General features: G+C 41.6%; 2 protein-coding genes, 1 long non-coding RNA gene, 7 other non-coding genes and 3 pseudogenes across 12 annotated transcripts; 3 read left to right on the forward strand and 10 right to left on the reverse strand.

The window, feature by feature from the left end:
- Nucleotides 1-232: 232 nt before the first annotated feature.
- LOC122752833 lies at nt 233-4,739 on the reverse strand (annotated as a pseudogene).
- Nucleotides 4,740-4,794: 55 nt separating this feature from the next.
- Nucleotides 4,795-13,805, reverse strand: LOC122740082. Its single transcript, XR_006354709.1, has 3 exons — nt 13,682-13,805; nt 11,887-12,041; nt 4,795-5,025 (listed from the first exon to the last, which is right to left on the reverse strand). It is a non-coding gene; the product is annotated as an uncharacterized LOC122740082 (long non-coding RNA).
- A 56-nt stretch (nt 13,806-13,861) lies between these two features.
- On the forward strand, nt 13,862-13,934 carry TRNAA-AGC. The gene has a single exon. It is a non-coding gene; the product is annotated as a tRNA-Ala (tRNA).
- A 7,554-nt stretch (nt 13,935-21,488) lies between these two features.
- Nucleotides 21,489-21,561, forward strand: TRNAF-GAA. Its single transcript has one exon. It is a non-coding gene; the product is annotated as a tRNA-Phe (tRNA).
- A 5,917-nt stretch (nt 21,562-27,478) lies between these two features.
- TRNAF-GAA lies at nt 27,479-27,553 on the reverse strand. The gene has a single exon. It is a non-coding gene; the product is annotated as a tRNA-Phe (tRNA).
- Nucleotides 27,554-27,640: 87 nt separating this feature from the next.
- Nucleotides 27,641-27,713, reverse strand: TRNAF-GAA. The gene has a single exon. It is a non-coding gene; the product is annotated as a tRNA-Phe (tRNA).
- An 8,008-nt stretch (nt 27,714-35,721) lies between these two features.
- Nucleotides 35,722-35,794, reverse strand: TRNAA-AGC. Its single transcript has one exon. It is a non-coding gene; the product is annotated as a tRNA-Ala (tRNA).
- An 8,198-nt stretch (nt 35,795-43,992) lies between these two features.
- Nucleotides 43,993-44,066, reverse strand: TRNAN-GUU. Its single transcript has one exon. It is a non-coding gene; the product is annotated as a tRNA-Asn (tRNA).
- Nucleotides 44,067-45,771: 1,705 nt separating this feature from the next.
- On the reverse strand, nt 45,772-45,844 carry TRNAR-CCG. The gene has a single exon. It is a non-coding gene; the product is annotated as a tRNA-Arg (tRNA).
- A 9,485-nt stretch (nt 45,845-55,329) lies between these two features.
- On the reverse strand, nt 55,330-67,470 carry LOC122735068. Its single transcript, XM_043976328.1, has 10 exons — nt 66,442-67,470; nt 66,122-66,344; nt 65,889-65,977; nt 62,917-63,030; nt 62,254-62,421; nt 60,475-60,697; nt 59,773-59,901; nt 56,315-56,389; nt 55,753-55,856; nt 55,330-55,523 (listed from the first exon to the last, which is right to left on the reverse strand). Exons 1-10 carry the CDS (start codon nt 66,577-66,579, stop codon nt 55,410-55,412), a joined length of 1,377 nt encoding a protein of 458 aa, XP_043832263.1. The 5' UTR covers nt 66,580-67,470; the 3' UTR covers nt 55,330-55,409.
- Nucleotides 67,471-68,887: 1,417 nt separating this feature from the next.
- Nucleotides 68,888-82,869, reverse strand: ZNF213 (zinc finger protein 213). 3 transcript variants are annotated; one of them, XM_043979777.1, is made up of 7 exons: nt 82,369-82,869; nt 80,616-80,806; nt 78,550-79,085; nt 77,207-77,366; nt 76,747-76,832; nt 72,335-72,458; nt 68,888-71,173 (listed from the first exon to the last, which is right to left on the reverse strand). In XM_043979777.1, exons 3-7 carry the CDS (start codon nt 78,949-78,951, stop codon nt 70,506-70,508), a joined length of 1,440 nt encoding a protein of 479 aa, XP_043835712.1. In that variant the 5' UTR covers nt 78,952-79,085; nt 80,616-80,806; nt 82,369-82,869; the 3' UTR covers nt 68,888-70,505. The 3 variants fall into 3 exon arrangements, with proteins under 3 accessions (XP_043835712.1, XP_043835710.1, XP_043835713.1); XM_043979775.1 differs by lacking the exon at nt 80,616-80,806; XM_043979778.1 differs by lacking the exons at nt 80,616-80,806; nt 82,369-82,869 and having other exon boundaries at nt 77,207-77,413; nt 78,550-78,763.
- On the forward strand, nt 74,939-75,639 carry LOC122743363 (annotated as a pseudogene).
- Nucleotides 82,602-99,459, reverse strand: LOC122752841 (annotated as a pseudogene).
- Between the last annotated feature and the right edge of the window lie 20,381 nt (nt 99,460-119,840).

Below are 119,840 nucleotides of genomic sequence, written 5' to 3' on the forward strand. Positions count from 1 at the left end.
AAACCTAAAAACAACGAGAAGAAAAATAGAGCAGGAAGGACATTAGAGATTATCAAATGCAACTCCAACTCCTCTTCTTTGGATTCTGAACTCAAGAGATTGAAGAGAACTGATACTCTGTGCAATTTCTGGCAAATACAGGCATATCTCAGAGATCTTGTGTTTGGAGCTCCAGGTCAGTTTCTTTCTTTTTGTCTTTTTCTTTTTTTTGGTGATGCAATGTAAATTAAAATCAAGTTGATAGGAGAGGAGGAATGTTTCCAGGTCCTTCTGAAGAGGGAGCCACAACATCTGGCATAGGAGTTGGGAGATATACTCCTGGATTTAGGTAGGTATCCACCTGGGGCTTGGGGGCAAACCCCTGGAATCTGATGATGAACCCCAATTGCTGAGGGCATACCCCTGGAGCTGGGGAATATATTTTTGGGGCAGGAGCATATACCCCAGAAGTAGGAGGGTATATCCCAGGAGTTGGGGAGTGTCCCTAAGGAGCTGAAGAAGAGAGTGATAAATTCTAGGTGCAGGAGGGGGCAACTGAGAAGTTCCAGTAATGCCTGAGGAAGCAGATCCACTGGAAAGCATGGGTGGCAGAGGCATGCTATGTGGAAATGATGGCAAGGTCCCTGGCATGGGTGATTGAGGAGGCAAACCATCAGTGGGGGCTGCTTCACTCTAAGAGAACCAGCAGGGAGGGCTGGAGAAGCAGGAGGCTTCTCCATCTTAAAATGGAACTGGAGGGAAAATTGCTTGTTTTCTCTGTTCCAGTGCGTCCAAAACTTCCCCTCTGCCTAGTCAATCTCTCTATTTGGCACCTTTGACAGCAATGGTTACTGCCAACATCTGTGCGGGGTTCCAATCCTCTTTAACATGAACCAGGTGGTGTGGCATGATGCTCTCAGTGATTTCAGGATAGTCAGTCTGGAAGAGAAAGTTCTGCTGGCCCATCTCTGTGGCCGGTTGCTTGGTCACTTTGTAGCATGGATGACCAATTTTCACAAACTTCACTTCCACTTTGACTTTCTCTGCTGTTGGCTGGGCTGGAGCCTGCTTGGCCTCTTTAGCAAATCTCCAGTTAAATTTGTTTGATGCATTTCTTCCCACTGAGTATGCGCTAAGTAGCTTCCCTCATTATTGTGAAGTGTCAAACAGAGTTTGCACTCAAAAGAACCCAAATGATGGTATGGTACCCAGTTGATATCAATAGTTTCAAGATCCAATTGTCAGAGGCATTCCCTTCTGTCTGGGTTGCTCTTTGAGGATGAAGCCACCCCACCACTCCCAGTCTTGCCCCCAGGCCAATGTTGAAAATCTATGGTGGAGGGGCAGCTAGATGGCTTAGTGGATAAAGCACCAGCCCTGGATTCAGGAGGACCGGAGTTGAAATCCAGTCTCAGACACTTGACACTTACTAGCTGTGTGACCCTGGGCAAATCACTTAACCCCAATTACCTCACAAAAAAGGAAAGAAAAGAAAAGAAAATCTATGGTGGTTTGTACTTCAGTCACCAAGGAAAAAATTGGCTTCCTCACATAGGATCCAGTACCAGGAGCCCCTCCACCAAGCCAGGAATCCCTCCACTCTTATCTCCCCCAGGTCAGTTTCCAAGAAGACAGCTTCTATCCCGTCTCTAATTCAAGACCTTGTGTAGCTCCACCCTACTCAGTTAGCTCCATCTTAACTGTCTGCTGACACCCTCTCAAAAGAATATATTGATTACATCTCTAAGCAGTGGGAGGTGTCTCTTCACTGACTGGCAAACCTATAAAGTCCCACAAGGCAGTTCTTTTGAGACTTGGAGACAATGAAATCTATTTCATACAAGAATGGTGCTTAGTACTGAATATGCTGAATACAAAAACCAATGTGGACATTCCCCTGAGGACATATAACATGGACATCTATAAGTGAATACAAACTATGTATATAAAGTTTTGCACAGAGAAAGGGAAGGTGAGGGAGAGGGCACTACTCCACCAACTCATCATGAATGATAAGTCTCCTCTTCACCTAGCCATTTTTCACCTCCTGGTCTAACTGCCAGTCTATCCCTCTAACCTAGAGCCTGCTGCCACCCCACCCTCCAATCCAAATCTCCATATCCTCATCACTGTTTTTTAAATTTTCTTTTTTCTTTTCTTTTTTTTGCAGGCAATGAGGGTTAAGTGACTTGCCCAGGGTCACACAGCTAGTAAATGTCAAGTGTCTGAGGCTGGATTTGTACTCAGGTCCTTCTGAATCCAAGGCCAGTGCTTTATCCAATGTGCCACCTAGCTGCCCCCTACCTCATTACTATTTTTAAAAAAATAAGAGGGGCAGCTAGGTGGCACTGTGGATAAAGCACTGGACCTGGAATCAGGAGGACCTAAGTTCAAATCCAACCTCAATTTTCCCATTCATCTTCCACTGAATTGGAAAAAACTTTTATTAAAAAATACACCTAATAAAATTCTAATTCCCACAATGGTTGAATAAAAAAAATCTGTATGTCCCATTCTGTATCCTAAGTTTTTCACATCTCTAATGGATAGGATGTTTCACCACCACCAGTCCTCTGGAATGACAGTCATTTTATTGATCATAGTTCATTCAGCTTTCAAAGTTGCTTTGTTTTTCAGTGTTCTTATTGTATAAATTCTTTTCCTGGTTCTATTAATTTCATTTTTTATCATTTTATAAGAATCTTAAAATTTGGTCATTTACATATTATTGATGATAGGGAATAAACTTTCTGATTCGGTTTACTACATTCTGCATTAATTCAAGTAAGTCCATTTTTTAAAAAAATAAATTTTATTGATGTTTTCTGTTTCACATATGACCATAGTACCCCACATTTGTCCCACCCCCACCCCCTCCAAAAGTCATCCCATAAAACAAATAGTGATTTGTTTGGGAAAGTCCAAAAACATGTGCATTGAGTGGGTAACATCTGTGAACCCCCCATTGCCACCAAGTTGGAGGTTGGGGGCACCTCTTATGTTTTCAGTTGAGTCCCACTTGATCTTTATAATTTTATTATGTTTACTTTTGATTCTTTGGTGGGTCATTGTTCTTTCTATAAATGTCTTTTGGAAATCAATTTCCTCATTCATGCATTTTCTAAACTCACATAGCTGACTGAGCATATTCTGTCTCTCCTCTGTGGACCATCAATATATCTTATGCTGACCTCCCCCTAATATGCAGTATATTGCTTGAATATTTCAAAATAAGACAAATTTCAAATTTCAAAATAAGGCAATACAGGGGGTGGGGGTGGGGAGTTCTTATGGGGGAGTATGCATGTCAGGGATTAGGTTCCCTTCTGGAGGAAGTTTTCAAGGAAGTATCTTCATAATGGTTCTGTTATATGAGGCTTATTCAGCCTCATCTGATACTGGCTCAATAGTCAGAATATTTTCATTCTTGGAGCAGAGGCCAATGGAAAATAAAGGCCAGAGAGGCTCTGAAAAGGAGCTGGTGAATGTATAGATTTGGTAGCTATTCTCTGCATCATAAAACACTATGTCTCCTGCCTCATAATCCAAAAAGATCCCCACTTTGTTGAGTTTCTGTTCTAAGGGGATTCTGCTCCTAGGCTTGCTACAGACTATATATTTATTTTGTCTCAGACTCAAAAGCCAGTATCCAGTAGAAGAACATGGTGAAACTTGTCCAATTCTACCAAGAGAGTTCTTACAAAGACCAATATCCCAAGCAGAACTGTCCCCGACTGTCACCTCCCAATAATGTCTCCCAGACTTGAAGCTCTGAGTTGCAATAACAGGAGCGCCTATATCAAATCTCTCCACAGTACACTGGGGATTGTTCCAGGAATCTTTTTTTCTTATTGTTTTCTTATCTGTGGATAAGATGATTCCAGGATGGGCTTTTTCAGGATCCAGACTGATTTCCTCTAGAGAAACAGAAATATCAACAGTTGTAAGGAGTTTATAAATATCCCCAGACAGGGGTCAATAAAAAGAGAATGGCTAACATCTTAATGAAAGAACTGGGTAGAAGAAATCTAATATATCAGGTGGCTTTAGGGACTCAGGGAATTATTGTTCATGCATAGCACTACTTAGGAGGATCACTGTAAACTCAAAGTGTCCATCAAGTAGATGGAGCTAGCTCGATTAGATTCTATGGTTTGGAGTTTTATCTAATGTTTTAGGGCATTCAGGAATAACCTCCATAAAGGGTTCTTTCTGTTGAGAGTAAAGACTAGATTTTGCCCTTTTTTGGGGGGTGGGGCAATGAGGGTTAAGTGACTTGCCCAGGGTCATACAGCTAATTAGCATCAAGTGTCTGAGGTCAAATTTGAACTCAGGACCTCCTAAATTCAGGGCCTGTGCTTTATCCACTGTGCCATCTAGCTTCCCCTTGCCTTCCTTTATATCCCTAGTGCCTTCACACTGTGCCAGACCCATAAAAGGTGCTTTACAAATGGTTTTCTACATGATTTTACTTGGATAGAAAAGCTCAGAACTTCAAAAAGAAGATAATGTCTCCCATGTAAAGGGAGTCTCAATAAAGAAGTAAAAAAAAAAAAACCCCACCAATGCTGGGAAGGGTCTTGAGGCAGTACCTTAAAATACCACCTCCTTATCTGGAATAGCTTGGGGTGTCCTTGGCAGGGAGGTGGGGGATTAGTGGATAACTGGGGGATTTCCAGATAACTAGATACAGAACCAACTAATTCACCAAGTAATCAGTGTCACACAGGTCACTTACCATAGAATTTTGCCTTGATCATTTTTCTCTGATTCAGGCTTTCTCTCAAGTAAGGTTTAAGCAGTTTGAAGCACTGTGCCACTCTGTTGAGTTGTTGATTGGGCCAGAGATTTTGCACAACAGAAGTTGTCCTGCACTCAGGACATTTAAAATAGATCTGAGAAGTCATTTGGATGTACTGAAGGATACATTGTTTGCAAAAATTATGACCACATTCTACAGATGTGACATCTTCCAAGAAATCTAGGCAGATAGAACACTTCAGCTCTTCTGAAATCTTTGAAGTAAGATATGAGTCATCCATGATTCTTAAAAAGAAAGAAAAGAAAGAGAAGGATTGCTTATTTCATAATACTGAGTTAAATATAGTATCACATTCTTTACTGAGCAAGACAAATCCATTCCATGCATACAGGTGAGAAAGACTTTCTCTGAGCAACTGAAAGTGCAAGGGGGAGAAAAAAATATATAGAAAGGAAATTTAAGGAAAGAAATTACCCCTGATTTTGTATCACAGGCAGGACCAGAACTAGGCAAAATGATTTATTTAATAGTGTTGCACACAGAGTCAAGGAGATCCGGTTCAAGCCCTGTCTCAGATACCTACTAGTTCTGTGTCCTAGGAAAAGTCAAGTCCCTCATCTGTGAAAGAGGGCTAATATTATTGGATACCTATTTTACAAAGATGTGAAGATAAAATTAGATGATGTACATAAAGCTTTTTGTATACTTTCTTTAAAAATTGTATATAATATTTTTATTCTTGGCATAGAATCAACAAACATGCAATAATAAGAAAAGAATACATAATGAAGCATCTACTACTTAGCTGTATTCCACCACCACCACCCCCAAAGTCTCTCCCAGTCACTAGATATCCTCAAATAGCATACAAGTAGCTAGGTAATGTATAGTGGATAATGTGTTCCATATTAGTCGTGTTATGAAAGAAAACTCAAAAATGAGCTGGAGAAGAAAAGTGCAAACCACTCCAGTATCTTTGCCAAGAAAAATCCAGATGAGGTCATGAAGAGTCAGACATGAGTGAAATGACTCAAGGACCCCATAACGTCACGGAACATCTCAAATCCCTAAGTCCTTACCTGACAAAAGTGACATGACAATAACACTTACATATAGCACATTAAGGCTTGCAAAATACACAAAATAATACAGGTATCGTGATGATACACTAAAAAGTCAGCAAGGAACTAAGAGAAAACAACCCTCACCTTCCGTATTGCTCGCCTTCAGTCGCTTCTGATTTGGGGTCTTCCCTAGTGTTCGGAGCTCGCTGTCAGTTCTTATTTAAAACCCTGTGTAGCTCCACCCCATTCAATTAACCCCATCTTAATTATCTGCTAACACACTCACAAAAGACTATCTTGATTACATCTCAGCTGTGGGAGGTGTCTCTTCACTGACTTAGGCAAACTTGTGAAGCCCGCCAGGCAGTTTTCTTTGTGACTCTGAGACAATGAAACGTACTTAATGCAAGAATGCTATTTGGTAACATTGTGCCAGGATCAACGGTGATAGACTTAGCTCCTCTCAGTAATACAATGATTCAAGACAATTCCAAAAGACTCGTGCAGGAAAATTCTTTCCACATCCAGAAAAAAGAAGTTTGGAATCTGTTTTTTTTTCTTTTTTGTGAGGCCATTGGGATTAAGTGACTCGCCTAGGGTCACACAGCTAGCGTTAAGTGTCTGAGGCCAGATTTGAACTCAGGTCCTCCTGACTCCAGGGCCAGTGCTCTATCCACTGTGCTACCTAGCTGCCCCAAAATTTGGAATCTGAATGCAGATAGAACCATACTATTTCTCCTCTTTTTTTGTTTGTTTCTTTTTTGAGGTTTTCCCTTTTGTTCTGATTCTTCTTTCATAGCATGACTAATACAAAAATATGTTTAATGTGACTGTACATAAATAACCTATATCAGATTGCTTTCTGTCTTGGGGAGGGGGGAGGGAAGAGAGGGAGGGAGAAAAATTTGGAACTCAAAATCTTATAAAAACAAATGTTGAAAACTATATGGAGACTGAAAAAAAACCTAAAACTAACTGGAAAAAAATTAAATACTATTAAGATTGAAAAAAAATGGTGCTTGACACTGAGTACGCTGAAGAGAAAAACCAAAGTTTCTGCCCTCAGGGGAACTTGAATTCCCATGGGAACATATAAATTATATATGTTACAAACATCTCTAGCTGAGAGAAGTATAACTTCATCAACATGTCGGTTGCCTTTCCATTCTGATAGTCTAAGACAACTACCTGAAGGTTGCTTATTGATCTAGAAAACCACAAACTGACATTCTCTACATTTTATCATATCGTTATTTTATTAAATATTTCCCAATTACACCTTAATCTGGTTCCAGCACAGGCATATTGTGGGTAGTGTGTCTGACACCTCTAGCCTAAGTGAGTTCTCAGACCTTAAAGCCCTTTCCTGGCTACCCCTCCCATAGGCCATTCCCCTAGGAGCTTGGGTCTCAAGTTTAAGGTCCCTAAGGGACAGGATTAACTCACCTTTGTATTATTCCTCCCAGCACTTACCTCCATGTTAGCAGTAAGCATTTAATAAAAAATTTTCAATCATTCAATAATGAGCATCTATTATGGACAGTTTAAATGAATGGACAAATAAGGTCAGGAGAAATTTCTGAGTAAGTCAGGATCAGTGGTAGAACTCTGGGCACCATTTCAACATCCAAGATCTTCTAAAAGACATCAACTAGCCTCTTTTTTCTGACTTCCTTCAAGAATCAGATCAAACCTTATCTTCAATTTATACTGTATTTGCCTTGTGTATACTTAGTCATTTCTATAATGTCTCCATTGGAATGTGACCTCCATAAAAGATGGTGAGGATGGTGTTTTTACCCTTCTTTGTACCCCCAGCATTTAGCATAGTAACTGGTATATTGTTGAGTCATATAGTAGTAGGCCTCCACCAGTTGCAGTGGACCATGGATCAGCACCTTGAAGAGCCACAGGCCACAGTGTGGCTATGCAGTCTGATGTGGGAGCCGAAGCTCCTAAATTACTTATATATAAGGTATTTTATTTTTTCTGTTACATGTAAAGATAGTTCTCAACTTTTGTTTATACAAGCTTTACAATTTCAGATTTTTCTCCCTCCCTCCCCTCCCTCCCCCTCCCCTAGACAGCAGGTAATCTGATATAGGATATCTATATATCTATATCCATATACATATAGATGTGTGTGTATATATATATATATATATATATATCCATAATAACATTAATCCTATTTCTGCATTAATCCTGTCCTAAATGACTTATAACCCATAACTGCCATATACCATGTTGTATCTAGCCCATAAGGAGTAGCTGGAGTATCCTCTCCAGGATGCTGGCCTGGGCAGATCAATATGGAAAACAAGCTGTTGCCCATGCAGCAGGTTTTCCCTCTCGGAGACATTGGTGGATCCAAAGGAGAGGCAGAGCCAATACAGTTTGACACCAGTGCAGGAGTTGCCAGAGGGATGTGATGTCCAACATCCAACTGCCTAAGGGACTCCAACTCCTGATTTTTCCTTGGGATTAACTCCCAAAGTCTTTCCCATACATGGGTATAGCCTCAAGGCAGGGGAGGTTTAAAATCAGGGTTCCTTCCTATAGGTGGGTTGCCTGCCAAGGCTAACGAGCCCCACCTGCCTGAAGCGACTGGTTTTAAGGTGCCAGTGACTCACCTTCACCCCTTCTCCTGTTAGTGGAAACAGTTCCTCCATGAGAAGGCCAGGAGTTGGGCTTCGGTTGTCAGAGGCTATTTGAGACGCACACCATTGGAGCATTTTATAGAGAGTGGGAGCTTATTCCCACTCCCACCCTGGCATGACAAACCTTTTGGAACCAGTTGAGTCATATAAGACTCATGATTCCATTTGGGGTTTTCTTAAGTGATTTGCTGTTTCTTTCTCCACTTCATTTTATAGATAAGGAATTGGGGCAAATAGGGTTGAGACTTACTTGCCAGGATCACACAGGTAGTGTGTCTGAGGCCAAATTTGAACTCAGAACATGAGTCTCCCTCATTCCAAGCCCAGAACTCTATCTACTGTACCATGTAGTTGTTCTCCTCTCTTTCTTCAACCTCTCCCCGCCTGATCGATAGAAGCAGATTACTCTTTCCCACCCAAAATCAGACACATCCAAGCCATCCTGATATGTCTCAAAGTTACTAAATTCATTGATCCAATTATAATATTATGAATTCTATACCCCTAAGAGATTAAAGACAGAGGAAAAGAATCCATTATACTCAAATATTTATAAGTTCTTTTCACAGTAGCAAAAAAACAAAACAAAACAAAAATCCTGGGAACTAACTGGATTCCCACCTATTGTGGAATTGATGGAGGAAGCAAAAAAAAAAAAAAGAAGAGGTTAACAGATAAACTGAGGCTTGAGTCCTTATCAACAGTACCTAAAAGGGTTAACAGAGAAACTAAGGTTTGTGTTCTTACAGTAGTAACCAAGAGGGTTTGTCCCTATCAGCCCTCACTATCAGTAGACAGTAACCAGGGACCATTAACCATTAATAGCTATTAATATCCCTAGATGACGGGACACCTAGAAACCAGATCTTAAGTAAAGAGATATCATGAGCACAGAGACCCTCTGGGTGTGACAAGTTTAAGCATGTCTTTAGGAACATGCTCAGAAAGGACTAAATATGTCCTTGGGCTCACCTTATGACATGTAAATACCAAAAACACACCTCCAAGGAAAAAGGTACCCGCCTCAGAGGATGTCTTAGGACCCCAAGAAGTCCAAATTAGGATAAGACCTACCATGAACCTCCCACAAGGAAGATATTAGGATAATGAGGAGATAATTTACTTTTTCTTTACACTTCCATGGTGCTCTCCCTGTGGTCACTCACAATATTGCAGTAAAACTTGGGAAACTGAGTCACTGAGTCTTGTAATTCATCGGGATGCTTCACGAGCAATTTGATCAATTAAACCCACCCCCCCTACAGAATGGCTAACCATATTGTGGTATATGAATGTAATGGAATATTATTGTGCTATTAAATAAAGACAGTGGACAATTTCAGAGGAAATTGGGAAGACCTTTATGATCTGCTGTAAAGTGAACAGAACCATCATGGGGGAAATTGGTGGGGGGTTGAAGTAGGGGTTCTTAGGAATTCCTCTTTAAAGAATTACACACTCTTGCACATAAATCCAATTAGAATAAAATAATAGTTTATTTAGGTGCTAGGGAAGGGAAACCAAGAGAGAAGTTCTTGGACTTCTCAGGGGGAGAAGGCATGGCACAGAGGCTGAGTTCTCTGAGATACCTATTTCCTCCAGCAGGAGACAGGCAAATACTTTTACAGAGGACCGATGGTGGTCTAATGGGGTAATCTTCTGATTGTAGAAAGTTCCCTTACTGGGGCAGCTAGGTGGCACAGTGGATAGAGCACTGGCCCTGGATTCAGGAGTACCTGAGTTCAAATCTGGCCTCAGACACTTAACACTTACTAGCTATGGGACCCTGGGCAAGTCACCTAACCCCAATTGCCTCACTGAAGAAAAAAAAAAAAAAAGAAAGTTCCCTTACTAGGAGAGGACCATCCCCCACCGGTGGTGGCTGGGGGAAGTTGGGCAAGAGGCAACTCCAATGTCTCAAGCTATCTTCATCCCCCTCATGCCACAAAGGCAGCAGCCACACCTAAAGAGCAGCCTACCTAAAGAGGTACTTAGGTGTGTCAGTTTAGCTTCTGAAGGAGAAGGCTCCTTGATTTCCCCCAGAAAACTTCTGAGGTACCCCAGGTCTATAACAAGAACTAAGACAACAATTTACATGACAGCAACATTATAGAGGAAAAACAAGTTTGCAAGATTTAGGACTGAATTATACAGTGATAAATCAGGAGACCAAAAGAACTGAAGGGGAATGGTGCCAGCCACCTCAAGTCAGAGAGGTTATTGACTTAAAATCCTGAATGAGACATAATATATGGGCATGACCAATATAAGTATTTGTTTTGCTACATTATGCATATTTATTGTGAGAGGTTTCAAAAATTGTTCTGGAGAGAGAGCAATGGGAGAGAAACAATATAAAACTGATAAAAATTAATTTTTAAAATTAAAAAAAAAGAAAAATTATATGGCCCCTTAGAGATCACTAGTGTGGACATTTCAAGCAAAATCCCAATTTTTCTTTTTTTTTTTCAGGGCAGATGAGGGTTAAGTGACTTGCCCAGGTTCTCACAGCTGTAAGTGTCAAGTGTCTGAGGCCAGATTTGAACACAAGTCCTCCTGAATCCAGGGCCGGTGCTTTATCCACTGCACCACCTAGCCACCCCTCCAATTTTTCTTTTAAAAAGGGTAATCAGGGGCAGCTAGGTGGTGAAGTGGATAAAGTACCAGCCTCGGATTCAGGAGGACTCGTGTTCAAATCTGGCCTCAGACACTTGACACTTACCAGCTGTGAGACCCTGGGCAAGTCACTTAACCCTCATTGCCCTGAAAAAATAAAAAGGCAATCAAGGACACACTTCATGCATCTGTTACTTCATTTCAATTCAGTTAAATTTAATAAACATGTATTAAATATTAACTGTGTGAAGTACTGGAAACACAAAAACAAATTACAAGAGCCTTACATTTTATTAGGATAAACAGTTTTCTTGAGAAGAGGACATTGGGGAGATAAAAATACTTTTTTGTTGTTTTTTTGTTTTGTTTTTTGTGGGGCAATGCGGGTTAAGTGACTTGCCCAGGGTCACACAGCTAGTAAGTGTCAAGTGTCTGAGGCGGGATATGAACTCAAGTCCTCCTGAATCCAGGGACAGTGCTTTATCCATTATGCCACCTAGCTGCCCCCAGATGAAAATACTTAAAAAAAATTTTTTCAGGGCAATGAGGGTTAAGTGACTTGTCCAGGGTCTCACAGCTTGTAAGTGTCAACCGTCTGAGGCCAGATTTGAACTCAGGTGCTCCTGAATCCAGGATGGGTGCTTTATCCAATGATCCACCTATCTGCCCCTGACAAAAAGACTTTTACAGGAGAGTTTTTGTTTTCAAGCTTGGTCATCTCAAAAACCCTAGAAAGGAGTAGCAGGGGCAGGACTCCAGATTGGAAACACCTTCCTCCCTCAGTCCCCTTTCTCCCAACTTGTACCTTTTAAAGAAAACTCAGGAGCAGACTTCTTGGCTGGTTCTCTTCTCCACTTCCAGAGTTAACTTCATGAGCTCCAGTCTTTTGGTTTTTAAATTCTCACCCGGCCATCTCGGCTCAAGCCCATTGTCTCCGTCATTCATCAGATTTTCCTGACCCTGCATATGCAAATAGATAACCAAAGTCTGGAAAGGTGTGAATATTCCATTTCAAAGTCAGAAGGGGTGTACTCCTAAATCTCAGGGTCTCTATTACCTTCCTGTTACAACTTTCATATTTAAAACTCAAAATTTTAAATTTAATCATTTCTGTTACTTATCCCTTCTATCCTGTATTTTCATCAAGGGAAGAGGATGAAGTGTACAACAATCTAGGTCCGTGAACTTAGCTTTGATTCTTCCAATTATTAGAGGGATGGTGTGTGAGTATTTTAAAAGGGAGGTGGTGATCACTAAGAGCAAGTATGATTTCATAAAACAATCAATAAATATTATTAAGCACCCACTATGTGCCAGGCCCTGTACTATATTCTTTATCAAGAATGTGTCATGGCAGTTTAACCTAATGTCATTTAAAAATTTTTTTGATGCCTTTTGGTTTTTTACTCCATATTGTTATATATAATCCTCCCTTCTTTCCTTCCCATTTAGTCTTTCCTTATAATCAAGATTTTAAAATAAAAATAAACTTCAGCAAAATGAATCAACACTGACAGCATATACAACATTTCACACTGCTAGAACTCCACCTTTCCAAAGAAAGGAAAGAGGTGCACTCATTTTTTTTTCATAAAGGGTCACTAGGCTGAAGGTGAATGCAGTAAACATAGGATACTTTAATTTCAACAAAATACCTGAGGAATTCTTATTTTATTCTTGTAAATAATATGTATTGGTGTAATCTAGATTGTAGCACAATTAGGTGCATTTAAAATTAGTTGAAGGACCAGACCCAAAGGGTATTAATTTAAATCAAGATCAGCTTTGAGAGAGTTCTTCAAGTGTCAAGGACGAAGATCTGTCCTTGGTCCGGTGCTGGTTACAATTTTTGTTAATAACTCGCATCAAGATGGTATTTAGTCAGAATTCGTTGCCATCTCCCACTCTTCCACTAACCTTGGTAACCAAAGTCAGATTTGAACTCAGGTGAAGAAAATCCCAAATGGGATCAGGAAGGGTCGGTCGAGGCAGGGGAAAAAACGACTGAACAACTACTACTCCTGACTTTTAGACCCAGAAATGTACCCATTCACCACTTAGATGCCTCTGGTACAAGGGGCCAGAAACAGAAAGATACAAAGGAACGATCTGGACTGAATTCCCTTGGTACCTTCCCATAATCCCTACGAAGGGAAATGTGATCTTTCCTTCAACGACCTAGTGAGCTGTTGCCTCACACATACACAAGTGCTGTGCTTTGTTTATCCACGAACGATATTTGTGTCACCCTCTCCAGATTTCGAGTAATTTTGCACCAAGAGCAAAATGGGTACTTACTCTGCTTGTCAGTACAAGATTCACTTACGAGTGAGACCCATTTACCCAATGATTCCCATTTACCCGGTGATCCCATCCACAAGGTGGAGTTCTTGGCCCTGAAGTAGAGAATGGACTATCCGTAGTGATTCAGATTCAGAGAAGTCTATCTTTGGAGAGAACTTCCCAAGACACATATTTCTGGTGGAGGATAGTGTCCTGTGGTGCAGGTCTCCGGGTACCTTGCCTACAAACCCTGTAGGGATCCATCCCCTTCTCTGTGCCCACTTCCTATTTTCCAATGGCTCTGTGGTCATACCCACCTTCTCTCCACTCTGCTAGCCTGCTACTTTCCCTTCCTCTAGCTCTACTATTTAACAATTCCTTGTCTTTTCTCTCATAGCATTCTCCATTAAAATGTAAATTTCTTCAAGAAAAGAGTTCCTGCGCAATTTACGGGAGAATGTCGTAATAGGAACTAGAAGCATCCTTACCCTACGGGTGGGGGATTAGCTCAAATGGTAGAGCGCTCGCTTAGCATGCGAGAGGTAGCGGGATCGATGCCCGCATCCTCCAAAAGAATTTTACCCTTTGTTGACTTGAATTCTGCAGGGGTTTTTGTGTCTGGAAAGAAATGAGAGGGCGTTATCTTCTCAAGTTGAAAGACTGGTAACGCTTAAGTTACTTAACCCCATTTGCCTCACCAAAAGAAAAAAAGAAAAGGAAGAGTGGCTCCTAACACTTAATGAGGCCAAGAGTTCCCCCTCCTCTTACAAGGCAGAGTCTGCTAAAAAGTATACCTTATTCAGCCTAGGACGGTGTCCGAGTCTGGAATTAGGAGATCCAGGATCGCTGATACAATCGAACAAACAAAGTCGAGAGAAACTAAGCCTGTGCATCTAATTCTCGGCTTGGACACGTTTTCCACTGGACTAGCGATCCGGAGTGAGCACTTTCACTTCTAATCCCAGTCAAAGTTGTTTGACTCTTGAGTGACTGGGAGTGCCTTGGATAGCCTGCAAGTGGAAAGGAAAGGTAGCACGCCAGACTTGCTCAAAACCACTCTGTCCCTATTTTTTTATTCGGAAAAACGTCAGCAAAATAGCTCAAGGTATGAAATAGTGGGGGCGTTGACTGCGACTGAATCTGAGTCTTTCCATCTACCCAATCCTGGATGTTCCTGAAAGACGTGGAGCAGTTACCCCTGAGCCTACAGAAAGAGATTTCACATCTGGGACCCACACCAAAGCGCCTTGTCTCTGGCCCAGAACAGCCCTCTCTCCTACACTTCTTAGGAGACTACGAGGGCGTCCTAGGCCGGTCTGCAGCCTTAAGACAGGCTCCACACTGAAGGCAGAGACCACAGAGAAGAGCAGAGGGCAACATACCTGCCCGCCGGTGCCTGAACAAAAGCTGTGTTGGTTAAGTCTTGTCCAGTTTGCGGATTAATACCTGGGAAGCCAAGAGCAAGGGAAGCGAAAGGCCTCAGAGGAGCAGAAGTGGCCCGAAGGAGAAGAGAAAAGTCGCGGGAAAACAGGGGAAGGAAGGCACCTGAGGTAGGTACTTCTCCTCCTTAGTGAGAGCCTCAAGGAAGGGAGGTGGGGGAGGAGGGGAGATCTCTGATGAGTCCAGTGAGAAAGTAAGTTCAGCTGGTGGGGGCCACTAGGGCTTAGCTCATAGTTGGTTCCTCTAGGGAATGAGGCAGAGAAAGGAAGGCACTGGGGCAAGGGACAGAGAGGCTGAGACCAAACTGAGACTTGAGTAGGATAACAGCTCTAACCTGTAGGGAAAAGAGAGCAAGGAGGAATACTCATCTCTGACTAATTTATTATTGTTATTGTGGTTGTGGTTGTTGTTATTGTTGTACACATATTTATATGCACATATTTTAAGGGCAATTCAACAAGCATTTATTAAGAACCTTCTGTTTGCAAGACTAGGAAAAACAAGAAAAAACTTTGCCTTCAAGGAATTTACATTCTTTGCTTTTTTGGTGGGGCAACGAGGGTTAAATTACTTGCCCAGGGTCACACAGCTAGTAAGTGTCAAGTGTCTGAGACTGAATTTGAAGTCAGGTCCTCCTGAATCCAGGGCCAGTGTTTTATCCACTGAGCCACCTAGCTGCCCCAAAGAATTTACATTCTAAAAGACAAATACGGAGAAACATATAGAACAGTTTTGGACGGGATGGGTCAAGGAAACGGATAAAGTGATATAGGAGTATTTAAGGAGGAATAGAATGATCTCCCTTCATGACATCAGGGAAGGGGAAACGGAGCCACTGGAAACTGAACTAAGCTTTCATGAGAAAAGGTTTAGGAACCTGAAAGCAGAAGTATATCTGGAGACCTCCTAGGAGAAGGCACCGAAGAGGAAGACAGGCAGCAACGGGACATTGGGGAGCAGTTTAGTGGTCAGGTCTGCCTGGAATGTGGAGTGTTGGAAAGAGGGTAAAGCGAAATAAGCATTAGAAAAGTAACCATATGTGAACTGATCCAACCATTCTGGAGAGCAATTTGGAACTATGCCCAAAGGGCTATGGGACTGTGCATACCCTTTGACCCAGTAATGCAACTAGGTCTGTATCCCAAAAAGATCACAGAAAAGGGGAAAGGACCCACATGTACAAAATATTTATAGCAGTTCTCTTTGTGGTGAGAAAGAATTGGAAATCAAGGGGGTATCCATCAATTGGGGAATGTCTGAATAAGTTGTGTTATATTAATGTAATGGAATACTATTGTGTTATAAGAAATGATGAACAGTATTATTTCAGAAAAACCTGGAAAGACTTAAGTGGACTGATGCTGAGTGAAGTGAGCAGAACCAGGAGACCGCTGTACACAGTAACAGCAACATTGTGTTACAACTGTGATAGACTTGACTCTTCTCGGCAATTCCAAAGAACTCATGATAGAAAATGTTCTCCACATCCAGAAAAAAAAGAACTATGGATTCTGAATGCAGATTGAACCATACTGTTTTTACTTTTTGGCTGTTTTTTTTTCTTTTTAGAGGTTTTCCCCTTATGCTCTGATTCTTCTTTCACAATATGACCAATGCAGAAATATATTTAATGTGACTGTACATATATAACATATCGAATTGCTTTCTATCTTGGGGGAAGGGAAAGGAGGGAGGAAGAAAAATTTGGAACTAAAAATATTATGAAAATAAATGTTGAAAACTATCTTTACATGTAACTGGAAAATAATAAAATATTTTTATGATTAAAAATAATAGAAAAACAACCATAATGGAGGGGCTTCAATGACAGACTAAGCAGTTTTCATATTTATGTCACTGGAAAATATTGAAGAATATTGAGTAGGAAAGTGACATGATTAAACCTCTGTCTTAGGTTATTTATTCTAGCAGCTATGGAATAGCTAGATTGGAAATGGGACTGGAGGCTGGAGAACCACAGCAGACCCTATTTTAAAGAGAGGTGATGTGTTAAACAAAAGACCCCAGGCCCAAAAAGGGCCCTAAATGAAAGAGTCTGATCACAGATTACAAAACGTTTATTTTCTGAGAAGGACTTGCAAAAGAAAACTTGCAAGGGAGGAGATAGGAAGAGGGAGAGAGGGGGAGACAGAGAGAGTGAGAGGCCGAGAGAGAGAGAGAGAGAGAGAGAGAGAGAGAGAGAGAGAGAGAGAGAGAGAGAGAGAGAGAGAGAGAGAGAGAGAGAAAGAATTCTCAGCTGCTCAAAGAGGAGTGAGAAAAGGGTAAGATATAGTTTCTAGATGCTTTCAGTGGTGGGGGTGGGGTGGGGTGGGAGAGGTTAAGGGAGAAGACATTTATAGACACAATAAACCAGGCAACACGATGTTTAAAAAGTCCTAAGCAAGGTCTTGAGTCTGCAGCTGCTATTCATATGCCCTTGAGCTGGTCACGGCTAGTTTTGTGGTTTCTGGCTGTTACAAGCATCTCCAAATTTGGCTAGAGTTCACTTGCAAAGAATCACTGGTATGTCAAGCAGTTTAGGGCTTCAGAATCCTTTTTGATTGATTAGTTGTGTAACTCTGACAAGTTAGTATAGTTATTAGAGTCTATGTTAACAGATAAGAGTCTGAATTTGGGTGATAGCTCTGGGATAGAGAGGAAATGGGTTGGTGCAGAGTAGGTACAATCACAAGACTTTGCAACTGATTAAGATATATGAAGAGGGATAGAGTAGGGGGCAACTAGATGGGGCAGTGAATAGAGCACTGGGCCTGGAGTCGGGAATATCTGAGTTTAAATGTGACCTCAGAGATTTACTAATTGTGTGAGTGACCCTCAACAAGTTCACTTAACCCCTGTTTGCCTCAGTTTCTTTATCTGTAAAAAGAGGACATATCAGAGAAGGAAATGGCTAACCACTCTAATATCTTTGTCCACCTCCCCCACCCCCCCACCCCCGACGACGACAACAACAACAACAACAACAAACCCCTATAGACTTGTCCATGGAGTCAAGAAGAGTCAAACACAACTCAACCACAATAAAAGATAGAGTGGGGTAAGGAAGAAAGAGCCAAGCACTCACTCCAGAGAGGTTTGTCTGGGGACAATTCCAGTCTTCCTTGTCCCAAGCTTGCAGACCCTGCTCAGATTTTTAAGTTTGGAGAAGAATAAAGTGCACAAATGAATCTTTTTTTCACTCCTCCCTGGAGTTTCCCAAGGGCACAGATTGACACTACTTGTAATTCAGGTGTGTCCTGAGGCCAAGAATGCCCCGCAGTGTCCTCAAGCTTTGCTATTAATCTCTAAAATAATTTCTTGCTCTAAATCTCTAATCTTATGATCCCTGTCATTCCCCAGGATACTCCAGTTTATGGTGGGCACCATGTAGCTTTCTCTTACCTTGATCAGGGAAACTGCTAAAAAACAAGAACAAACACAAACCTAAAAGCTTTGCCTTGAGGGTTTCTCAGCCTGTTTTTATTAGGAGTTATAGTTAGGTTGCTTGAAGCCACTGATGACATTTTATCTCCAGGGAAATTCACCTTAGGCTCCTTGACCTTGGCCTACACACAGAAAGTTTCCAATTCCTTGTATTTTCTACATTTTCCTTATGATCTACAATTTCTGTTCAACAATATGTTCAACCATCCTCAACAAATGGGGCTTTTCCCAGATACCTAGGACAGTGAGTCACATTTGGAGAAAGGTGTGAGTTGGAAGGGAGAGGCTTCTCACCTAAACTACGGGGAGAGAGTGGAAGGGGGGATTACAAACCCTTGTTCTTCATTAGCTATGACTCACCTTCCCCTAAGACTTTTTCCAGCACAGAGGAGGCCTGGGAGGTAGTCTGAAAAAAGCTATCAAAGATTCTGGTCTCCATGTCTAGGTTGGTTCAATTGTCCTCAGCAGAAGATCCTGGATACATAATCACCCTGGGACAAATTCTGCCTCTCCCATCTCCTCTTCTACTATTGGATCCTATAATAGAAACAGCAAATCAAAACTCTCCTATGGGGGGGTGGTGCAGACGCTTGATATGTACTAGCTGTGTGACCTTGGGCAAGTCACTTAACCCTCATTGCCCTGCCCCCAAACAAAACACACAAAAAAACACCCCTCTCCTATCTCTAGTCTTGAGTGCCCTTCTCTATTCAACTGGCTACAGGACCAATCCTCCTCATCCCAAGTTATATGTAAGAACTATTGGGAAAATTGAATGGAATGGGGTGGGAGAGACACAAACATTTGTTTTTGATTCTTCTGGGGATTAGGGATGACAGAACACCCCAATTAGCAGGTAGAGAGCATGGGATACATGGGTTCAAACCCTAAATTGGCTTCCTTATCACATTATACCCAATACAATCCCATTTCCTTATTGCTCTAATGGCATTTGGGGTGTGTGTGGGAATTACACAAATGCATTCTGCAGTTAGATTTGGGGTTCTGCAGAAGCCTGGAGCTGAAATTCTACCCCTAAAAAAAGTAAGTTCTTGAGGAGAAGGACTATCTTTGGCCCTTTTCTCCCCATCTCTTTGCACAGTACTCAACACATTATAGGCTCTTAGTGAAGTGTTTGTTTGGGGGTTTTTTGGGGGGGTGGGGCAATGAGGGTTAAGTGACTTGCTCAGGGTCATACAGCTAGTAAGTGTCAAGTGTCTAAAGTCAAATTTGGACTCAGGTCCTCCTGAATCCAGGGTCAGTGCTCTATCCACTGCACCACCTAGCTGCTTCCCCAGAATAATTCTTTATGGAAGTTATATATCAGAGAAGTCCACTTTAAAAGTGCCCATTTTCTGTTTTTATAAAATGTTTAATTTTTCCACATCATTGTAACTTGTCCATGACTCCTCACACACACATAAAACCCTCCCTTGTAATAAAAAAAGAGTCAAGCAAAACAAATCAATTCACTGGCCATTTCTGAAACCATGCTTCATTATATTCATTTTCTCTGCTAACAGATGAAGAAGGCATGCTTCACCTTCTAGTCATTCAGTGTTACTTTTGTTCACTGCCTTGATCAGAGTTCTGATTTTTCTTTAAGTTCTTTCCTCCTAAAAGTACTCCTATAAGCTTCCTTTTTATTTTTAAAAATAAATTTTATTGATATATTTATTTTGACATCACCTACTTTTCCTCATTGCCCTTCCCTTCTTCCCTCCCAGAGTCATCTGTTATAACACAATTTTAATTTTTTTTATTCAAATAGAATTTTATTTTACAAAATATATGTAAAAAATTTTTAATATCAATTTTTAAAAACTTTGTGTTCCAACTTCTCTTCCTCCCTCCATTCCACCCCCCACCCACAAGAACTCAAGCAATTCAAAATAAGTTATACATGAGTAGTCATGGAAAATATTCCCATATTAGCTAGGGTGTGAGAGAAAACAGTTTATTTTATTTTATTTTTGCAGGGCAATGGGGATTAAGTGACTTGCCCAGGGTCACACAGCTAGTAAGTGACTTGCCCAGTGGATTTGAACTCAGGTCCTCCTGAATCCAGGGCCGGTGTTTTATCCACTGCGCCTCCTAGCTGTCCCCCTCACCCCTATTTAAAGATGTCATCATGGGTTAGTTAGTTGGCACACTGGACAAAGCACCAGCCCTGTACCCAGGAGGCCCCAGTTTTTATTAAAAGAAGAGGAAGAGAGGGGCTGCTAGGTGGCTCAGCAGTGGATAGAGCACCAGCTTTGGAGTCAGGAGGACCTGAGTTCAAACATGACCTCAGACACTTAACACTTACTAGCTGTGTGATCCTGGGCAAATCACTTAACCCCAACTGCCTCACCAAAAAAAAAAAAAAAAAAGAGGAAGAGAAAAAAAATTAGCAAAACGAATCCTGACATGGAAAAACTCCCTAATGTAGGAGTTCGAATTCGTCGCTTTAGAAGTTCTTCTCATTAGATTCAACCCACGCTTCAGCTGGTGGGAATATTCGGAGATCCCAACACTGTCATTCAACATCCTTCCCAAGTGTCATCTATGATTTCTTTCAATTTAATTGGGGGGGGGGGGGGGGTGATTTACCAAAACAAGGTCAAGAACAATCTAGTAAATATTTCACCGCTAAGTGATATTTCCAAGAAAGCCATTCTTTTCAGTCCTTGAGCCTCTCCCAAAATCAGTTTGTACGGCCCCGCCCTCAGGATCCCAGAGAGATAAAAAACCTATTTTATGATTCCCACCACTAAAACCACCCAAAGTTGAGAAAATGCATTTGCAGCACGGTGTAAGACTACTTAATCTGTTGGTTTTGCTGAATCTCTTCTTCCCACTTTCTTTTTTCTTGTTACAAAGGAGGAAGACTCGCTAGATACGATTAGAATATACGTATGTGAAAATAAAACGAGTTTTGGGGGGGGGTTTTTTGGTTGTTTTTAAAGCACAGCAATTTTGTTTGTTTTTTTAAAAAAAATCTGTTTCCCAGATGCCTACGTTTCCTGCGTGGGTTCCCTAGATGAGCAGTATTGTTTATGCCTCCACAGTGCGCTGAAATTTTTCTCTGATTCATAGAAGGGCATCGCGAATCGGATTAAGATATTTGGAGTCCAGAGCCCTGGATCTCCTGTTAGACAGAGACAACTTCCACTTTCACTTGGAAATTCTTTAACCACAGAGACAATCGCTTTGATAAGTGCTTGGAGCATAAGTAGTTTAAAAGGTCTCAAAAGGGAGGCCGAAATAGCTCAGTTGGGAGAGCGTTAGACTGAAGATCTAAAGGTCCCTGGTTCGATCCCGGGTTTCGGCAGCTCTGGTAATTCTTTCTTTTTATGTACTTTTCCATTTTTCGTGTCTATTCATCCACTTACAGAAGATTTTAAGTTCCTGCACTTCTCGAAGTATTCGGGGAGGCTAGAAAACTGTGACTCCCCTTGCTCCCAAGGGTTGAACGTGCAGAAGCGAAGGTCATTGGAGAAAGGTGTGTGAATTGGGTTGGGGGCAGGAACACAAATAGAAATCAAAGTGCCAACACACCACCCCGGATACTCTTGGGGCCTGATCTTTTCAAGTCCTCTTGTTTCCGGTGCTTCCTCCTGGCGCCTAATTTCCCCTTGACTGGCTTCCAGCACACCTGCCAACACCATCTTAATACATTCACCAGGAACCCCGCTCCCCAATCCCCCACCCTAAGATGCTGGAAGATAGAGAACTGACATCCACTTTCTTCTCAGCCTTCCAATCAATCAACATTTGTTAAGCGCCTACTGTGTGCCAAGCACAATGCTATGCGCTGTGGATACAAAAAGAGGCAAAAGACAGTCCCTTCCTTCAAGGAACTTACAGTCTAGTTGAGGAGACAACATGAAAACAAATACGTACAAAGCAAGCTATATACAGGATAAATAGAAAATAATTAGGCAGGGGTTAAATAATTAAGAGGGGTTGGGGAAGACTTCCTTTAGAATTTAATTGCGATTTAAAGGAAAACTAGGGAGGTCAGTAGTCGGAGCGGAAGGGAGAGAGCGTTTTGGGCACCGTAGACATTCAGGAAAAATGCCTGGAGTAGAGAGATAGAGTGCCTTGTTCTAATCTAGTGTCACTGGAACTTCGGTTGGAGTTGAGGAGGTAGGCCGGAGGTAAACAGTGAAGGGTTTTAGTTACCATAGTATTTCATGTTTGATCCTGAAGGCAATAGGAAGTCACTGGAATTTATAAAGTGTGAGTGGTGGGTGTGGTGGTGGTGGGGAGGTGGGATCTGTCTGTGTGTCTGTGTGTGTGTGATCATCGGACTTGAGCTTCAAGAAAATCCATTTGGAAGATGGATTGGAGTAGGGACAGATATGGGGCAGGCAGACTCATCAAAAGGTGACTGCAATAATCCCTTCATAAAGTAATGAACGCCTGCACTACAATGGTGGCAATGTCAGAGGAGAGATGGGGGCATTTAAAAAAAAAGTGTTGGCAAAGACTGGAAATCAAGGGAATGACCATCATTTGGGAAATGGCTGAACAAGGTGTGGTATATGAATGTAATGATATACTATTGTGTTGTAAGAAATGATGAGCAAGCTGATTTCAGAAAAACCTGGAAAGACTTAAGTGGATTGATGCTGAGTGACACGAGCAGAACCAGGAGAAGATTGTGCACAGTCACAGCCACATTCTGTGATGATCAACTGTGATAGATGTGGCTCTTCTCAGCAGTGCAATGATTCAAGACAATTCCAAAGAACTTATGATGGGAAAATGTTCTCCACATCCAGAAAACAAGAACTGTGGATTCTGAATGCAGATTGAACCATAATGTTTCTATTTTTGTTTTTACTTGTTTGAGGATTTTCCCTTTTATTCTGATTCTTCTTTCACAACATGACTAATGCAGGGGGAGAAAAAAAAAAGTGTTGCAGAGGTGGAATCCGAAGGCCTTGGCAACAGATTGGACATAGGGGATGAGAGATAGTGGGGAATCCAGGATGACTCATAAGTTTCAATCAAGGAGTAGTGAGTTTCTGTTAGCTGTGTAAGCAGAGAAAGGTTTATACTGGAGAGATGTTGTGAATGTTAAAAACAAGATTTAACAATTAATTGAAATGTGTGGGATGAGTGAAAGTTAAGGATAACACCAAGTGGCAAACCTGAGGGACTGGAAGGATGGGTGGTGCCCTTTGAGGCCCCCAGCCAAGGAAAGCCTAAGATTCTGGAATAGATCCATATCATTTTCCTCCCAGTTTCCCTCTGGCCCTGAAGGTAGAGACAGCAGCTTTCCTTCTTTCTCTGGGCTTCTAGCCCAGCCCAAGTTTATTACAAGTTTCATGGTCCATGAAATTAGTTCTCCATGCCCAACCTCATTCATCCTTGGTTGCTTAGGAGTACTAGGGGCTATTGTGGCTGATTATCCCCCATTCCTAAGCTACAGTCAATGACACTTCCATCCCAGCCAGTAGGAGACTCCTGCTTATCTACTCATTTCTCTCTCCCTTCTCCCACATCCCACCTGAGCTTGGTGCTAGGAAATCTGAAAACTACAAAGAGTCTAGGCCCCAGAAAGCTAGTGGTCCCAATGGCAGAGCCTCCAGCCTGGAAGTCCCTTCTCAAATTGCAGTTTCCCTGTGTAGATAAGAAGAAAAATCTGAGACCTCTAAGTTAGACCAATGAGTAATAATTTAGAGAAATGAAATGAAACTACTCTCAGGTTACATCTCACATGTTAGATTGATAGGCAAAAACAAAAACAGAAAATGACAGTTGTTAGAGGGCCACAGAGAAACAGGAACACTAATGTACTCTTTTTTGGTGTGTATCAGTAATGAATTATCACTTTTATTTACTCATACTCAATGCATTCTTTTCATAATTTTTCACTCAGCACTTCTCTATAGGACAGTAAGCTAAAATGTTGGGAAGCAAAGACATCCCCCAAAAGAGAAAAAGACCTATTTGTACAAAAATATTTATATATAGCAGCTCTTTTTGTGGTGGCTAAGAATTGGAAACCAAAGGAATGCCCATCAATTGGGGAATGGCTAAACAAACTCTGGTATATGATGGTGATGGAATATTATTGTGCTATAAGAAATGATAAGCAGGATGACTTCAGAAAGGCCTGGAAAGACATGCGTGAAATGATGTATTGTGAAGTGAGAAGAACCAAGAGACACAATATTACAATGTGTACACAGAGACAGCAATATTGTTTGATGAAGAATGGTGAATGACTTGACTACTCTCAACAATACAAAGATCCAAGACAATCCCAAAGGACTATTGATAAAACATATTATAAGGAGGTGGGAAGGAATGGAGGACAAGGGAGGAAATGGGTATGTAGAAAGGTAAAGAAAAGGAAGAAGAGAAAAGGAAAGAAAGGAAAGAAAATAGTTTATTGAGGCATCATTTTTAATAGAGAGAAAAGAACAGATGGAAGATCAGAAAAATAAAAAAGCCCAGACAATCAGGACAGCTTTGGAAGCTACAGGTTGATTATAGACTTTAAAAGAAAAGTAGGTACACATAATAGTTTTGTTTTGTTTTCACACAGCTAGCAATAAGTGTCACGTGTCTGAGGCCAGATTCAAACTCAGGTCCTCATGAATCCAGGGCCAGTGCTTTATGCACTGTGCCACCTAGCTGCCCCAATAGTTTTTTTTTTTAATGTATAATCTTCTTTCTTCTGGAATGTATGTGTGTATGTATGTATGTATGTATGTATGTATGTATGTATGTATATGCAAATGCTCATTCTATGTGGTTTTAAATTCAGAATAAAATTTTTTTTTGAACAGGCAAAGAAAAAAATTTGATGAGTGTTGGTGAAAAGGACACTAAGATATTTAGATTAGTCATTCATGGAGAGTCAACATAGCATAGCAGGAACAAGGGTAATTTGAAGTCAGAAAAGACCAGGGTTAAAGTCCCAACTCTGTTAAAACTGACCATGACTATGATTGGTAAGAGTTTCTAGACAAGCTCTGATAAATTCTCCAGTTATGAACAATAAATAATACTAATTCAGATTAATATACTATACAGACCCTGAACAGCCTACTTTTAGCAGTAATTAATATTTTGGTGTCAGAAACCTATGAATTAATGGGGGGGGTGTTGATCAAAGAAACTCTGTCCAATTGAGTCCCACTTAATGAAATTACAGGATTTAAATAGGTAGATGAAAGAGCGAATGAGGTGAATAAATAAATAAAACCAAGAGCTGGTTTTATGAAAAAAAAAATAGATAAATGTTTGGTTAATTTGATTAGGAAAAGAAGAAAACCAAATTACCAGTATCAAAAATGAAAAGGGTGAAATCACCACCAATGAAGAGGAAACTTAAAGCATAATTAGGAGCTATTTTGCCCAACTATATGCCAATACATTTGACAATCTAAAGGAAATGGATGAATATTTACAAAACATAAATTGCCCAGATTAATAGCAGAGGAAATAAAATACTTAAATAAGCCCATTTTAGAAAAGGAAATTGAAAAAAAAAAGAAAAGGAAATTGAACAAGCCATCAATTAATTCTCTAAGAAAAAATCTCCAGGACCAGATGGATTTACAAGTGAATTCTACCAAACAATTAAAGAATGACTAATTCCAATACTAAATAAACTATCAAAAAAAAATAGATGAAGAAGTCCCAGCAAATTTCTATTATGCCACAAATATAGTGCTAATACCTATAAACCAAGAAGAGTGAAAAAAGAAAAAGAAAACTATAGATCAATTTCCCTAATAAATATTGCTGCAAAATTTCAAATAAATATTAGCAAAGAGATTACAGCAATTTATCACCAGGATAATACACCATGACCAGATTGATTTATACCAGGGAATGCAGGGCTGGTAATGCCGTATTAGTAAAACTATCAACATAATTGACTACATCACTGACAAAACTAACATAAATCATAAGATTATCTCAATAAATGTAGAAAAGACTTTTGACAAAAATACAACCTCCATTTCTAGTTTTTTAAAAAAACAACACTAGAGAACATAGGAATAAATTGAGTTTTTCTTAAAATGATAAGCAATGTCTATCTAAAACCATCAGCAAGCATTATATATAATGGGGATAAGTTAGAAGCATTCCCAATAAGATCAGGGGTGAAACAAGGATGCCCATTATCACCACTATTATTCAATATTTTACTAGAAATGTTAACTTTAGCAATAAGAGAATAAAAAGAAATTGAAGGAATTAGAATAGGCAAGGAGAATAGGCAAACTATCTCTCTTTGCAGATATGATGGTCTACTTAGAGAATCCTAGAGAATCAACTAAAAAACCACTTGAAACAATGACCAATTTAGCAAAGTTTACAGGATATAAAATAAACTCACATAAATCATCAGCATTTCTATATATGACCAACAAAGCACAGCAGCAAGAGATAGAGAACTTTCATTTAAAACAATTGTAGACAATATAAAATATTTGGAAGTCTACCTGCCAAGACAAGCCTAGGAACTATATGAACACAATTATAAAACTTTTCACACAAATAAAATCAGATCTAAACAATTGGAAAAAATATTAATTGCTCATGGGTAAGGTGAGCTAGTATAATAAAAAATGACAATCCTAAGTAAATTAATCTACTTATTCAGTGCCATGCCAATCAAACTACCAAAAAATTATTTTATAGAACTAGAAAAAATAGCAGCAAAAATTAATCTGGAAGAACTTTAAAAGGTTGAGTATCAAGGGAATTAATGGAAAAATGCAAAGGAAGGTGGCCTAACCTTACCAGATGTAAAAGTATATCATAAAGTAGCAATCATCAAAACTATTTGGTACTGGCCAATAAATAGAGTAGTGAATCGGTGGAATAGGTTAGGTACACAAGACACTAATCTACTGTTTGATACACCCAAAGATTTCAGCGTCTATGATAAGAACTCACTTTTTGACAAAAACTTCTGGGAAAACTGGAAAATAGTATGGCAGAAATTAGGGCTAGACCAACATCTCATACCATATACAAAGATAAGTGAGTATATGATTTATACATAAAAGGGTGATCATAGGCAAATTAGGAGAGGAAGGAATAGTTTACCTGGTAGATCTATGGAGAGGGGAATAATTTATAACCAAACAAGAGATAGTCTTGTCCCGATTTCGGGTTAGGGTCTGGAAGCTTGATATGGAATGGGAGAGGGTTTTAAACCTCTTTGGAGTAGCAAATAATCTGTAAACTCCTAAAATACTGAAAGACACCATTGCCGAAACCCGGTATCAAACCAGGGACCTTTAGATCTTCAGTCTAACGGCTCTCTCCAACTGAGCTATTTCGGCTCTATTAAATGTGGAATGGGATTCTTGAATAAGTTTTAAATCTTTCTGGAGTAGCAAATAAACTCCTAAAATAATGAAAGACACCATTGCCAAAACCCGGGATCGAACCAGGGACCTTTAAATCTTCAGTCTAATGCCCTCCCAACTGAGCTATTTCGACTCCGCCAAAAAGAAAAAAAAAAGGAAGAAAACCACTTAAAGGATGTATTTCTCAAGTATTTCTGAAACTGGTGGTCAATAGGTAAAGAAGTTGAAGAAGGAAGTGATGGTCACCATGTTCATAACCTTCCAATGATACAACTCACTCATGCCTTGTCCCCTGAGGCTCTTGTCCACTTCTAATCTTCCATCTACCCATCCCATAGCAGGACCTCCTTTAGGTCTTTTAATATTCCTAAATTTTACCAATGGGCACCAAGACATTCTTACTCTTACTACATGAGTGGCCCATATTCTTTTCCAATCATATACATTTACTATCTTTATGCCGCTTATTATGCAAAAGTTGCCATTGATAAAATGTTGTAGCCTATTGACACTCACCATTGATGAATTTTTCCATTGTCCCTTGGGAAAAAATCAGTTTGAGAATTGGGGGTTGATTACCTCAAATATTCCTCATCCCTTTATGACCACAAACACTAGGGCTCTGCAAACCCGTACCTAGGCACCAGAACGGATGAGGGACTTATTTTTATGAATTGTATATTTTTCTCCTCTATTCTTTCTATCAGTCCTGTGTGAGAATGTAGTATGTCTGCAAAAAGTCTACCTGTTCCACTCTCATGTCCACATCAAGGACACTCTTAGTGAATACAAAAATTAAAATAAATATTATCTAGAAGTGAAAGTAGGTGTAAGGGTTGTATGAGTTGGTCACTGATGAAGTTTTTCAAATCTAGGCTTTTTTTCCCCTTTCTTTGAATTGTCTTAGAAAATCTATTCCTGGGAGTCCTTAAATTTTGTTTCTGGGATATGTATCTATACTTATCCAATACTTGGGTTGTAGGATACAAATATATTGGTTCCAGTATCATCATTTATGAGATCACTACAAGAATGGTAGAAGATCTATGACATTTCAAGTCTCTTTGATGTTCTTCTTCCAGTTTTGTTTACATATACTCTATGGAGATATAGTTAGTTGGCCATTGTCTCAAAAAATTGCTTTTCAATGTTTGTGAGGCGATGCTGCTCAAAGGCATCCATCATCCACCACTGTATTTCGAAAATGAGCTTAATACCCTACTTGTAAGTGTTAAGTGTCTGAGACCGGATTTGAACCCAGGTACTCCTTTATCATATTACCAACAATTACCTGCATCCTAGAAGTAGCATAGAAGAAACATTAAGAACATGAAAGATGGGGGAAAGTGGGCCATTTTCTTATAGGAGAGGATAACAGAAAAACAGTACTGTTACAATCATCAAGGGTTACAGTGGTTGGGAGAGATGTAATGGGCAAGAGCCCCTCTGGTGGAAGGACTTAAAAACCTGATAAGGCACTTGTTGCTTAAGCAAAGCTATGAGGACTGTTTTTTAGTTTCTTTTCTTTCCACTCTTTCTACACATCTTGCTGGAATTGATTATTGGTTATCTGGTACCAAACATGATATTTAGTGGGGGGGAGGGGGGTTGCAATGAGGTCAGAAGAAAAGAACCATACACAAAAAGAAAGATAAACAAAAAGGAATTAAGCAAATTCTGAGATATAGGGAGCTGGTCTCCAAATCAGAAAGACCAGGTCTCAAGTCCCATCATGGGAAATACTGGCAGTATAGGTGCAATACTAAATACTGGTCAAGTCCTTTAACCTCCGAGTACTCCCAAGCAACTCTCCAAGACTATATTGTATTTGAAAGGTTTTGTTTTTGTTTTGAGTAATTGTGTCCTCGTCCAAGACTATATGTTTGTAGAAAAAGTACCAACATGAATCGATAGAGGCATTTTTCTCCTTGGAGCTTCCTTTATCAATGAAATTACAAGTATGACCAAAGAAATAAAAACTAATCAATATAGAGCACTGGCCCTGGAGTCAGGAGTACCTGGGTTCAAATCCGTTCTCAGACACTTAACACTTACTAGTTGTGTGACCCTGGGCAAGTCACTTAACCCCAATTGCCTCACAAAAAACAAAACAAAACACCACACACACACCAAAAAAAAAAAAAAAAAAACCTAATCAATCAAGGAACTTTGCTCCTAATAAAAGAAATTTTACTTCTGAGAAAGTGAAATCCAAGTGCACTCTAATTCAACCCTTTCTTTAAAAAGATAGTTCTGGAAAGGGGTTTGTGAGCTAAAGTCTTTTCCCCCCCCCCCTTAATAGTATCTTTTTTCCAGTTACATGTAAAGATAGTTTTCAACATTCACTTTTTTAAATTATAAAAGTATTTTATTATTTTCCAGTTACATGTAGAGATAGTTTTCAACATTTTTTTTTTGGTTTTTTTGGCAGGGCAATGGGGTTAAGTGACTTACCCAGGGGTCACACAGCTAGTAAGTGGCAAGTGTCTGAGGGCCAGATTTGAACTCAGGTACTCCTGAATCCAGGGCTGGTGCTTTTACACGTGCTATCTAGCTGCCTCCCAACATTTGTTTTTATAAGATTTCTAGTTTCAAATTTTTCCTCCCTCCCTCCCCCCTCCCCCCTCCCCAAGACAGCAAGTAATCTGATATAGTATATATGTAAGGGCAGCTAGATGGCGCAGTGGTTAAAGCACCGGCCCTGGATTCAGGAGTACCTGAGTTCAAATCCGGCCTCAGACACTTGACACTTACTAGCTGTGTGACCCTGGGCAAGTCACTTAACCCCCACTGCCTAAAAAAAAAAAAAATAATAATAATGCTATAGTATATATGTACAATAACATTAAACATATTCTGCATTAGTCATGTTATAAGAGAAGATCGGAGCAAAAAGGAAAAACCTCAAAAAGAAAAACAACAGCACCAAAAACAAAAGAATAGCATGGTTCAATCTGCATCCATATTCCACAGTTCTTTTTTTTTTCCCTGGATTTGGAAAGCATTTTCATCTTGAGTCCTTTGAACTATCTTGGACCATTGTATTGCTGAGAAGAATCAAGTCTATCACAGTTGATCACACATACAACATTCTCTTTTGTAAGATTTTGAGTTTCAAATTTTTCTCCTCCCTCCCTTTTCTCTCCCTCTCCAGACAGAAAGCAATCTGATATAAACATATTTCTGCATTAGTCAGTTGTGAAAAAAGAATCAGAACAAAAGGGGAAAAGCCTCAAAAAAAAACCAACACAAAAAAGTAAAAACCAGTATGGTTTGATTTAGATTCAGATTCCAGTCCTTTTTTTTCTGGATGTGGGGAGCATTTTTCATCATGAGTCCTTTGGAATTGTCTTGACCATTGTATTCGTGAGAAGAGCTAAGTCTATCACAGTTGATCATCACACAATGTTGCTGTTATTGTGTACAATGTTTTCCTGGTTCTGCTCACTTCACTCAGCATCAGTCCACTGAAGTTCTTTCCAGATTTTTCTGAAATGATACTGCTTATTATTTCTTAAAGCACAATAGTATTCCATTACATCATATACCACAACTTATTCAGCCATTCCCCAATTGATGCATTACCCCCTTGAATTCCAATTCTTTTTCACCACAAGAGAGTTGCTATAAATATTTTTGCACAGTGGGGTCTTTTTCCCCCCTTTTTTATGATGAGAGCTAAAGTGCTTTAGCAGAGGTATTTGGTAAGGCAGTGGCAAAAAGAGGAGCTATATAGAAGGGGGTAAGGGAGCTCTGTGTGTGTTGGTGAAAGGGGATTGGAGGAGGAACTGCAGCAAGAAGAAAAAAATAGATATTTTTTTAACGGGGAAATGGGGGTTAAGTGACTTGCCCACAGTCCACACAGCTAGTGAACTCAGGTACTCCTGAATCCAGGGGCCAGCACTTTAACCACTGCGCCATCTCGCTGCCCCAAAAATGAATATTTTGATACTTGAATTGTACTCACCTTGTTTTGTGCTGGGAATTTTCTTTTACTGTTCACCAGCTGAATTCGTGCCAATCTCTTACAGCTCAACTCAAAACCATGGTCCTAAATGAAGTTTCTTTAATCACTTCCTTATGGTATACTCTTTCCCCTTCAGACCTCAAATAGCAGTATTTTGCACACAACCCTTATTCACTTGTCCTGTAATAGTGCATATTGTAGTTAATAAAATGTGTCCTACTCCCAAGGAAATGTCCAGTTGTATAAAGAAAAATATCAGTACTGCACACATACAATTTATATCAAATTGCTTGCCTTCTCAAGGAGGGGACAGAATTTGGAACTCAATTTTTTTTATTTGGTGAGGCAATTGGGTTTAAATGACTTGCCAGGGTCACACAGCTAGTAAGTGTTAAGTGTCTGAGCCAAATTTGACTCAGGTCCTCCTGAATCCAGGGCCCATGCTCTCTCCACTGTACCACCTAGCTGCCCTGGAGCTCAATTTTAAAAATAAAAGTATTTATTATTTCAAGTTACATGTAAAGATAGTTTTCATCATTTGTTTTCATTAGGATTTTTAGTTCCAAAATTTTCTCCCACCCTCCTTTCCCCCCTCCCTCCCCAAGACAGAAAGCAATCTGATATAGGTTATATATGCACAATCACATTTGAAACACATTCTGCATTAGTCACTATTATGAAAGAAGAATCAGAGTACAAGGGAAAAATCTCAAAAAAGAGGGGGGGGGGAAACTAGCCCAAAAGTAGAAACAGTATGGTTCAATCTGCATTCAGAATCCACAGTTCTTTTTTCTGGGTATTGAGAACATTTTCTATCATGAGTTTCTTTGAAATTTTTTTGGAACTCAATTAAAAAAATGTTTAAAATTATTTTTACATGCAATTTGAAATATATATTTATATATGTGTGTATGTGTGTTTATATATTTTTTCCAAGAAGAAAGAAAGAGGAGATGTCAGGAATAAGGAAAAGGCCATTTGGTGAATATAACAGCATCAATATGGAAAAGAAAAAGTCAACTTGGACTGGAAACTGATGTTTCTGGCCTATAGTCTTTGTGATCTACCAGTTGAACTATCAAAATATTTGGCCCTCTGATCCTTCAACTGCCCCTTATCTCAATACAATCCAGGCTACTGGTAGAACTATCCTCTCACTCTCAACACATCTCAAGTCAGTCACTCCCAATTCATTCTCACTCAGGCATTTTGTCAAGGCAGAAGAGTCCTAGCCTCTTGGGCCCAGGATCAGTTCCTTTAGTGTTAGTTATATATACACAAAGTATATATAAGGTTAAATACAAGATGATTGGAGTATTGACAACTGTGGCAGCTTCATCAAGGTGAGCTTTGATTGTTGGTGGAGTTGTGAAAAGATACAACCATTTTGGAGAGCAATTTGGTTACCTATGCCCAAAGGGCTATGGGACTGTACATACCCTTTGACCCAGTAATACCACTACTAGGCCTGTATCCCAAAGAGATCATAGAAGAAGGAAAAGGACCCACATTACAAAAATATTTATAGAAGCTCTCTTTGTGGTGGCAAAGAATTGGAAATCGAGGAAATGCCCATCAATTGGGAATGGCTAAACAACTTGTGGTATATGAATGTAACGGAATACTATTGTACTGTAAGAAACGATGGGTAGGCAAAGAATTGGAAGTGAGGGGGTGCCATCAATTGGGGAATGGCTGGACAATTGTGCGTTTATGAATACAATGGAATACTATTGTGCTATAAGAAACGATGAGCAGGAGGAGTTCAGAGAAACCCGGAGGGGTCTTGCGTGGCTGATGATGAGTGAGATGAGCAGAACTAGAAAACATTGTACACAGTAACATCAACATTGAGTATTGATCTACTGTGATGGACTATATTCTTCTCACCAATGCAAGGCACAGAAGAGTTCCAGGGAACCTCGGTGGATGGAGAGGATCTCCAAATCCAGGGGAAAAATAAAAAAGAACTGCCGAGTATAGATGCTAAATGAACCATACTATTTCTTTTGTTTTTGATGCTGTTGTTTTTTTTCTGTTTTGAGGTTTTCCATCATTGCTCTGGATTTTTTTCTCTATAACATGACTAATGCAGAAATAGGATTAATGTTATTATGTGTATATGTATATATTATGTGTGTGTGCGTATATATAGATATACATATGTGTATGTATAATCCTATATCAGATTACCTGCTGTCTAGGGGAGGGGGGGGGGAGGGAGGGGAGGGAGGGAGAAAAATCTGAAATTGAAAGCTTGTATAAACAAAGGTTGAGAACTATCTTTACATGTAACGGAAAAAAATTCTTTATTAATTAAAGAAAATAATAAATAAATAATGTAAAAAAAAAAAAGAAACGATGAGCAGAAGATTTCCAGAAGAAACCTGGAAGTGTCTTACATGAACTGATGCTGAGTGAGATAGAGCAAACCAGGAGAACATTGTACACAACAATAGTAACAGTAATGATCAACTGTGATAGACTTGGGCTCTTCTCAGCAGTGCAATGATCAAAAACACTTTGAAGAACTCATGATAGAAAATGTTCTCCACATCCAGAAAAAAGAACTGTGGATTCTAACGCAGATTGAACCAAACTGCTTCTGCTTTTGCTGCTGTTTTTATTCTTTTTTTTGTGAGGTTTTCCCTTTTATTATGAGACTTTTTTTCACAACATGACTAATGCAGAAATATGCTTAATGTGATTGTACATATATAACCTATATCAGATTGCTTTCTGTCTTAGGGGAGGGGGGACGAAGGGAAGGAGGGAGAAAAATTTGGAACTCAAAAGTGAATGTGTGAAAACGATCTTTACCTGTAACTGGAAAATTTAAAAAAAGAAAAAAACAAAAGGTGAGCTTTGCCTTGAAAGGATATCAAGCATTTCAAGAAGCAGTGAAGAGGGAGAGCATTATTGGTATGATGATGACCAGCACGGACACGAAGGTATTCACAAAGTTTGTCCGTGTCACCTGTATTGCTTTTGTCTTAGTTTCTTTTCTTTAAATAAATTTTAAAAGTGATGTCATTTTGGTGTTTTCTTTTAACATCCCCGTCATTTGCTACCCTGCGCCCAAATAAAGCCTTCCTCGGACGAAGAAAAAACAATCAAGCAAAAATATATGTATACAATATTCTGATCTAGTAGTCCCCCACTTCTCTACCCGTAAATGGGACAACTTCGTTTATCTCTTTGTCAGGATCTTCATTTCCCCTGCCTCCGGCTCACTTTTCCTTGGGTACTTGTCATCTGTGTTTTGAATTTAGCCTTAGAGAAAGCACTTTTTTTTTTGCGTTAGAATTAATTTTGCGAACAATTTTTGTTTTGTTTTACTTTGGTTTTTCCAGGAAAGACTCTTGAAGTCGGGGGTGGGGGTTAGCAAATCTGGTCCAGTCCTTCCGGGTTCGATCTGGTTGCAGTACCCTCTCGTGTTATCAGCCACCTCCTTTCCCTAGGGGCCCTTCTCACATGTGGTTCTTCCTCTCGCCCGCGGACTTCCAGACGCGCAGTAAAGACGCAGCCAGACCGACTCTGTAGGACTGTGCCAGGTGGAGGATCTCCTAGCGTCTGATAAACGCGCTCTCTCTAGTTCCGATTTCTTCACATTTAGAATGAACGCGATCGTGTTCAGGAAAGAGCCGAATCCAGCTCTCCACACTAAAACAAGTTTTCGATTCTGGGAACAGTGGTTCAGTTCACCTCCAAGGGTACAATGATTTATATTGGCGACCTGCATGGTCCCCATGCCCATCGATCTTGTCCTCTCATCTCTTTACCTTACCCAATAACCAAACGGATTCTAGAAGTGAAGGGACTACTCGAGGCCTAGGGGCCCCACTCTTCTGCTCTCAACCCCTAGGGGAATCAGGACCCCCTCCAAAATCTCGATAGATTTTTTAGGATAACTAGAGGACCCCTTCAGTCAAAATATTTCACTCCCGGAGAAGTGAAACTACCAAAGACCACGTTTTCTCTTTATTAGATAAATTCTGCGATCCGGAGCTCAAAAATAAATAATTATTATAAAGCTCTTTAAAACTCTTGTTCACCCTCCTGTGGACGTGGAAGAGGAAGGTAGGGGTCTAATACATTCTATTCCAGACACATTAAGAAGCTCCCCACCCCGACACCCCATTGGGCTGAGGAATTTGCCCGCCCAAAACAGAACTGGAGGATGCGGGCATCGATCCCGCTACCTCTCGCATGCTAAGCGAGCGCTCTACCATTTGAGCTAATCCCCCACACCGCTTGCACTTTTATTTTGGTTCTTACGAAGGTGTTGACAGGCAATAGTGCAGCGGATTCTATTTGATTTTCACTTTCAAGGAAGTACACACTAAGTAAAAGGAAAAGACGACGAAGTAGTGGAGATCAGAAAGTCGGAGAACAGATTCCGGGATATCTAAAGAGTTGCAGTGACAAGAGGGCAACAGGCAAATAGGTGCAGCGAGGGGAAGGCGTTGAAAGGGCTCCTCTAAAGGAGAGGGCGGCCGCTCTCCTCCGATGTCAATAAATTCCCGGGGCTTTACCCTCTAAAGACCAGATTCTTTACAGAGTCCGGATCCGGGCGGCCGGGCCCCACACTCCAAAATGAGGAATATGTATGCGTGGAAGAGACAGGGTGGGTATTTGCAGGGAAAAATTATACGGGCCTGGCTATAGATACAGAATAACTGAAGAAGCTTAGGCCGAGCAGCTGGGAGTGGGAGGAGAATGGGCATGGCGGACTACGAGATTCTATATAGCTATAAGGGTAGAAAACTAATAACTTCCGGGTCCAACCCACAGCGCTAAGACTAAAAATGAGGATAACCAGTGGCCACCGACTGGGATGGAGAGACTTGTGGAAGGAGAGTTTCCGATGTCCCTAATCCAATGAGAATATGTGTGTGTGTGTGTATGTATATGTATATATATATGCATGTATATGTATGTATATATACACAGTACATTTATATATGTATGTGTTTGTATATATATGTCTATGTGTGTATATACATACTCACAATACATTTATACATACATATATGTATGTTTGTATTTATATGTCTATGTCTGTATATATATATATATAATATCCATTTCTTTCCCCGCTCCCCCTACCAGCCCAAGGGACAATACAGGGCCGTCTTTGGAAAGGTGAACCATCACCTCTTCTGTTATACGATCATCCTAAGACTGAACAATCGGTCTCCAGATCGGAGAAATAAGAGTCCAGAGGACTGGGCACTCCTGCCCCACTCTATTGCGTCCAAAGGAAACTGTAAGGTGGGGGAGGCAGTGAGTGATTGGAATCCAAGACCTCTTTAAGGGTGAAAAAGATGGGACCAACTAAGCCACTGAGCACTATCACGACACAATCTCTGGGGGCCAGGCTGGAGAAGATAGTACGTTCTATCAACCTGCATGTGTTAGGGGTAGGCGAGAGGAGAGGCAGATAATATAAGATTCCCTCTGAACCCCTAGTACCACAGGCATTGCAAATGATTCTCTAAACAAGACCCCCAACACCACTGATTATGGAGTCAGGAAATTAAACAATAAAATAAAATTAGATCCCCATAATTCTTCCCCAGTGTTCTTCTTAAGGAAGCAATAGTATGTACTTGGTGGCGTATTGGAAGAATCTGAATGCACATGCTAAGACTCTAGCTATTAGTGGTTAGCCAGTTATGTCTTATGAAGAGTATTGAAAATATTCCTTCTCTCCTATTAAAGAAGTCACTTGGAAGGCGATTACTTTTGGATTCACAGAGATAACTGCACAGTACTAATTCCAGCTTTGCCTTAACTTGTACTTCTGATCTTCAAACCTGAATTCCCTCTTAGGAAGATTTTGGTAAGAATGGGCACGGCGGGGGGGGGGGGGGGATGAGGGTGGGGGGGTTGGGGGGTGTGGAGAGAACGACAGGCAGCCAGGTGGCACAATGGATAGAGACCCGGCCCTGGAGTCGGGAGGACCTGAGTTCAAATGCGACCTCAGACACTTGACACTAGCTGTGTGACCCTGGGCAAGTCGCTTAACCCACATTGCTCCGCAAAAAAAAAAAAAAAAGAATGGGCAGCTGGAACTTTAAAGTAGTAAGTGTGGAGGTAGGGAAGATCTCATGGTTTGTCAGAACACATCTGGCATTGTCAGACTTTAGTCCTTTACATTACTGTTTTGGTTACCTTAGAAAGATATCGAGCGAGAATAAGACATGAGAAAGACAAAGATCAGGAAAGGGCAAGGCAGGCAGAAAACCTCCAAAGTACATAGATATAGTTCTTCCTCCTTTGAGATTCACTGTTTAAAGAAGGAAAGCCAGAACCTTCTGGCTTTTACTTCCCTTTCTTCAGTCTTGATCTTAGAGTTATCCGATACAATAATGCAAAATGCTTTGAGGATCTTGTCCTTTTGTCCTGCTGTTCAAGAGCTGATGATCCTCCATCACTCCCCAAAATTTTTCTCCAACACCAGAGCTACTGAACAAAGAAAAAATGAGGTAGGAAATCATGAGGACTTGGTCCACTCCAAATTCATGTTCTTTAGCATAATCTGAGTCCTCACTGATATATGCTCATTCATCCTAAATTCCTTCACCTTCTCTCTAGCTCACCTCTCTCCATTCTCAATCACTCTCTCCTTTTCTCCATTGCCAGATAATTCTTTTTTTTTCAAGGCCAATCCCCTGTCATTGATCTTCCTTCATGAATCTTTTCCTGATCCTACCATTCTTTCCTCATTTTTTTCTTCTAGCTATTGGTCTGGACACATTTGATCACATTTGACACACCTTCTACCTTCAATAATACTGATCAGGATGTGACAAGAGGCCTAGAGGAAGACCTTCAGCACAACAAGTGGGCTACCCATTTCAGGTGGAGGACTTATGGGAGGCCATGACAAGAGTTAAACAGGCTGAGAAAGCATGGATGATTTTTTTACCTGTCCATCTGGCAGGAGGAGGTCCAAGGATGAATTCCTATATCCTTTGAAGTCTCATGATTGGTAATTACTCTGGTATTCCTCCTCAAAGACCAAACTACTTAAGAGCAAGTACTATGTCATTTTCATTTTTGTTTTCTCATCATATATCACATTACCTTGCACAAAGAAGCTGCTTAATAAGTATTTTTTGAATGAAAGAAGAGAGGAAGAGATCAAACTCAGTATAGGTTCCAGGTCCTGTTCTCCATCCAGGAAGCTGCTGTCCAGAACCCACCACAAAAGCAATTCATGTAATTCATCTTAGTGGGTTCAATTGTTTCCTCAGACCTATCTTCCTCAGTTTCCCCTTTTTATCTTCCCAGCTCTGATCTAAATAGGACTTGGTCCTCTAGGAAAGAGACAGAGACTACAGGCATCTCATCCACCATCTCAAGTCTTCTTGGGACTATTTGAGTAGGCCTCTTATTACAGAGTAAAGTGTTGAAAGAAAATCACTGTGGTGCTCAAAGTAATTGAAAAGCCAATGGAAGTCATCCTTCAGAGGACTCAAGATTTCTCTTCTAGGCATGAACTCCATGGAGGCCAAAAATAAATAGAAAGGAACCACATACACAAAAATATTTATAGCAGCAGTTTTAGTTGTAGCAAAGAGCTGAAAGTAAATTAGATGCCCATTGATTAGGGAATGGCCAAACTAATCATGACATTAATTTGATGGAGTATTACTATGCTGTAAGAAAACGATAACTATGATAAATACACAGGGAGAAAGGAAAACATATAAAGACTGGTACAAAGTGAAATAAGAAGAACTAGTAAAAAATAATATACAAAATAACTCCAACAATGTAAATGGAAAGAATAGTAACAACAAAACAATTATAATCTAATGCTGTGAAATTATAAATACTATTTTCTCTTTTTTATTATTGGTTATAAGAGATAGTTGAGAAACAGGGATACAGTGGGAAATGTGGGTGATATGAAAGCAAAAGATATTAATTTTAGAAAGAAGTGAAAAGTCAGTGAAGGTCCATAAGACTAGATAATGAAATATACCTCTTCCTTATAACAGAAAGATATAGGACTACTAAGATATAAGACTACATCTATATTGTCAGATACTATCATATTATTGGAATTTTTTTTTTGCTTATTTGTTCTGCAACTAGGAAGAGGAGCGGAGGAATGACTGTTACATAAAGACAAAAGGCCTAATGAAGCATTGGGGGTGGGGGGAGCAATCTGCACAATTGGGAGAAGTGAGAAAACCAGGGTAACTGTCCATAAGAGCCAGCCTCCTTGGGCCTCATTGGGATAAGAATGAGGGAAAGCCTATTGAATGGTAAGTTCAGTTCATTTCTCTATCAACCAGAACTAGGAGAGTGATGTCAGATGGGGTCAGGATGTGGGAAATTTGGGATTGCTAACTGAATGATGAGCTAGAGTTCATAGAAAGGGTATGAGAATGAGAAAGAGGTGGAAAGCAAGTTGTCCTTGGGTCCCTAGACTAAGGGACCAAAACTGGTCATATCTCACAGTTGTTCCCCAATAGCCTATGTTCGAATAAAATTGAGAAAGGGAGAATACTTGATATGGGCACAAGAGGTAAGGGATAGGATCTGAGAAGACTAGAGGACACATTCTTCTATTGTAACTTCCCTGATTTTCTAGAACTTAGGTTATGGTGCTGTCCCTATAGCTGCCCACAGCCCTAGTGATTGTTGAAGAGTGTAGAACACCTCGAAATTCTACTGTGCCACCCATGTTCCTTGTATCAGTGAAACAGTGAAGACTGGAGAGAGCAGTGTACTGTACTAACAGCTTCTGTCATGCTGTCCTGCACCCAGGGAGCAACAGAGCTGTACTTCTACCTTTGAACAAGACTCTAAAGGAAATAAAGTAGTTGGACACTAGGCCTTCTCAACCTTCCCCAATCTCATTTCAACAATTAGGACTATAATCATCTCAGCCAGCTTCCTCTCTCTCTTTCCTTCTACCCCCAACCTGGAAGATCCAGGTTCAGAAATCAGAAGGAAAAATGAAATAGTGGGGGGAAGGTCCAGAGTTGACATACTTGAATCTAACCAGAGATCCTTTAAAGTTCCAAAGTAAACTATGGGGGGCAGCTAGATGGTGCAGTCAATAGAGCACTGGCCCTGGAGTCAGGAGTACCGGAGTTCAAATCCAACCTCAGACACTTAACACATACTGGCTGTGTGACCCTGGGCAAGTCACTTAACCCCAATTGCCTCACAAACAAAGTAAACTGTGACCAAAGGGGTATGGAACTGTGCATACCCTTTGATCCAGCAGTACCACTGCTAGGTTTATATCCCAAAGACATCCCCAAAAAGAGTAAAAGACCTATTTGTACAAAAATATTTATAGCAGCTCTTTTTGTTGTGGCTAAGAATTGGAAATCAAAGTAATGCCTATCAATTGGGGGAATGGCTAAACAAACTGTGGCATTTGATGGTGATGGAATATTATTGTGCCATAAGAAATGACAGGTAAGATGATTTCAGCAAGGCCTGGAAAGACTTGTATCAACTGATGTATAGTGAAGTGAGCAGAACCAGAAGAATGTTGTGCACAGTGACAGCAATATTGTTTGATGAAGAACTGTGAATGACTTGACTATTCTCAACAATACAATGATCCAAGACAATCTCAAAGGACTAATGATGAAACATACTATCCACCTCCAAAGAAAGAACTGATATTGATTGAACACAGACTAAAGCATGCTATTTTTCACTCTTTCATTTTTTCTTTTGCTTGAGTTTTCTTGTACCAAATTACTAATATGGCAATATTTTACATCATTTCACATGTATAACCTATATCTGAATGTATGCTGCCTCAAGAAGAGAGGAGGGGAAGGAGGGGAGGAGGGACAAAATTTGGAATTCAAATTTTTTTTTTTAGTGAGGCAATTGGGGTTAAGTGACTTGCCCAGGGTCACACAGCTAGTAAGCGTTAAGTGTCTGAGGCCAGATTTGAACGCAGATACTCCTGACTCCAGGGCCAGTGCTCTATCCACTGTGCCATCTAGCTGCCCCCAACTCAAAATTTTAAATAAAGGATTGTTTACTGAGGGAAAAAAAAGTTCCAAAGTAGATCATCTGTTAAATAATAACTGCTTTGGTAAAACCCTTCAATTCATTCATTCCTTCTTTAAAAAAGAATATTTTTATTTTATTTTTTCTGAATTACTTGTAAGAACAATTTTTAACATTTTTATATAATTTTTTGAATTTCAATTTCTCTTTCTTCTTTTTTCCCCTCTCCTCCCCCTTCCTTGAGAAAGAAAGAATTTTGATTTAGATTATACACGTGCATTCAAGCAAAACATATTTCTGTATCAGTCATGCTGCAAAAGAAAACACAGATTCCCCCTCCCCCCAAAAAAGGAAAAAAGTTTTTTTGTTTTTTTTTAAGTGTGCTTTGATCTGCATTCAGACCCCATTAGTTCTTCTCTGGAAGTGGATAGCAGTTTTCATTATAGATCCTTCAAAATTGTCTTTTATCTGTGAGGGCCAAAATTTGATATATGGAGCGTTATTTGGGTGACTTGCCTTAATATTGGGGTCCCAGAAATATGAGGGACCTTTTAGGTTTAACCCTCCCCTCTGAACTGCCCTTTTTAGATATTTCTTCCAGGCCAATAAGAAAGGAGCCTCTAAGCTTTAGTTCACAAAAGGATCAGATTTTATTACTTGGGAATTAATTAAACAACAAAGGTGAAACTAATAAAAATCAAAGCTAAGGAAATAGGAAAATAGAAATACAGATAGATATTCTTTTTTTTTTTCAGGGCAATGAGGGTTAAGTGACTTGCCCAGGGTCACACAGCTAGTTGTGTCAAGTGTTTGAGGCTGGATTTGAATTCAGATCCTCCTGAATCCAAGGCCAGTGCTTTATCCACTGCGCCACCTAGCTGCCCCCCAGATAGATATTCTTAACTCTAAACTTAGCCTATGCAATCCCCAGACTGTTTTCTATTAAGCTAGTTCAAAGGAATTTAGGGTTTTCCGTAATTAACTCACCAAACACCTGAATAGCCCACCAGACCGAGAACCAGCACACGACACCAGGACAGCAGTAGCCACACAGAGAGAGTGAATTTGCATTCCAGAAGTGACTTGAGAGCTCGAGTTCTGGAAGTGCCCTCTAACCTCCCTTCAGGAAGCGTTCAATCTTTTCTCCCCTAAAAGGGGAGGGAGGTCCTTCATAAGCTGCCTACACTACAAATAATTTTTACCACAGATCTTTGCAATGCTGAAAATAGGTAAGTCATTCACAGTTGATTATTGTACAATATTGCTGTTACTGTGTACAATGTTTTCCTGACTCTGCTGACTTCCTTTACATCAGTTCATGTAAGTCTTTTCAGTTTTTTTCTGAAACCACCATGTTCATTATTTCTTATAGCACAATAACATTCCATCACAACCATATATCGCAACTTATTCAGCCATTCCCCAATTGATGGACATCCCTTCGATGTCCAATTCTTTGCCACCACACACACATAAAAACCCATCCTGCTATAAATATTTTTGTACATATAGATCCTCTCCCCTTTTAAAAATCTCTTTGGGATACAGACCTAGTAGTAGTATTGCTGAGTCAAAGGATATGCAGTTTTATAGCCCTTTAGGCATGGTTCCAAATTGCTCTCCAGAATAACTAAATTAGGGGCAGCTAGGTGGTGCAGTGGAAAAAGCACGACCCTCGATTCGGGAGGAGCTGAGTTCAAATCCGCCCTCAGACACTTGGCACTTACTAGCTGTGTGACCCTGAGGAAGTCACTTAATCCTCATTGCCCGACCCAAAAAATAAGTAAATAAAAGATACAGAATGGTTAGATCAGTTCACAGCTCCACCAAGAGTGCATTGATGTTCCAATTTTTCCACATTCCTTCAACATTTGTTGTTTTCCCTATCTGTAATGTTTTCTAATTTGATAGGTGTGAGGTAGTTAGATCAAGCCTTTCAATACTCACTAGTACTCCACTTCTTTCCACAGGACAAAAAAAAAACAAAAAAGGCAACCAAGTCTGGCAGGAATCTTGTAATTTCCTCACCTGGAGCACCTTTTCAGTCCCGATCCTGTTGGATTTTTGGAAATGCCTAAAACCTCTAGGTTTTAGGATCGTCTCTTCTTGCTGGATCAACTTCTCATAGGGGGAGAATCACAAGCTTTTCTTTTCCTTCGAGCTGTGGATGCACCCTCCCCCTCAGTCTGAAAGCCAACCTTCCGCTATCCTGAATGTAGAAGTATTATATCGTTCACGATCCCTAGAAAGTGATGTTGCTTCTATGTACTGCAATCGCTACAGGAAACACCACTTTCCAGCTAATTGAATTTGTAGAAACTTATTTATGGAACCTAGAGGAGTTAATTTGGACTTTTGTTTGGTCAGGATCATTTTTTTGTAGGGTAAATTTGAAGAGAGCTATTACCAATTTGAGCTTATTTTTATAGCAACTAAGGAAAAACGTCCCTGGGTGGGCTCGAACCACCAACCTTTCGGTTAACAGCCGAACGCGCTAACCGATTGCGCCACAGAGACAACTGCTGAAGGTAATTTGGAGAATTCCCTATATCCGGTATAAAGTGTAGCTCTTTTTCCGGCTATAGACTGTATATGAATGAATGTGAGCGTCTGTAGAAACAGAAGAGGTGGCGAGAATGATTTAACTAAGTATAAACAGCACTGTATAAATTCAAGTCCCCAAGCAAAGGCGAAACAGGAAATATAAAGACTCATCTGCCTGTGCGGGAAGCTCCTGGACCGAGATCCTCCGCATACTTCATTCCTCCCCCCAAAAGAAAGAGGTCATTGCCCGCATTCATGCTCATCCACACGCCCCGACTTGCCCTCACTCAGGTTTAGCACATACTAGCTTTAAAGCTCTGGTTACGGAAGACTTAACCTCTCCAGGCAACCCTCTAGAACTATACGCTGCACATAAGTCGCAGAAGTACATTGGTTTACATCACCTACACTGAGGAAATCGCGGGTCCAGCCCAAATAACCTGTTAGATGGAGGGGGTGGGGTGGGTGGTCGGGGTAGCAGGAGGGGTGTTGGGCGGGGATAACTGTAATACAAGGAAAATTGTTATCCAGAGCAATAACAATGGGAGGGGGGTGCATATAAGGCTTCACGAAGTAGATGTCACTTGGAAGGAGATGGAGTGACTTTTGAAGCAAAGCAAGATTTCTGAGAGGCGAAGATGAGAGGAAGGGAGCGGATTGGAGGCGGTGGAGTGGGAGCGGGGGAGGAATAGATTGCTTGAGCGGCTAAAGAGCGGAGGCTGGAGATGAAGTTGAATTCGGAGATAGGCTGAGTATCCTCTATGGCTGGAACATAGGAAGTTTGAGGAGTAATATGAAATAGAGCTGGGAAAATGGAGAACAAATTGTGGAGGACCCAAATGTCCGTTTGTATTTCGTCTTCTAGGCAAACTAGCCCACCCTTTCATTTTGCAGAGGAACAAACTGAGGCCGAGACTGAGGCTCAATTCCCTTCCGTCCCCAGGAGCCCTCTGTGCTAGACCTAGACAGGATGCAAAGAAAAGTACGACAGGACCCTTGTCCTAAAGGAGGGATGATCTATGCATATTTGGAGGTCAGTTCCAGGTCCTCTTGGGATTCCAGTTGGATACCTGGTATTTTCCCAGATTTTTCCTTTTGCAAGAGAGGTTCACACACTTCGGGGAAGAAATGGGTCTTGGCCCTCCCCTCTGGAAACCGAGCATCGGGATCGGGAATTCACTGGGTCTCCGTGGTCATCTCGAGGGAGGAAGAAAATGAGCTAACTTAGGTCTGGGACATCCATATAGGGAGCACAACTCCGGTCTAAGAGCGCAAGGGAAAGAACGAGGGAGGGGGAGGGGAAAGGGATGAGGGGAGGGGGCATGGTCTGGTCTTTAACTTAAGCTTCAATGATTGCTCCTTCAGCCGCCTTATGCAGTTGTGGCTTCCACGTTTATGGTGAACGTCCGCTGTTCCGGAGTCTTGTCTCAGCCCTTCGATTTCCAACCCAACTAGGAGGAGTGAAGGCGTCTCATTACACTTCTAGCTTATTTTCTCTCGTTGGAAATCCTTCCCGGATTCATCACTTCACTCATAAGCACCCCAGTAATCTCTCAATCTCAAAAATATCTCCTAGGGTTTGAAGAATTTTGTTTAATTATTTTCTCTCAAGGGGAATACAGAGTAAGGGTTGAGACCACAACCTGAGCAAGGAAGGGAAATGAAATAAAAGTGGAAACGACCACGAAGGGACTCGAACCCTCAATCTTCTGATCCGGAATCAGACGCCTTATCCATTAGGCCACGCGGCCTCTTACGTAGACCTCCTTCTGCTTTCCCTATAGAAAAGGGGGAAGGCGGAGCATTCCTACCCTTCGTTTCGCTAGTAGTTTCCTGTATCTGTATATGTGGACCGTAGCATCCGAGTCCCAGCTTGGAAAAAAACCCAGCTGTTTCCTTCATTCAATTAGCCCCTTTTGGAAAACCAGAAAGCGGAAGACTCAGACCCGCAGCCAGGAAGCCAAGTCTAGCTCTGGATTTGTTCATCACTGCAGGGCGAAGGGAGTACAGGACGCAGCCACCCACCCTCAGCAAGCCCCGAAGCCCGAAGCAGGGAGGGGCAGCCCCACCACCCGGCTCTCCGACCGAATGGAACCGGAAAGGGGGAACAGCCCCCACTGATTGGGACCGGGCTCGGTCGCGGCGCCTCGACAGAAGGGTGCCGAGATGCTAAGCTGAAAGCGGTCAAGGTCCAAGATGCCACCAAACGGCTCGTCATCTAACTACACATTCCCGGAATGAGATGTTCACATTCCCCTCTCCATCCCGTGCCTTTTGTCTGACTGTCCCTCATGCCTCTCATGCCTGGAATTCTCTCCCTTCTTGTCTGGGCCTCCTGCCTTTTCTGGCTTCCTTCAAACCGCAGCCAAATTCTGTCTTCAGCAAAAAGCTTTCCTCGATTCCCCCCTTCAGAGTAGTGCCTTCCAATTGATCCTTCATATAGCTTGTTTGTACCTCCCACCCCCACCCCCCACCCCCAGCCCCAATAGATTGTGAGTTCCTTCAGGGGAGCAACTGTTTTTGCCTTCTTTGTACTGCGCCTGGCAAATAGTAGCCATTTTGGGGGGCGGGGCAACGAGGGTTAAGTGACTTGTCTAGGGTCACACAGCTAGTAAGTGTCAGGTGTCTGAGGCCAAATTTGAACTCAGGTCCTCCTGAATCCAGGTCCAGTGCTTTAATTCACTGTGCCACCTAGCTGCCCCCTAAGGTCCCTTCCAATTCAGATTCCATGATGCTAATTCCAACTGTACCTACTTAATAGGAATTTATCCTTGAGTAAGTCCCTTGCCTTCTTATAACAGAGGAGCAGAGGTGTTCCTGGATTCTCGAAGGCTATGCCTACTAAATACAAGCTTTTTCAAGTCCCAGGAAGAAAGGCTTCCAGGGTCTCCTTGGCAAAGGATTTGGCCTTCAAAGGAGCCTCAGTTAAGTTTGAAGAAATTAGAAAAACAGAAGATCCTCTAAGTGATGATTTTTTTTTCAAGCACAGTAACTCGCAAAGACTAAGTCATGAAGGGCTTTACCCATGCTGATGGATCAAGGATCCTTGAAATAGAGATAAGGTTATTGAAAATTACAATCATTTCTGTTGTGCTATATGCCTCCCAAAGCTGTTCTAAGAACTAGATGAAATAATGTGTCTAAAACTGGACTTGGAATCACAAAAACGTGTCCAAATCCTGATATTTAACCTCTATGTTTCTTATTTTCCTCATTTTTAAAATGGGAATAATTATATCATCTATGTCACAGGGTTGTTGTGAAGTTCAAAACCTCAGAGCCAGGGCAGGTTTGGTGGTCCCCTGAGGGGACTGTACTCTGTGAGTGATTCCTGACTGGCAAAGATGAATCTGAGAGAAAACCAGGGAGAGTGAAGGAGGAAAAGCAAACTAGACTCATGCACCCTCCCTCCACCCCCACCCCCACCCCCCCACACACAATGGTCCTTCATTTTCAACACCTGCACTCCAAGTGACTAAAAGAATGAGATACTCAGGTAAGATTGTTCTCATCTCCCTCCTGGATAACAAGAACCCTTTACTGTGTGTATTCAGTCACTTAAACTAATCTCTTTGGCTTCCCAATTACTGTTTTATTATTTGCTTTGATAAGTATGTTTACTTTCTCTCCTGTCTAAGCTGTTATTCCCCAGATCTCCCCTCCCCCCTAACTCTGACAATTAGCAAAGTAAGCCCCTTTCGAGCAGGAATTATCTTTCATTTTGTTGTAACCCCGTTTAGTAGCACTGTAAATGGCACATAGCAGGTACTCAATAAATGTTTATTAACTGTCACAATTGAAATTAGGGTAAACTGAGGGACAAAGGTCTGAGCATGATTAATTTATTAGTTAAGCTAGCAGTAACCAATAAATTGATTCAATGGTCTCTCTCAATGACCAAAGATCCTAAGGGCTAACAGTTTTTTGCTTTATTAAATAATAGCAAGAATAACTCAGAGCTAAATCTTTAGTCTTCTGATTGGCCTAGCATTACATCACTGGGAGATGAGAGTTATCCTGCATTAGTTTGCAGGCCTGGGGGGCGGGGTGAGTCTGTAACTGCTTTGACTTAATCAACTTGAATTTGAGTTAATTGGGTAGTAGGTGAGGTTACAAAGAAAGACTATACAAGAGTGGATAATCAATTCTGAACAGAGTTGAGTACTGAGTGAAGGGTTGTCGGGTTGGAGGGGAGGGTTAGGGGGATTTGTCCTTCATTTTCTTTTCTTTTGGGGGGGCAGGGCAATGAGGGTTAAGTGACTTACCCAGGGTCACAAGTCTAGTAAGTGTCAAGAGTCTGAGTCTGGATTTGAACTCAGGTACTCCTGACTCCAGGGCCAGTGCTTTATCCACTGCACCACCTAGCTGCCCCTTGATTAAGTTTTTAAAATAAAATTAAAATCAATTTTCAATTTTACAATTGATTGAATCCCCTAAAAAAATCATACTCTAGACTGACATCTTTTGTTGTTTTCATTTTACCAGACTTTGATTTTTATTCAAATTACATGTAAAGATAGTTTTCAACATTCACTTTTGTAAGCTTTTGAGTTCTAAATTTTTTATCATCCCTCCTTCCCTCCCCCTTCCTGAGGCCAGCTAGCAGTCTGATATAGATTATTACAATCATGTTAAACATATTTCCACATTAGTCATGCTGTAAGAGAAGAGTCAGAACAAAAGGGGGAAAAACATAAGAAAGAAGAAGCAACAACAATTTAAAAAGCAACAAAGGTGAAAATAGTATGCTTTAATCTGCATTTAGACTCCATAGTCCTTTTTTTCTGATTGTAGAGAGCATTTTCTTTCATGAGTCTTTTGGCATTGTCTTGGATCTTTGTGTTGCTGAGAAGAGCTAAGTCTATCACAGTTGATCATTACACAATGTTGTTGATACTGTTTACAATGTTCTTTTGGTTCTGCTCATTTCACTCAACATCAATTCATGTCTTTCCAGGTTTTTCTGAAATCTGCCTGCTTATCGTTTCTTATAGCACAATAATATTCTATTACATTCATATACCACAACTTGTTTAGCTATTCCCCAATTGATGGGCATCCCCTCAATTTCCAATTCTTTGCCACCACAAAAAGAGCAGCTATAAGCATTTTTGTACATGTGGGTCCTTTTCCCTTTTTTATGATCTCTTTGGGATATAGACCTGGTAGTGGTATTGCTGGGTCAAAGGGTATGCAGTTTTATAGTCTTTTGGGCATGGTTCCAAATTGCTCCCCAGAATGGTTTGATCAGTTCACAACTCCACCAAGAGTACATTAATGTTCCACTTTTCTCACATCTCCTCCAACATTTATCATTTTCCTTTTTTGTCATATTAGCCAATTGGATAGGTATGAGGTAGTACCTCAGAGTAGTTTTAATTTGCATTTCTCTAAACAGTAGTGATTGAGAACATTTTTTCATATGGCTATAGATAGCTTTAATTTCTTCATCTGAAAACTTCCTGTTCATATCCTTTGACCATTTCTCAGTTGGGGAATGGCTTGTGTTCTTATATATTTGATTTAGTTCTCTATATATTTTAAATATTAGGCCTTTATCAGAGACACCGATTGTGAAAATTGTTTCCCAGCTTTCTGCTTTCCTTCTTTTTTTTTTTTTATGAGATATTTTATTTTTTCCGTTACATGTAAAGATAGTTCTCAACTTTTGTTTATACATGCTTTACAATTTCAGATTTTTCTCCCTCCCTCCCCTCGCTCCCCGCTCCCCTAGACAGCAGGTAATCTGATATAGGTTATATCTATATATCTCTATACATATACATATATATATACACACACATATATATATACACATAATAACATTAATCCTATTTCTGCATTAATCCTGTTACAAGAGAAAGAATCAGAGCAGTGATGCAAAACCTCAAAATAGAAAAAAAAACAACAGCACCCAAAACAAAAGAAATAATATGGTTCAATCAGCATCTATACTCCACAGTTCTTTCTTTCTTTTTTTTTTTCTTGGATTTGGAGATCCTCTTCTATCATGAGTTCCCTGGAACTCTTCTGTACCATTGCATTGGTGAGAAGAATATAGTCCATCACAGTAGGTCAACACTCAATGTTGATGATACTGTGTACAATGTTCTTCTGGTTCTGCTCATCTCACTCATCATCAGCTCACGTAAGACCCTCCAGGTTTCTCTGAACTCTTCCTGCTCATCATTTCTTACATCTGCTTTCCTTCTAATCTTGTTTGCTTTGGCTTTGTTTGTGCAAAAACTTATTAATTTAATGCAATCAAAATGATCCATTTTGCATTTCATAATTTTCTCTATCTCATCTTTGATCATAAAATTTACCCCTCTCTGATAAGTAAACTATTCTTTCCTTTTCTAATTTGCCTATGGTATCACCCTTTATGTCTAAATCATGTACCCATTTTGACTTTACTTTGGTGTATGGCGTAATAGACTGACATATCTAATAGAAATAGACATATCTAATAAGTAATTATCTGTACATAGATCAGGAGACAGATAGGTGGCTCAGTGGATAGAACATCATGCCTAGAATCAGGAAGACATGAGTCCAAATCTGGACTCAGACACTTACTAACTTGTGTGACCCTGGTGAAGGGTGAAGTTACAAAGGGAAGGAGTTTGGACTCACATAGCATGGGATACTATTAACCTCATGCCATCTTGATTAAGTTTTTTTGTTTGTTTTTGTTTTGGGTTTTTTTTTTTCTTTTTCGTTTTTTGGTTCTTTTTTTTTAGTGAGGCAATTGGGGTTAAGTGACTTGCCCAGGGTCACACAGCTAGTAAGTGTTACATGTCTGAGGCCAGATTTGAACTCAGGTACTCCTGACTCCAGGGCCAGTGCTCTATCCACTGAGCCACCTAGCTGCCCCTTTTTTTTCTTTTTTTTCTTTTTCTGTGGGGCAGTGAGGGTTAAGTGACTTGCCCAGGGTCACCCAGCTAGTCAGTATCAAAGTGTCTGAGGACATATTTGAACTCAGGTCCTCCTGAATCCAAGGCTAGCTTTATCAACTGCGCCACCTAGCTGCCCTTTGGGCAAGTCACTTAAACTCTTTTGCCTTAATCCATTAGAGAAGGAAATGGCAAAACAGTCCAGTATCTTTGCCAAGAAAACCCCAGGGATAGTATTAGCATGCTAATGAAGAGTTGGACACAACTGAATGAATGACTTGAACAACAATATGAGATAGATATAATTGCAATCCTGGGTGGAATCAAGATGGAAGTTAGGAGGAAGCATTTTTGCCCAATTCACTCAATATACTTCTTCTAAAACAACCTAGAAAATTCACAAGACCAAATTGTGATTGGGAAAGCCAAGAAAAACTCAGTGAGTCACTTTTCCAGCCCAAGACAGCTCGAAGGAAACACAGATAATGACTTCTGCTGACCCTTGGGTGAAGGATCCCTGGGGTCCACATATTGTAATATTATCTGTTTTGTTGTATTTTTATTTTGTGAAGTATTACCAAAGTATATTTTAATCTAGCTCATGGGCCTCATGTTTTACACCTCTGCTTTGACTCAGGTCTCACTATTCAGCATTAGGCTTACATTGGGTTTACTTACATTAAGGATAGATGGAGGGGGCAGCTAGGTGGCGCAGTGGATAGAGCACTGGCCCTGGAGTCAGGAGTACCTGAGTTCAAATCTGACCTCAGACACTTAACACTTACTAGCTGTGTGACCCTGGGCAAGTCACTTAACCCCAATTGCCTCACTAAAAAAAAAAAAAAAAAAGATAGATGGAAGGAAGAACTTCCTAACAGCTAGAACTATGAAAAATTGGAACAGGCAATGGGTTCCCCTTTACTGAGGTCTTCAGGCAAAGGCTGAATGACAATTTATTTGGTATGGTATAGAGCCCTATGGATTGCACCTGATGGCCTCCAGCTCAGAGAGCCTCTGATATCAGTAGCTTGAGTGTTAGAAGTTTCCATTGGGGGGGGGGGCGCGCAGCTAGGTGGCACAGTGAATAAAGCACCAGCCCTGGATTCAGGAGTACTTGAGTTCAAGTCTGGCCTCAAACACTTGACACTTACTAGCTGTATGACTCTGGGCAAGTCACTTAACCCTCATTGCCCTGCCCCCCCCCAAAAAAAAAGTTTCCATTGGAATATGAGAGAATTCAAGTACTCTGTAGGTGGGTCCAGGTATAGAGAGATGCAACAGGTTATCTCAGAGGTTCAAATTAGAATCACAGGAAAGTTGTATTCTGAATCCTGAATTGGGGGTGGGAGGAGTAGAATTATCCCAGATAATGTCTCATGGGTGATGAATAAAGCAAGTTTTGTGAATGTTTGCCAAAATGCATTAATCCAATCCAACAAATTTATTAAACACCCACAATATGCAAGGCACATGTCTCAGGTACATATTTTGTCTTTAGATTGTAATGTTCTCTGGGGCAGAGAGAGGGCCTCTCTTGCTTTGTGTCTAGTAACTCATACCATAACTAGTTTGCAGATAAGCAATATATTTTTTTTTTGGTGAGGCAATTGGGGTTAAGTAACTTGCCCAGGGTCACATACCTAGTAAGTGTTAAGTGTCTGAGGCTGGATTTGAACTCAGGTACTCCTGATTCCAGGGCCAGTGCTCTATCCACTGTGCCACCTAGCTGCCCCTCAATATTTTATTAGTAATTGTAATCACTTACATTCTTTAGTATTTTAAGGTTCTCTTCTATTATCTCACATAATATTTCACAACAACCCACAACAAATTTCTCAGCTGTAAAAACTAGGGTTTTAAAATGTAAAGTATTTGCCTAATGTGAGAAAATGGGTAGTTGTCTCCCTGGTCTCAATAAGGTCTGCTCCTGAGTTGTGTCCATATAAAGAAGAATAAGGTCCACTAATGAGTTATGCTCACATAAGGAAGAACTGATTAGGGATGGGAATAGACTAGAGCTCAGGTCTTCATGATTTTAAGTTCAGCACTCTTTAGCTGTATATGCATATTGTCTGGAAATCTTCCCAGCGCAAAAAATGTCATTCTCTTCTACCTTACAAAAACAATCTTTTTGCCCCTGTAAAGTTGCTATCTGTATGGGGCTAAAATTCTAGCTAGACTGTCTAAAAATCTAATGAGTGGTTGCCATAAATTATAAGCTTTAGCAAGAGTTTAGACTTTTAAGTATTTATTAAGGAGCATAAGAATTTGGTGAGGAGAGAGAAAGAGGCCAAGGTTCCTTCATCTATCTATCTAAGGGAGCCAGCATCTCTGCTCCAGCCAAGCCAAGGTCCCAGGCAAAAAAAGAGAGCCCCTCACCCCTTCTTTGTCCCAAAAGCCTCCCTTGAAAACAGAAACACAGCCATCCTAACACACACAACTCCAAGCTAATTGGCTTGGATCAACAATACCCACGAGCAAACATCACTTCCTGACACCAAGGTCATGTGGCTTGTCCTCAGGCCAGAGCTCACAAACACACCCCCCCCCCCCCCCCCCCCCCCCCCCCCCCCCCCCCCCCCCCCGTTCCTCCCAGCAGGGGGTGTTATTCCAACTCTCACACAGTAACATCGACATTGTGTGATGATCAACTGTGATAGATTTAATTCTTCTCAGCAATACAATGATCCAAGACAATTCCAAAAGACTCATGATGGAGAATGTTCTCCACATCCAGAAAAAAGAACTGTGGATTCTGAATACAGAATCAACCACAATGTTTCTACTTTTTTGGGGGGGCAGGGGGTTCCCTTTTGTTCTGATTCCTCTTGTACAACATGACTAATGCAGAAATATGTTTAATGTGATTATACATATATAACCTATATCGGACTGCTTTTTGTCTTGGGGAGGAGGGAGGGAAGAAATGGAGGGAGAAAAATTTGGAACTCAAAATCTTATGAAAACAAATGTTGAAAACTATCTTTATATATAACTTGAAGATAATAAAGTATTTTTATGATTAAAAAAAGAAAAAGAAAAATTGACTCCATAGAGGAAAAGGTTAAAATCAATCTAAAGTTAAGGACAGTATCAGGGTCCATATTAATAGCTGCCATTTCCGGATATCTTCCAAGATATGCTAATGATGCTGACTTCCATCCCTGAGGGAAGTCACAGTGGAATTGGTTGGGATTGTAGTATGTTTCCTACTCCCTAGTATCAGCTCTATAAAGGAGGTCAAGGTTGAGAGTAAATCTCTTTGTATGTCCACCTTGCCTAATCCAATACTGAATTGAAATGGTTATGGACCTGGGGTACTTCAGAAGTTTTCTGGGGGAAATCAAGGAACCTTCTCCTTGAGAAGTTAAACCAAAGGACAGACACACCTAAAGAGATATACTGGTCTGAGTTAACTCCATGACCACTACCCTTCATTCCAGTCTCCCCCACCCCTCAGGGAGATAAGATTGGGTGTGGCTGCTGCCTTTGTGACATGAGGGGGACAGAGATGGTTTAAGAGATCTGGAGCCACCCCTCACCCAACTTCCCCCAGCCACCACCAGTAGAAGACAGTCCTCCCTCAATAAGGGACTTTCCACAGTCAGATGATCACCCCATTAGACCACCATTGGTCCTCTCTAAAAGTATTTGCCTGTCTCCTGCTGGAGGAGATAGGTAGCTCAGAGAGCCATGCCTCTGTGCTATGCCTTCTCCCCATGAGAAGAAGTCCAAGGACTTCTCTCTTGGTTTACTTTCCCTAGTGCCTAAATAAAATATTATTTTATTCTATTTGGATTTGTGTGCAAGAGGGTGTAATTCTTTAAAGAGGAATTCCTAAGAACCCCTACCTCAACCCCCCCCCACCAATTTCCCCCATAACAGAAACAATAGAAAGTTTGAAAAGTTTGTTACCCACTTCCTGCCAGAGAGGTGATGGTCACAAGTATAAGTAAGACATACATTTTTGGACACAGCCAATATGAGATTCTATTTATGTGTTTTATATTTGTTAAAATATATTTATGTCTGTTTAAAAATTGTTCAGTGGTTAAAAAAAGGGGGGGGCAGCTAGGTGGCTCGGTGGATAAAGCACCGACCCTGGATTTAGGAAGACCTGAGTTCAAATCCGGCCTCAGACACTTAACACTTACTAGCTGTGTGATCCTGGGCAAGTCACTTAACCCTCATTGCCCCGCCCCCCCCCCAAAAAAATTTGTTCAGTGGTGGTAGGGGTGTGGAAAAGGGAGATAATAAATGCTTGCAAAAACACATGCATAAATAAGATTGAAGAGTAAAAAAGAATTTATTAAACACCTACTATGTTCTAGGCACTGGAATAGAAAGACAAAAACAAGTTGTGGAAAACTGAGGGACAGGGACGTTGAAGGTCCAAATACACAGTCTTGCTTTCCAGGTCTCAGACCTTTAGACACAATCGTTTTCTCAGGGAGCTCCTGATCTCCATGTTCATCTTGCGTATTTCATCACAGTCTGGACCAAGCACATCCATCTCACACAGCCGCCTGTTTACCTGCAAAAATGAGAGTAGGTGTCAGGTCAGGGCACCAGGGCTTTCCAAAGGGTTAGGTGTAGGGTCAGGACACCAGGGCTCTCTGAAGGGTTTGGAGTCTGCATCTGAGTTAAGTTCCCCAAGTTGGGGCTCTCTGGGGCAATGAGATTATCATGTTTAAATGAGAGGGAGTGCATGTAAGTATTGGGACAAATAAGGAAAGGAGTTCATCTGCACTTCAGTCACTCACTTCAGTCAGAAGCTCCAAAAGGTCCTGTTCAGGATCAGCTATGATAACTTTTACAAGTGTCTGGATGAAGTCTGAGCCATTCTCATCTCGGTAAGTCACATAGCCTAAAGGGCAGAGATACCAATCAATTTTCCTTCTCAATTGGGGTAGAGTGGAAGGAGAGAATTTCAAGCATGATAGAAGAATAGGGCACCTGGCATCTAGTAGAAAAATGAGGCATCAGAGGGAGAGTAAGAATTTCTTGTAGGAACACAGTCTTAAAAATGTAACCAAATCAGCAGGTCTTGACCCTCTGATCAACCTGAAGATTGGTTGGTTTCAGACTAGGCATAGTACCTAATTCCAGGAAAGTGTATGTCCACTCATTCTGGACTAGGGGCTTTTCTGGCGCTCCTTGGGGTAGACCAGAAAACCTTGCTGTTGCAGCTTTTTATTTATTTTTTTTAAGGAATGGAATTTAAGAATAATTTGTTTGCCAATACTTGACTCCTGGAATAGAAATCTTCCTATTGTCCATAGTTTTGTTTTGTTTTGTTTTTTTCAGTTGTGATTTCCCTCATACCTTCTGCAGCTGAATAGACTCTCAGGATGTCCACTTGGTCTGGGTTCCTAAGAAAGTTCTCCCTAGAGGAGACATCTAGGGTAAATCAGAAAATATTATTTGCTGTAAAAGAAAATAATTACTACCACCCCTAATTGTTCATCTCAAAGCAGTCCCACATAGGGACTCCCAAGCTAGCAAGAAACCAAAAGACATTTCAGTCCTAGTTTATGGGGAGCTTATTAACCCTACCATTCTTCTACCCAATCTCCATAGCAATGGTTATCTTATTATGCATGTCCTACTCTAACTTTCTGCCACCTCTCCCATTTCCAGGCCTTCCTCTTAGCCTTTTTTCCTGTCTCCATCCCATTCCCTGCTCAATTTCCTATAACAAAAGCAAACTCTGTCCTTCCACTACAATGTAGATATTACATGGTCCTTTTCCATTTCAGAGTCTATCTCCTTAAAGAGACATGTCCTGGTAAAGTAGTAGGGAGGTGAGGATGCCACTCAGTTCCTCTTGGATTTCTAAAATCATAGGATTTACAGATAGAAGGGACCTTAAACATTATCTAATCCAGTCTCCTCATTTTACAGATAAGGAAAGTGAAGCCCAAAGAGAAGAAGTGATTTGCCCAAGGTCACGGAAGTCGTATAAGTAGCAGAGCTTGAATTTAAACCTAGGTCTACTGACTCCAAATCTACCCTACTACCCTACCCAAGTTTTTTCCATTCCACCATACTACCACAGGGTTGGTTCCTTTGGTATCTGTTAGCATGTTTGTTTGTTGTTGTTGTTGTTGGTTTTTTTTTTTAGTGAGGCAATTGGGGTTAAGTGACTTGCCCAGGGTCACACAGCTAGTAAGTGTCAAGTGTCTGAAGCCAGATTTAAACCCAGGAACTCCTGAATCCAGGGCCGGTGCTCTATCCACTGCGCCACCTAGCTGCCCCTGTATCTGTTAGCATGTAAGGGCTGAGGACTCCGACTCTAATTGGAGACATTAGTTCTTTGCTTGTTAGATGGAACAGATAGAGGATTTAGAGGAACCTAGAGGAAGTTAAGGAAGATAACTCACAGATATGATTTATGTGATATTTAACAGGAGGACTGGTAAAAAGTAAATGCAGTCCTGATTTTCTAAAAGGGGAAGAGAGCAATCAGCAAACTATAGGCTATTCTCTGTACTTTGTCCTGGTTATTATGTTCAGTTCTGGGTGACACTACTTAAGGGTATTGATAAAGTAAAAAGTGAACAGAGGATGGCAACTAAGATGGTGAGGGGCTTTGTGTATGTGTCATGGGATTAGTTGGAGGAACTTCAAAGGTTTAATATGGAAGAGAGAAAACTTCCAGAGAACACAAGAACTTTCTTGAAGTATTTGAAGGGCTGTCATAGGAAAGTGTTGTCTCCCCCACCCCCACCCTGCCACAGGGCAGGACCAGGGGTACAATGGGGAGGAGTTGTTTTTTTGTTTTGTTTTTTGTTTTTTGTGGGGCAATGAGGGTTAAGTGACTTGCCCAGGGTCACACAGCTAGTAAGTGTCAAGTGTCTGAGGTCAGATTTGAACTCAGGTACTCCTGAATCCAGGGCCGGTGCTTTATCCACTGTGCCACCTAGCCACCCCCAGGAGTTGTTTTTTTTTAAAGGGCACATGTAGATTTGATGATGGCAAAAACTTTCGAATTGATCTGAGCTGGTCAAAAATGGAATGCCCTGCCCCAGGAATCAGTGGATTCCCTCTCCTTGAGGAAATAATCATTAAATGATCATTTGTCAAGTAGATTGTAATGGGAATTCCTTGGAGATTTGTCAGTTATGTTACGATGAGGATTGACTTAGACATGGCTACTGAGGTCTCTTCTAACTCTTAAATTCTGCAATTCTATGAATTCTGATATATTAGAAGAGGCAGCAAGGGACTGCAGATAAAAGCCTTGGACTTGGAGTCTTCAAAGCTGGATTCACATCCTATCTCTCTCTGCCAAGTCCCTGCAACTTCCTTCCTCTGATTGGGCAAATCCTTTCTCTGATCCTCAGCTTCCTCATCTGTAAAACAGAGATCATAGGGGCAGCTGGGTGGTACAGTGGACAGAGCACTGGCCCTGGAGTCAGGAGGACCTGAGTTCAAATCCAACCTCAGACACTTAAAACTTACCAGCTGTGTGACCCTGGGCAAGTCACTTAACCCCAATTGCCTCACTAAAAAAAAACCACAGAGATCATAAGCCTTTGCAAGTCACATCAAGTGAAAAAAAAATGACATAAAACTTTTCATAAACATGAAAGTTATAGTCAATTCAACAAACACTGTGTCTACTATGTATAACAATTGGAATGACGCCACCTGCTGGAGACTTACTGTAGAAGAGTTCTGCCCATGAAGCGAAGGTCTTTGAGGGCAAGACCAGGAGTCTTTTCTTTGGCGTCAGGAAGTGACGCGGGCTAGTGGGAGGAGGAAGGAAGAGACTGGCGCTCGCTCTGGGGCTCTTTCCTCTGGACTCTGGTGGAGAAGGGAGCTAGAAATGCGCTCTCCCTTTAATAGATAGGAATCTAGGCCTTTCTCTCTCTCTTTACCAAATTCTTATTCTCCTTAATAAATGCTTAAAAGTCTAACTCTTGCTAAAGCTTATAATTTATTGGCGACCACTCATTAGATATTTTAGACAGACTAGCTAGAATTTTAGCCCTTAACATATGTGCGGGACTCTGTTCTGGGGAGGAGGGAATAATAAGGAGGAGGCAAAGTGAAAAGTAGATTGTAGATTTAGAGCTAGAAGGGACCCTGCCTTCAAGGAGCTAATGGTCTAACCTCAGCCTCAAGCTCAATGGGGATAAGATTTATACAAAAACATTTGAACTTATGGGAATGGATGAGGTTCCCAAGAGAGACAGTGTAGAGACATATGAGGACTGAGGACAGAGCTCACCCTTAGGGGCTGGGAAGAAGAAGGGCAACAAATGAAGTAGACCAAGACTAGATGATCTCAGAGACCCCTTCAAGGCTTTAACATTGTCTGTGGCAAACCCAGAGGGCTCTCTGCTGCCCCTCTCACTGAGTTCCCCCTCCCCATACTTGGGCCGTGGTCACTGAAGCAGAAAGAGTTTCCTGGCAGAGTTTTGTGGTCAAAGCTTGAATTCCAGAGACAATGCCTGGCCAGTCTCCCAGGGTCCGAGGATTCAATTGTGCTAACCTTGCCCTGTTAAGGCCTGGAACAAGTTATGTTATATCAAGGCTGAAAGATTGAAAAATTACTCTTATTCTCTTAGAATAATTCTTACAGAGACTTTATTTGATTTCTTTGTGGGTTTTTTGCTTTAAATACTGAGCTATCCTGAATAATATATCGCACACGGTTATTCACCCATTAGGTGGTACTGATGTGTCAATTATTTATCGTCTCCAATCCTCAACTCCCGTCGTCGAACCTGCGACCCCAACAATTGTCACCCCTCAAAGGAGGAGAAATCACTTACCTTGCATGTTAGCATAAACCTGAAGGATGTCTGCATGAGAAGGGATAGTTGAAGGCCTCTGTAGCCAGTGCTGTAGCCAGTGGTCCAGCCACGGCCATGTTCTAGGTCTCATGCCTGGGTCTCTGTTACCTGACAGCCCATAGAAAGAGGGTAGAAATGAGTATCATCATTTTATGAGTGAGGAAGCTCAGGGTCAAAGTGATGGCGTGGCCTGCCCCAGGTTATTCAGGTAATAAATATCAGGGCTGGAACAGTCCCATGGCCTTAAGTTGCATATCAAGTAAGAAATAGCTTGTGGTCTCAGGTTCCAAATCCAGTGTTCTTTTCTCTACCTCCACAGGAAAACCCACGAGGTGACTTGTAGCTACTGAGTACACTGGGAGGAACAGGACAGAATAAAAGACTGTCTCTGCCTTTAAGGAGCTTATGGTTTCAAGAGGGAGTGAGAACTTGTACATATTCAACTGTTAGAAAACAATACAGTGTGTAACATGGATGATGTTAGAGGAGTTCAGAATAGAGTTCACTTTTGACTGAAGTGATCTAGGTAGACTTGAGGGACTGACCAGCTGGGGTAGAAGTTGCCATTAGAGAAAAGGGAGGGCGTGAAGCCAAGAGGCAGGCTGGGAAGGGAGAATGGAGGATTGGAATCCAAATTTCCTGAGTTCCAAAGTTACAAGAGGGTTGTTGTCCCCCACTCACCCCCACGACACCCCTGCTGCAGAAAAACTTTGGCCTTGCCCTGTAGGACCTGACAAGTGCTCAGCTCTCTCACCATCTCTTCCACTTCCACCATCTGTCCATCAGCCCCCAAAAGCTGTCCCTGGGGTTCCCCATGGGCCATAAGGGCTATCACAGCACAGCTCACTGTGGTCCTACAAGCATCCAGACGCTCCCGGAACTGAGCCAATTCCTTTCGGAAATCCTGAGGGTAAATGTGATGCAGCCTCAAAACGGGATCTTTTTTTTTTTTTTTTGTATGAGGTATTTTATTTTTTCCGTTACATGTAAAGATAGTTCTCAACTTTTGTTTATACATGCTTTACAATTTCAGATTTTTCTCCCTCCCTCCCCTCCCTCCCCCCTCCCCAAAACGGGATCTTTTTTAAAAGGAGAATCCATATTTCCCTCAGACCCATGTCAGACCCCGCCCCCCCACCCCCACCCCCACCCCAGTGGCCTTTGATGAAGCCTGACCCATTAGAGCTTCTTTATTTTGGATCACCCATTAGTCCCTCCAAGGTTCCCTATTTTAAATGAATCCTTCCCATGGAAGAAGAGTAGTATATTCAGTCCCTCACATCTCAAGGTGTTTGATCTTTTCAGATCCATTCCATCAGTGATAGTGTTATGGGCCTGGAGTACCTGAGTTCAAATCCGGCCTCAGACACTTGACACTTACAAGCTATGTGACTCTGGGCAAGTCACTTAACCCCCATTGCCCCACAAAAACCAACCAAATAAATAAATAAATAAAAAGAAAGAAAGAAAGCAAAAGAGTCTGAATTAGTTAGGAGCTGGGAAGTCACATAAGCCAAAGTACCTATTATGTACGGGGCACTGCTACATGCTGGAGAGAGGAAGAAAAAAAAAAAAAGGCAGGACAAGGGGTGGAAAGGCAAAAACAGCCACTTCCCTGAAGGAGCTCCCAATCTAGTGAGGAAGACAACATGCAAGCAACACGTATAAGATATATACAAGACAGATGGGAGATAATCAACAAAGGGAAGGCACTAGCATTAAGGGATAGTATGGGCTTCTTGCAGAATGTGGGATTTTAACTGATACACCAAGGAAGCCAAGAGGCAGAGATGAAGAGGGGAAGTATTCTAGGCACGGATGACAACCAGAGAAAATGGCTCTCTAATTGGCTTGGGTGAGTGAAAGGGAATCTGGACTCCAAAATTAGGAGCTTTGAAAGAAGAATAAAGCAAAAAGGGAGACCTTTGTTGCCTTCCTGCTTTCTTAGAGGAGATGGGTGTTTTGTGAATCATGTTTTCTGGGAGAAACTATACACCAGGAAATTTGGATAGCCAATGAGGGAAGATGCAACAGGGACAGTAGCTTAGAAATGAAAAAGGCAGAAGATCGGGCCATTAACTAAGGGAAAGGGGTTAGCTGTTATTGTTGAAAGAAGAATGGAGAAGGACCTTAGAATGTTTTAGGTGCAAAGAGTATGGGATCTTAAGATCATTAATTTAGATCTGTAAAGGACTTTAGATATCACCAAGTCCAACCCTTTTATCTTACAGATGAGAAAAATGAGACCAAGAAAAGTGAGAGTACATAGATCCTAAGCTACAGGGCTAAGATTTAAATACTGGAGTCAGCCAATGAGGGAAGTCAAGGAATTTCCCATGTACCTGGGCCTTCATAAAGCACAGGGTGGGTCTAGTCCACTCCTTATCTATTTCTATCCTTACCTACCTCTATTTTCACTTCATTCTTCCCATCTCTTTTGTGCCTCTTCTAATACCTCACCTGGGCAGTGGGGTCCAGCTTCAGAGTGCTCTTAAAACCCAGGGTCTGGAAAAGTGTATTCAGGGCTTTAAGGTCCTGTTCAGCCCCAGGGCGGTCCTGGGTGACACATAAGATGAGGGCCACCTTTGTCCCAGACATGTCGTATACCCCTTGTGGGGCAGGGCTGAGCTGGGGGATCAAAAAGGGGAGAGAAAAGAGAACCTTGATTTGGGGGGAAGTGGCTGATGGGGAAGGAGTTGTCTAAGTTTAGTGCCAAACCCTTATTCTCCTGCTCTCTCTCTTTTTTTTTTTTAATTTTTTTTTTTAGTGAGGCAATTGGGGTTAAGTGACTTGCCCAGGATCACACAGTTAGTACAGTTAGTAAGTGTTAAGTGTCTGAGGCCGGATTTGAACTCAGGTACTCCTGACTCCAGGGCCGGGGCTCTATCCACTGCGCCACCTAGCTGCCCCTCTCCTGCTCTCTTAACTCCTCTTCTCCCTTTCTCTCTCTTGACTTCTTCCTCCTTCTCACTGTTTCTAGACTCCTACTCACTTTGTCCTGGGCTTCTCTCCCACAAAGACCCCCATCAGTGCCTTCTCTTCCTTCCCCTCAGGTCTTTCTTCTTCTCTTCCTTTTCTCCCCAGGCCCTATCCCTATTGATTACATATCTGGTCTCCTCTTACCTCCAGGTTCTGTGACCTTACTCTCCCAAGGTACAGTGCACCCCGAAGGGAGCTCTGGAAGATGGGGCACCTGTGCCCTATGGTAGGCATCTCTTGAGTTACCTTGCCAATGACCTGACAGGAGGAAGAAGAGCAATCAGCCTAAAGGAACCTGAGGGAGGGAGGGATTTAGCCTGGGGAAAAGAAGTCCTAGGGGAAACATGAAGAGTAGACTAGTTCTGCCTGGCCCAAGAGGGCCATTGGGTGGGAAACACTGGAAGGTATATTTGAATTCTTTAAGAATTTTGTAATAACCAGAGCTGCCAGCAATGGAACAGGCTATGTTGGTAAGCTTGAAGACATTAAAAGTTTTCAGGCAGAGGGCAACTATTTGTTGAGGATAATATAAAGATACCTGCTTGAGGTAGGGGCTGGACAGATTCCCTCTGACATGCTATGACACTTGCTTTTGTGTGTGTGTGTGTGTGTGTGTTGTTGTTGTTTTTTGGCAGGGCAATTGGGGTTAAGTGACTTGCCCAGGGTCACACAGCTAGTAAGTGTTAAGTGTCTGAGGTCATATTGGAACTCAGGTCCTCCTGAATCCAGGGCTGGTGCTCTATCCACTGTGCCACCTAGCTGCCCCGACACTTGCTTATGATGGGGTGGGGTAGGGTGGGAGGACTGTAGCAGGTTTCAGGGGATGACACCCAGAGCCAGCCTAAGGAATGACCGGCTAGGGCAGCTAGGTGGCACTGCAGTGGATAGAGCACCAGCCCTCGATTCAGGAGGAACTAAGTTCAAATCCAGCCTCAGACACTTGACACTTACTAGCTATGTGACCTTGGGCAAGTCACTTAACCCTCACTGCTCTGCAAAACAAAAACAAACAAAGAATGGCTTGAAGAAGAAGGCAATGGTAGGGCCCAGGCCTAAGGGGTGGCACACTTTCAATCTTGCTTTTAATTACAAATACGTTATCTATAAAAATGGGAAAGATGGGGGGAAATCTGTAAAGGAAGAAATTCAACAAACATACTGCTAAACAGAATCTCAAGACTTGGGTTCTAGTACAAATTTTAGCACTATCAAGACCTTCTAGAATCTGATGCTTCTCTACCTTTCTAGCCTTATCTCCCAAGAGGCAGCTATGTGACCTTGTGAATAGAGTGCAAGGCCTGAAGTCAGGAAGACCTGAGTTCAAATCCAACCCCAGACCTGTGTGGACCTAGGCAAGTCTCTCTCTCTCTTTTTTTTTTTTTTTTAGTGAGGCAATTGGGGTTAAGTGACTTGCCCAGGGTCACATGGCTAGTAAGTGTTAAGTGTCTGAGGCCGGATTTGAACTCAGGTACTCCTAACTCCAGGGCCAGTGCTCTATCCATTGCACCACCTAGCTGCCCCGTAGGCAAGTCTCTTAACCTCAGTTTCCTCAACTGTAAAATGGGCATAATAATAACACCTACCCCCCTCCCCAAGCTGTCATGAGGGTCAAATGAAACATTTGTCAAGTGACTGGCACATTGTAGGTACTTAATGCTTGTATAGGGCAGGTAGGTCGTACACTGAATAGAGTGCTGGGCCTGGGGTCAGGAAGACCTGAGTTCAAATTTGATCTCAGACAATTACTACCTGTGCGACTCTGGGCAAGTCACTTAACCCTACTTGCCTCAGTTTCCTCATCTGTAAAATGAGGAAATGGCAAACAAGGCCAGTATTTTTGACAAGAAAACCCCAAATGGGGTCATGAAGATTCAGACAGAACTAAAAAAACATTTGTTTCCTTCCTTCCCATTACTCCCCATCATTTTAGTCAATCTGGAAGATTGACTTTGCTAACCCTTAATTCCACATCTGTGCCTAGTTATTCCTTCCATCTGTGATGCTTTCCTTTGTCTTTCCTATCAAAACCTAACCATCCTCAAGACCCACATTCATGAAACCTTCATAGACCCTCCTAGTCAGAAGTTTTCACCTACCCCACACTGTCCTCAGTCTTTTGGGATTATGTGGCTCTCATTTCCTAGTGGTGTGACAAAGACATTGAGTCTCTGAGCCTCAGTTTCTTCATCTGTAAAATGAAGATAATAACTCACGTACTGCATACCTCAAGGGTATTATGAGTAAGGTACTTAGTAAACCTTAAAGCACTATTTATCTCATTATTTAGATGGCCAGTATTTTATTAAGCCAGTTTTTTCATAGAATCACAGACTTAGAGCTGGAAGGAACCTTAGAAACCATTCTAGCTCAATTCTTTTATTTTTACAGAGGAAGAAATGAGGCCCAGAGAGATTAAATCACTTCCCCCAAGATAGTGACAGAGCTAGGATTTGAACTCAAGTACTTGGATTTCAAATCAAATACTTCCCCCATTGCATTATGCCATCTAACCTACTCCCATTGCCTTGATCTTGTATTTCTCTCAGCATTGGTTCCTATACATAGTCCTGATCCTGGCTTGTGTGACCTTGAGCAAGTCCCTTCTCTTGCCCTCTCTAGATGGACTGACCTTTGAGCTCCTTCTGCATAGATGCTGAATAAATAGTACTCGATAATAGCATAAAAGAATTCAGAGTTGGGATTTAAGAGATTGGCTCAAATTTATCCTGAAGATTTACAAAGTGCTTTCCCCACAACTCTGCTTTTATACCAACTTGCAGATCAGGAAAGTCAAGCCACACAACTGGGAGTCAAAATTCAAACCCAGGTCTCTTGATTGACTCCAAACCTGAGATTCTCCATGAAACCATACTTTCTTTCACACACCAACTATATGTATGCATGTATGTGTGCATATGTTTTATATATATATATACACACACACACACATATGTGTGTGTGTACATAAAATTTGAGTGAATATATATATCTGAGAAATGGGACAGATGACATAAACTGAGCTGTGGGGCCCAGAAGTAATGATAGGACCCACCCACCCACCCATTAAGACTAAGGTGTGGGACAAAAGGGCCTCCCATTGCTAAACCAGTCCAGACCTGGGTGAGCACCTCCAGCAGGTGCCAGTGGGGAGAGTGCCTGCATACATCTGTCAGTGTGGAAAGAAAAGCACTGGATTCCAAATCTGCTGGAGACAGAAGGGAAAAGTGGGATCAATTCAGAGAGAGGAGCTGTGAAATAAGTGGATCTGGGAATATACTGAAGATGTTTTCAGTGCCCCTGTTCCTGCCCTTCTCCCCAAACCCAGGTACCCATGCTGGCTTTCACTCACTATTGTGGCTGCCCAGCAACAGAAACACCTTGGCTTTGCCCCACAGGGCTTGGCAGCGGTTCAGTTCTCCAACAAGCTCCTTCTCTTGTACCTCCTTTCCATCTGGCCCCAGCAGCCACCCTGGACGACCGCTGTGAGCCACGAGAGCAACCAATGTGCAGCTGATGGGGCTCCCATGGGCATCCAGAAGCTCTCGGAAATGAGCTAGCTCTTCCTGGAGAGACTGAAAGAGCAAGAGTCCTAGAGACCAGATTGCTTGAGCTCTGGGAGGGAGGTTGGGATCTCAGAGGGATGCAGAAGCCATTGGGAAAATCACTCACCTGGGCCTTGACCACTCTTCTAAGGCAGTGCTTGAAACCGAGTGCTTGGTACATAGCTGCCAGAGGAGCAACTGCCCTATCCTCTCCAGCTTGCCCTCCCAAGGCACAAAGGGTCAGGGCCATTCGGGCCCCAGACATGTCATATTCCCCCTGGGAAGACAAATGCAGAGAAAGGGAGGGAGGTGGGGGAGGAGAGTCTCTCCTAGAGAGTCAGGAGTCCAGCAGGGAAATGGGGTCAAGGCTCAGCTAGGGAGTTGGGGAAAGAGCCAAACATCAGGGTGAAGTCAATAGGCTTGCCTCACCTACCTTCCTTCCCAGGCAGTCCCCAGCCTCTGCCTTTTCCACTGCCACCTGCAAGGAGCTGGCCACCAGGAAGGCCATGAGCAGGATCACTGTCTCTCTGCTTCTTGGACTCTTCTCTGGCTCTCTCCACTGGGCTCCCACTCCCAGGTTCCCTCATCCCTGGGTCTTGCACCTTGAAACTCAATTTATGACTACCCAAGGACTGGACTCTGTCCTTCCCTCATCCCTGGGTCTTGCTACTTGAAACTCAATTTATGACTACCCAAGGGCTGGACTCTGTCCTTATCTTTGAGATCTGAATGGAGAACGGATTTCCTGATTCCCTGGCAACTCAACTCACTGCCCTGGTCCTCATATCCAGATACCACTCCCTTTACAGGAATGAGACAGGCTGCCTGCCAGCACCTTCTCCTTGACCTTCAATCTCTTTTCCTTTTTTTTTTTTTTTTGGCAGGGCAATGAGGGTTAAGTGACTTGCCCAGGGTCACACAGCTAGTAAGTGTAGTGTCTGAGGCCAGATTTGAACTCAGGTCCTCCTGAATCCAGGGCCAGTACTTTATCCACTGTGCCACCTAGTTGCCCCTCAATCTCTTTTCCTAAAGCCAATCCTATCTAGGTTATACTTAGCCCCTGCTTTCTTCTTTAGTGATCTGGTTACATATAAATAGATTTGGTCCAGAGTTCTAGCCTTTCAATAGCTTTTTAAAATTCTGTCACCCAAACAAATGTTGAAAACTATCTCTACATGTAACTGGAAAATAATAAAATACTTTTATTAAAAAAAAATTTTTTTAAAAAGCAAAAAAAAAATGGTAAAGGCTTTTAGTACAGATTTGACAATTGACTATGTGCATGCTGTTTAAATATTAACTTAGATGTGGTCAGAAGTCTTCATAATGAGAAGACTGGCCAGGATCAATAAATAAGTAGAAAATTAAAAACAAAATGTTAGCTAGCTACCCCCTCTCCAACTTCCTGTCACCTGAAAATTTGACAACCATGTGTCTTTGTCATGGATATGTTAAATAGCCCAGGGCCAGGCACAGATGCCTGACCTAGAAACTTCTTTCCAAGTTGACATTAAATCCCTAGTCAATTCTGGAAAGACATTCCCTGCCCAAGGTCACACAGCATGTTAGGAGCAGAGATCACCTAAATCAAATTACTCCCAGTGGGGCATTACACTACAGCTGCCTTGGTTTTTGTTTTTGTTTTGTTTTTTTCAGGGCAATGATGGTTAAGTGACTTGCCTAGGGTCACACAGCTAGTTAAGTGTCAAGTGCCTGAGGCTGGATTTGAACTCAGGTCCTCCTGAATCCAAGGCCAGTGCTTTATCCACTGCGCCACCTAGCTGCCCCCGCTGCCTTGGTTTTTACAAGGGTTGGGACTACAGTAGGCTCCCCAGAGGCCAGCCTTCAACTTCTGCCATTAACCAGAGATAGGAATCTTGGGCCCTATCCAAGTCATTCCATTTCTTTCCCTTTCCTTGTATCCAAGAAGTAGAGCCCCCTCCCAGTACAGGTTGAGGAGTGTTGGCAATGTCCAAAATTCTGAATGGCCACAATCCTCATGCTCTCCTCCTCCCCGCCCCCCCCCTCCGACTTTGTGTCTCACTTCTCTAGTCACAGGATAGCTTATCTTTGAATGTCAGACCTAAAAGGACTCTCACCAAAAACATCTGCTCTAACCTTCTCATTTTACAGAGAGAAAAATCACCAGAGAAGGTAAAGGAGTTGTTTCAGATCACCATGTGGCTAGGAAGCAGCAGCAATGTCTTGAAGAATGAATCTAAAACCTACAATCTCAACCCACTCCAAGAGAGCCAGGCCATTTCACTGGCATTGCCCTAGGCTGGTATCCAAAGATCAGGCACTAATGGGTGGGGAAGGAGGCTGTGTGTTAGTGAAATCCCCATATATCTTTGGACCCAACAACTTGCTCAGGTTTATAAAATGAGAATTAACTCCACCAAGTGGAAAAATAGGGCATTACTTCTGTAAGATGGGTGGCGTTCTGAGAATCTTTGAGAAAATTCCTCAGCCCAAAGTCTGGCCTTGGTTTTTCACTAAGCTGAGGTGAATGCCCACTGAGATGAATCACTGCTAGAAAGGCACCTGAAGGAAGACATGACCATAGTGAAGGGGAATTTTTTTCCATTTTTATTTGACCTTTCCTTGTCTCCTCTGTAAAAGAACACCCACAGTCTTATCTCTTTTAAGAAATCCAAGTGCCCCTATCATCCACTCCATGGACTATTTCTATAATAAAAAAAATCTATAAATACAAAATTGAACAAAATCACATAAAATATGAGAAATGGAATAGCTAAAATGTCAGTCAGGTGGTACTAATTTTTTTTTTTAAAGGCTAGTAAGATCCCAGGAGTATCAATTAGAGTGTACTTTCCTTCCCCTCTAGATCAAGGGTCACTCTACTAGTCCTGCCGGGCTCTTAATCACCTGGGAAGAATATGGAGAATTTAGGGAAGATACAAAGGACAGCCACAGAAGTAAGGACAGACAGGTCTGGGAGGCAGAAGTTCTCTGGAAATGTGAAAGGGATTCTTTGGTCCAGGGAGCATTAAGGGTTACAACTGTCTTCTAGGTTGGGGCAGGATTTAAGGGAAGAAGGTGAAGACAGTGGTCATGAGGTGCTCAGGCAGGGGAAGGAGAGATGGAGATCATGCCGGAGACACTCTTCTCAGTAGCCTCCAGAAGAGAGAACGATTAAGAACTGCCTTCCTCAACCTCCTTCAAAGATCCCAAAGCCTGAAATCCCCAATGGAAGCCTTCCCAAACCAGACAAGGCTCTACCTAGAGCCTACTTCAGTCCTCAAGACACTAGAGATGCAGAGACATTCAATACACTTCTGTGTGAATAAAAAATGCTCTAAAGGAAGCAAGTGAGACTGGGCCAGAATTAGGGAGTAAAGGGGAAGGAGGTTGGGAAAGAACACCCACTCCATCACCCCATACCTTTCCATTGATTATTTCACAGACCACTTCCTTTCCCTCTTCCCACTCCGAGAAGTTACAGGTCAACAGGGAAAGGAAGATTAATACTAACGAGAGTGACGGTGGCTTTGACAATGCTATACCCTACTGGAAGGAGGCTGGTTCCTTTGACTGTTGAGATACCAGAGCAGAAGGAGATAAAAGCATTATCAGGGCCAGAAACTTTTAGGGGTCCATTGGTGTTGAGGTTGGATGGTGGTCAGAGTATGGGGAGGTAAGGGTTTTGTCTAAACTTCCCTGCATCTCTTTGTATGCCCTTATCCTTTCAAACTAGTATATGTTCCCAGGCTCCAGAAATATTAAGTGAAAATGAAAAAGGAAAGATGGGAAGGAATACAGAAGAAAGAAAAGAGAAGGGAAAAATAAACACATTTGAAAAGATAGTAAAATTATTTTCTTGGCTTTGAGGAATATGGATGGATGGATGCATGTGTTACACAAGTTTGTGAAGATGAAGTTCAAAGGGATCAGGGAAATAGAAGTGCCTCCAGTTTCCTGTGAGTTTGACTAAAGTCACTATTTGCTGCAGGTGGGAGGAAGCATTGCAACATAACTATTAGGGAAAGGAAGGATGAGAAGGTAAAAGGGATGGTAAAGGGACAAGAATGACCTTCAGTCAGAAAGGGGAACTTCCAGACATTTTGGGGTGTGCTCAGGCGGTCCCCATCATCGATGCTAGGTGGTCAAAGCAGTCTTTTGTTGCCTTCCTTCAGAATCTCCTCTCCCCCTCCATGGAGAAAGGGCTGGTCATCCCATTGACTGTGCCATCTTTGCATGAAGGCTCTGGTGGGCAATGAGGTGCGCCCGCTGCTTGAAGCTCTTGTCACATTCGCTGCAGCCAAAGGGACGTTCGCCAGTGTGCACTCGCCGGTGGTCCAGCAGATAGGAGCGGAGAGAGAAGCTCTTGCCACATTCCGTACACTCATAAGGCTTCTCACCAGTGTGGATGCGCTGGTGGTCAGTGAGGTACGCGCTTCGGCTGAAGCTCTTGCCACACTCGGTGCAGGTGAAAGGTTTCTCACCTGTGTGGACACCCTGGTGGCGAACAAGGTCCGAGGAGCTGCGGAAACTCTTCTCGCATTCCTGGCACTTGTGGGGCTTCTCCCCTGTGTGTGTACGCTGGTGCCGTGACAGGTCTGAGCCCCAGCGGAATCGTTTTCCACACTGCTGGCAGCTATGGGGTTTCTCAGCTGCCAAATCTCGGAACTGTCTATGACGTGTGGGAGGGCGTCCTCTTCTCACTGCCAGTGGGCGCTCCTGCCCCAGCTCTCCGTCAGGTCGATTCTTACCTTCCCAGACTTCACCCTCCTCTGTGCTCCAGGGCATGCCACCTCCAGATCTGCCAGGCAATGGCTCTACTTCTTTCAAACTAGCCTGGTATGAAGCTTTCTCACTCTGGCTCTTGATCCCCAAACCTGAATGGAGAAACAGATCAGGCATCTCATCTGATACAAGGGAGGACAAATGAAATAACCTAACTTTAAGGGGAAGAGAGGAACAAGGCCTATCAAACCGTGTTAGGGCAAGGGACGGAAGAAGCCACCATCTTGACTGCTGCTGCCTACTTTATGACCAGTGAGGAGTTTCCTTTGCAACAAGGGGGTACTCAACCCTCTCTCATCACACCCACCCACCCTTCTTTTTTTTTTTTTTTTTTTTTTTTTTTTCCACCCACCCTTCTAATGAAATCTGGAATTCTGAAAACTACATGGGCAAGAGGAAGCAAATGAAGACCCTATCCCTTATGGGGAAGTGGGTGGGTAGTTATTTGCCTAAAAGGTCAGCTACAGTCATACTTCCAGAGAACTGAATACATGATAGACTCAAACATGGATGAAAACTAGCAATATTTATAGCTGCTCTTTACGTGGTAGCAAGGAATTGGAAGTTGAGGGGGTGCCCATCAATTGGGGAATGGCTGGACAAGTTGTGGTATATGAATACAATGGAATACTATTGTGCTGTAAGAAATGATGAGCAGGAAGAGTTCAGAGAAACCTGGAGGGTCTTACGTGAGCTGATGATGAGTGAGATGAGCAGAACCAGAAGAACATTGTACACAGTATCATCAACATTGAGTGTTGACCTACTGTGATGGACTATATTCTTCTCACCAATGCAATGGTACAGAAGAGTTCCAGGGAACTCATGATAGAAGAGGATCTCCAAATCCAAGAAAAAAAAAAGAAAGAAAGAACTGTGGAGTATAGATGCTGATTGAACCATATTATTTCTTTTGTTTTGGGTGCTGTTGTTTTTTTTTTCTATTTTGAGGTTTTGCATCACTGCTCTGATTTTTTCTCTTGTAACAGGATTAATGCAGAAATAGGATTAATGTTATTATGTGTATATATATATATGTGTGTGTATATATCTATATCTATATGTATAGAGATATATAGATATAACCTATATCAGATTACCTGCTGTCTAGGGGAGCGGGGAGGGAGGGGAGGGAGGGAGAAAAATCTGAAATTGTAAAGCTTGTATAAACAAAAGTTGAGAACTATCTTTACATGTAATGGAAAAAATTAAATACCTTATACATAAAAAAAAAAAAGAAAACTAGCCCTTACCCAGAGAGACATTGCGAAAGTTCTCCCGTTTTATGTCCCAGAAGAGGTCCCTCTGAGCAGGATCCAGACACCCCCATTCTTCCCGAGAGAGATAAAAGGGCACATCTCCAAATGTCACTGGTCCCTGAAACAGTCAGGTTAAACTATTCTATGATCTTCTAATTTACTGATGGTATCACCCTTTATGTCTAAATTATGTACCCATTTTGACCATATCTTGGTTAATAGTGTAAGGTGTTGGTCTGTACCTAGTTTTTGCCGCATTGTTTTCTAGTCTTCCCAGCAGTTTTTGTCTCAAAAGTTTACTATCAGACACTAAATTACTATGATCATTATTACAATGTATTGTGTACCTAATCTATTCCACTGATCCTCCACTGTTTCTTAGTTACCACCAGACTGTTTTAATGAATACAGCTTAGTAATACAGTTTGAGATCTGGTATAGCTAGGCTACCTTCGCTTCACATTTTTTCCCCCAATTATTACCTTAATATTCTTGACCTTTTATTCTTCCAGATGAATTTTGTTATTTTTTCTAGCTCTATAAAATAATTTTAATAGTTTGACTTGGGATGACATTGAATAAGTAGATTAATTTAGGTAGAATTGTTATTTTTATTATATTGGCTAAGCTTACCCATGAGCAATTAATATTTTTCCAATTATTTAGATCTGACTTTATTTGTATGAGAAGTATTTTGTAATTGTGTTCATATAGTTCATATAGTCTTGGCAGATAGACTCCCAAACAATTTTTAAGAGTGTCTGCAGTTGTTTTAAATGGGAATTTCTCTTTCTATCTCTTGCTGCTGGACTTTGTTGGTCATATATAGGAATGCTGATGATTTATGTGAGTTTATTTTATATCTGGCAATTTTGCTAAAGTTGTTAATTATTTCAAGTACTTTAGTTGATTCTCTAGAATTCTCTAAGTATACCATCATATCATCTGCAAAGAGTAATAGTTTTCTTTCCTCACTGCCTATTCTAATTCCTTCAGTTTCTTTTTCTTCTCTTATTGCTATAGCTAGCATCTCTAGTACAATATTGAATAGTAGTGGAGATAATAGCCATCCTTGCTTCTCCCCTGATTTTACTGGGAAGGCTTCTGACTTATAGATAATGCTTGCTGTTGGTTTTAGATAAATATTACTTATCATTTTAAGGAAAACTCCATTTATTCCTATATTCTCTAGTGTTTTCAACAGGAATGGGTGTAGCATTTTGTCAAAGGCTTTTTCAGCATCTATTGAGATAATCATGATTTCTGTTGGCTTTATTATTGATATGGTCAATTATGCTGATGGTTTTCCTAATATTGAAAACTATCTCTTTTTTGTTTTGTTTTTGTTTTTGCGAGGCAATGGGGGTTAAGTGACTTGCCCAGGGTCACACAGCTAGTAAGTGTCAAGTGTCTGAGGCCAGATTTGAACTCGGGTCCTCCTGAATCTAGAGCCAGTGCTTTATCCACTTTGCCACCTAGCTGCCCCCTGGTTTTCCTAATATTGAAGCAGCCCTGAATTACTGGTATAATTCCCACCAGGTCATAGTGTATGATCCCTGTTGTATATTACTGTAACTTCCTTGATAGTACTTTAATTAAAATTTTAGCATTAATATTCATTAGGGAAATTGGTCTACAGTTTTCTTTCTCTGTTTTCACTCTTCTTAGTTTAGGTATCATATTTGTGTCATAAAAAGAAATCTGGGGGCAGCTAGGTGGCACAGTGAATAGAGCACTGTCCCTGGATTCAGGAGGACCTGGGTTCAAATCTGGCCTCAAACCCTTGACACTTACTAGCTGTGTGACCCTGGGCAAGCCACTTAACCCCAATTGCCTCACCAAAAAAACAAACAAACCAAAAAAACAGAGTGGAAAAAAAAAAAAGAAATCTGGTAGGATTCCTTCTATTTTTTCCAAATAGATTATATAGTATTGGGATTAATTATTCTTTAAATGTCTGGTAGAATTCCCTTGTGAATCCATCTGCCCCTAGATGTTTTTTCTTGGGGAGTTTATTGATGGCTTGTTCAATTTTTTTTCTAAGATGAGATTATTTAGGTATGCCATTTCCTCTTCTGTTAATCTGGGCAATTTATATTTTTGTAAATTATTCATCCATTTCACTTAGATTGTCAGATTAGCATATAATTAGGCAAAATGGCCCCTAATAATTGCTTTAAGTTCCTCTTCATTGGTGGCAAATTCACCCTTTCATTTTTGATACCAATAATTTGATTTTCTTATTTCCTTTAAAAAAATAATAAAATTAACAGATAGTTTATCCATTTTATTGGAGGTTTTGATAAAACTAGCTTCTAGTTTTATTTATTAGTTCAAAGATTTTCTTACATTCAATTTTTTTTGGGGGGGGTGAGGCAATTGGGGTTAAGTGACTTGCCCAGGGTCACACAGCTAGTAAGTGTTAAGTGTCTGAGGCTGAATTTGAACTCAGGTCCTCCTGAATCCAGGGCAGTACTTTATCCACTGTGCCACCTAGCTACCCCAATTCTACCTATTCTTTAAAGCTAAACTCAAGAGCTGAAACTAAAGAGGAAGCTAGATGTGGATTTCTCACTTCATGACCCATCCTCTGCAATCATGAAACACCTGTTTGACCCAAGTCTATTGAAAGAAGTGGATTGAAGCCAGAATTCTGCAATATTTTCTCCAGGCATTTCCTCTACACATCTAGGAGATGGTTTGGTTTTGAGACCACTTTGTATTACAGATTTAAAAAGAAGGGTTTTTAAGGTTCTTGGTCAGCTAACAGAAACTAGAATGGTTAGCCCTAAGCAATTTATAAGATCATTTGAGCACATGAAGAAATCAGGGGATTATTATTGTAGAAGGTGGCACTACAGGGCAGATGTTGCTACAGCTACTGTGATAATAGAACATAAACCCACCAATTCATGTGCAATGAGAAAAGAATAGAAGATGTCCTTCTAAGTGATGAATGCAGGAGAAAGCAACTGGGAAAACAGTTGTCAACTCTTATTTGAGTAAAAAACTGAACTGTTTTGTTTTGTTTTTTTTTTTTTAGTGAGGCAATTGGAGTTAAGTGACTTGTCCAGGGTCACACAGCTAGTAAGTGTTAAGTGTCTGAGGCCGGATTTGAACTCAGGTCCTCCTGACTCCAGGGCCGGTGCTCTATCCACTGCACCACCTAGCTGCCCCAAAAAACTGAACTGTTAAAAAGTTATCCTTGAGTATCTTCCACAAAATATGTTGGTTTCTGCGAAAAGTCTGGACATGCTATATCTGAAGCCAACTACATGTATCCGATGTTTCTAAAATAATGATATCAAGAATCATTTTAAGAATGAAGGCAAAAAAGCTTATTGCGACTAGGCTTTTCTTTTGGAAAATTAAAGTATTTTATTCCTAGCTGTGTGACCCTGGGCAAATCACTTAACCCTCATTGTCCTGCAAAAAAAAAGAAAAAAAGTATTTTTTGTAGGAATAAAATACCCCAATTGCCTCACTAAAAAAAAAAAATTATAGTATTTTATTCCTACAAAAAACATTGATACCACACCCCGCCTTGAAAAAAATTGGACAAAAATTTTAGTCCATAAGATTGGCATATTACTAGAAGATTAATTTGGATGGGTGGGGAAATATTAGATTGTAGATGAATGTTATGAAGGGGATGTCTTTTAATCAAAGGAGTTTTTCTTGCATTATATTATTCTAAAGCTGTGCTTATTTCTTTGTAGTCAAAGTATAGAACATATTTTTACTACAAGTACTTATTCAAAAGAAACAGTGTCCTAGCTGTGTGACCCTGGGCAAGTCACTTAACCCTCATTGCCCCGCCCCCCCAATAGTGTCTAGGAGAATATACTGTAGTATAAAAATATTATTAGATAGCTGGTTTCTTTAGTTATAATCATATACTTATACCGACATGGCTTTAATTGCAGGCTGACTTCTTAATATTAAATAAACTAGCCATTGAAACTTATTAAATACAGAGATATTGGGGGAACTAATAATAATAATGGCAAATATAAGATTATGGGTTTATGAAAAATTTAGAACCTTCCACCTGAGGAAAAGAAAAAAAGCTAAACTCAAATGCCACCTCCTCCATGAAATCTACCCTAATTACCTACTTTGGTACTTACTTCTCTTTCCCTTAGACTTCATGTAGCACTACTTTCCCAGAACTTTTTTTTTTTACTATTATTATTATTATTGCTGCTGTTAGTTCTTATTATATCCTATTATTATTTGTTTGTAATCTTTGTGATGGTAGAGGCAATGTCTTAAACTTTTTATCTCCCTGAACACCTAACAAAGTGCTCTCCATTTAAAATGCATTTCAAAGTCAAGGGCTATTCTCAGAATATAAGAGTAATGTCATATCAGCCTGTCAAAGTCCTAAGGTATCCATAACTCACATGAATTCTGGAGGAAAAGAAAGCATCCACCATCTCTCTGGTGCTCCCCTCCTTTAGAAGGGCAGGAAGCCTGGAAGCAGGTTGAGCTGTGGACAAAGAATGGAACCATTAGGGAAACTAGATCAAATCTAGAACTACAGCCCTGTACAGGGCTCACGCTGTCCCTCTATAGCACCTGGAGCTCAGTGGGACCCACGACTGGCCCCCACATATACCCAACACCATCTATAATATGGCCTAGAGGAGGAATAGAATACTGACCTATACTTAGAAGCATTAAAGTAACTACATTTAGTCCTTTTTTTGACTCCAAAGGTCCCACTGATCATATTACCTTCATCCAGAGGCCAAGAAAAAAAAAGTCTCTCCCTTACACAATCTGTCCTAAAAGCCCTTCTCCCCTGCCCAGGTTTTCCCAATTCATCTCTCTATCCCCTCTCCTACAGGGATGAAGACTTACAGCCATGGCTCCTCTGTTCCTGGTATTCTGTTCCTGGGTTTTGGCTCCACGCCCCTTCCTCTTGAGAAACCCCCTTGGCCTGGGTCTCCCCCTGTGCCAGCAGGAGTCCTGAGGACCCCTGTTCTCCTCCCTGAGTCTCCGTCTCCTCTGAGGGCTCTTCCTGTCCATGCACAACATATATGCCCATCAGTGCAAGGTCCAGGGAGTCTAAGTTAAAACCCCAAAAATAAAACAAAGGGGTACAGCCATCAGGGATGCAAGAAAGGGGAATGAGGAAAAAATCATCTGCTTCTTGGCAGCATAAAACCACATGAAATAACATGCTATACTCCCAGTGAACCCCACAGTTAGAGACCAATGACAAGCACTAGAAATAGAATCAGCCCCAGCACCTTAGGGTCAAAAGGAACCTTAAAGGCTAAGACTAGTCTAACAATTTGCCCTCTGCAGAAAGCTTCTCTGCAGTTTCCCCAACAAGTACTCAAACCAACCTCTGCTTAAAGTCTAACAGTAACAGAATTGCCTCTTGCCCAAGGTAATGCATTTCATTCCTGGACAGATTTAATGATTGCATAGCTCTTCCTTGTACTGAGGTCAGTTCTGCCTCTTATAACCTCTGCTCTGGGTTCAAGTTCTGCCCAATGGGGCCAAGCAGAAGAATGCTAATCCTCCCACATGACAGCTCTTCTGATATTTGAAAACATCAATGTCTTCTCTTATTGTCAAGAGGTAATATAGCATTTTTGTCAATGAAACTGAGAAACAGCATGTTGTAATAATGGAAAGAGCACTGGAAATGGGGTTCAAGTTATAGCTCAACTATTTTTTATGAACTTTAGGTTCATACAGCTATCCTCTGGGCCTCAGTTTCCCATTCTATAAAATGAAGATAAGTATATTTGCACTCCTTAGCTCTCAAGGTCTTTAAGAAGAAAGCACTTTGGAGGGCAGCTAGGTGGCGCAGTGGATAGAGCACTGGCTCTGGAGCCAGGAGGACCTGAGTTCAAATTTGACCTCAGACACTTGACACTTACTAGCTGTGTGAACCTGGGCAAGTCACTTAACCCCAATTGCCTCACCCCCCCAAAAAAAAAGTAAAAAAAAAAAAAGAAGAAAGCACTTTGCAAACTGTAAAATGCTACAGAAATATGAGCTGTTAGTATTGTTTTTGATCATCAGGCCTATCATATACTTTCCTAAACAGAGAGATGCTTAGGAATACCAAAGACTAAGTCCAAGGTGGGAATGCCTAGATGTAAGCCAAGTGCAAAGAAAGTCTTTCCCTCTCCAAGCCTCTCAGTTCCTTTGCTTTCTCTTCACTCAGGTAGTGCCCACCAGCTCACCTGCTGCAGTGGGTTTCTGGACTGCTTTTGCAGGTTCTCCACCATGGCTACAGCTTCCTCCCCACTGGCTGGGCATCGATCCCTCACCCAGCCCTGGATGCCCCCAGGCAGGACAGTCAGGAACTGCTCCAGCACCAACAGCTCCAGAATCTGCTCCTTAGTTCGGGTCTCTGGCCTCAGCCACCGACAACAGAGTTCCCACAGCTGACTGAAAGCCTCGTGAGGACCATCTGCCTCTCTGTAGTGGAACTGCCTAAAGCGCTGACGGAAAGTCTCCGAGTTGGTGTCCTCCTTGGGCCGAGGAGCTTCCTGTTCCCAGGGGGAATCCTCTTCCACTTTCACTATCAGGAGTCCCTCTGGTTCCACCGAGGCCTGGACCTGGGAGCCCAGACTTGTAGCCATCACCACATTGAGTCGCAATATTGATCTAATTCCGACTTGTGCTCTGGACACTCACATGTGTTTCTGGGCACTGGACACTTGGGTTTCCCAAGACAACAATGCCTTGCCTCTGGGCACCTGTGAGAGAACTTCTCCTGAGGAAAGAACAAATAAATCAGAGTGATAGCCAGTGCATGTCACACAGAACAACCAGTAATAAAGAAATACTTCTGTTAAGGCCCACCCAACTCTGGCGCTCCCTCCACCATAAAGCCTTTCCTGATGCCCCCAGTGGAAAATTATATATTCCTCTTCAAATTTCTCCTACACTGCCTTGTATTACGATTATTTGTACACATGACTATCTCATCTCTTATGTTAAATACTAATGAGCAGAGCCTGTACCTGATTTCATCTTTGTATCCTCAGTGCTCAGCAAAGGGCTTTATAATACAATGTTTGTTGAATTGAATTAAAACTTTGTAACCTCAAGGGAACTTGGCCAACGTTACAGTTAAGTTGAGAAGATTGGGGATAAGGAGAGTGTTATTTTCTTTTTCTTTCTTTTTTTTTTTTTGGTGAGGCAATTGTGGTTAAGTGACTTGCCCAGGGTCACACAGCTAGTAAGTGTTAAGTGTCTGAGGCCGGATTTGAACTCAGGTCCTCCTGACTCCAGGGCTGGTGCTCTATCCACTGCGCCACCTAGCTGCCCCAGGAGAGCGTTATTTTCAAACCTCTGATGGAGTATCATGTGAAAAGAGAAGCATACTTAACTTTGTAGCTTCAGGGGTTCATAGATTTAGAACTAGGAAAGTCCTCAGGGGTCATCCAGTTCAACTACCTCATTTTACAGGTGAAGAAAGAGAACCCCAGAGACATTGTGACTTGCTCAAGGTCACTTAGGTAGAAAGCAGAAGAGCCAGAATTCAAACCCAGGTTGGATGGGATCAGGATCAACGGAAAAGAACTAACAACAGTTCACGTTTACTTTAAGATCTACTTTAAGGTATATAAAGTCCTTTCCTTGAAGCAAGCACGACAGCAATGGTGTGCCAGAGCCAGCTCACACCAGCTCAAATCATCTCTCAAGCCAATTGTTAAATTTTCAGTGTGAGTGAGCATTTACAGCTTGGAAATCGGTAAACACTACACATTAAGGCTTCAGTTGTTTCACTGATTGTCTGGACTTAAGAAACTGATAGAGAAAATGTTAAGGATGCAGATTAAGGGGGCAAATAGGTGGCCCAGTGAATAAAGCACCAGCCCTAGATTCAGAAGGACCTGAGTTCAAATCCAGCCTCAGACACTTGACACTTACTAGCTGTGTGACCCTAGGCAAGTCACTTAATCCTCATTGCCCTGAAAATAAAAATGCAGATCAAACTTAAAATGTGCCATATGTACATTTTTTTTTCCAGAGAGCCAGTTTTTTTGTGAGCCAGATTTATACATACAAGGAATTTTCTAACAAATGAAACTATCCAACAAAGGAATGGACTGTCTTTAAGAACTAGTCCAGGTTCCCCAACCTAGTCAAAATGTTAAAGAGGGGATTCTTGCATCAAGTGGAAAGTTTACCTAAAATAGCCTTCCAAATCTAAGATTCCATGGCTCTTGGCTGTAAAAAATTTAGTCCGTGTTTTTCCTCAAACTTAATAAAAAAAGGAAAGGAGCTAGGATCCCACCTGCATAGAGAAGAAGGGTTCCACAAAGCAGGCACAAGACTGTTTCTATCAGAATCTTCTTCTGGGTCCAACACTGGGTAAGGCAAAGGGGTCCCAACCAGCCTACCTCCTTTCCAAGTGGGAAAGGAAATTTCCTGAAGGCCCCAGAAAACAGGCCAAAGTATACCTGTCATCATATGCGATGAGGAAGCCTGTTATAGTGGAAAGAGCACAAGACTTGGAGTCAGGACACCAGGGTCTGAATGCCATCTCTAAGACTTGCTTAGCTATCTCTCTGGGCAAATCCTTTCACCTCTCCAAATCTTTTTTTTTTTCTTTGCGGGGCAATGGGGGTTAAGTGACTTGCCCAGGGTCACACAGCTAGTAAGTGTTAAGTGTCTGAGGCTGGATTTGAACTCAGGTACTCCTGACTCCAGGGCCGGTGCTCTATCCACTGCGCCACCTAGCTGCCCCCCTCTCCAAATCTTAATTCAATTCAACAAATATTTATTAAATATCTACTGTTTTCGAGGCCCTGCAGATACAGAGAGATGAAACAACACAGTCAATGTCTTCAAAGAGTTTACAATTCAATAGGGAGATAAAAGACTAAGACAGATGCCTGTAAATTACAGGGAGACAGATATGGGTTCAATTCAAGAAAGAACTTTGGGGGCAGCTAGGTGGCGTACTGGATAAAGCACCAGCCCTGGATTCAGGAGGACCTGAGTTCAAATTCTACCTCAGACACTTGACACTAGCTGTGTGACCCTGGGCAAGTAACTTAACCCTCATTGCCCCACAAAGAAATAAAAAAACCCAACTTTCTAACAATTAAAAACTCCCTCTAATCCAATCCAACAGCCGTTTAAGTGTCTAATATGTGCAAAGCGTAGTAGTAAGCACTAGAGATAGAAAGAAAAGATATACACTGTCCTTGTCCACAGAGAGCTTAGTTATATTCTGTTATGGGAGGGAATTCACCATATACCCATAATTTGGAATTGGAAAGGCTACTAGGAGTTTACTTATATTCTATAGGAGGAAATTCAACGCACACACACACAAAATAAATAAATATACATAGTTTGAGAAGGGGGGGCAGCTAGGTGGTACAGTGGATAAAGCACTGGCCCTGGATTCAGGAGGACCTGAATTCAAATCCGGCCTCAGACACTTAACACTTACTAGCTGTGAGACCCTTGGCAAGTCACTTCACCCCCATTGCCCCACCAAAAAACAACAAAACAACAACAACAAAAAAGCCCTTCATAGTTTGAGAAGGGACAGGATACTGGAGTGGGGGTGGCGTACGAGCCACCAAAGATGGGGGTTCTAAGAAGTGGAGGTGATGGGGAGTACATTTCATATCTGAGAGACAAAGGCACAAAGACAGATAAAATGTTGAGTTAGGGGAACAGAGGAGGGAAGAGAATAAGCATTTATTAAGCACCCATATACCAGACGCTGTGCTAAACCAGAGTTTCGGGCACAGAGAGTAATCTACAGAAGCACCTCACTATGACAGCAGGAAGAATCTGTTCAGCACAAAGAGGCAGACAGAATGCACAAGGAGAAACTCACGGAGCGAAGGCTCACTTCCAAAAGGACAACCTCAGTTTCCATACCTGTATGACAGGAATGATATTTGCACTAGGCATGACTCCACTTTGCTGCACTATCATGTACTTAATGTTTGACCAACTAAATGCAACAAGTCATCTGACCTCTGTGACCTCGGTAACATGGATACGATATTAAATGCCTGTCCTACCTCACTCAGAGACGTGGGAAGCGGTCTCGGTGAACGGTAAAGCGCTGCAGTCGGGTGCGCTGTCATCATTACTCCAATTATAATTGCTGCGGTGGCTCTGGGCCCCTCCGTCCGCCCGTCGGCCAAGGGGCGGCGCCTGGGCATCCGGCCTCGCCCGGGCGCCGTCGGCCGGGGTCCCCATTGCGTCCCCTCGGACTCTGCCCAGCGGCTCAGGGACCGAAAACCAACCGACATCAACCGCTCGCCGGGACCCTGCCAGTCCCTGGGGCTCCGCGGGTTGCGGAGACCGGCACTAGCCTTCTCGGGACACTGCGGGGGGCTCTCGGAGGCGGGCGCGGGGGGGGGACGCCGAGCCGCCCCAGCCCCGCGTGGATGCCGCGCCCCCGGGAACACTTAGTGCCCGCTGCGGTAGAAACTGCAGCTTCGGGCTCAGCTACCAAAATCCCGACCCTGACTTTCCCGCGGAGCGTTCTGGGAAACGAAAGCGCGGTCAGGGAACTGCCAGAAATAGGGACTGCAACACCCAAGATGCATGGCGGCCTCATCCGGAAGTTAAGTCTACCTTTTTTTAACCAATGGACAAGGAGGATAATTTATCCGAGCTGATCGGAGCCGACTTGATGGACTTCCGGGGCCGGGGGGTGTGGTGGGGGTGTTACCCTGGGCACTGTAAACTCCAGCATCATCTTTTTTTTTAAATGTTACAATCTGGAACACCTAGGTCTTGGGACTTGGAAATTCGAGGTGAAGCTGAAAAAACGCCACTGTCGCGAAAGGGAAGGAACCTAAACTCTCTCTGTTCTGCCAGAAGGGTCTTGGGACTTGTAGCTGACCGGCCCTTCCTTCCACGCCGGCCATCTAGGTGCCACCCGAATAAACGGTGAGTCGGCCTTCTGGGGTCTGGAGGGCATTCAAGTTGTCTGAGCTCTGAGAGAGGAAGTGAAGTAGGGGCTGGGAAAACGCCCCTCTCTGAGTGACTCAATCACTCCCACCCTTCCTTAATTCCTCTGACCTCTTGGGCTAGAAGCATACTGGGCGTTATAGTTTGGGAGGGAGTTTTCAGGCGGATGTAGTCTAGGAAGAGGGACTTCTTGGGGGATGTAGTACGAGAGAGAAGTTTCCTACGAGGTGTTATATGAAAACAGAAGAAGAGGGGTTTCCTGGGGATGTAGTCCTAGAAGGAGGCGCTTCCCCGGGAATGTAATGGAAGAGAAGTTTACTGAGGGGTATGGGCTGTGAAGGAGGAAAGTCATTTATGATCCTCTGTTGAGCGCCAGGACTGACATCAGAAGGTATCCAGGTGTCTCGTTTCACAGCTGAAGAAACGCAGGTTTAGAGCTGTTAAATGACTTGCCAAAGAGCTCAAAAGAGGACCACCATGAAGGATGTGGTCTGGGAAGGAGGGAGGAGTGACCTGAAGGATGTCTCACGAACAAGAGAGGGGCTTTCTGGGAGATGTAGTCTGCGCCGGAGGGAGGATCATCCCCCGGGGATGAAATCCTGGAATTGGAAAAATTATATTTGTGGCTTTAGGAATGAGGCCAATGCTTTGACTCTTGACGCTGTGGCCAAGTAAGGCCTCTACTGCAGACAGGGAAGATTCGGGCTAGACTGATGGAGCACAGACATCCTTTTCTTTTCAAAGCCTAAGATCTCTTGCCTAAGTCTCAAGTGTCTTCAGCCCTCAGACCTCTGATCTCTTCCACAAAGATAGCAGGAGATACTTTGTTAAATGCTTTCCTAAAACCTTGGTAAATTGTATTACAGCATTTCTCAGATCTATCAGTCCAAAAACCCTGTCAAAAAAAGTGGGGGGAGGGGTCGCAGGTAGGTGGTGTTGCACTGGATAGAGCATCAGCCCTGGATTCAGGAGGAACTGAGTTCAAATGAGGCCTCAGACACTTAACACTTACTAGCTGTATGACCCTGGGCAAATCTCTTAACCCCAAGTGCCTCGCCAAAATTAAAAAAAAAAAAAAGGTGGGCTGGTTTAGCAACATCTCTGTCTTAATATACATCTATTTAAATTGCTGAGACTAAAAAAAATTCATCCTTGGGTGGTGATCAAGCCTTTTGCTGGCTAACCTCTCTCAATTTAGCTAGGCTGGTCCTTAAGACAACAACTATGCAGTCTATCACCAGCAGTTATTAAGTCTATATTCAAAGCTTTTCCAGCTAGGTAGGATATGCCAGTTACACTTCAGGAAGTCAGGACACCCTTCATTCCACAAGGAAGCATTAGAGTAAAGCCTCGGTGGAGGAATAACTGACATTTATATAGTGCTTTACATTAATCTCATTTGATCCATAAGATCTCCCTGTGTCATAGGTAGTAGAATTATGATGCCTTTTTTTTAAAGATAGAGACTTCAAAAGTTAAGTGATTTGCCCAAGGTCACTTAGAATAAAATATACAAACATTTGCTAAACATTCTCATAGATACTGGGGAGATACAAAGTTTATATGACACAATACCTGTTCTCAAGTTAAATGGTACTTGAAATGGAAGCATTTTCCAGTCCCCTTCTACTTGCTTGCTGATCCATCTCATAGATGATAAGACACCCCAATGTACTTTAGAGTACTAAACAGCAGTCCCCAGTGAATGCTAACCTTCTTACTGTAGCTACACAGCATTTATATTCTGATTAGAAGATTTTTTTTTTTTTGCGGGGCAGTGGGGGTTAAGTGACTTGCCCAGGGTCACACAGCTAGTAAGTGTCAAGTGTCTGAGGCCGGATTTGAACTCAGTACTAATGAATCCAGGGCCGGTGCTTTAATCCACTGTGCCACCTACCTGCCCCTGGTTAGAAGAATTAAAAGTGAAGTCAGAGGGGCAGCTAGATGGCGAAGTGGATAGAGCACCGGCCCTGGATTCAGGAGTACCTGAGTTCAAATCTGGCCTCAGACACTTGACACTTACTAGCTGTGTGACCCTGGGCAAGTCACTTAACCCCAATTGCCTTACTTAAAAAAAAAAAAGTGAAGTCAGAAATTCAGGTCATAGAAAAACTTAATTGCATCTTTACTCTTTACTTTGTAACCTTCAACTCTGAGATTAAACATAATGCCCTATGAATGCCATAAGATCAAGTGCCCAAATCTAGGCAATTACAAAATAGCAAGATTAGCCATGGGCTAAGCCACTCTTCCTATTCCTGTATCACCCTCCTTAACTTCATCAGCTAGTTAAGCTTTGAGACCCAAAGCATAGATTTAGGAACCAACTACTGCCCTAAAATCCCTGAGCAACAGTGCAAATAGGCAAAATGTTTATCTTTGAAACAAAGCAGGGATGCAACCTTGAGAAAGGGAAAGTCTTTTTTGTGTGCACAGCTGTATCTCATAACCTGATCTGGGGATATTAGCATGAGATTTTATCTTTATACCCAGATCTAGACATATACATCCTTCCATAAGCACCTGGAAGCAAAATCTATAGTATCTGTCTTCAGGCTTTAATCACTTATTGAAGCTATGGTGGGGGGAAGGAATCTTCAATACACTTCACTAAAAATATATATTTTGTGTATCGGCTCTTTCATTTTCTTTCCAGTGTGCTTGTAGATTTACCATATAATAATCATTCTTTTTAGAGGGCACTGACTACTAAGGAAAGGAGAGATTGACCACTTCTTCAGTCTCTAAAAATGGCATCCAGGACTTAATGTAACATCTACCATATGCAAGACTCTAGGTTAGATGCTGGAGGTGTGAAGCCAAAAATGACAGTCCCTGTACTCTGGGAGCTTACACTCTTCTGGGTAAGGATATGACATAAACACAAATATAATTCAAGGTAAGGAGTAGGAGGGACAAAAGAAGAGATGCCACAAAGTCCTCTAGGAATGTTTGGAGGAGAGGAGAGCAATTTCCCATCTAGGGAGAAGAGAGAAGGCTACACAAAAACAAACAAACAATAACCAAAAAAAAAAAAAACCTGAGCAGATTTTTGAAGGAAAACAGATTCTGAACGATGGTAGTGACAAGGGAGAACAGAGTCTGGGACTCCTGCCCCAGTTATTCCACTGCTGGTTTACAGTTTGGGCTAAAGGTTAGAACTGAGTTGCAGTTCTGCTCTTAGAATCAGTCACACAGTTATATGTTGTTTCCAGAATTGGTTCCTTGCCCAATACAGAGCTAGGGCCAATGCTCATGACCACTCTTTTCTGTGCTGGATCTGTGACCCAGAAGATGGATTTTTAAAACAGGGGAAACCGGAGAGAGCGATTAATGTTCTCTTGCTGTAGCCTAAACTAGGGAGGTGGCAGTGAGTAAAGAAGAAGATAGATTCAAGAGATGTTATGGAGATAGAACTCATAGGAATTGGTAACTTGTTAGATTGGGGGCATGGGGGTTGAGGGACAAGAAAGATGATTCTGAGATTTTGAACCTGGGTAAGGGGAAGAATTGGAACAGAATGGGAGGAAGAGCAAAGGCAGCGATATTGGAGCTAATAGCCAGTAGGGATAGCTCACCCTTGACTGGGCAACTTGATGATGCTAAAGTTTTGAGAAATGGAAGGGATGGAATCAGTGGCAAAGATTATCCAGGAATGCCTATTTTACAAGTTAGGGACCATGGAAAGTCAGAAAGAAGATTCTGAGAAAGGAGCTAGTGGAAATATTCAACTGGCAAACCATGATGTCAAGGATGGGTATAGAAGCAAATGAAGTCAAGATGGATGAGATAAGACTAAGGATAACAGGAAAAGGTCAAGAGATCAAAGGCCACAATAAGAGAGTGGAATAAGTTTAAAGAAGAGAGTGGCATAGGCAGGAAAGGAGGACACGGGACAGAATGGAATTTAAGAGCTTGAGATCTTAGAGGAAGTGCAGTTCTGAGAAGTGTGAGAACTAATGAATTACCCAGGTGGTGTGTAGCTAAAGTGGTGTGGAAGGATGTGAACTGAAGGATAGAGGCAGCTGGGTGGTTTAATGCAGGGCTTCTTAAAACTTTTTCTACTCACAACCCCCTTTCAACCAACAAATTTTTAGTTTAATGCAAAGCTTCTTAAACTGTAGGTCAGAACCCCGTATGGGGTCACATAACTGAATGTGGGGGATGCAAAAAATTTGGCAACAGTAAAAAGTTATGTATACCTATTTTATATACCTATATACTTGGGGTCACATAATGATTTCTTGGGTGTAAACAGTCATAAGTGGAAAAAGTTTAAGAGGCCCCGGTTTAGTGGACAGAGCACTGGACCTCGATTCAAATAAAACCCTGGAAATTCACTGTGTGACCTTAGGCAAGTCATTTAACTTGTCTGCTTCAGTTCCCTATCTGTAAAATGGGGATAATAATAGTGGCTCCCTCCCAGGGTTGTTGTAAACAAATGAGATATATGTGTAAAGTACTTTGCAAACCTTAAAGCTCCATAAATGTTATTATTATTTTAACATTTTTTATATTTTTTATTTTCAACTGATCCTCAGTAGAAACAAAAAGGTACTTAATGTATTCAAAGTTACAGGAATGTATCTTTCCCCTATCCCCTTGTTGTGGTCATTATTATTATTATTACAATAAAGGTTAGAGGGGTTGTTTAGTACCCTGCTGAAGGATAATGAAATATTGCTGTCAACCTGACAACAACAAATGTATTCTGTCAACTCCTCCTGGGAGAACCTAGGTACTAGACCTGCCATCTACCACCTATGTATGTGACCTCTACAGAACCCCACTTTCCTCATTTGTGAAATAAGTTGGTCTAAATGATCTCTAAAGTTATCCCAACTCTAGATCTTTGTAATCCTTTAGTAGCTATACCAATTTTGCAAGTTGCAAAATATTCAATATATTCCTCAGTCCACACTGTACCTTTAGTACTCGATTTTGCAGTCTTATATTTGTCAATAACCATTTTAGGTAGATATTTATGTCTTGTCCCCTCAAATGGAGGCCAAGGATCATGTCTTCATAGTGCTAGTGTGATAGGACCCCTACCAGGGCTAACTCCTCCAACCGGGTTAGGCTAGTATTACCTTGAAAAGTGACAAAGATATCCATAGGACTTTACTGGCTGGGGACTAAGACTTGGCCTGCAATTCACCTTCCTGGTAGCCTCTGTCAATATTGATGTGGTTTCCTGATTAGCTAAGAGTCTAACAAGGTACATTCCTGGTGCATTCTGGGCTCTCCAGACTTGTTGGACTATCCAGGATCACATGAGTCATCACAACCTACCCTGATGGATGACCAGATACTTTTCCATATGGAGACAAGAGGGGACGGATCTACCCAAAATACTGGATTATCTTTTTTTTCTGTATATATATATATATATATATATATATATAATATATAAAATATATAAAAATTATATATAATTATATAATAATTATATAATATAATATATAATATAATTATATATAATATTTATATATAAATATATATAAATATATATATATATAAAATATATATTTTTCTGTATATATATATATATATATATATACAGAAAAAAAAGATAATCCAGTATTTATATATCCTTTGTATGCTGTAGCTTAGTTAAACTTGTGTTAACTATTGGAATGACCTCATTTTGTTCTGATATACTGGAACCCAGTTTCATGGACCAAGTAGGGCCCATCCCTGCTATTTGGCACAGTCAGTTAGTGGGATGAGATAGCTCCGAAATGCTAGTTTGGAGATGGTACTCCCTGGACTAAGTTTCTTTGTTCCCAGATGCATCCTTGCCTTTATTGTGCCAGTTCCTACCTCCATCAACAGAGCCCTTTTGACATGTGCTCTAACAAGCTCCATTAGCTGCCCCTCACCCTTCATTGCCTGATCCTTAAAAACCAAGATCTCGGGGGCAGCTAGATGGCACAGTGGATAGAGCACCGGCCCTGGAGTCAGGAGTACCTGAGTTCAAATCCGGCCTCAGACACTTAACACTTAATAGCTGTGTGACCCTGGGCAAGTCACTTAACCCCAATTGCCTCACTAAAAAAAAAAAAAAACCAAAAACAAACCAAGATCTCTGTTGTCAGTTGCCCCTAGAGACTAAATTGCTTCTGAGGTTCCTTCCAGCCCTAAATCAATGATCTATGAATAGCAAAATTGGGGTGAGGGGGTGTGGATAGGTTATAGGGATAAATGATAATAGCTGGAGTTATCAAAAACCATCCAGTGTAGTTAACACCAAATAATATCAGGTGGGGGGAGGGCAGTGAAATAGGAGTATCTTGTTATACCACTTCTTAGAACGATCCAGTGTGGCCTATGAAGGTGGACAGCACCTGGCAGCTTATGATCTACTACAGAGAGCTGAATAAGGTTATCATCTCCATCACTACAGCTGTACCTGAACAACAACGCCATAGACTGGGCAACCCAGGCCCACTGTGAGACCTATGAGGTGATTAACCTCACCAATGCTTCTTTCTTTATTACTATGACTGAGACTAGTAAGAAACAGTTCTCTTTCATGTAAGAATCCACTCTACTTTTATCATCCTTCCCCATAGTCACCAGAACACTTCTCATACTGCCACATTCTGATGCACAATGACACAAAAGAGGCTTCTCTACATGAGTGCATTGATGTGCCCCACTACACTGATGATACTGTTGACTGGGCCAGATGAGACTGCATTGACTAAGCCCCTACATCAGATGTTGGTCCTTAAGAGGGACAAAGAGTGGAAAATCAACTAAGAAATTCCAGGGTTCAGCCTGCTCAGTCCAGTTTTGGGGAAGAGAGTGAATATTCTGAGTAAGCTACTGACACTCACTTCCTCACAATCTAAGAAAAAAGTAGTTTTATTGAACTTGACCTTTTCCACCTGGGTATCCTCATGGCCTCTATTTTCCAAGTTGGAGCTGCTAGGTGGCACAGTGAATAAAGCAATGGCCCTGAAGTCAGGAGGACCTGATTTCAAATCTCACCTCAGACGCTTACTAGCTATGTGACCATGGGCAAGTCACTTAACCCCAATTGCTTTAAACATCCGGGGCCATCTCCAGTCATCCAGATGTATATCTTGCCAGTGGACCCAGATGGCTCTGGAGGAAAGTGAGGCTGGTGACTTTGCACAGCCCTGCCTCACTTAAATCCAGTCCACTGCAAGTAATGACATCACCCTGATGATTCTCATTGAAAATGAAGGACAATTTTCCAAGTCATTCTTTCAAGTGCGATTCCCAAAAAAGCTACATTCTTTGAAGATCTAAAGCAAGCTATTTAGCATTCTCTCCTCTGGGTCCTTATGACTCTGCAGGGCACGTGTGTTTTTGGAGTTCTCTATCCAAAGAGATCATGCCAAGTATAGCTTTTGGCTGGCTTCAGGGGGTGGTCAGAAGAAGAAACTCTTTGACTTCTGGAGCTGTAAGTTTTCCCAACGCAACAACTCACTTTTGGAAATTAGTTTCCTTGGGGGCAGCTAGGTGGTGCAGTGGATAAAGCGCTGGACCCAGATTCAGGAGGACATGAGTTCAAATGTTACCTCAGACACTTGACATTTACTAGCTATGTGACCCTGGGCAAGTCATTTAACCCTTACTGCCCCACCAAAAAAAAGAAAGAAAAAAGAAAATTCGTTTCCACACCCAGAATTCCTTCATTAGTAAAATAAGGATTGGATCCATACATAGCCCTTCTCCCATTTTTCTGATGTCCTTAAGATCACAGATTTACAACTAGAAGGGATATTAAAGAAAATCCAGTCCAAACCCCTTTTTTATAGATGAGAAAACTAAAAGAGGTTAAGTGACCTATCCAAGGTCACCACTATGAATGTATTTACTTTAGGGAAGCATGCTTTCCACAACATGTGCAACAACCAAACTTTCAGTGATGGGGGTCATACTGCCTTCAATGACACTTACTCTACTTTTGGACTTGTTAGTAAGGTTTTCTTTACATCAGGTCAAATTTTGCCTCTTTGTAACTTTCAGCCACTGCTTTTACTTCTGACCTTTGGGGGTCAGTAAAACAAGTCTGATCCTTCTTCCCTATGGCAATCCTTAAAATATCTGAAGACAACTATCATATTCCTAAGCCTGCTATTTCCCAGGCTACACATTCCCAACTCCTTCAACCAATTCCATATGCCATGTCCTCAATTTCTTCATCATCTTTGTTAGCCTCCCATAGATATCACTAATCATTCCTAAAATGGAGTGCCCTTAAACAAACACAGTCCCCCGGACCTGGTCTATCCAGGACAGAGACTTGCACCACCTCACAGGAGGGCTGTAAAGAAAGTTCTTTGTCACTTGTAAAGCCTATATATATATATATATATATATATATATATATATATATTGTGTGTGTGTGTGTGTGTGTGTGTGTGTGAGGCAATTGGGGTTAAGGGACTTGCCCAGGGTCACACAGCCAATAAGTGTTAAGCGTCTGAGGCCTGATTTGAACTCGGGTACTCCTGACTCCAGGGCCGGTGCTCTATCCACTGCACCATCTAGCTGCCCCTAAAGCCTATATTATTAATGTAGGCTTTTATCATAAACACTCAGAATTTAATGAAAATCCTCCCACTACACTTGATATGTAAGACTTTTCATCAGTTCTGTAGTCTCTTTCCAGCAGAAAATAGTACAAGGAGAGTCTAGGACAAATATCTATAGGAAGGAAGAAAAACAACTATTGGGGTGTTTAATCTGGATAAGAAAAAGCAATTTAAAACAACTATTCAGTGTGGGTGCTCACACCATAGATGGCAATTTCTCCCTTCTCTTCTCATCCAATTCTTTTCCATGTCTTTCCATACTTACTGTGTAGAAGATCCATTCAATGCCTTTCTTGATTATTAAAATTTTACCTGGGGGTAATAATGTAGCACAGGGGCTATTCACTTATTGTCTCATATTTTTGCCATACTACTTCTTGTATACAACTTCGTGGCTTACTTCTACCATGTGTCTATCTATTGCCCTTTGGCAATATATAATTTCCTGAGACTGTGATGGTAGTGTACAAAAAATTAATTATTAATAACTATATCTAACCTGGAAAAATTATATAATTGGATTTATGAAAAATTATGAGTATATGAAAAATGATAAGTTTAGAGAAATTATAATTGGGCCATAAGTCCCTTTGTGGTCGCCATTAAAATGCAAAATATTTTTGATGACTAACTTAATTTGGGGGGACTAAAGCTGACTGGAGGACTAAACTTTCTGAGTGGAGGACTAATCTGGGGACTTTTGACTATTTGGCTATCTGACTTTGTTAATTTAATGTGGGCTGTTTGTAAAGTTCCACCACACTGCTCCACTCCCAAATTGATAAACTAAAGATTAAAAAGCCTCTTAACCAAATAAAAAAAGCAGAGTTTATTTATGAGATACTGTTGAAAATTAAGAATACAGGGAAATAAAATGTACAACCTGACTGCTTTCCTGCGGTCTCTTTCCACTATGTCTCTTTCCCACCTGCTGTGATTCGAACTGGGCTTTTTCACTCAGCTGAAGCTGAGGAGGAGGGGGAGAGACCCTGAGGGCCTAAGGCTTTCTAATCTCAGCCTAAAGGTAGGGTCCCCAAATCAAAATAAATTTCCACAGTACATAATTCACAGCCATCTAGCTTTACCAGAAGAATGATGTTGAGAATATAGGCTTTTGCTGAAGCAAGCCAAGTATAATTGAAAGTACTGAAATCCAATGATACTCTACTCCAGTCTGGGTCCAGTTCATTGTCTGTTATTCCCTACATTCTTTTTTTTTTTTTTTTTGTGGGGCAATGAGGGTTAAGTGACTTGCCCAGGGTCACATAGCTAGTAAGTGTCAAGTGTCTGAGATCGGATTTGAACTCACGTCCTCCTGAATACAGGGCTGGTGCTTTATCCACTGTACCACCTAACTGCCCCCCCCCATTCTTTAACACTGAAATTCGACAAATACACAATTGACTATTTTTTAGTGAGGCAATTGGGGTTAAGTGACTTGCCCAGGGTCACACAGCTAGTAAGTGTTAAGTGTCTGAGGCCAGATTTGAACTCAGGTCCTCCTGACTCGAGGGCCTGTGCTCTATCCACTGAGCCACCTAGCTGCCCCCACAACTGACTATTGACAATGAAAACTTAGTACAAATTGTCCTCCATCAAATATAGAAATAGGTTTAAGGGGAAGCTAGGTGGTGCAGTGGATAAAGCACCAGCCCTGGATTCAGGAGGACCTGAGTTCAAATCCGACCTTAGACACTTGACACTGACTAGCTGTGTGACCCTGGGCAAGTCACTTAACCCCAATTGCCTCACCCAAAAAAAAAAAAAAAAAAGGAAAAAGGGAAGGAAAAAAAAAGAGATTCACATTAGAAATAGGTTTACAATGTAGATCTGATGGGTAGCTTAAATATACCTTCCTGATAACAAAGTTTATCAGGCTTCAGTATGAACCATAGGGAAAAGTTAATGTTCTCACAAATTGTAAAGGTGGAAGGGACTTTAGAGACAACCTAAACTCCTTTTTTTTCTAGTTGAGGAAACAGGCCTAGGAGTTAAATGACTTGCCAAAGGAAGCAAAGCTAGGATCAAACTTGGACCAGGTATCCTGAAACTAGGTCTTATGCATTTTCCATTTCATACTGACCTCCCTAAAGATCATCAGCACATCCCTGTACCTTTGACCTGCATGACTCTAAAAATGTGGTCTGCTGCAGATCTGGAGTATCCATCCAGACCTCAAGAAAGCCTGCCTTTTCATTCAAATATTTTCATCAGTAATCTCAATGTATGTGTAGATCATTCTCATAAAAATTTTAAGTAAAGTAAGTAAAGATATGGATTGGTATTGATGTTCTCTTTAACACTTTTGGAGGGCATTAATATTGTCTGATTTTTTTTTCCTTGCCCGCAAGACTGTAAAACAGTCCTTAAATGTTTCAAAGCTATGCTGCATGGGGCATGGAGTTCCTTGGTGTGTCCTTATCTGGTCCAGTCACACTTCCTGACTTCATCTTTTAAATGCCATTTCATATTCCCCATATAGCACACAAATGTAATTGTCAGGGGCAGCTAGGTGGCACAGTGGATAGAGCACCGGCCCTGGATTCAGGAGTACCTGAGTTCAAATCCGGCCTCAGACACTTAACACTTACTAGCTGTGTGACCCTGGGCCTCCAATTGCCTCACAAAAAAAAAAAAAAAAGAAAGAAAAAGAAACAAATGTAATTGTCCCTACAAAGTGCAAGGTGTTAGGGATAGGAAGACAAAAATGGGGGGGAAAATAGTCCCTGCCCTGAAGAAACTTATATTCTATTATCACTGATGATGAAATTAGATTAATATATTACTATTGAAAATCATTTACTGCGTCTCTTTTTGTGGTGGTAAGGAATTAGAAATTGAGGGGTTGCCCATCAATTGGGGAATGGCTTAAACAAGTTGAAGTAAATGAGTATAATGGAATACTATTGTGCTGTAAGAAATGATGTACAGGCAGATTTCAGAGAAACCTGGACTTGCATGAACTGATGCTGAGTGAGATGAGCAGAACAAGAACACTGTATACAGTATCAACAATATTATGTGTTGATCAACTGTGATAGACTTGATTCTTCTCAGCAATACAATGGTCCAAGATAGTTCCAAAGGACTCATGATGGAAAATGCTCTCCAAATCCAGAAAAAAAAAACAAAAAACTGTGGAATCTAGATGCAGATTGAACCATACGATTTCTATTGTTTTTGTTGTTGTTTTTCTTTTTCCTCTGATTCTTCTGTCACAGCATGACTAATGCAGAAATATGTTTAATGTGATTGTACATATATAATCTACATCAGATTACTTGCTGTCTTGAGGGATGAAAATTTGAAACTAGAAATCTTATAAAAACAAATGTTGAAAACTATCTCTACATGTAACTGGAAAATAATAAAATACTTTTATGAAAGAAAATAAATAAAAGATAAAGTTAGTAAAACTAAGGCAAAAAGAAAAAACGGGGTCTAGCTGCTCTTAAAACATGCCAATGAAAAAATAAAAATTTAAGGGAAAAAAAAGAAAATCATGTACCATTTTCTATTTGTTGTCTTCCTGACACTTTTATCTATGAATGGCCTTGTAATCATTTAACAGTGTTGGGTCACCCACCAAGTTTTCATTTCTACCATTTAAAAATGTTTTATGAGGCAATACTCATTGTAACCCTATGCCATCTTCCTTTGTAATGTTATTTATAAATAAGTTTGTATTCTAAATTATGTTGCTTTTGGCTTCCATCTCTCCCTGACTGGCAAGTAGATTGCTGGATAAGGTAGGTTCTGGGCTCTTTTGACCCCCACATTGTGCTGCTTTAAAACATTGGTTAAACTGTTGTAGCAATTAGTGATATTCAAATTCAATATCTTTGCCTTTTCCCATTTCTGATTTTTATCAACAGCTCATCTGAAATTACTCAATTCTTTGCTATATCTTATCTTTTCCCTTCTAATGTAATGCTGATTTTTTCCTTTAACTTGTTAATGGTCTAATTCGGATATTACTCCCACATAAACAATAATTTCCTCTTTGGTCACACGATATATTTCATTTTTTGTGATGTGTAGTGCTCATGATGTCCAGAACCTCTTGACTCTTATGGAAGAGAGAATTCATGAGATAATTGAAAAGCACTGAAATAATGGTGTGAGGTCCTTTAGGTGAAGGTTTGGCTACTTATTGTTGGTATTTCCCCCAAGAAACCTCTTCAAAATCTAAATTCCTCCTCTGGTATTGAATAGCTTGCTAACTCAAAAATTATTGTGAAAAACACAGAGTGGACAGGGAGGAAAGGGAGATTTCCTTAGCTAGGAAAGACTAGAGAATACTATGCCCCTGAAGCTTTATCTAGATAAGAATATCTGATGTTCAACATGTTTTTTGTTCTGAGCTCTCAGTGAGCTTATATAATGGGTTTATAGTGTTATATACTATAAATTTCCTAGAATGCTTTAGCCAAGAATAGAAGACACTTGTTTTTAGAATTCTACAATTCTGTATACTTCCATCCCCAAAGAATATACCGTTTCTCATCAGAGCTCCCAGAATTGTTTCCTTTTCTTGCTGCTTTCCAAGTACATTCCATTTCATGTTCCAAATAAAGTTCCCCAGTCTCACTCTATCACTTTTTCCTGTCTAGTAGGTGAGGCATTAGGGAAATTAGGACCAGAAATGTCAAAGTTCAAACTGGCACATGGTGACTGTGGCACATGAATTCTGATACTGAATGAGATTTGAGCTCCTACTGAAGCTTTTCCCACAACAGTTACATTCATAGGGTTTCTCCCCATTTGGGGTTCTCTCATGCCTGATGAAGCTCAAGCTTCGACTAAAACATCTTCCATATTCACTGCATTTATGAGGTTTCTCCCCAGTATGGGTCCGCCAGTGTTTTCTCAGGTCAGAGCTCTGACTGTAGCTTTTCCCACAATCACTGCATTTATGTGGTTTCTAACCTGTATGGTTTCTCTGATATTGAATGAGATGTGAACTCCAATGAATGTTTTTCCACATTCATTACATTCATAGGGCTTTTCCCCCAAGTGGATTCTCTGACGTTGAATAAGCTCCATATTTTCTTGAAAATTCTTTCCACATTCATTGCGTTTATAGGGTTTATCTCCTGTCTGATTGTGATGATGCTTTAGAAGGTCAGAGTTCTGACTGAAACGCTTCCCACATTCATTTACATTTGTGGGATTTCTTACCTGTATGGTTTCTCAGGTGTTGAATAAGATTGGAACTCAAACTGAAAGGTTTTCCACACTGACTACACTCATAAGGTTTTTCTCTTGTGTGAATTCTCTGGTATTGAATAAGGTGTGAGCTCCAGGTGAATGTTTTCCCTCAGTCATGACATTTATGTAAATATTTTCCCCCTATATTTATTCACCTATGCTGTGCAAGCTCAGAACTCTGGTTGAAGCTTTTCCCACATTCAGGATATGTATAGTTTTTCTCTCCTGAAGGAATTTTTTGGTGGAAAATCATGTCTGCAAGATCCTTGGAGGCTCTTTTCTGGAGATTTAGTTTTGCCTATTTCTCTGGTAGAGAAGTTTCTGATATATTCTCATTTTCCCAGGCTCCTCCTCCTTTCAAATTCTGAAAATCTCCTTTAGGTTTCTGTGACATGTTTAAATGTGTTTCCAATTTCCCAGAAATTTTCTCTTGTGTATTCTCTTTTTCACTGTGTCTCAAAACCTGCAAATATAAAATGAAGTTTTATACAAACAGTTAACTCATTTCCTATGCCATGGAGAAAGGAAGCCATGGAAGAAAGAATAGATTACAGGCATATCCCACCTGAAATTATTCACGGTCATGATATACTATGTGAAACATGACATATAACATGTAAACTGAAACAATGTTACCAACAAGCAGTTAGTTCTATGGGAACAATTACACAAATGGGCCATAAAGAAGAATGACGTTCAGGAGACAGTTGTTACATATTGGAGTAAATGTAGGTGTATCTTTTTTTTTCTTTTTCCTTTTGGTGCGTTTATTCTAGGGGATTCACACAGTGAGAAATGGGGGGTGCTTCTCAATTCCACAGCTCTCACCCACTCCCGCTAGGATTTTACTGGCCACACTATAGGGATCCAGCCAGAGGAGCCTGGGCTGGCCTGTGGGGCCAGTGGCTTCTGTCCATGGGTCTCTGGCGGAGTGGTCCCAAACCTCCCCTGCAAGCCCAAGTTGCCTTTGCCAGTGTTCTTTCACTCGTCTCTGTCCAGTACAGCATGAATGCTCCCCTGTTCGGCTGAATGGCTGGGATGCAGGTCACCAGCCAGCCGGTGACCATCTTCAGCACAGCCTCTGTGTTCAGGCAAGCTACCTCTGAGAGAGAGATGACTGTGAGAGCCGAGGAGGCCAAGTGAGCAGCCAGCCATGGCCCTGCCTGAGGCACAGAGGAAGGTGCCAGACAGGCAGGCACACAGGGATTCTGCTCTGTGCCCTCTTCCTGGAGGGGCAGGGGCAGTAGACTTACGTAGGCTTTGGAGCTCAGGCTGGACATCTCAGGAAGGCTAGGGATGGGTTTGTTGGCAAGGCCAGAGGATCCTGCAGCAAATGGGGTGAGTCAGGGGAGCCCCGGTAAAGAGGTTATTCCCCATGGGGTTCCCCTGGTGCCCAGCTCCCAAGGCTCTCACCTGGCTGGGGCCAGATCCCTGGGGCCGAGGGGCCAGCACAGGCCCAGCCTCCTGGATGAGTTGCTACAGGTTACACTGTCTGAGCTCTCAGTTCAACTCCTCCACCTCCTGGGCCTGGGCCTGGATGGGTGGGAGAGGGGAGCTATGAAGGGGCCTGGCCCCTTCCTTCAGGATAAACTAGTGGGTGGTGGGTCAGGCTGGCCTCACTTGCAGGCTCTGCTGGGCCTCCGCCAGGGCCCAGCCCACCACAGCCAGGCTGCTCTCCAGCTTCTCACTCTGCAGGCCCTGGGTCTGCAGGTCCCACTGGAGCCGGGCAGCCACCATCTCATCCTGTGGTCTCTGGGCGCCAGGCACCTCCTGTTGCTGTTGCCTCCAGCGGATCTCCTCCTCCAGGGCTCGGGCCTGAGGATCCAGCTCCCGCAGGCAGCAGACACAGTCCTCAGTGGTAGCCTACAACTCCCGCATGTGGCCCTGGTGCTCCAATTCCTGGTCCAGTTCCCGCCGGAGCTCCTCTTCCCAGAAGCCCTCCTCGGCCTCATTGCTCTGGACCAGGTGCTCCAGGCCCCACAGCTTCCCTCCTACATTCTCCTTTGCTGGGACGGAGCTCCTTCCTGGAGGGGGGGAGGGCCACCCCCTATGGGGCTCACAGGGGGCAGGGGGCTGGGGCCTGTGGGGAAGGCTGGCCTGCTCTGGGGGAAGACAGGGGTCCAAGGCAGGCCGTTCAGCTAGGCTGGGCCCTGTCTACCATAGGACAAACTGGACGTAGTGGGCAAACTGTCCACATGTGGCCTGAGCTCCCACTGGGCACTGCTGGGGCAACATTTGCCACTCCTTGTCCCAGAGCCGTTGGATGAGCACATAGTGGCCAGTCTGTCCTAGGGCTTGGGCTAGGGCAGTGACCACTTCCTCACAGGTGGTCTGCTTGGAGATGCCGCAGACCATGCATTGGACTCCATCCACCCACACCTTCAGCTCCATAGGGGCAGGGCCGGGGCATCCCACCCGTGACCCTCCGGGCCTCTCCCCGCAGCTCCAAACTAACCAACCTCACTCTGGCTGCGGCTCCAGCCAGTGTAGGTGTATCTTAAGTTCTAGCTCAGACAGTAATGATCTGATTTGCATCTCAAGAAAATATGTTACTCTAAATAAAGTGATTAATAACTAGAAATATAGTGAAAAAATGAGGGAATGTAGTAGTGGGAAATTTTAGGGTCAGAAAGTGAAGGGCGGAGTTGTACATAACATTCATTTGTCTAGGCTAGAAAAGTTACCTGAGTTGGGAATCAAGAAACTAGTGGGAGTCAAAAATCTGTTTGTCAGATTTCATTTCAATCAAGGGTGGCATCTCAGATTGTTTTACAGCTCTTGACTTGCTCCTCACCTCTGTGGCTATCCGTCAAAACTGATTTCTCGGAACCCTGAGACCCAGGGATCCAAGGCTCTTCCTCCTTGAAATTGCTGGGATATCACATCAAATTTAGATAGAGAATATCCTGTTGAGAAAGAATAATCAAGAAGATGTCAAAGTTAGTGTTGGCTACAGAGTGCTTCCTCCCTCAGGTTCTTTCTTGGTTAAGAGGTAAGGGGATGGGGCACCTAGGTGGCACAGTGGATAGAGCACCAGCCCTGAAGTCAGGAGTACCTGAGTTCAAATCCAGCCTAAGACACTTAACGTTTACTAGCTGTGTGACCCTGGGCAAGTCACTTAACCCCAATTGCCTCACAAAACAAAAAAAAAGAGGTAAGGGGACAAATGAGACAATGTCTAAGGGGACTTTATGAAACAATACAGTTTAAAGAGAGACATCACAGATCTTTTATAAAACAATGCATTAAAAACATTACTAGGGGCAGCTAGGTGGTGCAGTGGATAGAGCACCAGCCCTGGATTTAGGAGGACCCGAGTTCAAATCCGGCTTCAGACACTTGATACTTACTAGCTATGTGACCCTGGGTGAGTCACTTAACCCTCATTGCCCTGGAAAAAAACAAAACAAAACAAGAGAAGGTTAAAGTTAAAAGGGATCATAGTGATCATTTACCCTAATCCTCTCATTTTAGAGAACAAACACAGACCTCATAAACCCTATCTTCCAAGTCCTTAACAGTGTCTTTTACTGTCCTCTAAATGTAGTTTCTCCTTTTCAAAAATTGAAATGGTATACAATGTTCCAATATGGATGGACAGCAAGCACATCTCAAGTAAGGTTGTGGTAAGGTTATAGGTTTTGTGAGTCACATCCTTGTTAATAAACACCAATATTATGTTGAGTTTTGTTGGGGTTTTTGTTTGTTTTTTAAACAACTGGCTAATTTCAAGATCATAGTGAGCTTGTAATATGGTACAATCAAAATCTCATGATTAAAAATGTCAGCTAGGGGTGCCAGGCTTGGAGGCAGGAAGACTTCTTTTCCTGAGTTCAAATCTGGCCTCAGATACTTACTAGCTGTGTGGCCCTGGGCAAATCACTTCACCCTATTTGCCTCAGTTCCTCATCTTTAAAATGATCTGGCAGGGCGGCTAGGTGGCGCAGTGGATAAAGCACCGGCCTTGGATTCAGGAGGACTTGAGTTCAAATCCAGCCTCAGACACTTGACACTTACTAGCTGTGTGACCTTGGGCAAGTCACTTTACCCTCATTGCCCTACAAAACAAAAAACAAAACAAAAATAAAATGATCTGGCAAAGGAAATTGCAAAGCACTCCAGTCTCTTTGCCAAGAAAACCCCAAATGGGCTCACAAAGAGTGAAACATGACTGAAAACTGAACAACAATCAACAATCTACTTAGCTTTTTCTGCTCTATATGTTGCCCTTGGAAGATTTTGCTTAATTGAAAAAAGTTATATAAATTGTCAAAAATGTAGTGGTCTAAGGAAATAAAACAGGATGGGCCTAAAAGAAATTGGGCCAAAGGCAAGTATTGATTTTAATGAAAACTCAAAATAGGAAGTCTCTTCCAACTCTATTCATATAATGCTATGATTTACTCCACTAATAGTGTCTTTTTTGAAGCAACTGAATTTCAAGTCATCAAATGTATCACAGCTATGACACAAGGAAAACAGAGAAATTTTGCAGGCTGGGAAAACTGACAGGCAGAAAGAATTAGAATGAAAGAAAGCTTGGGTCATAGCCACAGCTCAATGCACAGGGATACTTAGGGGAAATCCTCACAGAACAACAAGCCCCATTTTCTACTTTTCCAACAATCCTGTTCCTCCTGCCCATTCTGGTCTCCTTCCTCAGCACACAAATCTACATACATTCTTTTCACCTGTTGTTTCAGTTTCCCAAGTTGTCTCTGCAAATCTACCACTGTTGCCACAGCTTCCTTCACCGCTCTATGGATGTTGCTTCTTTGCTGGATGTTGAAGTTTTCCAGGAAGAAGTTAGAAACTACTCCAGCACCAGAAGCTCCAGGATCTGCTCTTTTGTGCTCATTTCTGGCCTCAGCCACCAGTGGCAAAGATCCCTAAACTGGCTGTGGGCCTTACATGACCCATCTGTCTCCCCATAGCAAGAACTCCTGAAGTGTTGGCCAAAAGTTTCTAGGCTAGTACTGTCTACGTTTAGGACAGACTTTTGTCTGTAAGAAGAATTCTCATGCAACTTCGGCGCTAGAGTATCATTTTTTTGTTCCTGTGAATCCAAAATTGGAGAGTTCAGAATTCCAAACTCCCCTTTTTCTTCAGCCATTATCTGTCTCAGAAGATGACTTTACTCAGCTGACTGAACTCTGGACCCCATCAAGCTTCTTCTCAGAGAATATTGGAGACTGAAAGCAATGAAAAGACATGAGTAGGATACTTTAAAAACCCTTCAACTTCATTCACCAGGCCCACCCAAAGTGAAGAAATTCCAAAAAATCATCCAGCGACTATCCTGGTTATACATTCTGTTCACATTTTGCAGCCTAGTGGAAAACTTTTAAAAACCCATTTTTGGCAGACACTTCCTTCTCATCAAAATGAAGTTCTCAAGGGAATCCAACGAGGGAAAGGATCAAGACTGGATGGCTGGAGTTTTCAGAAATGGGAGTTTTCCTTTTGTAAAAGGTAATAAAAACGTTAAAGAAAAATCCTAGGAGGCAGAGATTCCCGGGGACCCTTTGAAAGATTCTAAGAATAAAATGTTTGAGCTGAAAAAAGCCTTAGAAAAACAGAACATAAGATATTTGAGCTCCAATAGACCATAGAGCACCAACCTCTCCATATTACATATGAAGAAACTGAGGCCCCTAAGAAGTCAGTTGCACATTTTAAGTTAGCCACAGGTCTGGGACCAGTCCAGAATCTTTCCTGGGAGCTTCTATATATATGGGAGTTTTTCTCCCCAACCAGTATACTAATTCTTTTTAATAACACCAGCAGGTCACATTTTAAGGATCACAAGACGCTTGCAATAAGATAGGCAGTGCAAGTATAAATCCCTATGTTGCAGATAAGGAAACTTCTAGTCTAGAGAAGAGACCAGGGCCATGTAGCAAGTTATCTATGGGCAGTCGAACCCCAGTCTCTTGGCTCAATATAGGGCTCCTTACCGCACCAGCCACGCCGATCTCTGAAGGACCCTAGGCTTCCGGGGGCAGCCTCCACCAACACCCCCCCCCATTCCAGTCACTTCCCTTGCCTCTATTGGAAGAGGCTTCCTATCCCTGTCCCCCTCCACCTCGGCCAGGTCTGGGAACTTTTTGCCTCTCAGACTCGAAAGCAGGGGCCCCAGGACTCAGCAGAAATAAGTGTTACAGGAAGCCAGCTGACCCGGCTCAACCCCAAGACAAAGTTGCAAAGCTGCAGGTAGAGAAGGAGACCGGAAGTACCCTCTTCCTCCGCCCGAGACCCCCACCCCCCCGCAGGAACTCTCTAGGCTAACGAGAGGTCTTCGTCTCAGTGGTTTGACCGGGAACCACCTCGTCTTAGAAGTAGGAGATGGGAAACCATGACACGACTCTGAAGATCACAGAATCTGACTCTTGGAAGGGGACCTGAGACAGGGTCTAGTCCAACCTGTAACTAAACAGAAATGCCCTTCTACGACATCCCCAAGTGGTCGCCTAGCCTTTTGTCTGAAGAGTTCCAGTGATGAGCGAGCTCACTATTATGGCAATTTACCCCTCTTTGGGATAGCTCTGATTTGGAAGTTTCTCCTTTACATCAAGCCAAAAACCTACCTCTCTGCAAATTCCATTTTTTTTTTGTCAAGATTTATTAAAAATTCATTAGAGGGGGCGGCTAGGTGGTGAAGTGGATAAAGCACCGGCCCTGGATTCAGAAGTACCTGAGTTCAAATCTGGCCTCAGACACTTGACACTCACTGGCTGTGTGACCCTGGGCAAGTCACTTAACCCCCATTGCCCCGCAAAAAAAAAAAATGCATTAGAGATCAAAGAAAGAGGAAGAGGACCCATATGTACAAAAATACAGTTTTTCATGTGGTGGTGGTAGTGGTAAAGAATTGGAAAACGGAGGGGAGTGCCCATTAGTTAGAAAATGACTGAATGAATTATGGTATAGGAATATGATAAAATACTATTATGATGAAATGAAGAAGTGATGAAAGGTTGGTTTCAGAAAAACCTGGGAAGACTTGTATGAACTGATGCAAAGGGAAGTGAGCAGGGCAAGGAGGACAATTTATATAAGAACAATATTGTAAAGTCAAATGACTTTTAAAGACTTTAAAATACTGGTTCAGTGGCCAACCACAATTACAGAAAGTCCATGATGAAATATGGTACCCACCTTCTCATATAGAGATGATGTACTCTGAGTGCAAATTGGAACTTTTTTCCCCCCACATAGCCAATTTGGGAATTTGTTTTGCCTAACTATAGATGTTTGTAAGGAGGGTTTTGTTTTAATTGCTTTCTCAATGAGAGGGAGAGAGAAGACAGATTTTCATTTTTAAACATTTAATTTTATAAAATTTGGGATTTTTCGATACCAGACCTATTCTTGAAAATCTAAAACATGTGGTTAATATAATAACATATGTATATATGCATGTATATATGTCTCACATATACATGACAACTCATCCTGAAAACTTTCATAGGTCAAAGAATTCATGCAAACCTTTACATACCACAACACTCATATAGGTGCTCTTTCTAAGCTACTTCAAAAAGTTTCTTCTCAAACATCATTTTGCATTTGGATTGTCCCAGTTGACTTTTTTTTTTCCTCTTAAAGACAAAAAATGGTAATACTTCCAGAATCAACCCAGAGCTTTGGGAAAAATCAAGCTCCAAGAAATAAGGATCAGATTTGTCCTAGGAGGGCAAGGAAAAATACAGGAAGATAGAAGACAAATAAAGAATATTCTTTATTGTTTGTTTTCTTGTTATGTTAGATTTGTGTTATATTAGAATCTTCTAAATAAAGAAGATTTTAAGAATTAGAGTTCCTGACTTACAAAGTTATTAACAAAGGTTAAGGAAAAAAAGAAAAAAAAACAAAGGATAGGAAGCTAGGAAGTGGAAATCAGTAGGCTGAGGAAAATTTCTGGGGCCATGAAACCTGTTAACCCCTCCCAAGAACAAACAATAGGATTCTTGCCAACATTTCCTAGCAATTCCAGAGGAAAACCCTATACTTTTCACCTCATGTGTGCTTTTCTCCTTCCCATGTCCATTTATCAAAAGTCTGCTCTAAGAACTAGGTCAGATACCATCTCCTCCCATTAATCTTTTCTGATTGCTCCAGATGGAAATATCTCCTTCATCTGAACTCCCACAGTACTAAGAGTGTACCTCTCTTAAACATCCATCTCTCTGCTTTGTTTTTGTACCTGTGTCTTAGCTGACTGAGACAGGTCCCTAGCCTGACATTTCTCTGCCTTCCCCAGATTGAGCTCTCCTGAGGGTAGGAGGCAAGCTTGCTCCTCCTATTTCTGAACCAAGCACAAAGAAATTCCTACAGCATTCGACCTAGAAAAGCGTGGTCCACCCGAGGGCACTGCACGCCGCCGCCACCATCAGGAAAGACACAGCAGGTTGCAGGGGGTAGAAGAGAAGGGACAGACTTAGGAATGGGAGAAGTGAGTCAGGGTCTCGCAAAACCTCACAACGAATATCCCCTTCCCATTTAGCAGTTTCCCAAGAACAATAGCCAACATTCATGTAGTGCTTTAAGGTTTGCAAAGCGCTGTCCATGTCACCTCATTTGATCCTTACAACAACCCTGTGAGTTGCATGCTATCATTCCCATATTACTGATCAATGTATCATAAGACCTCGGTTCTAAAAGGTCCCACCTTCCCCAGTGCGATTGTCATGGTGACTAAAGTGAAAATAAGATCTATTGCGGTAGGGGCAGGGTTGGTCGGCTAGACAAGATCAGTAGTAGGAAGGAAAGCGACCTCCGTGATTGGCCGGCTGTAGACCCTGAGGAATAGGATCGGGTCGCCTATAGGGCAGTGCAGACCCCGCCTCCCTCTTATCGGCTAAGAATAGGTTCGACAAAACCTTTAACTGAGCCCTCTCACCTAACTCAATTGCCGATGACAATCATTTTTTCCTGGGCACCCCCTCCGGCGCGCACGCAGGCACACACGCTCACACTGGGAAAGGCACAGGGAACAAGACATAGAGTCAGAGGGCATCACCACACAGTACATAGACCGACCCCACCCCCCACCGTGTGCCTAGTGTGCCCCGGGCGGATGCAGAAAAAGACAAAACAGTCCCGTCACACAGTCTAGTGGAAAGGCTAGTTTGGTTCAGTGTCACTCTCTACACTAAACCTGTCCTGATATGTCTAGCCGCAGGTGCCCGGGATAACTTTGCAAGTCACTCGTAGCCAAACCCGCCAGGCTGCGATGTAACAGGCACCTCCCAGCAATTGCTCAGACCGCTGCCCATCTGCTGACAGAGACCGCAGCATTCCTCTTCACCAGCTGCGTCCCGCCCACCTACTGAAAGCCATCAGGGATCTCCTCAGAGAAGCTCAAAATCCCGCCTACACCCCTGCTTAAATGAACCCCAGAAGCCCCTGCCCATTCACAGCAACTCCGAGACCCGTTCACTCCACTAAGGCAAGCGAATGGGCCCCATTGGAACCACAGAGAGCACTGCCCTGCTCTGATGCAGACCCGGCCCCCCACAGGAGCCCCTCCGAACCCAGTCTCCTGTCACCACTTCCTCGGACGCCAGATGCTTCCCCAGGGACCCAGAGTTCAACCCGTCTGAGACTGCACAACAGCCAGCCCAGCTGTGTGCGAGTAAATGTTTAACAACCAGACAATCGGCTCTCCAGGAAAAATGTGTGCCATGACACACTTTTAAGTTTAATTTGCGTTATTAACATTTTCTCCATCATTTTCCTAAATCTAGATAATAATAATAATTCTAAAAACAAACCAGTTTCTTATTAGTAAGTTTGCACAGGTGTAAATGCTCACACTAAAAATTTAACAATTAGAAACCTTCCCAATAAGATCAGGAGTGAAGCAAGGATGCCCATTATTACCAATATTATTCAATATTATAGGAGGAATGCTAGTGGGCAGCTAGGTGGTACAATGGATAGAGCATTGGCCCTGAAGTTGGGAGGACCCGAGTTCAAATTTGACCTCAGACACTAGCTGTGTGACCCTGGGAAAGTCACTTAACACCAGTTGCCTCAAACATCCAGAACCATCTCCAATTGCCCTGATATATATATATATATATATATATATATATATGGGGCTCTGGAGGAAACAGTGAGGCTGGTGACTTTTCACAGCCCTCCCTCACTTAAATCTAACTCACTGCAAGTCGTGATATCACCTCCCAGTGTCATGGTCCTCTTCGGGAACAAAAGACAAACAACAACAGGAATGCTAGTAATAGTAATAAGAAAAGAAAAAGAAATTGAGGGGGAAGCTAAGTGACACAGTGGATAAAGCTTCAGCCCTGGATTCAGGAGGACCTGAATTGAAATCCAGCCTCAGACACTTGACACTTACTGGCTGTGTGACCCTGGGCAAGTCACTTAACCCTCATTGCCCTGAAAAGAAAAGAAAAATTGAAGGAATCAGAATGGGCGATGAGGTAATAAAACTATCTATCTTTGCACATGATTTGATGGTATATTTGGAAAATCCTAAAGATTCAACTAAAAAGTTAGTTGAAACAATAATTTTAGCAAAGTAGCAAGATATAAAATAAACCTACATAAATCATCAGCATTTCTATATATCACCAACAAAACCCTGCAAAAAAAGATAGCAAGAGATACCTCATTTAAAATAACTGTAGGCTGGGGCAGCTAGGTGGCACAGTAGATAAATCACAGGCCCTGGATTCAGGAGGACCTGAGTTCAAATCTGGCCTCAGACACTTGACACTTACTAGCTGTGTGACCCTGGGCAAGTCACTTACCCATCATTGCCCCAGAAAGAAAAGAAGAGGAATTAGTAAATCTGTAAGTACATATCTGAAATTTCAAGTCCTGACCTCCAGATATCACCCCACACTCCTCTCAAATGACTTCTGAGGTCATTTCCAGCCTTGAGGAGGTAACAACAGAAACAATAGCAGCAACAATAGCTAGTATCTGAATAGTACCTACTTTGTAAAGCCAGGTGCTTCACAACATTTATTATCTCATTTGATCCTCACAACAACCCTGGGAAGTAGCTGGTGTTATCCCCTTTTTATACTTGAGGAAACTGAGGCTGACAGGAGGTTAAATGACTTGCCCAGGGGACAGCTAGGTGGTGCAGTGGCTAAAGCACTGGCCCTGGATTCAGGAGTTCCTGAGTTTAAATCTGGCTTCAGACACTTGACACTTACTAGCTGTGTGACCCTGGTCAAGTCACTTAACCCCCATTTCCCCGCCAAAAAAAATTTTTATTTTATTTTATTTTTTTTAATGTATAAGGTATTTTATTTTTTCTGTTACATGTAAAGATAGTTCTCAACTTTTGTTTATACAAGCTTTACAATTTCAGATTTTTCTCCCTCCCTCCCCTCCCTCCCCCCTCCTCTAGACAGCAGTGTAACGATTGGAATAATGCCACCTGCTGGATACTTACTGTAGAAGAGTTCTGCCCATGAAGGGAAGGTCTTTGAGGGCAAGACCAGGAGTCTTTTCTTCAGGATTCAGGAAGTGACGCGGACTAGTGGGAGGAGGAAGGAAGAGACTGGCGCTCAGTCTGGGGCTCTTTCCTCTGGACTCGGGTGGAGAGCGGAGCTAGAAATGTGCTCTCCCTTTAATAGATAGGAATCTAGGCCTTTCTCTCTCTTTACTAAATTCTTATTCTCCTTAATAAATGCTTAAAAGTCTAACTCTTGCTAAAGCTTATAATTTATTGGCGACCACTCATTAGATATTTTAGACAGTTTAGCTAGAATTTTAACCCTTAACAGATGGCTGACCACGAAGAGGAAAGCTAAACCTGTCTTCTGATCTTCTGGTTGGGTAAGAAATTTCCCCTCCCTCTCCCTTTAACTGCTAAGTACTGGTGTACTGGCTGTGTTTTCCTTTAAATTTTTTCGAATGGACCTTTTAAACTCCCTAATTATCCTATTTTTGATTTTAGTCTGTTTAACCAGACAAATGGGAGATAAGATCATGTTAATGCTTTGTTTTTGTGGATTTTCTATTTTTCTTTTTCTTTTTGTTAAAAGAGCCAGCAACTTACTCACACAAGGAAATATCTCTCCCTCTCCCAACCATGCTTTTTCTGAGAAGCCTGAAGAGATTCCCGCAGCTTTTCCCAGTTCTAACAGTAATTGTTGCTTTAATTTTGCATGCCTGGAGGCAATGACCCACCCTCTAGAAGCTTTTAATCCCCTAGCACCTGGAGGCAAAGTGGGGGAAGAGGAATCCAGGCCTGAGTTCAAAATCAAGTCTGATTCAAATTGCTCTGGTCCCTCCCCTCCTCTCCAGACCCCACCCTCTACTCCTCACATGGCCAAGCCCATTGCTTCCCCTGCCTGGGAAGTCCAGAGATCTGATGCGCATGCTCAACTTTTTCTACCTGCATTTGCAGCTTCAGGCTCAGCCCTTCCCCGGCCTGGCTGTGCTTCTGAGACAACCTTAGAAAACCCTTTAAATTCCAGATATGCTCGATTTGTTCATAATTTTGCTAACCTGCTTTTGTCTTTAATTAGTAATCTTATAAAGCATTTGTATGGTGAAAAGACTGACAGACAATATAGAGGGGTTAAAGAAGAAAAACTTAAGCTGAATAAGAATGACAATCATCAACATAGTTCAAGACTCTGCTTTTGCCATGGAAGGGTATATATTTTACAGAAATGTAGAAGTAAGCAGCAAGGTATTGATATGAGTATTGGGGATTTTAGATATCGGAATCAAGAGTGTTCTGAATTCACTCAGATTATTAACAGTATCAGTTCAGAGGTTACATAGGATTTCTATGCTATTACATATACATTTTGAAATTAATGGTATGGGTTTATTTTCATAGAGATTTTCATGCTTTTGAGGTTGTGTTTTATACTTAGTTTTTAAAACAAGGAGAATATTTGTAAAAGTTTTTTATAGTCATGTGATCAAGTTTATATTTTATAATACTCTTATTAAGTTCATATTCATTTATATTTCCTTAGTTTGAATTTCATTGTCTTTTATTGTTCCATGTGTATTTTCTTCTATTCATTTATCTATCTAATTTTGAAACATTGCAAGATGGTTTTGTTTTTATTATACAATGTTAATTCTAGGAGTATTGTGCTCCCATATTCTGAGTTGTTTGTTTTTGTTATTTTTTCTCAACTGATTATTTGATCAAACTCTTTGAAGCATTTCCCTGGCAAATTGGTTGCCATGGCAAGTGTAAAGAAGTATTATTTTTGATAAGCATATTCAAAAAAAAAAAAAGAGGGGAACATTTGTAAAAGTTTTCTTTTTTCAAAAAAAAAAGTTTTCTTTGAGATTCTGTTGTGCTTTAACTTGTATTTAAATATGTTCAGATTTTTCACAAAAGTAATTGTATACTAAGTAAAAAAAAATGGGTATTATTTGAAATTGTTGCGTAATTATATATTGTGTTCTGAGTCAAGATGTATTCACATTTTTTGCAATCATTTATTATCCTCAATTTTAAATCCATATGAGACTTGGATTATGGGAACTTATCATTTAAGACATTAATTGCCTTTATTCTGAGTTATCAGATGCCAGTTGGCCAAGATGCCATCCAATCACAAGAGGAATACATGCAAGAGCAGACACTGAACTGTCACATGAGGGGAGACATGCATGAAGTCAAGGTATGGCCGAGGGAACGGCTTTTGACAAATGTTGAGGTTGGATTCTCTTGGTTTAATATTTTATTCTCTTTTTCCCCACGATATTGTACAGATGGCTGGAAGTATTCATCCCACCCATCTCACTTCTACACCTGGCTTCTATGCTCCCTCCTATATGCCTGATGCCATGGACATCTCAATCCCATGCATCTGATTAAGTCTGACTCAGTTTCTTCCAATATGTTCGGTGGCATGGACATATATTCCATCCACCTATTTTAAGCCTGGCATACTGTATGGGCAGTACATATTGCTCAAGTGTGGGAATGCTCATATCCCATCATTTCTCTGTTCTTTTATGGTAACCCCCATAATTATCTCAGATGTCATGATAAATACAGTGTTGAATTTGGCCTTGACACCTGTTACCAATTATATTAGATTTTTAAATTTCTCATAATGGCATGAGGATAATTAGGCAGATGATGCAAAAAGTGATAAAACAAAGATAAAAATTATTTTTATTAATTAATATTGCAGCAATTGTCTTCTCAATTACCCTCCATGAGGGGGGACTATAGTAAGATTATAATTTTAAAGAATGTTTCAATTTTTGTTTTATTATATGTTTCATGTGTAACAACTAAGATTCTGAATTCCCTTAGACATGTTTTTGAGAACTTTCATTGTTTGATTTGATTATTGACAAAGCTATTTTAAAGTTGTGTTAAGCTCAATTTTGTAGGAAATTTTCCTGGCTGATTACCAGCATCCACACATCAACCCCTGAAAAGACTTCCATTCCAGGACTACACCTAGAGGACATCTGAGAAAAGACTTTCAGAGACTTTAAATGAACAGTTTTGATTTGTTGTTTTTGTTGTTTTTTTTTCTCTTTCTGTTATAATATACACCATCTGTAACATGTATTCTCTGCAGAGGCCCTCCCTTTGCAAGACTAATGTCAAAGCGTCGGTTCATGAGGACAAAAAAAAAAAAAATCGCCCCTCTGAACAAAACTTTCCTCTCTTCCTTTTCTATATTGTTGTTCACATATTATTAGTTAGCAATAGTTATTATATTCTTTTTACTGTTCCGTCAAGGAAACATTTTGTTTCTTGAGGAACAACAGGGGGGACTGTAACGATTGGAATAATGCCATCTGCTGGATACTTACTGTAGAAGAGTTCTGCCCATGAAGGGAAGGTCTTTGAGGGCAAGACCAGGAGTCTTTTCTTCAGGATTCAGGAAGTGACGCGGACTAGTGGGAGGAGGAAGGAAGAGACTGGCGCTCAGTCTGGGGCTCTTTCCTCTGGACTCGGGTGGAGAGCGGAGCTAGAAATGTGCTCTCCCTTTAATAGATAGGAATCTAGGCCTTTCTCTCTCTTTACTAAATTCTTATTCTCCTTAATAAATGCTTAAAAGTCTAACTCTTGCTAAAGCTTATAATTTATTGGCGACCACTCATTAGATATTTTAGACAGTTTAGCTAGAATTTTAACCCTTAACAGCAGGTAATCTGATATAGGTTATATCTATATATCTCTATACATATACATATAGATATGTACACACACATGTATATACACATAATAATATTAATCCTATTTCTGCATTAATCCTGTTACAAGAGAAGGAATCAGAGCAGTGATGCAAAACCTCAAAATAGAAAAAAAAACAGCACCCAAAACAAAAGAAATAATATGGTTCAATCAGCATCTATACTCCACAGTTCTTTCTTTCTTTTTTTTTTTTCTTGGATTTGGAGATCCTCTTCTATCATGAGTTCCCTGGAACTCTTCTGTACCATTGCATTGGTGAGAAAAATATAGTCCATCACAGTAGGTCAACACTCAATGTTGATGATACTGTGTACAATGTTCTTCTGGTTCTGCTCATCTCACTCATCATCAGCTCACGTAAGACCCTCTAGGTTTCTCTGAACTCTTCCTGCTCATCATTTCTTACAGCACAATAGTGTTCCATTGTATTCATATACCACAACTTGTCCAGCCATTCCCCAATTGATGGGCACCCCCTCAACTTCCAATTCCTTGCTACCACGTAAAGAGCAGCTATAAATACAAAAAAAAATTTTTTTTAATTGTTTTACAGGGGGCAGCTAGGTGGCGCAGTGGATAAAGCACCGGCCTTGAAGTCAGGAGTACCTGAGTTCAAATCCGACCTCAGACACTTACTAGCTGTGTGACCCTGAGCAAGTCACTTAACCCCAATTGCCTCACTAAAAGAAAAAAAAATTGTTTTACAAATCTGGCCTCAGACACTTGACACTTACTAGCTGTGTGACCCTGGGCAAGTCACTTAACCCTCATTGCCCCACCAAAAAAAAAAAAAAGATCTCTTACAATCCCATAATGCTATTATGTGATTTGCACTCCTTCTAGAAGGCAAAATAAAAAATAAAAAATAAAAATTGTTTTAAAAATGACTTGCCCAAGATAATAAATGTTGGAGAGGCTGTGGGAAAATTGGAACACTAATGCATTGTTGGTGGAGCTGTGAGCTGATCCAACCATTCTGGAGAGCAATTTGGAATTATGCCCAAAGGGCGATAAAGCTGTGCATACCCTTTGACCCAGCAATCCCACTTTTAGGTCTTTTGCCCAAAGAAATCATGGAAGGGGGAAAGGGACCCACATGTACAAAAATATTTATAGCTGCTCTTTACGTGGTAGCAAGGAATTGGAAGTTGAGGGGGTGTCCATCAATTGGGGAATGGCTGGACAAGTTGTGGTATATGAATACAATGGAATACTATTGTGCTGTAAGAAATGATGAGCAGAAAGAGTTCAGAGAAACCTGGAGGGTCTTACGTGAGCTGATGATGAGTGAGATGAGCAGAACCAGAAGAACATTGTACACAGTATCATCAACATTGAGTGTTGACCTACTGTGATGGACTATATTTTTCTCACCAATGCAATGGTACAGAAGAGTTCCAGGGAACTCATGATAGAAGAGGATCTCCAAATCCAAGAAAAAAAAAAAGAAAGAAAGAACTGTGGAGTATAGATGCTGATTGAACCATATTATTTCTTTTGTTTTGGGTGCTGTTGGGTTTTTTTTTCTTTCTATTTTGAGGTTTTGCATCACTGCTCTGATTCCTTCTCTTGTAACAGGATTAATGCAGAAATAGGATTAATGTTATTATGTGTATATATATATATATGTGTGTGTGTGTATATATATCTATATCTATATGTATAGAGATATATAGATATAACCTATATCAGATTACCTGCTGTCTAGGGGAGGGGGGAGGGAGGGGTGGGAGGGAGAAAAATCTGAAATTGTAAAGCATGTATAAACAAAAGTTGAGAACTATCTTTACATGTAACGGAAAAAATAAAATATCTCATAAAAAAAAAAGGTAAACGTGAAAAAGTAAAAGAGTCAAAGGACTCAATAAAAAAAAAAAAATGACTTGCCCAGGGGCAGCTAGGTGGCGCAGTGGATAAAGCACTGGCCCTGGATTCAGGAGGACCTGAGTTCAAATTCGGCCTCAGACACTTGACACTTACTAGCTGTGTGACCCTGGGCAAGTCACTTAACCCCCATTGCCCTGCAAAAAAAAAAATGACTTGCCCAGGTTCATATAGCTAGTAAGTGTGAAGCTAGAATTTAACTCAGGTCTTCCTGATTCCATGCCCAGCACTCCATCCACTGGCCCACCTTGATGCCCAGGTTCTAGGTTTCTAAATTTCAGGCAAAGCTTGCACTTTCCTGGCTAAATTGGTAGCTCCTTAGGTCCCAGAGTAGGGAAAGCTTCTAAAACAACAATTCTCCATAAAAACTTGCTTAACTTAATGGAATGTGAGCCTCTGGCATTATGGGAAATACTATAACTCCCTCTGGTTGTTCCTGTGCCTGAACTAACAGGACAACCCGTTGCCTCCTTACATCATATCTCTTAGGCTTGTTATTAGATTGCAAACTATTAGACTGCAAATTCCAAGAGAGTAGGGACCAAATCTAAGTCTTTGTATTACCCTTGCCACTCATCACTGAGCTTTGCATATGCTGATACTGAGCAGACATCAAAGAACAAGGATTATGGATTTAGAACTGGAAGGGAACTTGGAGATTATTTAATCCAGCTCCTTTGTTTTAAAGATGGGCAAGACCCAGGGTGTAACTGTTAAGTGGTTTGCCCAAAATCACATGGGTGCCAAGAAAAAGAGCTGGAATTTGGATCCCAGACCTCTAGTTCTCTTTCTACTTTGTCTTACTAACTGGAAAAAGGGAATAGGAAAGGAAGGATGGCAAATCCTTGCTAGAAGTGCCTGACATTAATAACACTGCAGTCCATCTAGAAAAGACATATCCATTTTGTAAACCTTAAAGCATTCTGTACGTGTGTTAGTTATTATGATGGTGATTTTGCAGTCATTTAAAAGAACTTCAATTTGGCAAGCAATACAGCAGTATGGAAGGAATTTTGGGTGTTTAAGAACAACGAATTAGGCAGTGGATGCAGGGCTTTAATGAGCTTAGAAACTCACTGAATATCTTGGAGAGTGTCCAACTGCAGAGCAAAACATTTGGTAGATATTTGTTCATGGAACTATCATCATCCACCCTTCCCTTCTTCTTATAGGTGGATAAGGGGCAGCTAGGTGGCACAGTGGATAAAGCACTGGCCCTGGATTCAGGAGGACCTGAGTTCAAGTCTGTCCTCAGACACTTGACACTTACTAGCTGTGTGACCCTGGGCAAGTCACTTAACCCTCATTGCCCACCAAAAAAATAGTATTACTCTTATAGGTGGATAAGATTGTTGTGACCACAAGAAGAGGGGATTTCAGCCAGCAGTGAACAAGCAAAGAAATCAGGTAGTGATTGCTCTGAGACACAGCTCACCTACAAGGTGACCAGAAAGGCAATGGGGTATAGCGGAAAGGAGCACTGAACTTGGAGTCAGAAGACCTGGGCTCTAGTCTGAAGTCCATTTCTTAGCTGTGTGATTGTGGCCGAGTCATTTAAGCCTCAGTTTTCTTTTTTTGTAAAATGGAAATAATAATACATTCATTACCTATGTCCATGAGGTTATCATGAAGAAAGCATTTTGTAAACTGCTATAGAAATGTAAGTTATCATCATCATCATCATGATTAAATGCTTGGGGTTATGGGTAGATATGGAAATCCCACTTCCTTCTTAAGTTCTACCTATTTCCTGGAATGAATTCATTAATAACATTTATATAGTGCTTACTATATGCCAATCATTGTCCCGAGTACTTAACAATTATTATCTTATTTGATCCCCACCACAACCCTAGCAGGTAAGAGCTATTTTTATCCCTCTTTCACAGATGTGAAACTACAGGAAAAAGAGACACTGACTCACCCAAGGTCACACAGCTAGCGCTATCCACTGTACCACCTAGGTATCCCAACCATCTTTTCCTAGTCCCACAAATCTGAACTGCACCTTGGAGGCAAGACACTTTGGTTTCAGTCTTTACTACTCCTTACTATCTGTGGCAGGGTAGTAAGAGCAAATTGTTTAACCCCTCTAGGCCTCAATTTCTTCATCTGTAAAATGAAGTTGTTGGATGAAATGATTTCTAAGATCCCTTGCAGTTCTACATCCTATGTCCTATCATCTGACTCCAAGTCCAAGTGCTTTATCCCCTGAAGGCAGCTGACCTTGATAACAACAGGCTACCTTGGACAAGTAGGCTAGAGCCTAGAGAGATTGAATCTGAGGAAGAGGAGGAGTTGAAAGGCAGCATTTAGAAATACTAGACATATCTCTAATTATTAGAAATAAGAAATAAAATATTAGAAATCCCAAAGGAGAGAAGAAACTCAGTCCCACAGTGGGGAACTGACCAGGATGAGGAATGTAATGATTCTTTTTTTTTTCCCCCCGGTAAGGCAATTGGGGGTAAGTGACTTGCCCAGGGTCACACAGCTAGTAAGTGTTAAGTGTCTGAGGCCAGATTTGAACTCAGGTTCTCCTGAATCCAGGGTCGGTGCTCTATCCACTGCGCCACCTAGCTGCCCCCTGTAATGATTCTTATTATAGTTAGAACTTATATAGCATTTAAGGTTTGCAAAAGCACTTTATACACTTTTTTTTTAGCTTTATAATTGTTGTTTGTCTTTCATTCTCTAAGAGAACCATGACATTGGGGTGATGTCATAACTTGCACTGAATTGGATTTAAGTGAGGCACGACAGTGCAAAGTCACCAACCTCACTCTCTCCTTCAGAACCACCTGAGTCTAGTGGCAACTTGAGATGGCCCCAGATGTTTAAGGCAATTGGGGTTAAAAGACATGCCTAGGGTCACACAGCTAGGTGAGATTTGAACTCAGGTCCTCTTGACTCAAGGGCCAAAGCTCTATCCACTGAACCACCTGGCTGCCCCAAACTTCATAATTACCTTGTGGAAAGAGAGCCCAGAATGATGGATAAAAGAGCCTGCCTTCTTCATAGGATTATAGATACACACTGACATTGACTTCAAAGGTCATCTAATCCAAATCTAATTTTACAAATATTATCTTATCTGATCCTCATTGTAACCCTATGAGGTAGGTGCAATTATTATTCCTATTTTACACTTGAGGAAACTGAAGCAGGCAGAGGTTAAATGACTTGCCCAGAGTCACACAACTAGTAAGTATCTGAGGCAGCAATACCTAGCTGCCTCAGAGATAAGAATGGGATAGCAGGGATGTATCTGGCATTTAAAAAAGCAGGTTGGGGCAGCTAGGTGGCACAGTGGATAGAGCACCATCCCTGGAGTCAGAAGGAGCTGAGTTCAAATCTGACCTCAGACACTTAACACTTACTAGCTGTGTGACCCTGGGCAAGTCACTTAACCCCAATTGCCTCACCAAAAAAAAAAAAAGCAGGTGGGGGTGGGGGTGGAGTGAGGAGAAGAGTAAGGATTTCTTATAGCAAGGTTTCTTAAACTGTGGGTTGAGACCCCATATGGGGTCGAGTAAATGAATGTGAGAATTCCAAAAAATTGGGCAACAGTAAAAGGTTATGTATACCTATTTTATATACCTACATACTCGGGGTCATGTAAAAATTTCTTGGGTGAAAGGGGTTCATGAGTGGAAAAAGTTTAAGAAGTCCTGTCTTATAGGATATGTAGGTGGAGTAGAGGAATTCAATTTCACAAAGTGAAGAGGATAGGGTGAAAATGATTTTTGCCACAACCAATAGTGGGTAACATACCCAATAATGTTAATACCTGCGGTCCTACTTTTTCCAAGAAAGATGCCCCACCTCCCGAAGTGGTCCAGATGACAAGATATCCTGCATTAATCAGTAAAACATATCTTTATTTGCTCCATTCTGAAAATCAAAGATTCACTCTTTTTTTGTTTTGTTTTGGTGAGGCAATTGGGGTTAAATGACTTGCCCAGGGTCACACAGCTAGTAAGTGTTAAGTATCTGAGGTCTGATTTGAACTCAGGTCCTCCTGAATCTAGGGCCAGTGCTTTAGCCACTGCACCACCTAGCTGCCCCTCAAAGATTCACTCTTAAAATGTGGAATAAATAGCAGCGACATCTTGTAGGCAGCTGTGTGCATGGCCAGTGGAGCAATCTCCCATTCAGGCAGTTTGGAAGCAGCATTGCCTCCCTTTAAGGCTGCTTCCACTCTAATAGACATGGAGTTATATGTAAAGCTAGAGCTGGAAGAGAAGACAGAGAAAGGGACATTAAAACTTAAAATGTTAGATTTGGAAGGAACCTTAGAATACAGGATGTTAGGATACCATCCTTTCTCAACAGACAGGCAGGGGCACTACAAAGACAAACTTTGGAATCAGACACTATTGCTTTTCTGCTTGGATTTACTTAACTCTAACATCCTACCTTCTACAGGAAGCCTTTCTCATCTCCCTCAATGCTAGTGCCTTCCCTCTGTTGACTATCTCCAATATTTCTTTCTGCCCCCCCCCCAATATTTCCCGTATGTACCTTACTTGTACATAGTTGTTTTTTTGGGTTAAAAACATTTTTTTTGCACATAGTTGTTTTGCATGTTGTCTCCCCCATTACAGTGTGAACTCCTTAAAACCAGGAACTTTTTTTTTTAACTTTCTTTTCATCCCCAGTGCTTAGCACAGTGCAAGGCTCATTGGAGCTTAATAAAGGCTTGTTGAATTGGCAGGAAGGGAGAAATACTAAGAAATAAATGCCAAAAGACATCAACAAAACAATACACCTAAATGTTACATACACGTACAATGTTAGGGCTGGAAAGAAATTTAGAGATCACACAATCCAGCTTTGTTATTTACAGAAAAGGAGGCTGAAGTCCAAAGATAATGTGTCTTGCCCAAGGCTGCATAACTGGCAATGCCTTGACACCCCCCCAAACTTACAATATTGTATCCTTTGAGCCAATACCTTGAGGGGCATGCGGGGTATTTCAGGCCACAAAAATCTATCCCCAGCGTGTAGTTGCAGTCATCTTGGCAACACCAGTGCAGAAAAGAGGGAACTGCCCAGCCTGGACCAATTCTTTTCAGATGGCCTAAGTTATTAGCATAATACCTGGCCCATAGTAGGCACTATATAAAGGTTAGCTATTTTTATTGTTGTTATTATTTTTAAATTTCTTCTTCCATTTTTGTGGCTCTCCTGTTCTCTCTCTCTCCCTGGCATATTCAAACATGTATTCAAGCTATTTTGCATGGTGATCTCTCACTAAGATCTAATAAAATAAAAATGGACAGGAAATCTGAATTGCCAAATAAATTCAGGATAACTCAATTTCCCTTTAAGAATATAAATAGGGGCAGCTAGGTGGCACAGTGGATAAAGCACCAGCCCTGGATTCAGGAGTACCTGAGTTCAAATTCAGCCTCTGACACTTGACACTTACTAGCTGTGTGACCCTGGGCAAGTCACTTAATCCCCATTGCCCACCAAAAATAAAAAATAAAAATAAAAGAATATAAATGAGGTAATCCTCACAAGATGGTGGAGAAAAGCCAGGAAGTTGCCTGAGTTCTCCCAAGTTTCCCTCAAAAACAACATTTAATCAAGCCTCTAAATGGATTCTGAAACTACAGAACCTACAAAAAAAAAAAACAGACACAATCTTCCAACTTGAGATAATTTGGAAGGCTTCAGAAAAGGTCAGTCTCACTCGGGCAAGGGGGCAGAG

The sequence above is a fragment of the Dromiciops gliroides genome, chromosome 1 (genome assembly GCF_019393635.1).
Source record: "Dromiciops gliroides isolate mDroGli1 chromosome 1, mDroGli1.pri, whole genome shotgun sequence".
Taxonomy (NCBI): domain Eukaryota; kingdom Metazoa; phylum Chordata; class Mammalia; order Microbiotheria; family Microbiotheriidae; genus Dromiciops; species Dromiciops gliroides.

Coding starts and splice junctions, on each gene's coding strand:
- ZNF213 (XM_043979775.1), bottom strand. CDS start 78,951: ATGGCTACAAGTCTGGGCTCCCAGGTCCAGGCCTCGGTGGAACCAGAG. Junction 72,459..76,746: donor TCTTTTCCTCCAGAATTCAT/GTGAGTTATGGA, acceptor TGACTGTTTCAG/GGACCAGTGACATTTGGAGA. Junction 71,174..72,334: donor CTTTCGCAATGTCTCTCTGG/GTAAGGGCTAGT, acceptor TTCTCCATTCAG/GTTTGGGGATCAAGAGCCAG.
- LOC122735068 (XM_043976328.1), bottom strand. CDS start 66,579: ATGTCTGGGGCCCGAATGGCCCTGACCCTTTGTGCCTTGGGAGGGCAA. Junction 62,422..62,916: donor TAAGGTCACAGAACCTGGAG/GTAAGAGGAGAC, acceptor TTGATCCCCCAG/CTCAGCCCTGCCCCACAAGG. Junction 60,698..62,253: donor AGCTGGACCCCACTGCCCAG/GTGAGGTATTAG, acceptor ATTTACCCTCAG/GATTTCCGAAAGGAATTGGC.